Below are 144,179 nucleotides of genomic sequence, written 5' to 3'. Positions count from 1 at the left end.
GACTTAGCAGTGGAAATGGAAGGGGTTCATATGCCAAGAATTGGTAGTAATTAGCAAGAAAAAGGCAGTTATAGGCAAGTGTTAGAAGCGGGGAAAAATTGAAATTTCAAATATGTGGAGAAAAATAGGCTAGACTTCGCAGGGCTGTAATTTTTTTGTCCAAAAGTCAAATTTCGACATGTGACCAATCGAAAGAAAGAGAATTTTGAGCAAATTGCAATCGTCCACCTAGTATTTTAGTTTGGGCCAAGAATTCTAGAAAATTTCAAAAGCTATATGTGATCTAAAGGGGAAATAAATGGCCTAACAAGTTGTAGCATTCTATAGGGCATAATTTTTAGCCTGAGTATTAAAATAATGCAAACAGATAGTCAACAAAGAGTTGTTAACGAGGAGAATATTCTAGAAAACCCAGAATTTGAAATAGGGTGAGATTTGTGAGGAAAAATCCCACGGAGAGTTACAAGTGTTGGAAAATGAATAGTTAACTTAAAACTTCTAGAGGACATAACTTTTAACCTGCGTATCATAATTTGGAAAGTGAACAGCCAACATAAAGCTGTTGATTGGTAGAACATGGTGAACCCAGAATTTGATTTTGGGCAAGAATGTTGAGGAAAACATCCCAAAAGTTACAAGTTATAACAAGGTCAGGATTACTTTTAACAATGACAAGGGTTGGTATAAGAAAGGATTAGATAAATCACTATTAATATAACATGACAATAGATACAGGTATAGTTGTAATGGTAACAACTATGTGGGATATAGGTGGTGGGTAAATAGACAAGAATAATGGAAAGAAGAGTCATGAAACGGGACATCCATGTTATGGACTTCATGAATGTTATGAAAGAAATTGAACAAGATCTTTCTAACCATTCTCATCATTGTTGTGCTTAAGATATTGAATATGATATATTGCTTTATGTGTTGTGTATGCAAGTACGTATGTGGTGCATGAGCATGTGTGTGTTGAATGCATGTTGAGTGACATTATTAAGCTAAAGTGTTTATGCAATCGCTGATATGAGAAGCTAGTATGGGTTGTTGTGTTGTCGATGATGCAATTGCTCAAGACAACAATCATATGGAGCACGGGCCTTGTACGATTGTGCTCATGATTCTCTTGAAGGCCTTGGCAAGACGAATCGCCCAAGGGACTGTTAATCAGTGAAGGGGATGCCCGAGCCTTGAAGGGCAAGTGCGATAATGAAGAAATGATTTAACTGAATCTCCTAGAGGCTGGAGAGTGAGCTAGATTATTTAAGGGCCTTAAGGGTACCTAGAGACCATGGAAAAGCAGCAACTTGGAGGTTGTTCAGGCTTGCTACCCTGGCCGATGAAGGGTACAAAGTTTGTACCTAGTGATGGGCAAGTAGATGCCCATAAAGAAAACTCATAAACTCCTACAAATAAGTGTTTGGTTGCGTTATCTTGTATTATGAATATTTGTGTTTTAATTATGAATTTGAATTCTTATGAATACAATATTTATGTATAGTCATGAGTATAATATGCTTGATTATTTGTTGAATACCATAGGTATATGCTACAGAAATAAGACTTTAGAGCATCTCAAGGCACTTAATGATTTAATAGTTCTTTAGTCAGTGAGTCCTATGCTTGGACTCTGACACTGACAAAAGTGTGATTATTTGATTAATCACATTGACTGGATGCATTCTGGTTTGAGAGCCTAACTGACTATGAGAGCTTGTGGGCTCTATATTATGGTTGTGATAGTCGTGGAGTTCCGGTGGCATCTCAATTCTTAAATAGTCAATGAGTCCTAGGCTCGAACTCTATAACTGACTAACTAGTTGGTGAGCCTTGTGCTTGGACTATGTAACTAGTTGAGGCATGGATATCAGTTAACCATGCCATATAGGGTGCATCCTGATGGGAGAGCTTTGGTGGTTCTGATCTAAGGCTCGAAAAGTTGTGGGGTCAATGTTCCATTGACTCTTATGAGATAAGTATCGGTTTTGTAACATATTTTATTCTTGTGTATTGGGATATATGATTTGTAAATTGGAATTTTTAAGAATAAAATATTTGTGAATAAATTGTTATTTTTATGATTTGATTTTGGTAAGATTAAGCATATGTTTGGTGTCCCGAGGTGGAAGGTGAGAATCATGGGAAATCAATCCAACTGTACAATCATACAAAATAAGTATTGGAAAAGAAACATGTTGGGTTGTAAGACAGGTTATGTAATAGGTCATGATAGATTTATAACAGGTTATACCAAGTGGGCACAGGTAGCTAATAGGCATAGTACAATTATGACAGGATGTGATCACAGTTACCATCTGGATGTCACAGGATCTCACAAGATGTAACAGGGTTATAGTAGGCACAGCACATTGCAATAGGTGGATGAGACACAGGTGGTGACAGGTTCTATAATTGATTTATACGCAGGTTGCTACAAGTTTATCACAAGTTAGTGATAGATTAAGGCCAAGTTATTATAGATTTTGTTGCAGGTGGATGATAAGGTCATAACAGGTTATAACAAGACTATAGATGATTTATTATAGGATGATAGCAGGTTGTAGCAATTCTGCAATGAGTCTTTTAACAGGTCTGGTATGTAGGTTGTGACAGGACTTCTAACAGGACTTGACAAGTCACAGGGCCATACTAGGTGTCATGGAAAGCCTATGATAGATTTTTGGTAAATAGTAATATGTTTTCTGATGGGATATGTGTACAAGTTTTGACAGGTTTTAGTCAGCATTTTGTGTACAGGATGTGACAAGTCATCTGACAATTCTTGATAGGTGAACAACATTGTTGTCACAAGGCCATACCAGGTGTTATGGTAAGACCAATGACATATTATGGCAAGTTTCATGACATGTCATAATAGGCATGAATAACAAATGTAAAAGGTGTTATGAAAGCCTATAACAACTGGTAACATGTTTGATACAGTTTTGCCAAAATATGCTACATTATATAAATTCAAGCAGAACAACATGAATGAGGGCAACCAAAAATGAAAAAATAAATATGTTTATATGCAGGGGTTATGCGTGTAGCTGAGGCACTTGATAGCGAGCAATGACATTTTGCATTGCATGAAATTGTGTCGTCATGATTTTTTTTTATTCATGATTGCATGCATATGGTTGTTATTTCTCTTTCTGAAAGAAAGAGAATGTATCTATGTGTCTGAAATTGACTATTGCAAATATTAATGTTATTTGTTTGATGTCCTCTAGGTGTGTTGAAGATGTTGTTGAGCTTGCACGCTCATCACCATGGGGGAAAGGACTTCCAAATCATGTGTAGAGAACACCAAAAGTGTGGAGGGTGCCCCAGGATGAAGCCATGGAAGAGGACATTGACTTGTATCTCCAGATTGTGAGCTCAAGTCACTCTACAACAACAGTTTCAAATTATGGATATATGATGCACTGAGGACAATGCATAAAATAAGGGGGGGAGGAATGTAATACCCCCACTTGTCTAATTCGATGTAATTATATGTACTTGGATATTTAGGCTGGTGAGCTAGAAGTACTTAATTATTAGGTTGGTGATTCAGAGTCACATTGTGAGGCCTGCGTGCCCATGTAGTCATTTTAGATACAATTTGGGGCTAATGCCCAAATATTTATGCCGGTTTGGCTAAATGGCAAGAGGGCCATGTTTTTTAATTAAAATGTAATTAAACATATGTTAATAATAAAATAAGGCTGGTTGCAGAACTCCCTCCATGAAAAGAGTATGGGGGCACAACTCCACAGAAAAAAAAAAGACAACAGTTGGGTGTTTTTGGTGAAAAGTTCACTGTGAGGCCCACATGGTTTCGGAAGTGCCACATGGCTAGTGAAGGCCATGCATTAATAAAAAGGGAATGTTATGCATGTAAAAGGTTTTCATTCATGTACTTGTTGACATGGGATTCAGTGTTGGTGACTAATAGCCATAGAGCCTAGAGGTTGGACTCTGGAACTAGTTGTGGTGTGGTTACTCAATTAACCACTCGAATTGGATGCAACTGGGTTTAGAGCTTGGTGTTATGGTTGTGTAAGCCCGGGAGGCTCTGGGAGCTTAGTAGCTCCAGTTATGGCTTGGTGACCATGGAGTTATGGTGGAGAACCCAGAGGTGTAGTTATTCAGTTAACCACATTGAATTGGATGCATCTTGTTTGGGTAAGCCCCGATGTCTACGGGAACTTGGTGGCTCTGATTATGACTCGGAGGCCATGGAGTTCTAGTGGGGAACTTAGTTGGAGATAGCTTATGAGTCCTATTTTGGACTCTGGCACCAATTGAGGGGTTATTTGGTTTTGTTTCTTTGGTACTTGGACACCAGTAAGCAGTAGAGCTCTTGGAGCTGCAGGTTGAGATTGTTCTGGCCAACCATAAGTCGCCCTGGAAGGTGGAAACTACCGAGGGATTTGGGTTGCTCCACTTGGGTGTCGGTTAAGGGGACGTGCGCTTGTGGCCAGAGATAGGGGTTGTTGGGGTTGGTGCCATGGACAGGGTTTTGGTTATTGGTTTTCCAACTGTTACCTGGAGTTGTTGTCCCAGCTCGGGAGTAACCTATTATTGAGTTTATGAACCACACTGTCTATGGTTGAGAGGAATGTGGAAAGCCCACAGCTAGTAAGTTTTTCATTACTAGATAAGTTCCTAAAATATTTGTATGACTGTTTATATACGAGTTATGTTTAATTAATATTTTTATGTTGAAACCCTAGCTTGAGGAACTTTGGTTAATACATTGTTAGAGAACATTTTATCTGCATACCATGCTTTATTTATATATGTTATGTGACTGTAAGCCATAGATGGGTATGGTATAATTAAATGTATTATTTCCATTGTGAGTACTTATATGATATGAATATTATTGAGGATTTATTGTGCAAATGAATGATTAAAAATAGCATGGTACATAATGTCGAGTATTGTTTGATCATGCATGAACATGGGAGAATTTTATAATAATAAAAATCTTGCCAGGTACAGGGTTTTTAAAGCTTCCGCAAAATAATGGCATTACTCGACAGTGTGTTGTCGTAGCGTTGTCCGGCTAGGGGCCGGGGATGTTACAAGATTGGGCTAACAAGAAGTCCATAATTAACAGTTTGTTGCTTGACCCTGTGATGAATTAGTCCCTGGAGGTAAAGGAGTGGTATGAAGATACTTCTTTTGATCATGTCTTTAGAAAGTCTAATATTGTAGAAGATAATTTGTCAAAAGAAGCTTTATTGTTTTAGGAAGGTCCCCTTTCTAAACAACAATTCAAGGGAGAGACACAATCTTCAAGTGCTGAAAGTATTATGTTCTAACAAAGGGTTTCAATCAATTAGACTTCTATTTATGTGTTAACTTGTTGTTCATGTATTTTTTTGAATTAACCTTCAAGCTGAATGAGCTTGAAGAAAAATTATCCTTTTGTTAAGGCTGCCTTTCAAGGAGCCTCGGAAGATTGTATATAAGCAGTCATAGTATAAAAATAGAGTTTGACGCAATGCAGTTTCTCAAGACCATTATTTTTTGAGCCTAAAAAGTCAGCATGATGTATATTCTGATTTCGCCTTTGAAATATCAAATATAAAGCATTTTTCTTGGAGATATGCATACATACATATATGTGTGTATGTCTTTACAAAAAAATAACATGTCGTTGTTCTGAAAAGCCAACAATAATACAATAAGTTTTATATTTTGAATTATAGAGGAAAAGAACAACATTCAATCAATTGATATTGAAACAAATACTAATATAAGTCTATTATCTTTCTTTGGACTTATTAATATGATCAGGTGCTCAATATTTAGCTCAAAAATAAACGTTCTCATAATGGATCGAAACCTGAATGACCGCGTCCGTCTCAGAAAAATGATCTTAACGCAACTCGTTTCGCTGAAAACCGAGTTCTTATGAGAAAGTTATTGTGTTCTGATTGCTTTGCTAAACAGGCGAAATTTGCAAAAAAAATGCCCAGTCACTGCATAGTCAGTAGTCCGTATTGCTAACATGGTAGGTGACTAGGCATGGTCAACGCTAGTCAATGGTGAATCAGGGATGGACAAGTGGCATCGTTTGTGATCCGTTAATGAAAAAGGTATTATAGACTATGTGTGAAGTTGCTTATGTCAGTTAGTGCAACGCATCGAAAAGATTGCGAAGAACATAAACACTTAAACAATTAGAAAACACATTCAAACACATCAACACAACCAAATTTAATAAAGGAGTTCACCAGATTTCTTGGCTACGTCTCCTGGTCCTTTTGCTTCCAGTGCTGACCTCTCTATTATGTCTTCAAATTGTTGTTACAGGTGTGAGCTCAGAAACAGAGTCTCAAACACACAAATGGATCTCACCACTGAGTTCAGCTTGATTTTTCGAATCAAAACGAGTATACACTCTACCGTACTTGGCCACTATGACCTCCAAACCCCCTGGAACGGTTCAAAACCACACACTGTCAACTTTTTTGGTGATATGGTATTAATATACCATGTTTATTTACAAATTGCAATAAACGTGGAATAATACAATAACACTAAAAACAGAGGATAAACCAAAGGACCGGCGAGCGTGGAATTGACCCCGACTGTCTAGCCTTTTCCGGGTGTAGATCTCGATACCATACAATCCAACAGTTATCGTGTCCCGCTCGTCAACTAATCTGGACGACCTACATTGTCGATCTGTCCTACTTGATCTGACGGTTGTCGCACAATCTGGTGCTCTAACTAGCACATCGGTTAATTCTCCAAAAGCACGCGAGAAAATTTGTTTCGGGATGCTACATGTCTACCGCTGAGTGGAATTGCATAGATTTATGAAAAACCATTTCCAGCCTTTGAGGCGCGCGAGAAATCGTTTACCGCTTTCCTGTCAGAACTCAGAGAAGTCTAAGTTCTTTTGAATAACCACATCGCGTCCGTTTTCAAGGTTAACCTACTTTCATGTTTTGACATGATATGCATTGATCTTCTCTGATCAGATGATCCAACGACTGTGGTGTGAACCAATCACACACATGCCATTCCTTCTCTACTGACATCATCTAGAACCTGTGACTGATTCCCGGGTTGCCATGTGTCCCGCTGATGTAGGCATTGATTTTTTCACCTAAATCTTTGATTGGCTCTAATTTCTTCATCCGGACTCGGATTTATGCGAGGTTTGCACCATTGGTTTCATATTAATGAGCACTTCAATGTGAGCCTACTTTCACCTGCATTTGAAGACTTTTGATTTGGAGGTAAAACTGAATCCATTTTGGATCACTCTTGCCCACTGGAAGCTTTTGGTCCACCAAAAGTTGGTTTTAGCTATCAAGTAAGTGAGGATAAAGTTCCCTCACTTTTTCAATCTCTATAGATCGTGCTTTATTTGGATTTGCACCTTTGAGGTCAACTCGAAGATACTCAACATTTCCCATTCGCAAAGTTCTTATCCTCTTGTCAATAACTATGTCCTCCTGTAACTCATTGAGATACTCAGGCAATAGATCTTCAATGGAAGGTAGCTCACCTTGCTCTTCTAGATCTTCAATCAATGAAAGTTCATATAATCGCAAGTTTTCAACATTTATGACAAGAGATTTGCATGTAGGTTGGTAGATCTAGGCGGAAAGCATTTTCACCAACTTTAGCAAGTATTTTGAAAGGACCATATCTAATTGGTTTCAACTTTTTACCTTCCCCTTGCAGTGTTTCTTTGTTGATATACAACCAAACTTGATCACCAACTTGAAAACTATGCTCAACTCGATGCTTGTCATGTCGCGCTTTATACTTTGCTTGGCTATTTTCCAACTGTTCCTGTACTACCTAGTGAATTTCCTGGATTTGTTCAATGAACTTGGTTGCTTTGTCCACATCACTGTGTCCATCAACTGTTATATCTTTACCAAAGACAAAATCCAAGGGAGACTTTGGTATAAAACCAAAACAAGTCTCAAAAGGAGATCTCTGAGTAGAAGAATGTTTTTCATGGTTGTAAGCATGTTGTACATAACACAAATGCTCATCCCAAAGTTTGGGATGCTTGCTGCAATATCCTCAAAGCAACTGTATCACTATCTTGTTGACCACTTTTGTCTGACCATCTATTTGTGGATGAAATGTCATGCTCTTCTTTAACTTTGTGTCTATTAACTCCCATAGACTTGACCAAAATTTCCCAACAAATCGAGAATCTCGATCAGATACAATAGAAGTGGGTAACCCAAAATGAACCCATACATTTTGAAAGAACAACTTTGCAGTTTGCTCAATTGTGACATGTTTATTACATGGTGTCAAAATACACATCTTACTGAACCTATCCACAACTACATACAAATAATCATGACCCTTTCTAGAATTTGGCAATCCCCCAACAAAATCCATGGAAACACTTTCCCAAGGACGAGAAGGAATTGGAAGTGGAGTATACAAGCCTGATTTTCTATTACTTGGCTTGCTTGTAGCACAAATAGTACATCATTTAATATATTTGGAAACTATCTCATTCATTTGTGGCCAATAGCAGAACCTTTGTAATTGTGCAACTGTTTTACTTACACCAAAATGACCTGATATGGGAGAAGTATGTGCTTCTCGAATTATATTAACTCTTTCAGTTTGTGGAATGCATAACTTTCTCAAATGATATAAGAGTTTGTCCTTTATAAAACAATCCAATTCTTCTACTTGCTTACCATGACTTAAAGTTGCATATACATCCTTAAAATTTGTGTCTTGAGCATATTGTTCAATGTAACTTTCATGAATTACCAAATTATGCTTAAGTATTGTGGATGCATTTATAACTGGTCTTGGTAACATGTCTGCAACCTTATTATGTATGCCCTTTTTATATTTGATAACAAGATGAAATTGTTGTAGAAAACCCATACACCTGTAATGTATTGATTGTTGCAATTTAGTTTGTGAGTGTAAGTATTGTAGTGGTTGATGATCTGTGTGTATGATTGTTTCTTTACCCATTATGTAATGTTTCCACTTTTTAACACTCTGAACTAATGCATACAATTCTTTATCATATGTAGGATAGTTAACTACTCTGATGTAAATGTCTCAAAATGAAAGCATATAGGCTTCCTGTGTTGCATCAACACTGCCCCCATGGCATATTCACTTGCATATGTCTCGATCTCAAATGGATGTTGAAGATCTGTCAGTGCTAGTACTGGCATTGTATTGATCCTTTCTTTCAATGTGTTGAAGGCTTTCTGTTATTTTCCTCCCCACTGAAACACTTGTTTCACATTTGCCAAAGCATGTAAAGGAGTTGCAATCAAAGAAAAGTTAGCAATGAACTTTCTCCAATATTGCGCTGCCCCTAAGAAACTTCTAACTTCTGTAGTAGTATTGGGTTTAGGCCAATTTACAATGACTTCGACCTTAGAGGGATCTATCTTCAATTCACCACCCCCTACAATATAACCCAAATAATTCAAAGATGTTCTGCCAAATTCACATTTTGACAGTTTTACATAGAGATTTTCTCTTTTCAAAACATCTAAAATCTGTTTTACATGCTTTACATGTTCATCCCATGTTTTACTAAAAACAAGAATATCATCTAAATAGACTATTACAAAATCATCAATGAATGGTCTAAATACATCATTCATGACTCGCATGAACATAACTGGAGCGTTAGTTAAGCCAAAAGGCATAACCATCCATTCATAGAGTCCTTGCTTCGTCTTGAAAGCAGTCTTCCATACATCCTGTTTTGCAACTCTGATCTGATGGTAGCTGCTTCGCAGGTCCAATTTAAAGAAGTAAACTGCATCTTTTAACTGATCTACCAAATCATCAATATGAGGAAGAGGATAACGATTCTTTATTGTGATTTTATTTAGTGCTCTAAAATCAATGCACATTCTCCATGAACCATCTTTCTTTCGCACTAACACAATAGGTGATCCGCATGATGATGTGCTTGGTCGAATAAACCCTTGATCAAGCAACTCTTGTACTTGCTTCTTTATCTCTACATTCTCTAGAGCTGATAACCTGTACATTCCAATGTTAGGTAGTGGAGCATCTTGCTGCAAATAAATCTCATGTTCTATCTCTCGCTTGGGTGGAAACCCTTTAGGCTCTTGAAACATAATATCATAATTAGAAACAACTTTAACTAGATATGCTTTATGTTTATGATTACAGCCTTGGAATGCATCAGATTTATCAATATCCTTTGCTTTTACAATCATAAGTAAAATTTGCTCACTTGAATTTAAAATTCTTTTCATCTGTCCTAAATTTATGAGAGAGAAGTTATCTTTGAGTTTATGAGCCCTTACAATATATTCAATTCCATCCTTAGTGAGTTGATACTTATTTTCAGTTCGATAGAAGATAGCATTTCTATCGTACAAGTATGGACTTCCTAGTACAATTCCGCACATGTCCAATGGGACTATGTCTAACTCAACCTCATCTACAAACTTTGACCCAATAGCAAAACAAAGTTTACATTGTTTCGTAACTTGTAGCTTAGTTTTATCACACACCCAACCTAATGGATATGTCTTTTTATGAGGTTTTGTTTCTAGACCCAACTTCTTTACAATTGCTTCAGAAATCAAATTAACTTGTGACCCACTATCAAATAAAGTATCAATTTTAGTATGCTTGGAAATGACTCTAATATGAAATAGCTCATTTCTTTTCCTCTCATCATTATCATTATCAATAGAATGCGAAGAATTACTTGTAGATGCTTTAGAATCTTTACCTTTTATACCTGTAGCTGTAACCATTGTCTCGTCACCTGAATATGATCCCAAGTCCTTTTGAACAACAGCAACATTCTTTCGCTCTTTACTCCCAAAATTCTTAGGCTTCAATTTTGGATGCAAAGACCAGCAGTGTGCCTCATCGTGTCCTTCCTTCTTACAATGAGTGCGTGAAGTTTTATCCTTCTTCACAGTGTTTATTTTCCTCTCCTTCCATTTCAGTTTTTTCTTGCCTTTATTCTTGCTTTCAATGGGTTTGGATGATTTCCCAACATCTCGGGTTACATTTTTACCTCTAGCTTCTAGATGAGTTGCTTGAACTGATACATCATCTAAGTTAGTTGGATTAAACATAAGTATAGTATGCCTCAAATAACTATGAAGACCACCTATGTATTTTAACAATGTCTCTGGTGAGTCCAATGATATGCCTAATGTTAAAGCTCTCTTATGGAATTCCTGAGTATAACTCTGAACACTTTGACCTTTTAATTGACGTAGTGTTTTCCAACTCATCATTGCTTGTTGCATATAAGCCAAAGGATAAAATTTCTTTTTAATGGCAGAAACAAACTCATTCCAAGTTGAAATGATTTTACCATGTTTTTGGAGATCTACTTGTGTCTTGCCTTCCCACCATACAAGTGCGGTTCCTCCAAGTCGAAGGCTAGCAAGCTGGATCTTCTTCCTTTCTGAATCAACTTTCTGCACCCTGCAATATACATCAATTTGCCTTATCCAATTATCAAGCTTTTCAGCGTTAAGTTCTCCATCATAAATTGGCAAATCAAATTTTACATCTAATTTGATCAAGGAGGATTTATTTTTATTTTTAGAAGAACTAGTCTTATGAGAAGAAGACGATGATGACGATGATGGTGATGATGGAGGAGATGGTGGAGGAGGCTTTTCTCCTTTTCCTTTATCTTCTTTATCTGGAGGAACAAAAAGAAAAGGTTCCTCTGCTCCTTTGTTTGGTTTAGGTGATGAAGTGCCTTCACCGTTGCCTTTTTTAAACTCATTATACATCTCTTCCACCATTGCATGTATCGTCATGAAGCTATCCAAGAATTGGGATTCTGACCCAAGTGGAGTTCATCTACCATCAGGATTCTTTGTGAAAAGACCCTTGAAATCTCTGGATTCACCTCAAAAAGTTCTCCTTCACCTCATCCAAGCCTCAACCTAGTAAGCATTCAAATCTCCACACAAACTTGTCAAACCTTAAAAAACCTTACTGCTTTGATACCACTTGATCCGTTAATGAAAAAGGTATTATAGACTATGTGTGAAGTTGCCTATGTTACTTAGTGCAACGGATCGAAAAGATTGCAAATAACATAAACACTTAAACAATTAGAAAACACATTCAAACACATCAACACATCCAAATTTAACAAACGAGTTCACTAGATTTCCTAGCTATGTCTCCTAGTCCTTTCGCTTCCAGTGTTGACCTCTCTATTATGCCTTCAAATTGTTGTTATAGGTGTGAGCTCAGAAATAGAGTCTCAAACATGCAAATGGATCTCACCACTGATTTGAACTCGAGTTTTTGAATCAAAACGAGTATACACTCAACTGTACTTGGTCACTATGACCTCCAGACCCCCTGGAACGGTTCCAAAACCACACACTGTCAACTTTTTTGGTGATATGGTATTAATATACCATGTTTAGTTACAAACTGCAATAAACATGGAATAATACAATAACACTAAAAACAGAGGATAAACCAAAGGACCGGTGGGCATGGAGTTGACCCCGACCATCCGACCTTTTCTCGGCACAGATCCCGATACCATACGATCCAACGGTTATCGCGTCCCACTCGTAAACTAATCCGGACGACCTACACCGTCGATCTGTACTGCTTGATTCGACGGTTGTCACGCAATCTCGCGCTCCAACTAGCACATCGTTTAATTCTCAGAAAGCACGTCAGAAAAGCTGTTTTGGGATGCTACATGTCGACCGTTGAGTGGAATTGCATAGATTTATGAAAAACCATTTCCAGCCTTTGAGGCATGTGAGAAACCATTTACCGCTTTCCTGTCGGAACTCAAAGAAGTCTAACTTATTTTGAATAACCACATTGTGTCTGTTTTCAAGGTTAACCTGCTTTCATGTTTTAATGTGATATGCGTCGATCTCCTCTGATCGGATGATCCAAAGGCTGTGGTGTGAACCAATCACACATACATCATTCCTTCTCTGCTGACATCATCCAGAACCCGTGACTCATTCCCGGGTTTCCACGTGTCCCGCTGACGTAGGCATTGACTTTTTGACCTAAATCTTTGATTGGTTGTAATTTCTTCATCCGGACTTGGATTTATGCGATGTTTGCACCATTGGTTTGGTATTAACGAGCACTTCAACGTGAGCCTATTTTCACCTGCACTTGAAGACTTTTGATCTGGAAGTAAAACTGAATCCATTTTGGATCAGTTTGGTTGGGTTGTATAGTGGTGTGTTGGCGTGTTTCTATTGTTTTATTTTGGACCAATGGAAGAATGCCACATGGCAAGCCCGGAGGCTACCATGTGGCACCTCCCAAAGGTTGGGTTGTAGGTCTATACAATTGAACAAAAATTTGGTGGAAGTCGGGGTCGAACCCATGACCTCCTACACACAAACCATACGCCTTAACTGCTTACTCTACCAGATGGTTCTTACCATATGAGTTCTCTGCATCAACTTAATGTGTAATGGTTATGGGGTTGGCGGTTAGGGGAAGGCCAGCTCGCAGTATAGCCCTCCCCTGTGTGACCACAAACATACAAAACGCAACAATTATATAACCCGGTGGTCAGTTAACCACACCATACTCCAAACGGTTACCACGTGAACGCAAGGTTGTAACATAAAACGGTTATCCAGCAGACAATCCACAAACCTGTGACGGTTAGTGTTCCGACATGTGAACACCAACCTGCAAACCACGTAGTTACGGTTATGAAACCCGACAGTCCTGAATTACCATAACACCAAACAATTTGCATGTGTCTAGTTCTGCCGGAGGTTAAGGATGGTTAGCACTAACTCTGTGGTTTTTGCGTTAATCACGAGATCTATGCTCTAATCTGGGTTTTAATATTAATTAAGCGCAGTTTAACCATAGTTAACTGTCAGTTTAATCTGGCAGAGGATTTGGTGGTGCCCCCAAATTTGGGCCTGCCTCCAAATTTAGCGCTCTAATTGGAGTCATTCCATATTTAGTGGAGCTATTCTAGGAAAAGACTGACTGAGCCACAGAGAAGTCAATTTTCGACCAAATTGAGCTCAAAAAGAGGTGTTATTAGCTAATTTGGACATTGTGAACTCATTGGTGTAGGTATCAGGAGCCATAGATGTTAGGTCCCTATAATACTAGTGATTCCCCCATTACTATTGTCATTGTAGCCCTTATTGTTATTATTGTGCCCCTATTGTCCCCATATTGTTATTAGTGTGCCCCATAGAAACCCACTAATGTTATTGTTGTGCCCTTATGTTATTACTGTTATGTCGGCTTAATTATATTGTGACCCCTTAGACTCCTATATATAGAAGGGAGGTTTAGTCATTTGTATCATGAAATAATTGTTCATTTGTGTAATGTAAAGGAGGTTTCCCCCTCGAAGAGGCTGAACTCTACGGCGTTGATCTATATTTTCTAACATTTTGTGAGTTGGTTTCATAACATTTGGTATCAGAGCTTTGGATTCTAGGGTTTCACTGCTCTAAACAGGTCATCGTGGCATTTTTGCTATAACTTTTTTCTGCGATGTTTCAGAAGCTTAAAAAAACCCATTTGTGTCGAAATCATTTTGAACATTGGGCCTGAATTTCAGAGATTGTCTCGCTATATTTTCGGAGATATGATATGAGGAAGTTAGGGTTTTTGCAGACTCCCGAATTACATTCCAAACAGGTGACCTGGGGAAAATCGTCATAACTTTTGTTCTGAGCATCAAATTGAAATTTCGTAAGAAGTTTCAGAAATAGGACAGCCTGTAGTTTTCTGTATATCAGTTTCAGGTACTAAGGTCGAAACAGTGACATGTGGCACTTCATACAAGTTCGCTCTACTGAACTAGTCTATAATCAGGTCACCGTGGGAGATTTGGCATAACTCTTCCTTGGAGAATCCAATCTTGATCAGACTTGCGGGGTTAGAAAGAGGACTCAAAGGGCTACTGCAGGACGCGATTTCAGATATTCAAGATCCGCAGTTACAGAGATACAACAAATTCAATATCGAGCTCTTACAAAGTGAAAAAAAAGGTGTGTAGTTTTTTTTTTTTGCATAAGATTGGTTTGAAAAATTAGTTTGAAGGAATTCAAAGGGAATAGTGAAGAATTATTAGCATTAATTGATGCCCCAAAGAAAGAAAATGGAAACACCTAGTAAGCAACCTGAAAGCTCTAGCATGACTCGTGAAGAAGAGGAAGAAATGCAACATGATATATCAAAATTACAAGACCAAGTACAACAAATTTCACTCTCACAAAAGGTAACTGAAGCCAAGATGAATGGTATGGAAGCTAATATGAATGGCATGCAAGTTAATATGGATGGCATGGAAGCTAAGATGGATGGCATGGATGCTAAGATGGAAGAATTGAAGATAAATTTGAATAAGTTGCTACAAGAAATGGTTACTAATGGTGAAAGGGTAGTAAAGGAAACTCATGATGAGAACAAAAGAAATGTTAATCATGATTTCATAGACTCTAATGTTGGATTGAAGACCTACCATGTTCCAAAAATCGATATGAGGAAGTTTGATGGCAAGACTCCCGGAACATGGATACTATAGATGGAGCAATTTTTTTATCTCCATAATGTGCAAAACACACAAAAAGTACATATTGCAACTTTATATTTGGAACCAAATCAATTTGTATGGTATTGATGGCTTTGCTCTCATAAACAAATTATCACTTGGGAAATTTTTATGGGAGAAATGATAGCACATTATGAGGATACAAAAAGCAACACCTTTTTTAGCCAATTGATAAATCTCAAACAAAAGGGTTCAATGATGGAGCATATTGAGGAGTTCCAAAAATTGAACATAAGGGTAAAAGATATTCTAGAGGAGCATAGGGTTGATGTGTTCATAGGGACTTTAAAGGATAATATCCAACATGAGGTTCGCCTTTGGGAACTTGATTCATTGGAGAAGGCATTCAGGTTAGCAAGAAAAATGGAAAGCAAAATTATGGCAACCAGGAAGCCTACCACTCACAACTATAAAGATGGAAGTGTTGTTGCCCCTAGCCTTCCACAACCTACAAGGTTGAAACCACAACAATTGGAAGAAAAAATAGCAAAAGGGCTTTGTTATAGTTGTGATATCAAATACACTAAAGGTCATAAGTGTGCTGAGAAGAAACTATTCTACATAGATTGGGAAGAGGAGGAACAAAAGGAACAAGAAATGTAAAAAGAAGAGGATATACTCCAGGAACAAACCCTAGATAAAGAAGAAATGAATCCGACCCTATCTTGTAATGCATTGGCTGGAATTACCAGTCCTCAAACTATCAAGATAGAAGGACATATCAAGAAGAAAAAGGTAATAGTGTTGATTGATTCGAGAAGTACCCATAATTTTATTCATTGTAAGATAGACAAGGAATTGAATTGCTTCCTATATCTAGCAACAGAGTGTCAAGTGATGGTTGCAAGTGGAAGAACCATAAATTGCTCTGGAAAGTGCCATAATATCAAGCTATCCATGGGAGAATATGTATTGAATAGCCCAATGCTTTCCAATCCAATGGGTGGTGTTGATGTTGTACTAGGAGTCCAATGGGTACAATAGCTTTCAATTTTCAAGAACTTTTCATGAAATTTTGTGTGGAAGGAAAGGAAGATGAATTAAGGGGTATGGTAGGGAAATTGGAAAGATAATCAACTCTAACAGTATGACAAAGCTTTTAAAGAAGGAACAATGAGGTGCAATTACACAATTATGTTCGCTAGAGGTTCCCACATCGAAATCATCTATTTATCCAGATCTCCAAAAAGTCTTGGACAATCATTCCAAGGTATTTGAGACTCCCAAAGGCCTCCCACCTATTCGTGATCATGATCATGCTATTCATTTGATTCCAGGAAGTATTCCTCCAAACATCAGGCCATACAGATATCCCTATGCCCAAAAGAGTGAAATTGAACGTATGGTTGCAGAAATGCTAGAGGCTGGTATAATTCAACCTAGTCAAAGTTCTTTCTCTGCTCCAGTAGTATTGGTGCACAAGAAGGATGGATCATGGCGCATGTGTACGGATTATCGGGAGCTCAACAAGCTCACTATTAAAGATAAATTTCCCATTCCTGTCATTGATGAATTATTGGATGAATTGCATGAATCAATTTACTTCACCAAGTTGGATATTCATTCAAGATATCATCAAATCAGAATGAAGACTAAAGACATTCCGAAAATAGCATTTAGAACCCATGAGGGTCATTATGAATTTTTGGTCATGCCTTTTAGCCTTACCAATGCACCTTCTACATTTCAAGGTTTGATGAATTCCATTTTCAAACCCTTCCTTAGAAAAATTGTGTTAGTATTTTTTGATGATATACTAATCTACAACAAGTCTTGGAAGGATCATGTTCAACATGTTGACAGGGTGCTCAAACTATTGGAGGAGAAACAATTATATGCAAAAAGCTCCAAATGTTTCTTTGGAGTACAAGAGGTGGAATATCTTGGTCATATTGTATCTCATGAAGGTGTTAAGGCAAACCCTAGCAAAATTAAAGCCATTAAGGAATGGAAAATCTTCACATCCATAAAGCATCTGCGAGGATTTCTCAGGTTGACAGGGTATTATTGCAAGTTTGTTAAGAATTATGGGAGAATAACAGCACCTCTAACAACATTATTGAAGAAAGATGCATTTTCATGGACTCCATAAGCAACAAAGGCCTTCGAACATCTTAAAGAGGCAATGTGCCAAGCACTGGTCTTAGCTACGCCAAACTTCACAAAAACCTTTATTGTGGAATGTGATGCTTCAGGAAATGGAATTGGTGTTGTTTTAATGCAAGATGAAAGACTCAGTGCTTTCGAAAGTCATCCAATCAAAGGAAAGTATTTACACAAAGCTATGTATGAGAAGGAAATGTTGGCAATACTACATGCACTTAAGAAATGGCGACCCCACCTAATGGGAAGACACTTCAAGGTAAAAACAGATCATGATAGTCTTAAATACTTTTTAGAACAATGATTATCCTCTCAAGAGCAATAAAAATGGGTCACAAAGATGTTGGGTTATGACTTTGAAATCATCTACAAAAAATGGAAGCAAAATGTTGTGGCAGATGCACTCTCAAGAAAGGATGAGGATGTGGAAGCATTGTTGTGCGCCATTTCTATTATCCAACCAGATTGGATAAACGAAGCAAGGGATGAATGGAAGAATGACGAAGAAGTGTGGGCACTCATTCAAAAGATACAACAAGATCCCAGTACATATGATACATTTAGCTGGAAAAATGATTCGTTATGGTACAAATATCGCTTATACCTATGTAAGAATTCCCAACTCAAACAAAAGATTCTTATGGAATTTCACACTTATCCCTTCGGAGGGCTATCAGGGTTTTTAAAAACTTACCACAGGGTTAAGAAGGATTTTTTTTGGGATGGCCTTAATTCGGATATTCAAAAGTTTGTGGCGGAATGTCTCATTTTCCAAAAAAATAAAGTTGAAACAATTAAGACCATAGGTCTATTACAACCTTTATCCATTCCAAGTCAACGTTGGGAGGAGGTTTCAATGGATTTTATCACAGGTTTTCCCAAGTCCGAAGGAAAGAGTGTCATCATGGTGGTAGTTGACAGACTTATACCAAGTATGCACACTTTTGTGCATTATCGCATCCATTTAAAGCCAGTACAGTTTCTACTGCATTTATGGAAATAATTCAAAAGCTACATGGAAACCCAACGATTATTGTAAGCGACAGAGATCCCATTTTCACTGGAAACTTTTGGACAAATTATTTTCTTGTCTCAATACTCAGTTAGCTCATAGCTCATCTTATCATCCTCAATCTGATGGGCAAACTGAGATAGTAAACAAATGTTTGGAAGGATATCTTCGTTGCTTTGTATCTGATAAACATACACAATGGGTCAAATGGTTGCCTCTGGTTGAATGGTGGTATAACAATTCCTTCCATACTGCAGCAAAAATGACCCCATTTATGGCACTTTATGGATATCATACACCATCCATCACATCATATTTAAGAGAAAATTATAAGGTTCAAGCAGTAGAACATCACATCGAGCATCGACAACAAGTTCTCCAACTCTTAAAGGATAACCTCACGTTGGTGCAGAATAGAATGAAACAACAGGCAGATCAACATCGCAGTGGAAGAAGTTTTGATGTAGGTGACTGGGTATTCCTACGGCTACAACCATATAAACAAATGTCTCTCAAGCAAGCTAAGAAGGATAATAAATTATCACCAAAGTATTATGGTTTGTACAACGTGTTGCAAAAGATTGGAACTATGGCATACAAATTAGAGCTTCCAGCAGCTTCCCGAGTGCACCCAGTTTTCCATGTTTCATGTTTAAAGAAGGTTATAGGTAACAATCTCCTAGTTCAAACAATATTGCTAGAACTTGACGAGGAAGGAAAAATCATATTGGAACCGGAAGCAGTCACAGAAACAAGAACTCGACAGCTACGAAATCGATCAATTTCAAAGTATCTCATCAAGTGGAAGAACTTATCCACTGAAGATTCCACATGGGAGGATGAGAATTTTATACATAAGCATCCAAAAACTACTCAAGCGTTGAGGATAACGAATTTCGGAAGGAGAGGGGCATGTTAGGTCCCTATAATACTAATGAATTCCCCATTACTATTGTCATTGTAGCCCTTATTGTTATTATTGTGCCCCTATTGTCCCCATATTGTTTTTAGTGTGCCCCACAGAAACCCACTATTGTTATTGTGCTGCCCTTATGTTATTACTATTATGTCAGCTTGATTATATTGTGACCCCTTAGACTCTTATATATAGAAGGGAGGTTTAGTCATTTGTATCATCTAATAATTGTTCATTTGTGTAATGTAAAGGAGGTTTCCCCCTCGAAGAGGTTGAATTCTAAGGCGCTAATCTATCTTTTTGTGAGCTGGTTTCATAACAATAGAGCTTTGGAAAACAACATTTTTCCACATTTAGCTAATATAGAGGCCTAAGCCATGGAAGCTAGACCAAGGAGATGTAGCCCAGGAGGGGTGAACTCCTTCATCAAAACACTGTGTTAAAGTGTCTCTTTGATGGTTTGTTGTACTTTGAATGTCTATTGTTTAGTATTTGTTTTGAAGCTATTTTTCTCATGAATGTCATTTTAAACTTAAGGAAATTTACCTGATTGTATGCACAAACAACTAAGGAAACCCCAGTACAAGAAGCAATAAGCAAGCATATGTTTAGAAATCTGTAATTGTTATTAGCACAACAAAACTAATCATACAAAAATAGATCATAATATAGCATATACCTATTCACTTATAATAATTTTAAAAATATTCTAACAGCCAACAACTTCTAAATATATTTATCCACCCATAAAACATAAATATCATTTATTCTCCATATATGTTTTCTTACCTATTATGATCTTGGAATCAATTCCATTTTGTGTATGCATAACCCTAGTAGGAACCCTTTTAAATAATGAAACCAAGGAAATATATTGTTCACTTGTGATTGTTTGTGCCCCCATTGTAATATTTATGCAAACATAGTTCTTAGTGCTACATGACATTCTTCAAGTTTTGAGAGTGTGAATACAATTGGCAATGGCATGTTGCGTCTAATTTGGTTAGGCAAAGTAAATTGTGGCAATTTTCCATTTTGAAGTGCTCTTTTTCAAACTTTGCATACTACTTTCTTGGGTATATTTCTACGTATTTTAGATAAATTTGCATATATTTGTTCTAAGTCTTTTCCAATGCTCGTAATATTCTTTCAAAATTGCAATTGTTTACATATTAAATTTTTCTTCCCGTGTGTGTCTTGAATCCTGTATAGGTAAACTTTTGTTGGATTCTTCTTGCGTGAGTAACGATGTTGACTTTGCAACTTTTGTTTGTATGATTTCTTATTGTTTTTTATTTTCAAACACAATACTCATTTTAATTTGTGTTGCCGTCCCATATTTTTTAGGTTGAGGGAGTAAACACATAAAACAACATCAAAACCACTTTGGAAGTTGGGATCTAGCCCTCCCAGTGTCAGAGAGGGATCTCTCTGCAAAATTTAGCTTTGTTTTATGTAAATTTTAGGCTAGTTCTGACTGTACTGTTGTTTTGATTTGAATTGTATGGTTGATTAAACTGTCATAATTCCATTGGGCCATGGAGTCTATAGATTAAACTAGTTTTGGCATCAAATTTTAGAGGAGTTCCACAGGGCAAGATAGGTTGGAGTATTTGGATCTTTCAGAATATTAAATGGCTTGTGAAATAACAAAAATGTAAGGTTCAATAGAAATTAAGGAGAAATTAAGAATTCCCTAATTTGACTTCAGTAGAAAACATGAAAATTACTAACATCCAGAATAGGGTGCTCTAAATAAAAAATCCTATTCATCACAGTTTTTGTTAAGTAATTGAGATTTTTAGAATATCAGAGAAAAACAATGTTTAAACAAATAAACTGAAGAAACACATCACCATCTGGTACACCACATGAATCTTGTGAAAGGTCCCTGTATTATTGATGCTACAGTACTTTGAAGAAATACAATATGCAAAGGAAATTACATTCAGAAATCAACCCTTAATACTTCAAATAGTGAAGTATTTATACTAATAATTACAAAACCATTACAAAATCGTTGTCTACATCAACAGTGTATTATTAGCCTAATTCTAAACAATAAGATTAATCTCTAGTAGAAAAATAGGCCACGTAGACAGCTGGATGGAAAGGTGGCTCTGCTTTGGTGGGTTCGGATAATGTGATGTCCGTTGTGCTGGCTGCTGTTTTCACTGCCTTTAAATTACCCTTCAATCCAGTAAATCACAAAGTTCTTCACATCTTTTTTCATCTGGTATGGTTAATTTAATTACCCTACGGTAAATCTCATCAACATCTATGTATTTTGCAAAAGTTGGATTTATTGTAAAAATATGTTTTACCTCATTCTGGATGTAGAAGTCATTTGCCATGGTTTCTAAAAAAGCTCTTACTGTCATACTGCCCTTTATCCCACTGAACTTGACACTGCTTCTGGCCATTTCCTTCATTTTCAAGACATAGTCTTCTTGAGTGATCAATTTATCATTAATTACATATATGCTGGGCAACCCTTTCTGGATTAATGCTTCAATTCTGTTACAAAACATGTTTACTCCCAGCTCTAATGTTTCACATCTTTCCTCCAATTGATCAATGAGGTTCCTTTTAGTCAAGACTTTCTTGACTTCCAAAATAGTGGCAGTCCTGTCACTAACTCCTAATTCTTCAAGCTCATATTTAGATTTAGAATTTAGGAATCTAATAATGTTGGAGGCTTCTGTGGGCATCTCTCCAAGCTTTTCCCTTACCTAAACAATGGTTTTTGTAGATTTTTCTATCAATTCTTTATGTTCAAAGATGATTTGGATAGATGGCCAAATCTCATTCATAGAGTCCAGAATACTCATCCAAATGGTTTCCTTGGCTTGGGACAAGGTTCGACCAATGGAGGTATCCTTTTCTACCTTTTGCAACCTCTCCAACAATCTCTGTGATTTTTGCACTTCAGTAAGCTGAGAAGCTTCAGCCTTGGCTTTCAGTTCTTCTAGAGCTTTGATTTGCCCATGCAAAGTCTTGATCTCTTCTGACTGGATGGACATGTTCTCCAATGTCTTTGTGACATGTTCAGCACTTACAGTATGAGTGGAAGAAGTAGTTGTAGTGGTTGTTCCTATTGCTGGAAGCTGAGAAATGGGTATGGCATCCAGGGGGACAATGGCCATATTTTGACTCTGTTCTTTCTCTTTTATCATCTTCTCCATTTTTGTCTCCATCTGCCTAATCTGTATATTCTGCTCTATAATCAGTTTCATCATGTCAACCTTTTGTGCCTCATTTTCTTCAATGTCCTTGGTTAATGGATCCCCTGTGGATAGTAGCTTAAGCTGCTTTCTTAATGTGGCAATATCCAGATTCTTCTTCTTGATGATCTCCTCTGCAGTATTAACATCTTTAGGATCATATCCTATCTTGATTATCAAATCTTCCAAAGACTTGATCTTGTTATCCTTGTTAAGGAGGATACCTTTTCCATTTTTAACCGAGACTAAACATTGGCAAATGAAACTTGCAACTTGGACAATGACATAGAAGTCTTAGTTAATGTGGAAGGTATCATCTCACCAGTCTGCTTATGCATCTCCATTTGATCAATGGGATGGATGTCTTTGGTGTTGAACTCAAATGTAGTGCTCTTATAGTCTGTTGATGTTTTTGGATGTGGAATTTGGGCCTCAAGGAAGGCCATCTGCATCTTTCCATGCTCTGTGTCAAAAACTGATAACAATCTGCTCTGTGAGTTGGAGGTCTGCTTCCAAAACTAATTATAAGTATTGTTTTTAAGAATCTCATTCTTAAGCTTAATCTCTCTGTACCTATCAAAAACAGTCTTTTCCTTCTCTCCTTGGACATTCTGTGAATCTAGTTTTGTTTCCTTCTGACCTTGTGATGATGAAGGTCCATTAGAAGATGTTACAAATTTGCTGCTTGCAGGTGGTGAGTCTATAATTATGATTGCAACATGCTCTTCTGTCTCTTTTTCTATGTCTGTCCTAGGAGTCAATTTTTCCATTTTTCTGTAATTAATCCTGAATTTTTTGGCTTCACTTCCTGTTGTTGATGATGAGCCCTCCTCTCTTTGTCTTTTACTCGTTTTCTCTTGAGGAGCGGGAGTCTACAAACTAGAAGTAGAAAAGAGTTGTTCTTCAGCTTCCTACAAGATGTTCTCTGTCCATTCCAATTGATTTGCATACTTTTCTATTTCATGCCTTGAGGTATGGATGTAAAGAGTAGTTTTGTTTTCTACTCTGAGCTTTGAAATAATACCCCAAGGTTCACAAGACCATGTAAAACTTAGGTTGAATTTCATCTCTTTAAGCATTTTGTCTGCTTCTTCACCTGTTGTCCTGGTATTGCATATAAATTGGGCCACCTGTGTCTTTATACGAAACTGTGACTTCTTTTTAGCCACCACAAAATGAATGTCGTTAGAATTTAACATATGTTTGATGTATTCCAAGGCAAAAATCCCCATGAGGAGGTATTTTGGGAGTCTGTATGGTGCTAATTAGCACCTATAAACTCTGATTTTTGTGTAGTTTTGGTATAAATACCAATCTCTAGTCTTGGCTTGATCTGTTAGATGTAAAATTCTTTTAATATCTTCATTGATTCTGGGTTGTATTGAGCTATTTAGGATGTTCATTGCTGGGTGAACAAACTCTTCAATAAACTTCTTGTAAGAAAATTCCTGTTGTTCTTTCATGACCAATGAAGTCCAAAAGATCACTGGCTATTGGTTTCCTTCATCATCTAGCTTCTGCATTGCAAAATTGAACTTGTCTGCTTGATAATAAAGGAACATGTAAATTAAAATGGAAGTGTAATTAAACACCTGCTTTGTGGGAAATTTCAAAAACTGTTCATGAATGCTATCAGCCAAGAATTGACTGAAATTGAATAAATGGATGGCTTATTGTCTGTGGAAAATATGGAGAGGAAACCTAAAATGGGCTCATCTACCCACTGATCAAAATAATAACCCAAAATATAGGAAATTATGGATATAATTTGTTTAGCTTGATCAGGGAAGATGGAGGAAGGGTATGGAGGATTCTTCTTAGGTAATTGGGCATTTTCAGGCAAGAAGATCTCAAAAATTTTGGCTCTTGTAGCAAAATCCAGCTTCTAATAAAGCTGGGTGAGGGCTTCTAAGGAGAAAGGGGCACTATTTTCCACAAGGGGAGCTAACATCATTTGGTTTATAGACTGGGCAGTAATGGTAAAGAGGATATCATCGGATGGGGCCATGATAGCTCTTTGGGTAGGGACATAACAGGCCTGACATTTTCTAGTGAATTCAGGGGCCTGGAAGGTCAGAGGGAAGATATAAAGGGGAAGATTGGACTCCTAGAGCCAAATTTCATCATTTTTACCTGCATGCTTGTCTTCCAACCAAAAGTATAACTCTAAAAACTCACAGTCACACTGGTTTTCATTAATCCGATAACCCCGTCGGCTAAGGGGATGTGATCTAAATCTAGAGAGGGAGGGATCAAGGGATTAACAATCTTCTCCTGGGTTTTGCTCTTTGGAGGCATGACTATATCAATGAATAATCACAGTGAGAGAAAAGAAGGCTTAATGGGAATCAGTTTAAGTTAAATGAATTATCAGGGGAAAGGATACAGAGTGCTGACAATTCCTATCTTGGTCTGGTCGCGCGAATATTGTGAAAATGATCATTGTGTAAAGGTGCAAATTACAGGGAATAAGCGAGTGAAAAAGGAAGAAAGTAATAGTTCCGAAAGCTTGTAAACAATATTGTGAAAGTCCCATTGGAAATGGTGCAAGACCGTTAAGTTTGAACGGTTACTCGGGAATTGTGAATTTAATGTCGAACAATTATTTTTCCCAGGAGAGCATTCATTTAAGTGGATAACGGCTAGGTGACATGGCGAGAGGCGAGCGGTGGAAACATCATGGTAGGGACGCGGTAAAGCGGGTGAGGGGAAGGCAATTTCGGAGGGGGTATAAGGCGGTAAGCAGTAATGGCCCAGGGGGTGCGAAATGCGGAGAGGGTGCCACGTAGGGATGGGGCCTAGCGGGAGAAACAACCTTTTCGAACCCCTCCCCCCCGGCAGTAAAGGAAGGATGGAGAGGGGAGGCCGAAGAACGATATGGACTATGGATCGTGAGGGGGAGAGGATCCCATGCTCTGACGACAATGTCCTTTAACCAAATACGACAAAGAAAGCTTTGTTGACATTAAAAAAAAAAAACAAAAACAAAAACGACAACAACAACAACAACAACAACAAAACAAAAAACAAAAAACAAAACAAAACAAAGAAAAAAACAAAACAAAAACAAAAAACAAAACAAAAACAAAAAACAAAAAACAAAAAAACAAAACAAAAACAAAAACAAAACAAAACAAAACAAAAACAAAAACAAACAAACAAACAACACTTTATCCCATCGTGCCCCTTTGCCTTTTTTTCAATGTCGTTAAAACTTAGGATAAAATGGCATAGGCATGTATTTATAAAACCAACTATTTTACCTACCCTTAACTAAACTAACATTTTATTTTTCTGAGGGGTGCACTTAGACTAGCAAACCCACATTATTTTCTTTTATAAAAAATGAAAAACTATCTAAATCATTTCACTTATTTCTCGTATTGATTCAGTTTAAACAGTTGAATCAATGTCATTTTATACCTAACTACTAATTTACCAAGATTAAACTGTTCGGCAAATCTTTATTCTCTAGTCTAATTTATAGAAATTTGAACATGTTTAACCATGATTATACTCTATGATTAAACAAATAACTAGTCATTGTGGCATTTTAAACAAGTTGCGCACAACCTTTATTTATCAATGATGAAGAAAACTATCTATCAGTAGTGGCATTTAGACTTGCAACACTTTCAGTATTATTTCTTTTTGTTTTTTCTTTCTTTTGGGGTTCTATCTTTCATTCTTTTTCAATATTTTTGTTTTTTGTTTTTTTTTATACCATCTTTTCATTTTTTATTCTATTTTTTCTTTAATTTAGAAATAATTTGCAGATTGACAATTATTTACAATTTAAGATTCGTGAGATAAAATACTCAATCACCTTGAGATCCTATAAATTATAGGACCCTAACACTATGGACACTCGTCGTATTGTTTTTACCTTTGCTCATTGGCACCATATTACAATGTAGATTGTCTTGATGGATATGCACATCTATCAATAAAGGTCCATAATGGGTGTGCAAGGAGCTTGTTTCTATTCCCACCATATTACAATGTACATTGTCTCCATTGCTATGTGCATCCATTGAAAAAGGTGCCTAGTGGTGTGCGGTGAGCCTATTTCAAATGAAACTATATTATATGTTTAATTTTAATTAGTATTGCATGGGAAATAATTGACAATGCTCTTACTTACAAATGACCATTCTTGTATGTTTACTTTGAATATAATCGTTTCCCATTGCAAACAAAATGAAACACCTTCAAACTTACCTTTTTTCATATGGTATTGCCATATTAATAAGGTATCCTTGCCAATTTGAAGCCATTATTTGACTTTTTATGACATTGTTTCATAGATGTTTTTGTAAACATTGCAATGCGTCTTGGGCACTACACATGACTGCATTGCAAAAGGATTGGACAATGTAAAGTCTCAAGGACTCTACATCAAAGTTAGGTGTTATGAAATGACAAAGTGCAGTAAACATGCTACCTCCACAAGTGGTCTTCTCCCTATAACGCCCTCCTCCCACATTTACCCAAGTTAACCGGTCCGTTGGGGTAAACATGTGACGAGAGGCTACTATGATGTGATTCAACTCCCCATGTATAGTTAAGGAAGTGGAACCAGCAAAACAAAACCAAAATGACCTTCCACACATGCTACAGAACCTCCAGGAGCCAACCAACCTTTCCAGGTGACCAACCCCTAAGGAAACTTAACATTTTACTGACCTAGAGCCTCAGTCGCTCCCATGACATGGGCATGCATGCAACTGGGACCCTCCAGTCACTCTCATAGCAAGGGCATGCAAGCGATTGGGGTCTTTTTCAGCTAGTTTTGAGCCTCCGACCCTAGATTCTGACACTTTTTTAGGGCCAGGACTCAGGCCACTGCCGAGAACTCAATGAAACCATCAAGAATGAAAAGTAACATCAAAACAATGATACTAAAGCAAATACTTGATTGGACCCCGACTAGCCATGACAAGCATTTCATTAAACATGTCACAAATATGCATTCTACATGTCTTAATAACATATCTGAGCATAGGGGTCTCATACTTATCAGAGAATGGCTAAGAAGCATTGATGCCTTATCACATTAGCTACATTATCATCGATTAGGTCATATATTCATTATTCATTCATTTACAAATCAAAGCATGATGAGATCCATACATCATCATTGTCATAAAACATACTCATAACCAGCATATAAACAACAAAAACAACAAGGATACAACAACCATAAATGCCACACATGAACCAATACATTTGCTCATAAAATACCAAGGAAATGAACTCTTATTAATGAATGCATAAGCCAACCAGGTACGGGACTTCCACGAACCACCCGAGCATATATTGGTTGAACCAAATCTTTCTTTCAGCCAATCACCCCTGTGCCATATTCCAAGCATGAATGTGGGACTCATAACCAAAATCAACCAAGGCTTCTCAAGGCTACACCACCTCACCCTCGTCAATAGAACCAGGATTTACCGCAATCCACACCGGATCACTAGGCCCTAAACAAGCATGGATGCCACCGGATTTCTCCACCTACACTGTGAGGAATTTTCCCATCTCCTAGTCTTTAGGCTTTACCACAATCCACATCAGATCACTGGGCCCTAACCGAGACTCCACCCTCCAGGATTTACCGTATATCCTACAATTCATTAGTCAAGGATTCCTATGCCTAATTGAGGGCACCCACCTCTAGGATTTACCGTATATCCTGCCATTCACCGGTCGAGGATTCATGGGCTCACTAAAGTAACACAAAATCTAGCTTTACCGCAACCCACAGTTCGGTGTAGGGGTTACGAGGCCAAGGCTTTACCATAATCCACAATCCAATTCAAGGATCACTATGCCATGTGTTCTTTCTTTCAAAGACCACCTCACTCAGTTTCAAATCCATCCGACAATCCAACTCAACTAAAACATGAGAACCCCATCACACCATGGTTATCCGGAAATGCAAAAGCAAGGTTGAAGAACACTGTAACACTTGGGAAAACCCATGCCAATGACAACAAGAGAACCAAGAACACACATGTGTAGCCATGCGTGCCAAAAATAACAAGGAAATCACACATGAAAATCGATACCTGTGAGTAATCTTGCTATAGTTGCTTGATCATGTTCTTCCTTGCTTGATCTTGGCTTCCTTTCACCTTCTTTGCTTTTCTTGATCCAATGTTGAGTGCTCCAAGAAAACTCTAAGTGTCCAATAGTATTAAAGAGAGAGAGAATAGAGAGAGAGCTCCAAAATTGAACTCACAAAAGATTACCAACCAATCCTCATTAGCCTTTTATTAATGAGGCCTCTATTTTCTTCAATTTTCCATTATTTTCCTTCATTTTCCTCCTCACATGCAACTTGTGACCTTTCACCTTCCTTTTCTCCTAATTTCCTTTATTTTCATAAATAATTTCCAAAAATGCCATTTTGCCTTTCCAAAGCCTTTGTCATTGTCCTTTAGCCATAATAACCGAAATGAACACCCACTAGGATGTTTTGCCTAACATTCGACTTGGAATACGTGTCCCATGACCATGGTCTTATTTTGCTTCTATTAACTTTATTTACATGAAATTTTAACTAGGGTTGTTATAGAACCCTCCCCCTTGGGGGAACACCGACTTCAGTGTTCAATGACACCTATAACCAACAAGCCTGCTGAAAAGAAAAACATATTGCATATGGAGCTTTATAACTTAGCTCATTGCAATATTTACAATGACCAATGGTGAAGATAATAATGACAATCATATCGTTTACTGGAGCTTTATAACACAACTCATAATGATATTTACAATAGAAACACATATACTTATGCACATTTGCTTCAACCAATGAATAATAATACTATTTGTGGAGCTTTATAAATCCAGCTTGATACAATATTTACAATAATATACGCATATACACATTTGCTCAACCAACAAATAATAAGGATATGCTGCCCGTATCAGCAACAAGGGAATCCATAGACTCACACCTCCACACTTAAAGTAATACCAGGATTCACCTCCTTCCTAGGAAGTCCAGAATCCACTGTCAAAGTCAAAGCCTACATCCAATGTCCAACATTACAATCATGCCCAACTATCCTCTCAATGAATAATTATCGACTCATTGTTCCAAGGCACACTCCCAATGTGCATCTGATTCCATCTGGAAATGCTAATGACCAAAACAAATCCATCCCCCAACCTTCCCTTCTCTGCTACATAGTCCCTTGGGCAGTCTGATCATCCCCTTCAGTGTAGTGACTCACCTTCCAATTTCCTCGACATCCCCCATCTCGAGTGATCCATCCCTTGGCAAGGCTTCCTCATATTAGAAGGTCAAACAACCAAGGCATATGCCTGCCTCAAAACTACATGGCAATTAATGGACACTATTGGGTACCAATGTCCCACAATGGCCCTACTACTGAAGTGCTTTATCAACATACTATTGTCTGTTCCAATACCTTTCATTGCCGCTGCTAACTCTTACAATTAGTTTCAACCACTGAACCAGATATTTTCATGCATTCCTGTACCAAGTGCATAGCTGCCATTAGACTCAAACTAAATTCAAATCATACCTCATTGATAGCTCGTCAACAAGGTACACTTGCAATTCTGTTCACTTCCTGTCATAACAAGTTAAACTAGCTCTTTGAACATATCACATCTGGTTAGCTCAAAATACAACCATCATAAATCAAAATCATATATCACATGTAACCATCATAAATCAGAATCATAGGTCACATGCATAATAAAGCTGAAATGACATACCAATACTTATCCTTCAATCGATCCTTTCCGTATGCACACTAAATCGATTTTCATACCCAACAAACATCCAATGCCTTCTCTTTAACCACGTACACATACACATAGTGTGCATCACACACATACAACCACACACGACATACAACACCATACACTACATGCACCTACACATGGCATACAACACATACATCTACACCCGACATACAACACAACACATAACCCACATCCAATGCACGACACAACACAATACATACACTTACACCCAATGTACAACACAATACATATACATACACAGAGTACAACATAACGAATGCACATGTCATGATACCATGACTACGCAATGCACATACATAGTACCACACATACACAAAACAACATGTACAACATGCACACAATACCAGATGTGCACGACACGACATGTACGACATGCACACACTACCATAGGTACGACACTACCACATGTACAACATGTACACAGTACCACCTGTACAACGTGTACACAACATCACCTGCACAATGTGTACACAACACCACATGCACACAACACTGCCTGCACAACGTGTACACAACACCACATGCACGACATGTACAAAATACCACATGTACACATCATTGCTTGCACGACAGGTACACAACACCTCCTGCTCACAACACCCCATATACAACATGTAGACAACACCACATGCACACAACACCACATGCACACAACACCACATGTACATAGCACCATATGTACAACATGCACACCATGTCATATGTACACAACACTACATATGCAACATGCACAAAGCACTATATGTACACAACACTGCATATCCAACATGCACACATCACCATATGTACACAACACCGCATATCCAACATGCGCACAACACCATTTATACATAGCACTGCATAAACAACATGTACACACACTATATATACACAACACCGCATGTGCACAACATCACAGATGCAACATATACAACATATGCACAACAATAGTACCACACCTCCAGAGACCACACTGTCTCTACCAGACAAGCTTGTTTCAAGTGTCTTTCCACCATCCATGCTTATCCCAGCATGTTGCAGATCACACTACTTCCATTCTGCTGATGTACCCCTCAACAGTACCTGTCATAACATAGACATAATATAATCACATAATATCAATTCATATCCACATGATACTAACCTCATAGGTTTGTGAGGGCTACTCTTCTCAATTGATTCTTTGTAAGACTAGGAACCCCTTCATGCCATTCAACTGCATAAGCAATCATTCCTCCACAATAATAATCCCTGATGACCCTATCGAACAATGACATACATACATACATACATACATACATACATACATACATACATACATACATACATATATATATATATATATATATATATATATATATATATATATATATATATATATATATATATATGCATGGAAACACTAGCACAAAACAATCCTAACGACCCTGCCAGTCAACGATATACATACATATATAAACATCAACATAATCATAGTCTCAACAAAATTACCAAATGTCATAAGGTCAAGGTCAAGAGAACTTCCTTTATCTGTGCACGACATGCACAACATCGAGAACAATCGTTCCCAACATAGCCAAGGCATCTGACGCCTCAAATCCATTTACTCTACCTTACCTGATTACCTTTCTCATGACTACTCTGCCATCGTCCATTTATCCCAATGGACCCAACCAACTCAACCAACTGTCATACTCTTGCCTTCAGCTGCCCTTATACATGCACCGAGCTTCATCCATGTCTTACATTACTTTTTGGGTTCCATTTAGCTCTCCTTGAGCTCCATTAAATTTCCTCTTTCCCAACCAATTCCCAAGGCACCAAAACATAAAAGACAAGAGAAAGAACAATCAAGAAGAAAACCATGAAAACCAATAATAATACGACACCAAAAATGAAGTGGTATGGCCATACACTAAACATAAGCAAACTGCAAATCAAGAGCAACAAATCACAAAAGACCAAAAGCACAAAACTAGCAACAAACACCATGGCTTCCCAATACTTCTAAAGGAAAGCTCAACTTGACCCTTATTCAAGATTTCATGGCAGTCTCTTTTGCCATGTAATCCCTGCATCATACTGTAACTAAACTCATACATATATAATCTCTCAAGGGACTCCATTCCCTTAATGAATCCAACCATAGTTGAAAGCCAACTTAATATATATGCCAAATACATGTTTAGGAATATAACATATATCCACATAATGTCAACCAAAATCTAGGTTAAAAAGACTTCATGTATTCAAAGCATTCATTCGTTTGGAATTGTGATTTCCAAACATAGCCAAAGGAATTCTTACCCAATTCCTTCCTTTTACCTTTTTACCCTTCTGCAATTGAGTCTTACTATATTCTATTACATCACCCAGCTATTAGTTATATAAACAAATCAACTATTACCTTGTCATGCTAATACCTAACATGTTTCCCTGCAACTATTCACACATGTAAGTCACACGTTCCAAAGATCGATACATTATGTCTATTAATCTGAAATCAACATTTACCCAGACTAATAACCATGCCATAACCAACTAGCAATCATAAGACATAATGCTACAACTATCACCTACCTACACTCAAGTACATATCAGTCGTCTCAACACATATGTGTTAGTACAACCATCTTAAAACAAGATAATTTCTTCATGAAATCTTATAGACACATACTCATATCATGCAATTAATCAAACACTCAAACAACAAATAGACGACATAATAAACACCAAATAGACGACATAATCAAACACTCAAACACCAAGTAGATGAAATAATAAAACACTCAAACACCAAGTAGATGACATAAGCAAACTCATACCTTAATATATCTCAAGGGAGGCTATCTTGTCTGCACAATCAATCTAGATTAGCACAATATAACTTCACAACATATCAACTCAAACATAAATAAGGTCATGATATCCATAACAGTAACTAGCTAACATGTTCACATCATAAACTCATAAACAATTTTCATTCATGCATAACAATCACATATGCATAGTCAGTCTAGATTAGTACCACACAATATCACAATTATATCGACTCATACTTGAGTATCATAACTACAATCATCTGCATAGACCAATCCAGATTAGCACAATATATATAACATCAAGATCTTAGTTGCAATGAACATACTCATCATGCATACAGCCGCAATGCATATAACAATAGGTTGCTATCCTTCATGACCAACAGACACATGTACATATGATTACACTGATTAACTAACATTTATCATACATGTAGCCGCAATAACCATAGACTAACAGACATGTACATAACCTAATTCATATAACAATCCATTAACTAACATACCTGTATGCCGAACATACAACACTTGTATGATGATCAGCTCTTACCTTGATGTTCAATGCTGCAACCTCGCTATGGTGATCTACATCTCCTGCTCTATCTCAACCAACACATCAGCATCATAACATACCAACAACACACCATCCACTTTCACATGGCGACACAAATGCAACCATTACCAACACCATGCATACACAACAAGTACATAGACCACAAGCATAGAGAACACATATGTAACTGACATGAATGCATGACCAACACACCGCCCATCCAGTCCAAGGGGTGAACCATGCTCTGACACCACTCTGTGATGCCCTCCTCCCACATTTACCCAAGTTAACTGGTCTGCTAGGATAAACATGTGATGAGAGACTACTATGATTTGATTCAACTCCCCATGTATAGTTAAGGAAGTGGAACTGACAAAACAAAACCAAATTAACCTTCCATACATGCTACAAAACCTCCAGGAGCCAACCAACCTTTCCAGGTGACCAACCCTTGAGGAAACTTAGCATTTTACTAACCTAAAGCCTTAGTCGCTCCCATGACATGGGAATGCATGCGACTGGGACCCTCTAGTTGCTCTCACATCAAGGGCATGCAAATGACTGGGGTCTTTTTCAACTAGTTCTGAGCCTACGACCCCAGATTTTGTGCCACTTTTTCAAGGCCAGGACTCATGCCACTACCCAAAACTCCATGAAACCTTCAGGAATGAAAAGTAACATTGAAACAATGATACTAAAGAAAATACTTAAACAAAGAATTGACCGGATCCCTACTAGCCATGACAGGAATTTCATTAAACATGTCACATATATGCATTCTACAGGTCATAACAACAGATCTGAGCATAAGGGTCTCATAATAATCTGAGAATCACTAAGAAGCATTGATGCCTTATCACATTAGCTACATTATCATCTATTAGGTCATATATTCATTGTTCATTCATTTACAAATCAAAACATGATGAGAGGCATACATCATCATTGTCATAAAACATACTCATAACCAACATATAAACAACAAAAATAACAAGGATACAACAACCATAAATGCCACACATGAACCAATACATTTGCTAATAAAATACCAAGGAAAGGAACTCTTATTAATGAATGCATAATCCAAATAGGTATGCGACTTCCATGAACCACCCGACCATAGATTGACTGAACCAAATCTTTCTTTTAGCCAATCACCCCCATGCCATATTCTAAGCATGAATGTGGGACTCATAACCAAAATCAACTAGGGCTTCCCAAGGATACACCACCTCACCCTCATCAATAGAACTAAGCTTTATCGCAATCCACACTAGGTCACTAAGCCTTAAACAAGCATGGTGCCACCAGATTTCTCCACCTATGGTGTGAGGAATTTGCCTGTCTCCTAGTCTCTAGGCTTTACTATAATCCACACGGATCCCTAGGCCCTAACCGGGACTCCACCCTCTAGGATTTACCGTATATCCGGCCATTCACCAGTCAAGGATTCCTAGGCCTGATTGAGGGCACCCACCTCCAGGCTTTACTGTATACCTCGTCATTCGTTAGTCGAGGATTCCTAGGTCCACCGAGGTAACACAAAATCTGGCTTTACCGCAACCCATAGTCCTGTGCAGGGGTTACTAGGCCAAGGCTTTACCGTAATCCACAGTCAGATTCAGGGATCACTAGGCCATGTGTTCTTTCTTTCAGAGACCACCTCACTCAGTTTCGAATCCATCCAGTAGTCTAGCTCAACCAAAACATAGGAATCCTATCACACCATGGATATTCGGAAACGGTAAGGCAAGGCTGAAGAAAATTGTCACACCTAGGAAAACCCATGCTAATGACGACAAGAGAACCAATAAAACACATGCATAACCATTCATGCCAAAACTAGCAAGGAAATCACACATGCAAATCGATGCCTGCAAGTAAGCCCACTATAGTTGCTTGATCCTACTCTTCCGTGCTTGATCTTTGCTTCCTCTTACCTTATTTGCTTTTCTTGATCCAATGTTGAAGTGCTCCAAGAAAACTCTAAGTGTCTAAGAGTAGGAGAGAGAGAGAGAATAGAGAGAAAGATCCAAAACTGAACTCACAAAAGGTTACCAACTGATCCTCAGAAGCCTTTTTATTAACGAGGCCTCTATTTGCTTCAATTTTCCGTTATTTTCCTTCATTTTCCTCCTCAGATGCAACCTGTGACCTTTCACCTTCATTTTCTCCTAATTTCCTTGATTTTAATAAATAAATTGCCAAAAATGCCATTTTCCTTTCCAAAGCCTTTGCCATTGCCTTTGTCATTGTCCTTTAGCCATAATAACCGAAATGAACACCCACTAGGATGTTTTTCCCAACATTCAGCTTGGAATACATGTCCCATGACCATGGTCTTATTTTGCCTCTATTAACTTTATTTACATGAAATTTTGACTAGGGCTGTTACACTCCCCCTAACTAGTATGGGGCATTCATATGTCTTCAGGGACACCAAGCACTCTAACATTTGAAACTTAATAAACTATTAATAATTAAATCCAAAGTGGTCTATTGTGGATTAGTGCCTATAACATCCATTATTTTTTAAGTGCAACCCATCAATCGAATTACTAAAAGTATAATACTTATTAAAGCATATAATACAAAGATATTATTATGAAGAGTGATTTACAAAGCATATAATAAAAAGATATTATCATGAAGGTGTGCATTTTAAACAAAATTGTAATTACATTTTTATTAAGTTGAGACCCACAATCATTATTAATTTTCCCTCACATTCATAACATTTATTTACTTTGTTGTTAAGTTCAAACTCACAATCCATATTAATTATTAATTAGTCATTGTTTATCATTATTTGATTTAGATACTATGATTCTCATTATAATACCATTTAATTTTACTAATATTACCAAATCCATATACCATTTTAATTTTACTAATAAATTACCAAAGCCATACATCATGATTGATTCGATGGCTTCAAGATAATAACTTTCCAATGTCTGCATAGTTACTGCTTGGCATGTCACATTGATCACAACTTATCTAGCCTACCAAGTCATGATTGCTAGTCATAAGTGGAGAGTCCTTACAACATTTCCTTACCATACGATTACTAGTGTGTTATCTAAAGGCGCTAATGTTGTAAACAATAATGTCACCCCTGAAGTGCCTCGTAAGTTTGTGTTGAAGGTATGTCACAAGGTAATATTCCTAGGCATGAATATGCTATCCATGGTACTGAAATAGATGATGTAGAATTTGATAATCTTTTTAGGTAGTTCCAACAAGGTTCCATACAAAGGTAATTTGTAGGGGGAACCCCGCTTGAGGTATATTTGTACCTAGATTTAGGATAATTGGGAATATTTGATTGTCATTGTATTCAAGCACATAGCTCGACCAAAACTATTTTCCTTTTCAAACTTTCTAAAGCAAGTAATGCTAAGGATATGTTGTGTGATGGTCCCTTGATGTGCAAAAAGACACTTTTGGTTATAGAAGCTTAAGCTCCATATTTATTAATTGATAAGGAGGGTAAAAATAACATGTCCTATCTAAATTGAGTTCCTTAATCTCTCTATGTAATTCTAACCCAAACATCAACATATTGTCCCCCCCAGGGGAGGTTATATGCCTGGAATTGAATGGGTTCTTCAACCTCGAGCTTTGTTAGGGTTAACCTATCCCAAGACTTTAGTGAGTTTGTCCTTATTTGAGTTGGAGGCACAATGTTATATTTGCATGTCCATTATGTTAACCTTCCCAACGGCTTCGTTCATTCTTAGATCACATTTGTGATTACTATCTTATGACCCTAGTAAAGTTTAAAAAGGGCACAAAGAAAAAGGAAAAAAAATACAACACATAATGTTGTTCTATTTGGCGTTCCATTCCGTTGTTTTATGGGTATGCTAGTATATAGATACATATACATGTTCTACAGTATTGATCCAACATGCATTGCAACAAAATTGAATTTCAAGTATTAGCGGGAGATTTGAATGACAACATAATTAATTTGCAAGTATCAATGAGGGATTTGTAGTCAATTTTCAAGTACCGATGGTGGATTCCCAAAAATGTAGCCCGAGAATACTTTCAAATGTCTTAACCAACATAGATATATTGGAGTGGTTTAAAATTCCAAATCATTTCCCTGCAACACAGATTTAATTAATTTCAATAGGAAATCAATATAATATAATATTAAGAATTCTTCCATTTTATGTCATGATTTTCAATGTTGGCATGGATTGAATATCATTGCCATCTCATTTTGATTGTAGAAATATTTTCGAATTTTATTAACTACATCAAACAATTGACTTCCCAACTATACACTAGATTATAAAATATTTCCAAAATCTACAATAAAAATAAATTTTAAAATATTACATAAAAATTATAATAAAATTAAATTCAAATATCATAAAATATCATTTGCAATGAACTTATTGAACATACATAGATTTTTTTAAATACACCTTAATAATGACATAATAGTACGTCAAAAGTCTGTCATATTCATTAAGCTATGAATTGCAACAGAGTTTAATTCAAATATAATGTTGTCCTTTACCAACGCTTGAGATTCTACATTTTTTTTAAAGCACAATATCCTATTATTCATTATATAAATCAAGGATATTTACAAAAAACAGTTCAGCTAGAAGATCCACAACTTGGAGTATTGAATTAGACTAGACTTCTACCCCTGAATGACTCAAAACAAAACCATAATACCAAAGATACAAATATAGCTCTTGACAAAATATGAGCATATTCTCCCATATTTAGACTAGACAAAGAGGAATGAGGCATCAAACTACTTGTCTTATCAAAACTAACTCAAGAGGACCAAAAAAGAACCAAACCAATAGATAATAGTTACACTATAAGACTGAGCAAAATCAAAACCACTGATAAGTACTAGCAAGAATAATTTCGCTAACGCAACTTTCTTCGAGGGAGATGGTACCAGGCTGCATCTGAAGCCCATTTTTGGACAAAAATGCTAGTGTGCTTCTCACACATGTAAATAAATAAATATTTTATAGTTCGAAAAGTTTTTTGTTTTGTTTTTTTTTTTTAAGTTGTATTTATTCACTTATTGAGGGTATTGTAAACTTCTTCAACAAATATTTTATATTTTAAATTAATTTCATATTATATAATTTTCAAAATATAAATGTAAATAATTTAAACTAGCATTTGCACCAGATGTTGCAAAAAAACGCCGTAAGGCATAAAGTGCAGAAATCCATTATCTATGTGGTGTGTGCATTATTCAACAAGGTGGATCTCTCTAAATTTGTTGCAAACATTTATGTTGTTGCATTGCTAATTTATTTAGAGTCTACTACTACCTCCTCTTCTTGGAATATTAAATTTCTTATCACCCCATGATGACAATCCCTATAATCAGTGGCATCACAATTTTTTCCACTTTAGTGGGTTTACCTTCAACCTAAAGAAACATGAATTTGAGCCACTCAATTAAAAAGAAATTGATAAATTGCAATTTATCAGGTTTTGAGTAAAAACAATTAATAACTCATATTTACAACACTTCAAATATTTACAACCTTTTAAGTCTTGTATTTATAACTCATATTTATAACCCTTTAAAAGGAAACTAACTATCTATATTTTTTTAATAATAAAAAGAAACTTCTTTATAAAACTGACACTCACATGCTACTCCTATATATTTATCTTATATTTAATATTCAGTGTCCATCAATTGAATGACAAGATGAAAGCTCAACTTAATTGCACCTTTAAAACATGACTTAAAAGTTTAATTGGTAGTTATTTATTCAGTAATTTGTACATTGTTAATTGCAATTTCTCTCGAAAACCAAGGTTTATATCAAAATTTTAAAAATTAACACTCATTTCTCCCATAGTCTGGTGTTTCTTTATTTGATCGTGGTACTCAAGATTGCCTTTCTCTAAAGTATCCAATGTGAAGATGATATCTTATGTGTTTCCGTTTTCTCAGTAGGTTCATGTGATTATTATTATTTTTGGTGTTAATGTGTATGTTTTTTTAATGCCCATCCATTATTTATTATCTAAACATTGATGTTTGAAAATCCGTAAGTGGCTAGTGTGGAAATTGCAAGGTATATTGAGAATTTGGTTATCTAGCAAGCTTAGAGTCATTCTTGAGTCATTATCTTTACCATCTCAAGAAGAAGAAGAAGAAGAAGAAAAGCCTATTGAATTAAAAAAGAACCCTAAAAAGTATTAGGATCCATGGGTCATTTTTTTTGCATCATGTAGCAAGATCACATGGTTAATTGATTATGCCACATGAAGAATTAGCCTTTGCCAATATTTAGGCTTATAACTAGGTGATTTTTTCTACTAGTATTCTTATACCAATTTACCATGATAATTCTCTTTTAAATTAAAAGGCAAGCATCGTTTTTTAGTGTTTCAACTTCATTTATAAAGAGTTTAGTGCTGATAATTAGTAGATTATATGAAATCTTGAAAATTTAGGATCCATGGGTCATTTTTTTTGCATCATGTAGCAAGATCACATGGTTAATTGATTATGCCACATGAAGAATTAGCCTTTGCCAATATTTAGGCTTATAACTAGGTGATTTTTTCTACTAATATTCTTATACCAATTTACCATGATAATTCTCTTTTAAATTAAAAGGCAAGCATCGTTTTTTAGTGTTTCAACTTCATTTATAAAGAGTTTAGTGCTGATAATTAGTAGATTATATGAAATTTTGAAAATTGCACTAATATATTATTGTTGTAAGGCTCTACACTCCCAATGGAACTCATATAGTGAGTGGATAAAGAAATGATAAGTTTTTCAAATGGTGAGGATTTATGATGCGCAAAAGGCGATGCTTGTCATCAACAAAGTTTTGACCCCATGCTGCAAAATCTTTATCTGAAGGTGGCTTCCCAGTAAGAATCTCCAGAAAAATAACCCCAAAGGAATAAACATCCCACTTTTGGTTGGGTTTGAGAGTTTTCAATGCCTCTGGGGCTTAGTAAGGAGATACAAAGTTCTTGGATGTGCTTGAACTGCCCAACAGATCAGGTGTTGTTTGCAGGCTATCGCGGGAGCCAATGGAGCGTTTGCTCCCTTATCATATACCTTCAAGGTTCCTTAGGTGGATCACAAAGCTACTATACTTGACATTGGCAGTGTCCAGTAGCTTTTCTAGCCCAAAACCTTCTATGTATGGCTCCATGTCAAAGCCCAGAAGGATGTTGCTTGGCTTAATATTTCCATGAACAAACTTCCTTTCATGTAAATAAGCCAGGCCTCTGGCTACTCCCTTTGCAATTTTAATCCTGGCCAACCATGGCAGAGAAAAGGGAGAGTTTGATGACCTTCCTGCAAGATTGGAGAGATATAGTGTTAGTCAATGTTAATGTGAAACGATCTGAAAAGGATAGGCCACTAAGAACCTTAGAAGCTGAACAAGATGATCAAGATTAGCATGCAACAAGAGGAGAATAACAATTCAAACCCTACATGATAATGGACTCCCTTTTGCAATGATTAGAGAGAACTGGATTTGGTTATCGAGAATGTTGAAATTGAACAAGAACCAATACTCTTTGATAAGCAATACTCTTTGATAAGCAAGGGAAGCATTATACTCGACCTCGGGGAACTCAGTGGGCAAAATTATCAATAGCTAGTTAATAATTATTTGCATCAATTTCGTAGATAAAATTTAAGCACAGTAATTTTTAAATTACTAGTACTTCTACAAAAGAAACGACAAGTGTAAGTGTAGGATAAATTTGAGTTTACGAGCCTTTGATTGAGTTTATAAGCATCAAAGTGCTTCTTTATGTGCAAATTTACTTCTTTATGTCTATATATCCCACAAAAGATTGTGCAGATTCCTACCTCGGCTCCACCAACAGTATTCAATCTACCAATCTCACCACCACTCGCCATTATGCGCTTTCTCCTACAGTATCATATATCAATACAAATCAAGAGCTTGAAACAATAAACTGGCTAAACAAAGACTGGTTTCCACAATCAACCGACCAAAGGAATACAGACACTCGTATAGCACAGAGGGTTTGTTCTGCATCATGGCAAGAATCTTCTTCTTCAAGATTGGCCTCAAGCTTGTGATCAACAGTGAAAAGAGAAACCAACCCTCCAGGCGATTCAAGAATGCAGCGAGAATCACCTACAGATGCTACTGTGACTGTCCAGCCATCTATTATCACAAAAGTAACGATGGTTCCCGATGTTTGTTCTGGTAAAACCAACAGAGAAGGATACGAAGCACCACTAGTAAAAATATACAAAACATGCAGCTAACAAAATATTAATGGCACATCCACAGGCATATACCTATATACCTTTGACCTAAAATTCTTTGTCGATTTTGACAAAGCCTACGACCATGGCTCTTGGCAATGCTGATAACCAGTCTTCTCTACTCAAACTTGTTGGCATGGCACTCACAATATCTTTCAATAGATTTTCCTTTGAATATAGAGCCGTTGCTGATCCATTATGCCGATCGAAGATCTGAAATGACATAACAACATTTATCACTCCACTTGCAGATTTCATTTCATGATTCACACACAATACAATGCAATTTTCAAACATGGGAATAAAAATACGTGCCTAAATGCATTTAAGGGCTCGTTTTCTTTCTTCATCCTAATAAATCAACAACCGATAAAATTCCGAAGAACAGAGACCTGAAAACTAGACATCGCAAACCAAATTCACAACTTCTTTTATGACCCCCCTCAACCCTTGTGTTTTCCCATGGTGAAATACTATTTAGTTATGCACGAGGTACGAGTTCAAATCTCTTTGCTCACACAAAGAAACCCCTAAGATTTAATTGGTAAACAATAAATAAAGACCGACAACCGAGGAACCTAAACCATAAGCTGAACAAAACAAAATAAACAAAAAATTTCTAAATAAATTGCCACAGGTGGATAAGCAAAACATACCGCAAAAAATAGCAAAGGTAGAGGACCCGTCCCCTGGAATTTTTTGGCATTCCAATTTCATAAGAGTGAAGTCCTCTCCTTTCTTACTTTGGCCCGCCTGGCCATGTCGAATAGTTGGCTTCTCGATCTTCTCATTTTTGAGCTCGCGCTTCAGAAGTTCCGCCAAGGGCACCATCAGACCTTTCCTCCCGTACACGACCCCGTTTCCATTCCCGTTCGCCGACTTCATCTTCACCGGCATCATCTTCTCTCCCTCCTTGCTAAACTGCAAGCATCATAGGGCCGCCATGCCTACCGACTCAGAAAATACTGTTATGATGTAACACAATATCCCAATACTGTAATGTAATTAATTGATCATTATGATGTGTTCAGTCTCCAAACTGAAGTAATTAATGCAGTGATCAATAAAATATGGCTTACTAGGAATATAGTATAATGGACCTGTTCAATATATAACAGCATAAACATTCCACAGAAACTGATATAAATACTGCAGCCAATTGTTCTCCAACTAAGTAAGAAGATGTTATGTACAATAAGATACAAACACAAGCACACAGTCACATGTCTTATTTCATGGTCTTCCTAAGAAGGCTTATGAAGGAAGCTGTGTAGCATTCTCATGGTTTTGATAAATTATCATTTGTTGTTGAGATGAACATGTATATATAAATATTCTAACCTAAAAAGGGAGCAATTTCTTCTTTGTATATGCAAACTATAGCTGAACCAATAAATCTAATTTTCAATATTGATTTGCATCAATTTCTTTTGGTCCAACCAGCAATTAAAATCTATCCCCTACCACTGCAACAATAATACACCATATATTTCCTTCCCATTAAAACTGACAATGAGCTGCAAGTAAACTGTGAGAACGCGGATGCCTCATAAGCATGGAGTTAAGTTTGATCCCTGAGCTTTGCTACAATCCTCAACTGTAGAAATATTGAAATTTTTAAAAAGACTCTAGCCATTTCATAAGCAACTGAGTTGACAACAGAGTTTATTTGTTGCTAAGTCCCAATCATAGAGGTGTCTATATGAGTTATGTCAATGTCTAAGTAGAGCTGTTGAACATGGAATGTGGGTGTAAGTCCTCATCTCTGTCCAACTTATGTCAAAGCAAGGATGCTACATAGGAAGAAAGAATTGGTTAATCAGTTGTGGATGATGGCATTTTTTCTAGAAAATGCAATACCTCCTTCATTGATGGTCTCTTTTGAGGGGAAGCAGAAGCACAATTCAATGCAATCCCCACAAACACTGAGATTTCTTCCCTTCCTTCAACCTCTGGTCGAAGAGTAGGATCTATGATGCGCAAAAGGCGATGCTTGTCATCAACAAAGTTTTGACCCCATGCTGCAAAATCCTTATCTGAAGGTGGCTTCCCAGTAAGAATCTCCAGAAAAATAACCCCAAAGGAATAAACAACCTGCAACTTTCACTTTCCTTCATTTTCTTATTCCTGGTGTTTGTATCCTTCAAAAAATATAGAAAAGACTTTCAAGGTCTACAGTTTCATACACGGTCATTCTAAAAGGCATGGACAAATCAACCTTACTGGTGATGGCTTCAATTTCAGGGACTTGTGCAATTACCAAGCCAGTGGGATACTTCTGAATAAGCCTGCAGACTATTTGGAATAATAGCAAATGAAAATTCACTATAATATCAAATGCCACCAAGGTTAGTTGATAACAATCTAGCAGAGATAGCCCCAAGGATTAGCTTGGTTAGAAGATGCTATAGTGCAAATACTCAAGGAGGTCTCGGGATCAAATGTCATTGAATATCTAGTGGTTACCAGCAGTAGCTAAACAGGTGAAAAGTGTGGAATCCATAAGGAACTCATAATATGCAGGCGTGTGATTACCAACAGTAGCTAAACAGGGGAGATTGTGGAATCCATAAGAAACTCATAATATGCAAGCGATTGAAGGGCTATCTTTGTAAAAATAAATAAAAAACAACCCTACAGAAACGAATTGAACGAGATTTCCTGCAGATATACATGAAATGGAAAAAAGAGAACAAGAGAACCCACCATAATAGGCATTTTCCAAGCTTCCATGTGGAATGTAGTCATAAACCAACAGTTTTTCCTCTATACCCCAATAGAAAGCTCGGAGGTGAACAATGTTGGGATGTTTAACCCTACCGATTGCTTTAACTTCTGCTTCAAAATCCTTGTACCTTTCCAAACCACCATCACCAAGTCGCCTTGCTGCAAAAGTCAGCCCATCTTCCATAACTGCCTTATACAATATGGTATAACCACTGGCACTCAATATATATGCAGAGGCTCTGAGTAGCTTATCTAATTCCATGTCAAGATCTCCATTTAATGTCACAAAAGTTCCTTGACGTTGATCTCCATTGTTCGAGACACTTCCATCTGAGCTCTTATCAACTTTTTTAAGGCAGAGCCATCCAACTCTACCCGAACTGGAAGAACAGTCTCCATTGTCGTCCAAATGAATATGCCTGGTATTAGGCCGATGGCAGATAAAAGGGAGAATTTGATGACCTTCCTGCAATCATAAATTTGCACAAAAGAAGCACGGTCAAGTTTTATGAGCCTTTATTGTAGTATGTAAATTTACTTCTTTATGTCTATATATCCCACAAAAGATTGTGCAGATTCCTACCTCGACTCCACCAACAGTATTTAATCTACCAATCTCGCCACCACTGGTCATCATGTGCTCTCTCCTACAGTATCATATATCAATACAAATCAAGAGCTTGAAACAATAAACCGGCTAAACAAACACTGGTTTCCACAATCAACCGACCAAAGGAATACAGACACTCGTATAGCACAAAGGGTCATGGTTTGTTCTGCATCATGGAAAGAATCTTACTCTTCAAGGTTGGCCTCAAGCCTGTGATCAACAGTTAAAAGAGAAACCAACCCTCCAGGCGAATCAAGAATGCAGTGAGAATCACCTACAGATGCTACTGTGACTGTCCAACCATCTATTATCACAAAAGTAACGATGGTTCCCGATGTTTGTTCTAGTAAAACCAACAGATATAAGAACAAGAAGGATAGGAAGCGCCACTAGTAAAGATATACAAGACATGCAGCTAACAAAATATTAATGGCACATCCATAGGCATATATCTATATACCTTTGACCTGAAATTCTTTGTTGGTTTTGACAAAGCCTGCGACCATGGCTCTTGGCAACGTTGATAACTAGTCTTCTCTACTCAAACCTGTTGGCATGGCACTCATAATATCTTTCAGTAGATTTTCCTTTGAATATAGAGCTGCCGCTGATCCATTATGCCCATCGAAGATCTGAAATGACATAACAACCCTCCACTTGCTCATTTCATTTCATGATTCACACACAATACAATGCAATTTTCAAACATGGGAAAAAAAATATGTGCCTACATGCATTTAAGGGCTCGTTTTCTTTCTTTGTCCTAATAAATCAACAACCGACAAAATTCCGAAGAATATAGACCTAAAAAATAGACATCGCAAACCAAATTCACAACTTCTTTTACGACCCCCCTCAACCCTTGTGTTTTCCCACGGTGAAATACTTTTTAGTTATGCACGAGGTGCGAGTTCAAATCTCTTTGCTCGCACAAAGAAACCCCTAAGATTTAATTGGTAAACAATAAATAAAGACCGACAGCCGAGGAACCTAAATCATAAGATGAACAAAACAAACAGAATATTTCTAAATAAATTGCCACAAGAGGATAACCAGAACATACCGCAAAAATAGCAAAGGTAGAGGACCCGTTCCCTGGAATTTTCTGGCATTCCAATTTCATAAGAGTGAAGTCCTCTCCTTTCTTGCTTTGGCCCGCCTGGCCATGTCGAATAGTCGGCTTCTCGATCTTCTCATTTTTGAGCTCGCACTTCAGAAGTTCCGCCAAGGGCACCATCGGACCTTTCCTCCCGTACACGACCCCGTTTCCATTCTCGTTCGCCTGCTTCGTCTTCACCGGCATCATCTTCCAAGCTCTGATCTAGCAGCATTCAGGGGAGGGTTTGCAACTGTTTCAAATATCATGAACAGTTGCAACCATTCAACTACCTTCCCTTGATCGAATGATTAACAATCTTCTAATCGTCTAACACATAATCTAACGGCACACAGGGATGACAAGTGGATTTTAGGGAAGTTCATTTCAGAGGGAAATGCCTTACGGTGTAATAAAAAATAAAAGATAAAAATAAAAAAATCCTCTTTCCATTACTGCAAGTCTGTTTTTTCTGATTCTATTATGATCTTGCATGTCACACTTTTGACTCCTACAACTAGCGCAGCTTTATCAATCACTGAATTTACTGCACTTTTTATTACATTATAGAAACAAGAAGTACACACGCTATGGAACAGATAGAAATTTTACAACTAATCGAGTTTAAAAGCTAAATGATTTCAAGCTGTCATTTAAGCGTTTAGAACTTTCAAGTAATATCAACTCTTGAAACCATCTAAGTGGATTTAGCATGCATGTAGTTCTGAACTATGCAGATAACATACAAAGCAAAAGTTCACATAGTTCCCCACTTGAATCAATGGGGACCCATTTTTTTAAGTGCAAGTGTATATATTCAAGCACTTGACAATTGAGAAGCCTACGAAGATATGATTAAATAGTTGAATTGAACCACCTGAACCACCATAAACAAGAGCTTTAGTATGACTAAACTTTGAATCCTCCACTTTTACAAAGAAACAGTTAACCAGGACAACTTGGACAAGATCCCACAGTTCACATATAGCAACTGTATACCTCATCAAACATTCATACAACTAAAGTTGCAAGAACCACCAATTTTTTAGTCAAAATTTAGGGTCTTAACATTCATTCATTCTCAACAGGGTACTGACATGAATCAAGTGATCCGTATACAGTACGCTGATCAAATTTCCTATATATTTTTATTGTGGTGTTCTACAATAGCGTTATACCAGGAAAACAACGATGGGAGACTTAACAAATTGTTTCAAATTATGAAACAAAAAATAACAGATTAACTGGGTCTTGGTTTAATGGTACGGAAGGATAACAAGAGACATGTTTCACCCCTCCCACGCTGCATCGTAAATGCAAGAAGGCCATTCCTGGCAGATTCATTCTCAACAGGGTACTGACATGAATCAAGTGATCCGTATACACTACGCTGATCAAATTTCCTATATATTTTTATTGTGGTGTTCTACAATAGCGTTATACCAGGAAAACAACGATGGGAGACTTAACAAATTGTTTCAAATTACAAAACAAAAAATAACAGATTAACTGGGTCTTGGTTTAATGGTACGGAAGGATAACAAGAGACATGTTTCACCCCTCCCACGCTGCCTCGTCAATGCAAGAAGGCCATTCCTGGCAGTTGCTTCTTAGCCAGAGATGCGAAAATTAAGAGGTAAACAAAGGAACACAATCTTAAACTCCACCCAAACGTATTCATTTGGATAATCACTAATTTAAAATAGGACCACAAAACTGGCAGTATCAAATATAATAGGATGAAAAATAAGAGAACCAACTGCAGACCACACTTATGACGAAATTGAATCTAGTTATGATTTATTTGACCTAAAAAGGCCTCAAATTATAAAGTTTTCCCCATTTAAGAATCCCATGGGGAAAACTTTACCCTACTATATTATGAAGACAAGAACAAAGGTGCTCAAGTAAAAATAGTTATCAAGGTTTGGAAAACCAATGGCAATAAAAGACCTGTCTCACTGTTAACACATTGTAACATGCAAGTTGCAACCATATATTAAATTATGGAGAGGAGCTTCTATCTAATACAACAAATGGCCAGTGGCCACAGACCAACTGCTATCATTAGAGAAAATAAAATACCTCAACCATGTTGTCTGCTTGCCATTTACAATAGGGAAGGCTCAGCAACTCAAACAGACTTTGTGTAAACTTTGAGGCCCACAAGGCAATAAGAATAATGAATTTAGCCTGAAAATAAACAAACCTACAAAATTTGAGCAGCAAAGCATTATGCCTCTCTCTCTTCTGAGACATCAGAAGAATCTGATGCATTAGCATCCTTTGTTGTTTCCTTGCATTCTTCAGCTGATTTAGCAGAATGTTCTGCAACATTTTCACAATCTTCTGCAGCTTTTGCAGGACCTGGTCCTGCTGACACTTTAACCATAGCAGGGCGCAAAAGCTTGTCACCAAGAATAAATCCTCTCCTGAATTCTTCAATAATTATTCCTTCTTCAAATAATGTAGAATCCTCACGCATAATTGCTTCGTGTAGCTTTTACACCAAACAAAACAAAACTTCGTCAGCATAGACAACCAAAATACAGCTTAAAAGAAATTATTCTAGAAAACAACTCTTCCATCATTGAACACTTCTTAATCTAAGGTATTTATGTTGTTGCTCCTCACCATAAAGTTTAGAAATTCATAATTAGACACAAAATAACCATAACAATGTAGAATCAGGGCCTGTTATTCATTGAAATCTCAACTAAATTAAACAGTAGTTGCCAGATGCATCCAGATTCATCTTTACATTTTTAACTGTACAAATGCTTTCATTTTATAGGAAACATTCTGGTCTCTTCCACATGATGCCCTTGTGTAGGTGTCAAAGAATTTTGATGCACCATCCATCATTATGAACTCATTTTGACTTTCTCAGTCTGAGATTGATGGACATATCAGGTTCCCAACATCTAGTCTCATGCACCATCCTTTATGAATTCATTTTGACCATCGCAGTTAGAGCTTGATAGACATTTCAGGTTCCCAAAATGTAATCTATGTGGCAAATAGCACCATGTTTCCCAATCGCTTTCATCAAGAGAGTGATGACAGATGTTTTCATCGTACATTTCCATGAGCTAGCTAAAAATATGCCCATCAAATTCAGAAAAGATCTTGGGTTGGACGAAAAGAATTCTTTGAGATTTCTTACAAGTGATAAAAAGAAGCAATTAATAAAACTAACGATGCGATTCCCCAAAATTTGTTTGCCTAATAAAGAAACTGCTAAAATATAGAATAGAATGTTATGCAGTTGTGAATAAACACTGTTTGACTGACACTTACTGCGTTTATTGCTGCACAACCGACCTTCAAAAAATGAACACAAATGCAACTAGTGCACACCAAAATCTAAGATCTGTGCATTATGAACTAGTGTTCCTAAACCTCAATTACTACATCCAGTATATGTTAGAATGCCCGAGTGAAATGTATCTCCAGGTGCAAATTTTCAGTGTCAGATTTAATTCTCAATTCCTTGAAAGATGTCTTTACCTGCCCCTGCGACATACTGATGCACTGAACAAGGCTACAACATAAATATCCATATATAATTCAGATAAAATGTCCTGAAATTTCGAGAAAATCCAAAACATAATATGACAAACAAGAGAAAATAATAGGCATTTTTATGCCACTGGTGGAACTAACCTCTGGAACATATCAAAAGAAGCAAATATATTTTCAGCTAACAAGACATGCAACTAACAAGACATGCAGCTAACAAAATATTAATGGCACATCCACAGGCATATATCTATATACCTTTGACCTGAAATTCTTTGTCGGTTTTGACAAAGCCTGCGACCATGAGAAGCCTACGAAGATATGATTAAATAGTTGAATTGAACCACCTGAACCACCATAAACAAGAGCTTTAGTATGACTAAACTTTGAATCCTCCACTTTTACAAAGAAACAGTTAACCAGGACAACTTGGACAAGATCCCACAGTTCACATATAGCAACTGTATACCTCATCAAACATTCATACAACTAAAGTTGCAAGAACCACCAATTTTTTAGTCAAAATTTAGGGTCTTAACATTCATTCATTCTCAACAGGGTACTGACATGAATCAAGTGATCCGTACACAGTACGCTGATCAAATTTCCTATATATTTTTATTGTGGTGTTCTAAAATAGCCTTATACCAGGAAAACAACGATGGGAGACTTAACAAATTGTTTCAAATTACAAAACAAAAAATAACAGATTAACTGGGTCTTGGTTTAATGGTACGGAAGGATAACAAGAGACATGTTTCACCCTTCCCACGCTGCCTCGTCAATGCAGGAAGGCCATTCCTAGCAATTGCTTCTTAGCCAGAGATGCGAAAATTAAGAGGTAAATAAAGGAACACAATCTTAAACTCCACCCAAACGTATTCATTTGGATAATCACTAATTTAAAATAGGACCACAAAACTGGCAGTATCAAATATAATAGGATGAAAAATAAGAGAACCAACTGCAGACCACACTTATGACGAAATCCCACAATTCACATATAGCAACTGTATACCTCATCAAACATTCATACAACTAAAGTTGCAAGAACCACCAATTTTTTAGTCAAAATTTAGGGTCTTAACATTCATTCATTCTCAACAGGGTACTGACATGAATCAAGTGATCTGTACACAGTACGCTGATCAAATTTCCTATATATTTTTATTGTGGTGTTCTAAAATAGCCTTATACCAGGAAAACAACGATGGGAGACTTAACAAATTGTTTCAAATTACAAAACAAAAAATAACAGATTAACTGGGTCTTGGTTTAATGGTACAGAAGGATAACAAGAGACATGTTTCACCCATCCCATGCTGCCTCGTCAATGCAGGAAGGCCATTCCTGGCAATTGCTTCTTAGCCAGAGATGCGAAAATTAAGAGGTAAACAAAGGAACACAATCTTAAACTCCACCCAAACGTATTCATTTGGATAATCACTAATTTAAAATAGGACCACAAAACTGGCAGTATCAAATATAATAGGATGAAAAATAAGAGAACCAACTGCAGACCACACTTATGACAAAATTGAATCTAGTTACGATTTATTTGACCTAGAAAGGCCTCAAATTATAAAGTTTTCCCCATTTAAGAATCCCATGGGGAAAACTTTACCCTACTATATTATGAAGACAAGAACAAAGGTGCTCAAGTAAAAATAGTTATCAGGGTTTGGAAAACCAATGGCAATAAAAGACCTGTCTCACTGTTAACACATTGTAACATGCAAGTTGCAACCATATATTAAATTATGGAGAGGAGCTTCTATCTAATACAACAAATGGCCAGTGGCCACAGACCAACTGCTATCATTAGAGAAAATAAAATACCTCAACCATGTTGTCTGCTTGCCATTTACAATAGGGAAGGCTCAGCAACTCAAACAGACTTTGTGTAAACTTTGAGGCCCACAAGGCAATAAGAATAATTAATTTAGCCTGAAAATAAACAAACCTACAAAATTTGAGCAGCAAAGCATTATGCCTCTCTCTCTTCTGAGACATCAGAAGAATCTGATGCATTAGCATCCTTTGTTGTTTCCTTGCATTCTTCAGCTGATTTAGCAGAATGTTCTGTAGCATTTTCACAATCTTCTGTAGCTTTTGCAGGACCTGGTCCTGCTGACACTTTAACCATAGCAGGGCGCAAAAGCTTGTCACCAAGAATAAATCCTCTCCTGAATTCTTCAATAATTATGCCTTCTTCAAATAATGTAGAATCCTCTCGCATAATTGCTTCATGTAGCTTTTACACCAAACAAAACAAAACTTCGTCAGCATAGACAACCAAAATACAACTTAAAGAAATTATTCTAGAAAACAACTCTTCCATCATTGAACACTTCTTAATCGGTATTTATGTTGTTGCTCCTCACCATAACGTTTAGAAATTCATAATTAGACACAAAATAACCATAACAATGTAGAATCAGGGCCTGTTATTCATTGAAATCTCAACTAAATTAAACAGTAGTTGCCAGATGCATCCAGATTCATCTTTACATTTTTAACTGTACAAATGCTTTCATTTTATAGGAAACATTCTGGTCTCTTCCACATGATGCCCTTGTGTAGGTGTCAAAGAATTTTGATGCACCATCCATCATTATGAACTCATTTTGACTTTCTCAGTCTGAGATTGATGGACATATCAGGTTCCCAACATCTAGTCTCATGCACCATCCTTTATGAATTCATTTTGACCATCACAGTTAGAGCTTGATAGACATTTCAGGTTCCCAAAATGTAATCTATGTGGCAAATAGCACCATGTTTCCCAATCACTTTCATCAAGAGAGTGATGACAGATGTTTTCATCGTACATTTCCATGAGCTAGCTAAAAATATGCCCATCAAATTCAGAAAAGATCTTGGGTTGGACGAAAAGAATTCTTTGAGATTTCTTACAAGTGATAAAAAGATGCAATTAATAAAACTAACGATGTGATTCCCCAAAATTTGTTTGCCTAATAAAGAAACTGCTAGAATATAGAATAGAATGTTATGCAGTTGTGAATAAACACTGTTTGACTGACACTTTTTGCGTTTATTGCTGCACAACCGACCTTCAAAAAATGAACACAAGTTCTAAGATCTGTGCATTATGAACTAGTGTTCCTAAACCTCAATTACTACATCCAGTATATGTTAGAATGCCCGAGTGAAATGTATCTCCAGGTGCAAATTTTCAGTGTCAGATTTAATTCTCAATTCCTTGAAAGATGTCTTTACCTGCCCCTGAGACATAAGTTGTATTTATTCACTTATTGAGGGTATTGTAAACTTCTTCAACAAATATTTTATATTTTAAATTAATTTCATATTATATAATTTTCAAAATATAAATGTAAATAATTTAAAATATAATATTATTATTTTAAATTAATTTTATATTATATAATTTTAAAAAAATTAATGTAATAATTTTAAAATATAATATTAGTTTACAATTATTTTTGTAAAGTGAATTATATTATTAGTAAATTTGGCAATTATATAGAAGTGCTAGATATTTTAGGTTAGTTTCTTGTAGGAGAGATCTACCATCGCCAAAAGTAATTTCTTTGAAGAGAGATATACGATAATTGAGTAGTGTAATGTTCCAATATTTTACATCAGAGAGAATCAAGTCTAACTAGCCAAAAGGAAACATCATAAACAAAATAACAATAGGACAGAGTAATGAGATACTATCGGGCAGATGGGTTTGAGTCAGTAGCAACAACTTGGATGTTTTTTTTCATCACTGGCTGTACCCCTAGATGGAGTGAAATTCCAAGATGTTTCTCTATACGCTCCATCCTTCGATCCAGGTCCTTCATGTGTCGGTGCAGGTGCTCGAGAGTGTGAATAATATCCGCTCGATGCTCATGTTGATCCAAAATAACTCTACTTAACAAGAATTTCATGTGCCAATAAAGATCAACAATCTATATGTATATGTTGTACCTGCCCCGAGTGTGGCCAATATCAAGGACCCAATTTACCAGCTTTGCAAGAACTTTCATGTCCAAGAGATGAAGTCTTCTGGTAGAGCCCTCTCCCTTAGCTCAAGTAATTTATTCCTATATGGGACCTGGGGTCAGGTCTTGATATCTGGTGGAAACTTCTTCCAAACGATGGTGCATCCTTATACTACCCTTATGGACCTTCTCTTGGTAATAAGCGACCCCACTATGCACACGAGTATGTTGGCATGACATGGGGACAATATCTAATAGGATAGATAAAACATATTCAAAAGAAGGGAGAGGGGGAGATAGACAAGTGTCGAATAGGCTCCATGTCATAAGAACACAAAGAAGGTGGACACAACTAGAGAGCTAATCACCACTAGAAACAACCAACCTAGCCCAACGAAGGTGAGAGGATTAGGTGTTGGGTAATGCTAACCATCCAATGTAAAGGGGAAAGAAATGAGATTTATTCGGCCCAATGTGGGTGGGAGAGCACAAGATGAGTAGAGGAGAGGAGAAAATAGATCATTTTGAGAAAGGGAAGAGGGGGGCCAAGATGGATGGATTCAAAAGACTGAGAGGGGGCATGTGAAGGAAAACTAAAGGAGCAGAGATTGAAGCGAGGAAGGGACCACGATGAGGTGGAAGCAATGAACCCTAGGGTAGTTGAAGGTATGATAAGCCTACAGTGAAAAAATACTAGGAAAATGGAAACAAAGGGGAGAGATTACACGATCCTCCTCTTGCTATAGAGGGAGCATAAGCAAAAGACCTATCAAGCAAGAGAAGTGTTCCAACTCTGGGGGGTGTTGATTCATTGTCCAAACCGTCGAAAATTGAGGCGAGGCCAAACTACTCACAAAGTCGAAGCCAACTTTGGCAGTTTCCAAAAACCAATTGCAGGCTTCTCCAAGCATGAACAAACCAATGTTAGACCAAACTGCATACCCCAATGCCATTGACAAATGCCTCATGTGCTAGAAAACATGAGTGTACAGTTCGAAAAGTTTTTTGTTTTGTTTTTTAAGTTGTATTTATTCACTTATTGAGGGTATTGTAAACTTCTTCAACAAATATTTTATATTTTAAATTAATTTCATATTATATAATTTTCAAAATATAAATGTAAATAATTTAAAATATAATATTAGTATTTTAAATTAATTTTATATTATATCTTTAAAAAAAATTAATGTAATAATTTTAAAATATAATATTAGTTTACAATTTGTTTTGTAAAGTGAATTATATTATTAGTAAATTTGGCAATTATACAGAAGTGCTAGATATTTTAGGTTAGTTTCTTGTAGGAGAGATTTACCATCGCCAAAAATAATTTCTCTGAAGAGAGATATACGATAATTGAGTAGTGTAGTGTTCCACTATTTTACATCAGAGAGAATCAAGTCTAACTAGCCACAAGGAAACATCATAAACAAAATAACAATAGGACAGAGTAATGAGATACCATCAGGCAGATGGGTTTGAGTCAGTAGCAACAACTTGGATGTTTTTTTTTCATCCCTGGTTGTACCCCCAGATGGAGTGAAATTCCAAGATGTTTCTCTATACGCTCCATCCTTCAATCCAGGTCCTTCATGTGTTGGTGCAGGTGCTCGAGAGTGTGAATAATATCCGCTCGATGCTCATGTTGATCCAAAATAACTCTACTTAACAAGAATTTCATGTGCCAATAAAGATCAACAATCTATATGTATATGTTGTACCTGCCCCGAGTGTGGCCAATATCAAGCACCCAATTTACAAGCTTTGCAAGAACTTTCATGTCCAAGAGATGAGGTCTTCTGGCAGAGCCCTCTCACTTAGCTCAAGCAATTTATTCCTATATGGGACCTGGGGTCAGGTCTTGATATCTGTGGAAACTTCTTCCAAACGATGGTGCATCGTCATGCTACCCTTATGGACCTTCTCTTGGTAATAAGTGACCCCACTATGCACACGAGTATGCTAGCATGACATGGGGACAATATCTAAGAGGATAGATAAAACATATTCAAATGAAGGGAGAGGGGGAGATAGACAAGTGTCGAAGAGGCTCCATGTCATAAGAACACAAAGAAGGTGGACACAACTAGAGAGCTAATCACCACTAGAAACAACCAACCTAGCCCAACAAAGGTGAGAGGATTGGGGGTTGGGTAATGCTAACCATCCATTGTAAAGGGGAAAGAAATGAGACTTCTTCGACCCAATGGGGGTGGGAGAGCACAAGATGAGTAGAGGAGAGGAGAACATAGATCATTTCGAGAAAGGGAAGAGGGGGGCCAAGATGGATGGATTCAAAAGACTGAGAGGGGCATGTGAAGGAAAACTAAAGGAGAAGAGACTTAAGCGAGGAAGGGACCATGGTGAGGCGGAAGCAATGAACCCTAGGGTAGTTGAAGGTATGATAAGCCTACAGTGAAAAAACACTAGGAAAATGGAAACAAAGGGGAGAGATTACACGATCCTCCTCTTGCTATAGAGGGAGCATAAGCAAAAGACCTATCAAGTAAGAGAAGTGTTCCAACTCTGAGGGGTGTTGATTCCTTGTCCAAACAGTCGAAAATTGAGGCGAGGCCAAACTACTTGCAGAGTCGAAGCCAACTTCGGCAGTTTCCAAAAACCAATTGCAAGCTTCTCCAAGCATGAAGAAACCAATGTTAGACCAAACTGCATACCCCAATGCCATTGATAAATGCCTCATGTGCTAGAAAACATGAGTGAATAGGTGAATGATCGCTTAGGTGAGGTGGGCTATGTTAAGGACTGACTAAATGAAGGGCTGCATAATGACTGGCATGCTCCAACTCCAGGCCATTAATTCACTCTTAGGGGTGCACTGCGACGTCCCCCAATGCTTCGGTCAAGTGGGATGATGATAGCTGTCCCCCCCTCCTTTCTCGATAACACTCCATTCAGGGCAATATTAGTTTACAAATTATTTAAAAATGATTTTCTAATATTTTTCTATATATATATTGCAAATGTATGAAGGAATTAATAGTGAGGGAAGTCTAATTGTTTGTGAATAACTAAACAAATTAGTAGTAAGAGAAATCAACTGATGTGAATTACAAGAAGAAGGAACTTGCATAAAAATGGATATTTACTTCATTGAGTGTTTCTCTTCTAAAAATATATGCGTTTAAAAAGACATTCCATGCCCTTAGAGGCATTTAGAGTGTTACATGACCATATGGTTACCCATTATTATCCATTTGTGTCAATTTGACCTTTTGGACACATAATCTACCTTCATGTATGTGCCCTACTATTGGATAGTGATGGCGTTATTGTTAGTTGAATTTGCTTGCCCTACTATTCAATACTAGGATTGTTCAATGAACATTAGATGGATCAACTTCCATATTGGGACTACCTTGAACGAGAATGTTTAATGGATCACCTTCCATATCAACTATGATTCCAGTTACTTGCTAAAGCTCATTGTAAATACAAACTTGTTGCCCATTACCAATTTGGCTTTCTACACACAAATCACCATTAGATATTGAGGACATCATTTTCCCACTGATTGGACCTATCTCTTTTACGAAACTCTCATTTGCCAAGCACAACCTTGGGGAAAATCTTGTGAATAAAAAATTCCACTTTCTCCACTTTGTAACATATCTTTTCGCATTGTTAATGATATCACTATCTTTAGTCATCTACAATAATGGTAAATCTAACGACTTTGATGTTCTCAACCACATCTCTATGTCATCAAAGCGTTAAAAAAACCAGCAAAGTGGCACCAAACATGTTTTGCAACCCATCATGATAAAAAATAATTATTGTATTGTGTTCTTTATCTATCTACAATAAATTTAAAACTTTATTTTTTTAATACTTTCATTTTTTCTCTCTATAATTTAATTGTACGATTTTGAAACAATGTAACCATGAGTTGAGTAACTTCACCAATATATTTACCCCAATTAATACTCAATTCTCATGTTACTAATTTATATCATGAAAAATTTCATAGTATAATTCTTGTGGAAAAGGGTCCGAAGGCTATACATATAAAGCCTCCATCATCAATTTAATCAATAACCACATTTATGAAACAAACTTATTAATGAATGCACAACAAAATAAAATACCTTTTTAAACCCTAAAGAAAAGGATGCCTAGTACGCCCCCGTATATGCCATTTGTTATTTATTTTGTCACTCATGCATAATTGTTTTCTCGTTACTCCGTCATGAACGATACTATATCAGGTACACTCCGGGAACAATTGCAGGAGGCAAAATTGTTAAGGGTATCCGAGTTGGGCATGAACGCATAATTGTTTTCGTGGAATGTTGCAAAGTGGTCGCTGAGTGGAACTATCAGGTCGGTTCTTCAACATTATTGTGATTGCTCTTCAGGCATGCTATTTCATCACGAGTCTATAGCAGGATTTCGATGTTTGATTCCCATCTCGTCTTTTAACTGGAGGTAACTTATACCGTTTTATTCCATTAAGTGGTTCAACTTCGTTTTGTAGAACAGAAAATCTCCCAGTTTTTCCTTCCTGGTGTGGTTTGTAATTTATTTGAGATCTGTATTTGTTTTCGATCCTATATCTTCTATGTGGCCTTTATCCTCTGTTCCATCACTAATCCTTACCAATTTGAATTCATAAATAAACCTTGACATTGATACGGAAGGTATTTCATCTAATTGCAAAGTTGCTGCAAACCTAAAATGTTCTGTTTAGTTTAGCGAGCACGTCACAGGGGAAAACATAAATAAATATAACCCCCGATGCTTGTGTTGGTCATGTTTCTGTCATCTGAACAATAGCAGTCTCATTAGCTTCGATAGACAAGAGAGTAACATCATTTTTCTTTTCCTTGGAAAATCTCCTTGGGAGATCCTCCAGGCGCTTCCTCGTGAATGACAGCCGGGTAAATATTGTTGGTGGACAACATGTAAACTTAACACCGCACAATGAATGCAGGTGGATTTGACCTTCTGACTTACTTGGCCATTATGGCTTCAGCATGTCAAGTCAAACTAATTGATCTAACGCTCGGGGTTAAGAAACGACTATCTTTTATTATATCTTTAAAGATGATAATATACCTTGTGATTACATGGATTCCGTCTAATTTAGAAACAGGCTTTTAGGTTTAACTGGAGACAATTCAGTTACAGATCTACAAATCATGAGAACAGAAGCTATGCCAAAGTTCCATCTTACAGAACTCTCTCTGCTTGCATAAGAGTTCATTCCATTGTCTACTTTGCTTGCTATTTGCTGTAATGAACTTGTTTTCATTGCCCATTTTGACGTTACAGGGATGTATTTGCATGCATTGTGGGCCATGTTATTCCTCAATCTCTCCCTACAAGGAAAAATCCTTACCTTTTTTGGAGAGAACCTGAGAGTATTATCAAGTAAATCACCCACTGTCATCTCCATTCTTTAGAATAAGGAAGCCTAACCTAGTGGGGAATACCTTGTGTCAACCAAAGGCCAATTGTTTTGGTATAAGGTGAAAGCTTAGCTCAGGTTGACGTCAGTTAAGCAACTCACTCAAAGATGAAGGTCCAATTTGTTTTCAGGGAGAAGGAAGGTATTAGAACAATGCTCACAAAGAGCTCCACATTGCCAGGCCAATATGCCCAGAAAGGATACATTGAAGTAGAAACGAGAGCATATTTTGATAAATCTCAAACCCAACACTCCCAATGGTCTTCGGCCTTGTGAAGTGCACATTGTGAAATGAAATGCCCAAGAGTTGAATGTTACATTTAGATGAATGTTCAGAATGTAAATGCTGGGAGTCGCATGAGTCTTGCAATGTTGTCAAAACGTAAAGTGAAAAAATTACCAATGCAAGGAAACTTAGAATGAGCGTGTATAAGAATACATCTTAATGCAATGAGATTATGAAATTTGTTATGACAACAAAATATATCAACTGGCAAATCAAGAGTCATCCATCGGTGAATGAGAAAATCAAACATGTTTTAAAATGCCCACAACCATTAGTGTTATGCCAGAGAGACAAGTTATCTTCTTAGAACTGAATCGAGCTGGTATAGTGTGAGTGTTATGTGAAATTGCTGCTGTAAATGCCTCAATGTAGAGATCTGATTTTCACAATGAATTCTAATCGAACGTTGTGCTGTCTAGTAAATAAAAAGACTGTGCCAACATCCACTTGCTTATGAAGTTTGAAAATTTACTTGAATCACTTAGCATGTATCGGTATTAGCACTTGAACAGATTATCGATCTGCAGTAGGGAATTGTGTAAGTTCACAAATATGTCATGCCCTTGAAAATGCATCCAAAATCTGTGGTCTGGCTTTAGTGGAAAAAATTTCAAATCAGTTTCAGCTCTTGAATATCATCCATAACAATGTTATCAGAACTGGTGGAACTGGCTGGTCCGGTCATTTTTGGCCCAAAACCGTTCCGAACTGGGCCTCTAAACCGGAATAGGCTGGTTCAGTACCGAACTGCGAAACTGACCGGTTCCGTACCGAATCAGTCGATTCAAGACCGGTTTTGTGCTATTTGTACCTTCCTAGGTCAGCATTAAAAATTTGCCCTTTTTTAATTTTTGATTTTTCCATTTGGTTGGCTCACTTCTAATTCTCACCTAGGGCAGCCTAATATTCAAGCCTATAGTCCTATTATTGCTATGCATTTCATGTTAATGTTAAAAATTTAAGTAAAACGATGGAAATGACATTTTCCTTAATCTTTCTTTTTCTTGTCGGTCAAAATACTTTTATTAGATTTTCAGAAAAAATAGTGATTACAAAAGATGTCTCAACGACCTATTTTCCCTCATTCCTACTGGACTTGTTGGAATTGGGGGCCAGAGGATGCCACAGATAAGTCTTTACATACTTTATTTTCGCTAGGCTTTGAAGCCATACCATGCTGAAGGGAGACAAAAAGATCACTAGAACTGATAGCAACATCTCAAGGAGGGGGATGGAGAGGGAGTACAGGGGGAGCTGCAAAATATCCAACATGATCATGCATATGAAAATCAATATGTTCCACCCGAGCTTCCAGGTTGCAAAGGTGGTCATTCGTTCGACGATGGCTGCGATGAAGGTTATCCAGCTATTCCAATATCTCATTTTGACTGAATTGTATATCATTTATATAAGCAACTAGCTCATTTCGGTCGTCATACCTGTGGTCTCAAAGAATATCCATATTAACCTGGATGGTTCGAAGCTGCTCTGCTATGGAATCCATGGTTGCTAGAGCCACAATACGACTTGGAGAACGAGCAGGAGAGAGCGCCACTTCGCCCTCACATTCTAGGCTTGCTGAGTTGCCAGAAAATGAGCTGTGACTAGAAGTTGGGTGACTCGCGTTGATGTGATGCCCCCCCCACGACGAGGCCTCCCTCGTTGGCGCGACATTGTTTTCACTGCAAAAGGGTTGGCCGACGGGGTCTTGGAGTACCCTTCAAAGTTCCTGCTAGAGCAAAGATGAGGACAAACACTTAAGATACAAATCGCCTATCCTGAAGCAGATAGGCACCCAACCAGGGAATGTTCGGGGACAGGCTGAGCAGGACTCCCCCGAAACCCAATGACTTCCCAGAAAAGACTCTGCCCAACAACCCACTAACTCTCTGGTGTAGACAACAACCACCGAACGAGCTAAGAGCGATCCCACAGAATACCTATGCCAGAGTAACACCAATTCAAACATCAAAGAGCACGAAAGAGATAAATGCAAATACCCATGGTAAAGTAACAACCATAGGAGGCCACCAAGGGCAAACCAAAAATAGGCCACCCACAAAAGCCAAACGGATGAAACCCACGACTGTAGCTAATAACAAAGACACAATGGGACACTTTGGAAACTAGTAGACTCGAAAACCACAATTCATAATAGTCCCCTGCCCAAGACCCCCGAGATGGCTTGAGTGGCATAAGATTGCCCACTTAGCTAGGAAACAACAATAGGACATAGTAACCTGCTTAGCCTCAACGGAGAAGACCACCAGGAGCCAGCTACTCCAAATTGAGCGTGGGTGTCGAAACTTCCAACCGAAGGCTGTGCCTAGACCCAATTCTTTGCCCAGGGGTGTTCTCGGATCCTAAATACTTGATTGAGAGCCAAATTCATACTAGACTGAGGCGGACCGGGCTGTCACTTTGTTGCTCATCCAGAGCCAAGACCCCGACGAGCTTCCATGGTCCCTGTCGCACGCTCTTCACTGCTCCTTCCTTCCCAAATTCATTGCCGAAATTCCAATCAGGAGTGGAATGCTCTCTTGCCTCTTACATAACCGATGCATTGTCTGGAGAGTTCTTCCCACGGGTGTACTGATTGATTGAATTGCTCATTAAAATGAGCATTATTGCCGCATGGTGGAGGGGGAGAACCCTAAGGGCCTTTGTTGTAACATGTGGTCACCTCCATTGGGGGACATTCTCCTTAATCTTTCATTTCCATCCTTTTACTTAAATTTTTAACATTACCATGAAATGACTCGGGATGTTTGAGAGTGGTTCCAACTTCATTGGATTTCATATGGAGAAAGTAGAATTTTAGATTACACTCAAAATCCAGCAGACTTAACAATCTTTCAGGATATTAGGTGATCTGGATTTAAACAGGAACGCAACAAATTATAGATATAACCATAAATACAAAGATGCAGTAGAAATAACACTTCATTTCATTAATATCAAATACTGAAATATGCTTACAAACAGAATGGAAATAAGCCTAGCTCGGGCGATGGTAGCTTATCTTTGAGAAGAGATGTGGCGGCTACATGCCTCCGAACTGTGTTACAATGAGGCTCCAAGGCCTATTTATTAATGAGAAACAATGGAAAACCCTAAACATCCAAAAACATAACCCTAGGAGATGAAGCGCCAAACTATGGGCCTCGCTTGGGTAAATTGGTACATCAACTTCCCAGGGTCATAACTTTGGCATATGATCTCCGTTTGACGCGCACAATACCTCGCTAGAAAGATCTATCTGAGGACTACAACTTTTGATTTGAGTGAGAAACATCAGTCTATGACCCATGTTGCTCTCGGTTTTCCCAAAAAACCTTTTTTAGGGCCTCAAAACGGCTCTGGAAGTTTAGGACCCGAAAAATTGCCAAAATAGTAAATTGTGGTACAAATAAGGAAACTGAAAAACTGAAAGAAACAATGGTGGGGTCCAAGTGGAATAGGTGGGTGGCCACCAATATCCACCTGGATTATTCCTCCCCCCTTAGGAAGCAATGATCTCCAGTGCGTTGAGTTCCTCCATGAAATTAGGAAACTTCTGCCGAACTTGGTCCTTGGTGAGCCACCTGCCCTGGTGAAGGAGTTGGCCTGCTTTGAAAACTCGATATAGTTGATCCTTTGTTGTTCAGTGTTCTTGATCTGCGTGTCCATGATCCGATCAGCTGTGGCTTGTTCCATGCAATCTGGATTTAACTTTGTAGGTGTGAGTTGTTCTGCAATGTCTGATGTGTCTAGCAATGGTGGGAAGTATGGTCGAAGGCGGTCCACATTGAACATTGGGTGTAGGCGAAAGAATGGGGGAATGCTGAGCTCAAATGCATTGTCTCCCACAACCTTGGTAATGGTGTAAGGACCATATCAGAGTGTTTTGAGTTTCCGATAGGCTCCGGTAAGGCATTCCTTTTGCAAATGCAACTAGACTTTGTCGCCTACCTGAAACTTGTGTGTCACTCGATGTTGATCATGTCATTGCTTGTACTTGGCATTTGATTTCTCCAGAATGTCGTGGACCTGCTGGCGAATATGTTGGATGTGCTCAATGAAGCTGTTTGCCTTATCGATTTTGGACTGGACATGAGCCGAATTTGCCTGAGTAGCTGCAAATGGCATGGCCACATCGATGGGACATAGTGGCTGGAATCCTAAGGCCACTTGAAAAGGGTTGTGGCCAGTTGAGCTGTGGAGAGCCCGGTTATCGCTGTGCTGAACATAGGGGAGGCTCTCATCCCATGTGCGTGGATGCTTTGAGTTGTACATGCTCAGAATGTGTACGATCATCCTGTTGACGATCTCTGTCTGGCCATCAGTTTGGGGATGGAAAACTGTAGACTTAGTGAGCTTGTTGTCCAGCATTGACCAGAGACTGTACCAAAATGTACTAAGGAACCTGCTGTCCCGATCTGAGATGATAGATTGTGGGTTCCCAAAGTGTACCCACACTCGTTCAAAGAAGAGTTTAGCAGTGGCTTCTGCTGTGATATTCTTCTTGCAGGCTGCCATAATGGCCATCTTCGAAAATTTGTCAACGACCACAAAAACACAGTCGTTTCCATGCTTAGTAGAAGGAAGGCCTGACATGTAATCCATGGAGATGGATTCCCAAGGTCGACTAGGGGTAGGCAGCGAAGTATAGAGGCCTTGCTTCTTGATGGTCGTTTTGGAAATGGTGCAGGCAGTGCAGAATCTGATGTACTTCCCGACATCTTGTCGAAGATTCGACCAATAGAAATACTTTTGCAGTACTGCCACCGTTTTCTTGACCCTGAAATGCCCAGCGGCCCGACTGTAGTGCGCTTCCCAAATCATCTTGGCACGCTCGCTTGAAGGAACACAAAGGTGTCCCAGGTGGCATAATAGGGCATCCTGGAGGTGAAAATCTAGAACTTGCTGACCCTCCAAGAGTGTCTGGTATGTGTGGCCGAATTCTGGGTCGCTTTTGTAGAGAAGTGGCCAATCAGAAGTCTCGTGCCCACAAGAGTTAAGCACGGTGGTTAACGCCATGATCGGTGGTCGGCTGAGGCAGTTTGCAACATTATTGGTGATGCCCTTCTTATACTTGATATTCAAATGGAACTGTTGCAGGTATGTGGACCACTTCTGATGGCGATCATTCTGTAACTTTCCTTGCGTTTGTATGAACTGCAGGGGCCGATGGTCTGTGTGGATGGCCGTTTCCTTCCCCAAAATGTAATGCTTCCATTGTCGGCAGGCTTGCACAATGGAATACATCTCTTTGTCATAAGTAGGATACTTGACATGTAATCCATGGAGATGGATTCCCAAGGTCGACTAGGGGTAGGCAACGAAGTATAAAGGCCTTGCTTCTTGATGGTCGGTTTGGCAATGGTGCAGGCAGTGTAGAATCTGATGTACTTCCCGACATCCTGTCGAAGATTCGGCCAATAGAAATACTTTTGCAGTACTGCCACCGTTTTCTTGACCCTGAAATGCCCAGCGGCCCGACTGTAGTGCGCTTCCCAAATCATCTTGGCACACTCGCTTGAAGGAACACAAAGGTGTCCCAGGTGGCATAATAGGGCATCTTGGAGGTGAAAATCTAGAACTTGCTGACCCTCCAAGAGTGTCTGGTATGTGTGGCCGAATTCTGGGTCGCTTTTGTAGAGAAGTGGTCAATCAGAAGTCTCGTGCCCACAAGAGTTGAGCACGGTGGTTAATGCCATGATTGGTGGTCGGCTGAGGCAGTTTGCAACATTATTGGTGCTGCCCTTCTTATACTTGATATTCAAATGGAACTGTTGCAGGTATGTGGACCACTTCTGATGGCGATCATTCTGTAACTTCCCTTGCGTTTGTATGAACTGCAGGGGCCGATGGTCTGTGTGGATGACCGTTTCCTTCCCCAAAATGTAATGCTTCCATTGTCGGCAGGCTTGCACAATGGAATACATCTCTTTGTCATAAGTAGGATACTTTCGGACTGTGTCTGAAAGTTTCTCACTGTGATATGCCACCGGATGCCCCTGTTGAGTAAGGACTGCCCCAATAGCATAGTCAGAGGCATCTGTCTCGATCTCAAATGGTTGTTGCAAGTCTGGTAATGTGAGAACTGGTGCAGAGCAGAGGCGATGTTTCAATTCTGTGAATGCCTTCTGTTGAGATTCAGACCAAAAGAATTTTGCTTTCGCTCCTCCCTTGGTGATTTGACTCAAGGGCCAAGTGATATGAGAGAATCCCAACATGAACTTGCGGTAGAAATTGGCAAGACCCAGAAAGCTACGGAGCTTTGTTAGAGTGGTTGGAGCTGGCCAATTCTGAATGACTTGGAACTTGGATGGATCCACATGTAGCCCCCATTCATCAATAATGTATCCCAGATGCTGAACCTGGGTGATGCCAAAAGTTCATTTCTCCAAATTGGCACATAGCTTGTGTTGCCGCAGTGTTTGGAGAACCTGTTGGATGTGGTGGAGGTGCTCTTCCCAACTCTGGCTGAAGATCAGGATGTCATCCAAGTATACCACTACAAATGAGTTGGTGAATGGCCGCAAGATGTCATCCATCAGCCTCATGAAGGTTGCAGGAGTATTTGTCAACTCTAAAGGCATAACCAACCATTTGAAAAGGCCCTCCTTGGCTTTGAAGGCAGTCTTCCACACATCAGAGGGTTCGATGGTACTTGGTGATACCCTGATTTCAAGTCGATCTTGCTGAAATATTTTGCCCCCTTCAGTTGGTCCAGAAGGTCATCAATCCGTGGGATTGGGTACCTATTCCGGACAGTGATTTTGTTTAGCGCCCGATAGTTAATACAGAGTCTCCAAGTCCCATCCTTCTTCTGTACCAGCACGATCGGGCTCCTATAGGGCGATGAACTCGGATGGATGTGACCTTTCTATAGTAGCTCTTGAATCTGCCTCTTGATTTTGTCGTTCTCCAAAATAGAGCGCCGATAGATTGGTCCATTGGACAACGGTTCACCTAGGGCCAGATTGATGGAGTGCTTGACCTGACAGTGCAGTGGCACCCCTGCGGGGGAGGTGAAGCAATCCTCGCACTCCTCCACGACCTTGTCCATCTGTTGTTGTCGTGCGGAGGGGCCTTGTCTAGAGGTCGTGGCCACCGTCTTCTTCTTTCCCTGAGGGCGTATCATCAGGGAAACAAATTTTCCGGTTTTGGAAATGAGCTTATTGCATTGTTTTGCAGTAACCAAAGAGATGGCGGTAGGCGGTGCTACCTCCGGTATCCTGTACAACTTATTTCCCAAAGTAACAATAATAGCACGAGGCCTTGACTCATACACAGCATGTCGCTTTCATAAGTATGGTTGGCCTAATAATACATCACAAACATCAAGGGGAGCAACGTCAGATAATACCTCATCCGTGAAGGGCTTGATGTTGTATGGAAGGCGGCACTGTTGGCTCACGCGAAGATCACGTCCTTTGTGAAGCCACCCGATGGTGTACGGTTGTGGATGCGCTGTGATCGGTAAGCCCAACCGCTTCACAACCTCTGCCAAGATGAGGTTCTTTTGGCTTCCGCTGTCGACAATGAACTGTAGCGGGGAACCCTTTACCCACATCTGGGAGTGGAAAAGGCGCTCCTCCTCCTATGGATCTTCGGGTTCCTCCTTGTAGATCTTCGTGGTGGCAACAGTGGCGTTGGGCTCTGCATCGATAATCTGTTTCCCTTTGTCATTCCCCTTGTCGGGTTCTGACTCAGAGTTGGAACATGCATCTGATTCCGAAGCCTTTAGCTCGGCCACCAGTGACTGCTTGGCCCGACACTCACTTGTGTTGTGAGTGGAGCTCTTATGGAACTCACACCACTTTCCCATGTCCTTCTTCGGCTTCACGGCGTTGTTCTTTGCTTGTGGCTTTGGCGGGTTGTCCTGGGCCGCCTCGCCTTAGCTTTGTCCTTTGTTCTGCGGTTTGGGGGCACCTTTCCCTTGCTTTGGATTCGCAGATCCAAAGTCTCGCTTCTTCTATTTAAACTTTTGCTCGATCTTGACTGCATATCGGTATGTCGTGCCAAGCAAGGAGATGTCTAGGAATTCCATCTCATCCTGGATGTATCTGTGCAGGCAACTGCGTACTTGAGAACCAAATGCTTCTTAGAATCCTTGATATCCAACTTCGTGTGAAGGGTATGAAAAAAATTGATAAACTCCAGCACATCTTGGTCCCTTCCCTGTCGCAATGTTGTCCACTTTATGTATTTATCCTCATAGCTCCCGACAGGGTAGTACTGCTCCTTGATGGCATCCCGAAACGAGTTCCAAGTGGGTGCGGCTAAAAACAGTGAGTTCGTACTTTCATCCTTCTGCTCACAGTAGGTTTCCCACCAGTCCTTGACGTGGGGGGCTGCTTTGAGAAGTGCAAAAGTGATCTTTTCCTGGTTGGAAAAATCATGAACGGAAAAATATCCTTCTAGCAGATTTAACCATTTATCTACAACGTCTGCATCTATCTGACCCTCAAATATGGGAATGTCAAAGTTAACTTGTACCTTAAAGGGTGTGGCACTTCCATAGTAGCTGCCGGAAGTAGATGCATCGCCCTTGGGTAGCCGCTGAAGGATCTGGGCAAAGTTGTCCATCATCGCGTTCCTTTGTCGCTTGAGGGCTTCTTCAAGCAAGATTTTGATAGGATCTCCTGCCCCCTCGTCTTTCTTTTCATCTGCCATGGGAGGCTGTCGGGATTTGCGAGGCTAGTCTTGCAAAGTTTCGACCAGTTCAAGCCCTTATTTCTTATATCCCGACCTTGTTGGGACATGCAAAGAAAAATAGAGAAAGAGCAGACCGCTCTGATACCACTGATCCAGATTTAAACAAAAACGCGACAAATTACTGATATAACCATAAATACAAAGATGCAGTAGAAGTAACACTTCATTTCATTAATATCAAATACTGAAATATGTTTACAGACAGATGGAAATAAGACTAGCTCGGGCGATGGTAGCTTATCTCTGAGAAGAGATGTGGTGGCTACATGCCTCCGAACTGTGTTACAATGAGGCTCCAAGGCCTATTTATTATTGAGAAACAATGGAAAACCCTAAACATCCAAAAACCTAACCCTAGGAGATGAAACGCCAAACTATGGGCCCCGTTTGGGTAAATTGGTACATCAACTTCCCAGGGTCGTAACTTTGGCATATGATCTCCGTTTGACGCGCACAATACTTCGTTAGAAAGATCTATCTGAGGACTACAACTTTTGAGTGAGCAACATCGGTTTATAACTCATGTTGCTCTCGATTTTCCCCAAAAAACGTCGTTTAGGGCCTCAAAACAGCTCTGGAAGTTCAGGACCCAAAAAACTGCCAAAAATAGTAAATTGTGGTAGAAATAAGGAAACTAAAAAACTGAAAGAAACAATGGTGGGGGTCCAAGTGGAATAGGCGGGTGGCCACCAATATCCACCCGGATCATTAGGATTGCGGGGATTGCAACGTTTCCATTGGATTTCGTCATGTATGAGGGTAAGGAACTAGTATTTAATAAAGAGCACCAATCCCTCTGTGTACTTTGATGTTAGTGGCATTGGTTGTCGAACTCCTTTATCACGACTCTACTAGAAATGTACCCATCACTCAAACAAAATCTTGACTTGACATGCTACGTTTTTTCTATCTTATTTTAATGCTTAGAGGGTTATATTGATGATGGAAATCCCAATATAGGCAATGATTTTGATGATATGTAGGTATTTGTTGTAGCATGATTTTTTTTGGATGCTAGAGGCCATCTAGAGCCTATTTGTTGATGTATTTTCGGTTTAGGGATGGATTGCACTCAATGCTATTTTGGTTATGTGTACCCTTACATGTTATATAAATGAGTGCTTTTGCTTATTTGTGTATAAATGGTTTGGATTCATATGGATGCACTTGTATATATATGTTTTTCTTTAAAATATGAATATCTTATGTGTTTTTGGTAAACCATTTTGTTTTTTTGTTTTTTTTTTTTTTACCGGTTTTTTACCGGTTCCAGTCTGGTTCCGACCGGTTCTTGGTCCAAAAGGTTTTTCGGTTTGATCACCGGTTCGGTTCGGTAACATTGATCCATAAACAATACCCACAAATGATAAATTGCATTTAGAATTCAATTAAGTATTTTCCAGAGTTAGTGCATCACCATGAACAATGAACATTAGCAACGGTTACCATGAGTTTCAGATTCATTATTAAAGTGACTAACAGTAAAAGATGGAAAAACTCATCAAAGAATATGATGTACAAGGGAAGAAAAATAAATTTCTTGATATCAGTTACACAATTAGTGCACCATTTGATTTATATGAAAATATCCCAAGAGATATGTATCATGAATGTTTGGTTTCTTGGTAAGACTCTCCATTCAACAAACTAAGCTAAATAATGAAACTAGAGTGAACAGATTTCTGAGCATCCATATTGAGTAAAGGAAATCTATGTCTGGTGCGATAAGCTTTAAATCAGAAAATTAACATGACATTTCCAACATGAAACTTTAAAATTGAACCAGATTTGTCTAAGTGAGTTGATTAGTGCCCAACTTATGTGTGTAATTAGACAAGAAAAATAAAGCCTAAAGCACTATGTGTAATGTCCCTTTTTGAGTAATGGCTACAGGAGGTCGACTTATTTGCCTCTATGATTCCCATAGGCTATAGTCAGAAGAAGGGGATCGATTAATTTAATTATTTAATGTCATTTCTAAGGTGATATTGAGTAATTAAATAAAAAAGGGGTGTTACTTTATGACCCATGGTATTCCAATGATAAAAAATTATAAAAGGAAATTTAGAGCTCACTAAGGGGATGATCTGATTATTTTGTGAAATTGAAATTGAGAGCTCTTGTAGCTTGATGTGCAGAGGAAACCCTTGTGAGTAATCAGTTTCGGTGGTGAGACTAATCCACGCTAGATGGTTAGGATTGGTTTCGGTGGTGAGACTATGCACCTAGCTGATCTAAAGGAAGAATCACTCAGGTTCTTCATACAGATTTAACATGAAGAAGACAACTGATTTTGCTGAAGATCATGGAGCTTGGAGATAGAGACAATTTACCCATTGCAGCAGTTTCAGGGTTTTCTGGGCCGGACAAATACATTTCGAGGAAGCCAAATTAATTGTGGAGGCCGAATCCATTGCTAGGCCGAATTCTATCTTTGGCAGCTAGACAATTTTATGGAGGCTGAAATTTTCTGTAGTGGCCAAATTTATTGAAGGTAGCCAAATTTCTCTTGCTGGGCTGAATTCCCTTGAGTGTTATGTGAAATTGCTGCTATAAAAGCCTCAACGTAGAGATCTGATTTTCACAATGAATTCTAATCAAAGATTGTACTGTCTAGAAAATGAAAAGACTGCCAACATCCACTTGCTTATGAAGTTTGAAAATTTATTTGAATAAATTAGCATGTATCAGTATTAGCACTTGAACAATAATCGATCCGCAGCTAGGATTTGTGTAAGTTCACAAAATATCTCATACCTTTGAAAATGCATTCAAAATCTGTGGTGTGGCTTTAGTGGAAAAAAATTCAAGTAGCAAACCATTTCAAATCAGTTTCAGCTCTTTAATCATCATCCATAAACAGTACCAACAAAGTATAAATTGCATTTCTGATTCAATTAAGTATTTTCCAGAGTTAGTGCATCACCATGAACAATGAACATTAGTAAGGGTTACCATGAGTTTCAGATTCATTATTAACGTGACTAACAGTAAAAGATGGAAAAAACCCATCAAAGAATATGATGCACAAGAGAAGAAAATTAAATTTCTTGATATGAGTTCCACAATTAGTGCACCATTTGATTTATATGAAAATATCACAAGAGATATGTATAGTGATTCGTGAATGCGTGGTTTCTTGGTGAGACTCTCCATTCAACAAGGTAAGCTAAATAATGAAACTAGAGTGACCAGATTTCTAAGCATCCATATTGAGTAAAGGAAATTTATCTCTAGTATGATGAGCTTGAAATCAGAAAATTAACATGACATTTCCACCATGAAACTTTAAAATTGAACCATATTTGTCTAAGTGTGTTGATTAGTGCCTAGTTTATGTGTGTAATTAGACAAGGAAAATAAAGCCTAAAGCACTATGTGCAGTGTTGAGTAGCTAATATGATTCCCGTATGTTATAGTCGGAAGAAGGGGATCAATTAATTTAGTTATTTAATGTCATTTCTAACGTGATGTTGGGTAATTAAATTAAAAAGGGGTGTTACTTTATGATCCATGGTATTTTTGAATCTTGATGACCCATGGTATTCCAATGATAAAAAAATATAAAAAGAAATTTAGAGTTCACTAAGTGGATGCTCTGATTATTTTGTGAAGTTGAAATTGAGAGCTCCTGTAACTTGATGTGCAGACGTGAAACCCTTGTGAGTAATCAGTTTCAATGATGAGACTATCCATCCTAGCTGATCTGAAGGAAGAACCACTTGGTGTCTTCATAGGGATTTAACATGAAGAAGACAACTGAATTTTCCAGAGATCATGGAGCTTGGAGATGGAGACGATTTACCCATTTGCGACAGTTGGAATTTTTGGGCAGGGCGAATACATCTCGAGGAAGCCAAATTAATTGTGGAGGCCGAATCCATTGGTAGGCTGAATTTGATTTGTGGCAACTGGACAATTTTGTGGAGGCCAAATTTATTGAAAGTAGCTGAATTTCTCTTGCTGGGCCAAATTGCCTTGAGAGGTTAAATTTCCCTCGTGGAGATCGAGTTGCTTTGGAGGTTGAATTTTTATTGTGGTAGCTAAATATTTTTTTTTCTAAGCAACATTAACTACTATGTATTAATATTTACAGCTGAAAATTACATGCGATATGTCTTGCTGCTCATGTGGCTCCATGGCAGCTGTAGCATAGCCCCCCAACCCATTACATTTCTGAGAAGCACACCTGAAGGTACCTAGATTGCGCCTTACAACCGCCAGTAAAAAGACAAAAGGCAACTCTGTGAAGCCCACGCAGGGGCAGAGATTGTCACATAGAACCAGGGCTTGTGGAGATAGCCCAAACCAAACAAAACTCCATTCCATAACGGAAGAGTGACCCAGAAACAGCAGAAGATACATATGATCGAGACCCAACATATAACAGAAAAAAGCAAACTAGAACGACTAAAGACAGCAGGAGAGAGAACCGACCACGATTCCACAGGAGAGAGAACCGACCACGATCCCACAGGAGAGAGAACCGACCACGATCCCACACGCGTCCAGACTGCATGCATGAGAGCCACCTGGGCTTAGCCCTCTTGCTCATCATCCTCTGGCTCGTCCTCCCCTGGTTTGGCTTCCCGAATCCACGCCCAGCCATGTCCTTCTGGTAGGCCGTCCATGAAGGCCGGCAGATCAGGTTCTTTCTCCCGCAATTCCGCCTCCCGTGAGCTTGAGGCCTCCCCCAAAGGCCTTTTACCTTTATCCACGAGCCGGCATTCTTCCTCCATAGCCAGAGGCAGTTTTCCTTCTCGCGCCGGGTGAAGTCTCTCTTCAATGTCCGAGGGATTCTCCATTGCAGGTGGCCGAGGCAGGCCGGCTTCATTTTCGTCCGTGATTCTGGTAAACAATACTAAAATATGAGCATTGATGCCCAAATTTTCTCTGGGATTGCGCAGTGAGAAGATGACAGAGCCGAATGCAGGTAGAGATTGCTCTCCATTGCTGGACCCTCCCGCTTCCACATATTGACTCGGCTGCACCTGAGGTGCTCCTCCTCGTCGGTGACAATAAACACAGCAGCAATGGTGGTGTAGGTCGGCTGCAGGCCCTCGAGCGGATCTGGCTCTCCCTGAGCCTCTACCCCGGCGACATGGCATTCGTTCACGGACCATTCTTCCAAATTCCGCTTCCTCAGACGAAGCTTCCACCCAATTCGGCTCACTGTGACAAACAAATGACTGTAGGCATGAACCAGGGAGGACCAGCAGTCGGCCAACCTCCCCCAATTCCACAATGACTCCAAAAATCTCAGGTTGCAGAGCAGGAACACCATCGCAGTGGGCTTCATCTGCATCCCAATCGACAAATTTAACAACCTCTTCATTCTTCCGGAATGTCCCCGCATTGAATGCGGCCATCCTCCTCCTCTGTGGTACCTGCACCTTCATTAAGGCTCGAGTGCTGCGTTGCTGGTCGATGGGAGGTGGCGGCGAGGAGCCTTAATGCCCTCCGTCCGTCGCATGTCCTGTCTACCGTGGCAAGTGGCCTTACCAGGTCTTGCATGGTGGCACCCGCATCCGGGGTTGTGGTAGCTAAATATTACTGGGGAATTCGAATTGCATTGTTGTGGAAGTCCGATTTCTCTTGGGGCTGTGGGCTATTTGTGGAGCCTGAGTTTATCCTGAGGGACCCGAGTTGTTTTGAGGAGGCCGCATTACTCTTGTTGAGCCAACCACATTCTTCCTCGAGGGCTGAGTTTATTGAGTAGGACACAATTGCATTTGGAGGTCGTTTTCTTTGTGGGTAGCTTATTTCACCATCCATTTATTGTGTCCAAATCGAGTCATTGCTGAAGTAGCTTCCAGATTCTATAAATTAATAATTTGCATGTAAACCCTTGATTTGGTTTGATAAAATTTGGTTGGAGCATTTGTTAACGATTTGGTGAATTTACTGCGTAAAAATTGATCAGTAGAGGTTTCTTAATGTTATTGTTCATTGCTCCTCATTATTTGCATGCAAAGTGTTTGAATAAATAATTGTTTGCAAAGTGTTTGACAAAACACTTGAAAGAAAATTTGCAAATTTTTCCAAGTTAAAATAGTGTATTAGTAGGGGGATATTGTTGGAAATGTAACTAGTTCTAGTCTTCATAATTGTTGTTGTACACATTTCAATATGTATCTGATGTAACAAACAAATGAATAAAGGAAAAGTTATTATTTTAAAAAGCATGGGTTTCATGCTCATTATTGATGGTCTTCTAGGTAAAAGCAAGTTCTTCATGCTTCTAAGGTTTGTAAGGTCATAGGATTTATTGTTGTGAGTCAAGAGAGTCAATGTCATGCTTATAAGATCCTTCCAAGCAAAATATATCTTGTAAAAGAATTTATTTTGAGTCTAGAAAGCCCTCGAAACCTCCAAAGTACTAGTTGGCCTTGGAAAGCTTCAAGTCGGCCTAAAGGAGGGAGTTCGATTGCTTGGAAAGGCTATATAAAGGAGCAGATTCGACCTCATTTGGCACTCACTCCCCAACAAATTTGGTCTTCCACGAAAAGGTTTCATCTAAGGCAAGAAGAAGCAAAGAAGGAGGAGAAAAGGTCTAGAAGGCAAGAGGAATCTAAGAAGTCAAGGAAAAACTTGTTTTTAGGCCCTTTGTCTTTCACACATGTGAAAAACTAGGGTTTCTGCAGCTACAAAGGAGGCCGAAACTGTAGGTCTGAATTGCGGAAGAGCGAGTTGTAGTATCAAGTTATTGGAAGAGAGAATACTCTATCTTGACCTCATTGACCTTGGGAGGATTTGCTTTGCTCAAAGAAAGGTCTTTTAAAGAAGCTAGATTAGGGTTTCTGTAGTAGCTACAGGACCAAACTTGCAGGGCGAAGTTGCAAGACGAAATTCCAGGGTAGAAGTTGTTGTCGAAGTTTCAGCTAGAAGTTGGTTCTATTAGAAGCGCTGATTTGGTAGTTGGAGGACTTGGTCTAGGGTTTGGGTCTTTATTGGCTCATTTGAAGCAAATTCTATAAGAAGAGAAGAGTTTTTCTGGGATTTCCCCTTGGAGGGGTTTTTCCCTAGCTTGGAGCTTAATATCTGTGTCCACTGTCTTTACTATTTTGCTATTGATATTTGTTTGATGAAAAAGATCTAATAAAGAAATACAAGAAGAATAATAAAGTTCACAAACAAGTATTAAGGTTAAGGAAAATTAGAATTAATAGCTGCCACATTACATTTTCCAACAGAGATTATAATGGTATTAGAGCTGGTTTTCTTGCTAGCTTGTGAGTCCATGTCACTTTGTTAAGTTTAGGTATGTTCTATGCTTAGAGCAATTTATTTCGATTTTCACAGTTAGCTCAATATCTTTTCCAGATTAGCAATTACATCAACATTAAAGTAATCTGCAGATAGAACATAAACATAAATTACAGAAGACAAGCCAAGACAAGAGGACACAAGATGTGGCGCTAGCCAGGGACAAACCCCAATGTGGGGAAACCCTTGATGAATTCTTCTTATATGTTCTTCAATAGTTCAGCAGAGAGAGAGAGAGATAGTACATTTACAACAGAAGTCAACACTTTGACTTATCCAAATAAGAGCATAGATCAACTCTAAGAAGATGATACATGAGATTAGTTGAAGACATGTTGCTTCAACTGATTCTCCAAGGTGACTCCTTCACCTATCATTGTGCTGCATCTTGTCATCATGCTGCACCTCACCGTGCTGCACCATGCTGCACCCATCATCATAATGCTAGAACTCATGACCATGCTGTACACATCATACTGCGGCACCATGCTTGCTATTCTGAACCATGCTTGCCTTGCTGTCCATGCTTGCTGCTGTCCCATGTGCCTTTGCTGTAACATACTAGTCACTACTGTCCTATGTGGCATACAACTGTCCCATTGTTCATTCCAAGTTTGCTTGTTGTCCCATGCATCTTTGCAGCACTATGTAGCCTTGTGTTCCATGCATCTTAGCTTCACTAGTCACCTCACTGTTCCATGCATTTTAGCAACGCTATGTAGCTTGCTGTCCCATTTACTTTGCTGCACTAGTTAGCAACACCATGTAGCCCAACTGTCCTATTTACTTTGCTGCACTAGTTAGCAGCACCATGTAGCCCTGCTGTCTTATAGCCCAACGGTCCTATTTACTTTGATGCACTAGTTAGCAGCACCATGTAGCCCTGCTGTCCTATAGCCCAGCGGTCCTATTTACTTTGATGCTGTCCACAACACTGCTGTTCCAATGCTGCCTTTACTGTTGCTTATATGGTGACTGGTTAGGCATTTGGCAGCCCTTACACACCAAACTATCTGTCCACAAACAATAGCATATTGCTTCTATTCTCCTCGGCCTAGTTGCTTGCCTATTGTGCTCTTAACTGTCCTGTCCGCACGCTATCCCTACAACCCTTTCACGCTGTCTAGGGCAACCTCCATGCTGTCCCATTGATCCTTCATGCTACGGCTAAGGCTACGCTGTCCACACAACCCTTCACGCCGTCAAGGGCAGCCTCCACACTGTCCCTTTGACCCTTCACATCAGCGTCCTCCTTCTTCTTGAGCTCCCTTAGGATAACTTCGATAGGGCTGCCTTTAGGTCTACGTTAGGGCAACCTTTAGGTCTGCGTTTTAGTAGGGACGAGCGTATAGGTTTAGGGCTCCTTCTTGATAGCGTTAGGGCTTTTCTTCATGACTGCGTCCTTTAGATTAGGGCAACGTATTTCTTCTTGACTACGGCTAGGGTAGCCTCTTATCCTCCAACGTCTAGGGCTTCCACTCCTAGATTTCTCTTTCACTAAAACCCAAGACAAGTGGAGAGAAATCAAGATAGAAGTGTGTGTGAGAAATGACTCTCAAGTCATCTCCTTTTATACTAAAACATTGAGCACATGTGGGGTTTATTTGGTTGCTGGCCAACCTTGACGAATTGTCTTATAACACAAATAAATTCATAACTCCATGAATACTTATCAGAATCGGATGATCTTTAGATCAATCCTACACCTCTCAGTGAGAGGGATTCAAGAAAAATATCAGCTGCCATAAATAAGATGACCCACATGGAGTTTGGCCCTAGTTGCCAATTTTAACACTCCCTCTCAACTAGGGAGAACTCTATCCACTGATCCATATGTCCGACTGTACTATCTCTGCCATCAGTGCCCTGCACTGCTCTGCTGAACCATGAAGAAGAATAATTGTTCGAGAATGTCTCATACCATTCTCTATTGACCCAAAGTCAGTTTTGTTGATCTTAGATCAATATCACAAGAGAGTGTCTCAAACCACTCATACTGATCCTAGATTAGTTTCATTGATCCCAGATCAATGGAGGTCATCCTAACATAGGGAGTATGGTAGATACAATGATGCGTCCATCGATAGTGCTACTATGGTCCCTAACCCCATTTCCCTACTCATTGGCCAAATGAGAGGTACTTCCCATGAGTCCCAGACTGCATGGGTACGATGCCTCGATAGGAGAACCATTCATCCTGTCCCTAAGTCGCCACGGGGTATCACAGGGGAAGGCTGAGCCATTCACCCTGTACACAATGCACCATTAGGGGAGGGTCAGTTGCCCTATGGTCGCTTGTTGCTCCAATAAGTACCCTAAGCACCCCGGAGCTCCCAGAGCTCAATTCATGCATCATGCAGGACCCTCATAAGAAGGTCTCTCAACGACTCCAAGTCGTTCGGGAAAGTCACAAATTTGACCTTTCCCCGGGGCTTTGACAGAATGTTTGCGACCTATACATCAGTCTCAATGTGATGGAGCCTCATCGCTCATCGACGTACCATATCCTAGATAAGGTAGTATCTGATGTCTCTCTGCTGGAGCAATCATAGAATACGGGATTCCTCAATGATCGAATCCCCCCTTGGTTGACACAGAAGATCACGATGGTATCCATCATGTGTACAAATAGCTCACTAAAGAGCTTCCGCAACCAGGCAACTTCACACGAGGTCATACTCGTAGCTATGTATTCGGTCTTAGTGGTGCTCAAAGCAACCGTCTTCTGCTCCCTGCTCATCCAGGATATCGAGCAAAACCCAAAGAGAATCAACACTCAGAAGTGCTCCTGAGATCCTCTACACTGCTTGCCCTGTCAGCATTCTAATAATCATGCAGCTTCACATTTCTGGCAGTGTATCTCAATCCATGAGAGATTGTGCCCTGAAGATATCTCAGAAGATTCTTGGCACTAATCTAGTGAGGCTCAACCAAATATGAACCCAACATGCTAACTGCAAAACATATATTCGGACAGAAGTTCACCAAGAACATCAAAGCGAATGAGTTTAGGAAACTCAGAGGCATTTCCCAAATCTGGTCCGGCATCACTACCACATAACTTCTGAAAGTTAAGCTTCATCGAGGTAGTCACGGGCTTGCAGTTCAACATTCCAAATCCAGAATCCAACTCCCTCTTACTTCTGCAAATGAGAGGGTTTGTACCTGTCAGAAAGAGGTCGTCCTCATAAGGTGCTAGTATAAGAGGTCTATCATCCACAACCTTCAAGCAATGGTTTGGATCGGCTTCACTCCTAGTGAATCTCGACTTCATCAGACAACTATCAATCCTTTCATACTACGCCTCGGGTGTTTTGCTTCAAGCCATAGAGGGCTTTCTTCCACTTGCATACATGAGATTCATGATCATGAATCTCAAACCCCTCGGGTTGTTCCAAACCTGTGGACTTGCTACATGAGGGGAATGGTCCCCTTGTAATATTTTCCTTCGGTACATCTCGGACATGTACCTTCATGCTCTTCTTGAATTCAGGCATCCCTGTCACCATCTGACTCACATCGGGTAGGTTCCCATAAAGTAGACCTCCGTTGCTATGGATGAGATGTGAAAATTGACATGGTCCTCAATGGACCATCCTGCAACTTGATACAAATTTCCAACCCTCAGCCCATGAGTAAAAGCATCTTTGAAAATTCTATTTTCAAACACGTAACTTTCCATCGATGAATGCCACCCTGAAACCTTTGACTTCCATTGCCGAAATGGATACCAAGTTCTTCTTGCGATTAGGTACATAAAAGAGATTCTTGTAAATGAATCGAGTTACCCTCATCCAATTGAGGGGTAACATTCCCTACACCCTTTCCGGGATAGGTGGCATCGACTCCAAGTATAATCCCACGATTGTTTCCATCTCTACCAAATTAGAGAGAGCACCCTTCTATCCGATGAAGTGCCTTGAAGCACTACAATCAATAAGCCAGATTCCCAAAGAGTCTGAAGGAGAGGGCCAATACAAGATAACGCTTCTTTATCTTATCAGAAACAACATTTGATTCTTCATACTTGGGGTTCCTTGCTTTCTTGAAGAGTCGGTCGTTTCCTTGATGACCTGCATTACCTGTCATTCCTCTGATCATTGAAGATGTCCCTGGAATGATTGTTATCATCATCAAGTGATGTGTCCCTACCATTCGGACACTCCTTCGCATAATGGTTGAACTTATTTACAAACAAGGCATCTGCCTTTCCTTCCACCCTTAGATCTGGACTTCCCAATGAAGTGATCTTTAGGTAGGCCATCAGAAGCTTCCGTTGCGCCATTTTGATAATATTCTTTGCTTCGATTTCACCCTTGGTGAATTTGAAGAGGGATGAGGAATCCATTGATCCTTTTGTCCTTTCCCAACTGTCTTCGGTGATTGCTCTTTCACTCTTGCTTGGGCATTGTCCTCACCTCAGCGCCGATACCATGTTAAGTTTAGGTATGTTCTATGCTTAGAGCAATTTATTTCAATTTTCACAGTTAGCTCAATATCTTTTCCAGATTAACAATCACATCAGCATTAAAGTAAATTGCAAATAGAACATAAACATAAATCTCAGAAGACAAGCCAAGACAAGAGGACACAAGATGTGGCGCTAGCCAGGGACAAACCCCAATGTGGGGAAACCCTTGATCAATTCTTCTTATATGTTCTTCAATATTTCAGCAGAGAGAGAGAGAGAGAGATAGTACATTTACAACAAAAATCAACACTTTGACTTATCCAAATAAGAGCATAGATCATCTCTAAGAAGATGATACATGAGATCAGTTGAAGACATGTTGCTTCAACTGATTCTCCAAGGTGACTCCTTCACCTATCATTGTGCTGCATCTCGTCATCATGCTGCACCTCACCGTGCTGCACCATGCTGCACCCATCATCATAATGCTGGACCTCATGACCATGCTGTACACATCATACTGCTGCACCATGCTTGCTATGCTGCACCATGCTTGCCTTGCTGTCCATGCTTGTTGCTGTCCCATGTGCCTTTGCTGTAACATGCTAGTCACTGCTGTCCTATGTGGCATACAACTGTCCCACTGTTCATTCCAAGTTTGCTTGCTGTCCCATGCATCTTTGCTATGTAGCTTGCTGTCCCATGCATCTTTGCAGCACTATGTAGCCTTGCTGTCCCATGCATCTTAGCTGCACTAGTCACCTTGCTGTCCCATGCATTTTAGCAGCGCTATGTAGCCTGCTGTCCCATTTACTTTGCTGCACTAGTTAGCAACACCATGTAGCCCAGCTGTCCTATAGCCCAGCTGTCCTATAGCCTAGCTGTCCTAATTACTTTGCTGCACTAGTTAGCAACACCATGTAGCCCTGCTGTCCTATAGCCCAACTGTCCTATTTACTTTGCTGCACTAGTTAGCAGCACCATGTAGCCTTGCTTTCTTATAGCCCAACTATCCTATTTACTTTGCTGCTGTTCACAACACTGCTATTCCAATGCTGCCTTTACTGCTGCTTATATGGTGACTGGTTAGGGCATTTGGCAACCCTTATGCTGCCTTTACTGCTGCTTATATGGTGATTGGTTAGGGCATTTGGCAACCCTTACACACCCAGCGATTCGTCCACAAACAATAGCATATTGCTTCTATTCTCCTCGGCTTGGTTGCTTGTCTATTGTGCTCTTAACTGTCCTGTCCTCACGCTGTCTAGGGCAGCCTCCACTCTGTCCCTTTGACCCTTCACATTAGTGTTTTAAGATTTGTCTGGCTCAGAACCGACTCGGTCGAGTTGGTTCGAGTCAAGGCCTCACTGGGTCGAATCGGCCAGTGAACCGGTTCGATCGGCCGGGTTGGATGACAGCAGCCCGTGAACTAAAAAACAATGTTTTTTATTTTTTATTTTTTTGCGTTTGGGGGACTCGAAAGTTTTCACTATGATACTTTAATGGTTTTTTGTCCCTAAATAAGTTTATCTTGCTTGATCTTGAGAGGTTTGTTTAGGTGGTATCACATATGTAGTAGAGATTCCTTAAGGGATAGCTTCATTCCTCTTCAAAACCTTCCATTAGGTTCTTTGCCCCTTTCTTAAAGCAAACCTAACTTTGTGGCCCCAACCTTGGCCCTCCAAAGATGAGCATCGAGCCTTGAGTTGATTCCACGTGATGCTACACCCCTTGATGAGCCTCCAAATGCTAAAACACTAAACTTAAAAGCTTGGATGTTGGACTATTTGATGATATGCCCAAATGGACTGAAGATGCCCCCTCGCTGTCCTTGACCCTGTTTTGGTGGATGGTGCCTTCTTCCAAAGCACAGATGAGGATGGTTATCATTGAGATGACTTAGGAGGGCTAGCACATCCCTCTTTGATGCCAATGCTTACCCTTATGGGTGCCATCCCACTCACATGCTTGAAAAGGGTGACATAGAGTCTCTCCTAGATGACGTCATGGTGGAGGATGCACCTTTTGAAGATGTACACATGCACTTTTGGGACTTTCTTGGAGTGAGGAACACTCTTGGACCCTTGTATTAGTTCCTTGACGACTTACAATCTATTTTGGAGGATAACGCCATTTCTAGCCTCCTTAGTTATGTGTTTTTGTTTTGATCTCTATATCATCATCATGTATGTATTGGATAGTGCATTGGGTGCCATTTTGATATAATGGATATATTCATGAGCCTACTTTGATCATATGTTGTCTTCTATCTATATTCTAATGCTGTGCGTTTGGAAACATGAATGAAAATCTTTAAAATTATGTTTTTTTATAAAAATAAATAAATATTTAATGTATTTTTTACAACGATCGAGTTTTTGAAATCGAACTGACCGAGTCGACATCGAGTCGGAGTTTTAAAACCTTGCTTCACATCAGTGTCCTCCTTCTTGAGCTGCCTTAGGATAGCTTCGATAGGGCTGCCTTTAGGTCTTAGTGAGGGCTGCCTTTAGGTCTGCGTTAGGGCCAAAGTTTTAAAACTCCGACTTCGACACCGACTCGTCCGAGGGTCAACTCCGACTCAATATCGACTTGGCCGGCTTGATTTCAGTGACTCGGTCGTTGTAAAAAATACATTAAATATTTTTTTTTTTTATAAAAAAACATAATTTTAAAGATTTTCATTCATGTTTACAAACACACAACATTAGAATATAGATAGAAGACAACATATGATCAAGACAGGCTCATGTATATATCGATTATATCAAAATGGCATCCAGTGCATTGTCCAATACATACATGATGATGACATAGAGATCAAAACAAAAACACATAACCAAGGAGGCTAGAAATGGCCTCTACCACAAAAGTAAACTGTGACCAGTACTACTGGCTAGTGGCTACTGCTAGAGGAGCCAAGATCATCTGGATCAACCTCTGGATCAGAGTCAGACAGTGGGCCCCATGGCTCCTCCTCATCATCATCTCCAACTGCAACTGTAGAAGTTGTAGCACTAGCAGGTTGTGCAGCAGCTGCAAGTTGAGATAGACGAGATATGCGCTTTTGTCGTGGCTCCACAGAAGAAGCGCTTGCAATTGAAGGACTTGGGGCTGGCCGTGAGGCTGGTACAAGTGGATCAGGATCTGCATTCAACTGAACATTATGTTCGAGTGATGCCTCCACCTGTAAATCCAAATCAAGATCCTCATCAGAATCAAACTCTGCTGGATGACTCTCCACTACCCAATCTGATGTTGGATCAATGTCTTCCAACACAATGGGTTCTGAATCAGATCTTTTGTTCAGCAATTGGTTGCGTCTGAGCCAGAGGTTGTATTGGACATAGACTAGATCATTTAACCATTTTTGATCCAAACGGTTTCTCTTCTTTTTGTGAATCCTCTCAAAGACAGACCAATTGTGCTCACCTCAATAGCACTGCAAGTTTGACTCAAAATACGAATTGCAAACCTCTGCAATTCAGGACAATGGCTACCAAAAGCCTCCCACCATTGTGCTGCAAAAACCATAGGAGTGTAATGAGTTAGCTCAACAAAATTACAAATTATATCCAACTTTAAAATTATAAACGATTTAACGAAATAAGAATTAAGAATTTGAAAATTGAAATTTTTGTTTACCTGGCTCATCTTCTTCCCTTGCAATCTTTGCTAGGTTCTTCCCAAAAATACTTGAGGCACTGCTGAAGGTTGTGGCCTGTTGGTGTATCTCCAGCTGATCACACTCCAATGGGATGATGTGATCAATGCAGTCAATCAATCCATCTCTAACCTCCCCCTTCAAAGCTCCTGTCACCTTAGCTTTATAATGATACCGTGGGTTCAAAAAATACCCAGCTGCATGTATAGGGCAATAGAGTTGATTGTTCCATCTTTCATCAATGATTGCCCAAATGGGCCCATACTTAGCCACTTTATCCTTGTATGCCCTCTTTATTTGCTCCTTTGCTTGATCCATAGCCTCATAAATGAAGCCCATAGCCAATCTTTCCCCATCCACCAACCGCAACACCTTAACTAGTGGCTCAGCGAGCTTCACAATCTCTGCTGCCTTTCTCCAAAATATTTCTTCATTAACTTTCTTTTTCAATTCTTTGCCTTCCAGTTTGTGAGACCACTGGCTTTAATTCCATTCTTCACTGGAAAAAATCTTTTGCAAGTTTCTATGTTGTGAAAGCATAGAGTGCAATGACAAAAAATGAGTAGCAAATCTAGTGATGGCAGGCCTAATAATATCCATGCCCCCTGTGTGTTTCCTCATCAGGCTCAAAATCCATGAATGATTGTAGATAAATTTTGTTATGCTTTTGGCATGATCTACAATGTTTTTGACCCAATCTAATTTGCTAATATCCTCAAGCACGAGGTCTATGCAATGTGCAGCACATGGGGTCCAAAAGATGGTTCTGTGTTTTTCCTCTAACAATTTACCAGCAAGAACATAGTTAGAGGCATTATATGTGATGACTTGAACAACATTAACCACCTCCACCTCCTCAACAATCTCATCCAATAACTGAAACAATAAGAGAATGCGAGTTTGGGGGAGTCTGAGGAAAAGAGAAAAATCGAAATTTTGGTGGTGGTCTCACTCTGTTTCGTGCTTTGGATTGGGAGAACGAAGTCTTCCAAGTTGAACTGCTGCTAGAAGTTGCTGGGAAGAGGTCAAAATTATGGAGGCTGACTTGGTGTGGAGGGAAGGTGTGGTCAAGGTCTAGGGTGAAGAGTCTCAAAGAATACTATTGAAAGGAAGAATTACTTTGATTGGGTTTTCCCCCTCGAGGGGGGGTTTTTCCCTGACATGTGCCTACATCTTGTGTTCATTATTTTTTGTGCTATTGCTTTTGGTAATTGCTTGATGAACTAAAGAAAGAAGATATAAAGAATTGTAATAATAAGAAACATCACAAGTAATTATCAAGATCGAGAAAATCTTTACTGCCTTTCTAATTTTCCAACATGGTTTCAGAGCTTTGGTGAAAAAGGAAGAAAAAGGCAGATCCATTCAGAGGCACTATCTCAGGGAAAGAATCTATCATATTCAAGAAAGATGTCTAACTATATCAAGGGGGACAACAAGCTTGAAGGAACATCCAACTTCAGATCTTGGAAGAAGAGGATTGACCTAATCCTCGAGAAGAACAAGGTATTAGATATGGTAAAAGGAAATGCAAAGAAGCCTACCGAAGAAGCCAGTGATGCCGATAAAGCGAAATTCAGGGATTCAAAATTGATGGCTATGAATCTAATGGTAGAAGGGATAAAAGTCAATCTTGTCCCATTCATAGCTAACATCGATCATGCTCATGAGATGTATGAAGCCCTGTCGAAGCTGTTCACTATTAAGAACATTGGTCAAGTAGCAAGTTTGAAGAATGAGCTAAGGAATACAAAGGTGACTAAAGAAGACACTGTTGCAACCTTCTTTGTAAAGATAGCTAGACTCAGGGATGATCTTCTAGCCATCTATGAGATAATTCCGGATAAGGAATTGATCACTGCTATATTAGGTTTGCCACCCTCTTGGAGTGCTTTTTGCTTTAGGTCTCAATAGTTGGAAGGAAGCTCCCACTTTTGAAGGATTATGGACCGCATGAAGTCAAGAAGAATTAAGGATCTCAATGGTTGCCAATCTTGAAGAAGCATCAAATGCTTATGTTGCTCATCATAAAGGAACGAGATTAAAGGGACGAAGGAAGAAAGTTGACATGTCTCAGATAGAGTGCTATCAATGTCATTAGAAAGGTCACTACAAGAGTGACTGCCCTGAGAATCCAAGGAATAAGAAGAGAGGAAGAGATCAAGCCAACTTTGCTGAAGAAGGAGACTCAAAGAAAGTCAAGCCTGAAGAATCCGACATTAGGGACTTACACTATTAAGTCATTTGCTTTACATAACTTGTTTTTTTATGTTTTAGAATTTATAGGTTTTTAACATATCTTTGGAAAAGACATTTTTGCATTGCCTTAAGGTTTCCCTAAAGCTTTGGAGGGACCTCCCAACAACTCTCAAAGATAAGTATCTCATGTCTTTTTTGTTTTGGGTTCATGTACCCATTTAGTTTTGATTATATTAAATACTAATCACCTTTCTCCCTCTGTTTTCTTGGTTAGGGAAGATATCTGAAAGAAGAGGATCTCTCAAGGCAAGGTTAGTCAAGAAACAAAGGTATGCTTTGAATACATTGATTGAAAGGATTATTCATTTAATGATCTATTACTAACTCTGTCATGGCTAGCTGTATTGAATCCTAGTGATTCTTGATTGGATGATTCATCTCTTGATAAATCTACCCACCCCACTCATATTTTTGATTGATTATGTAGAACCCTAGATAGGTTCTGGAAACCCTAACCGAAGGGTATGGTAATGTGAATGTCTAAAATCCTAAAGCTACTTAGGGTGATTGTGAAATTCTAGTTGAAGTTTTATTGATGATGCCTTGTTTGGGATTTTGATGTGATTTGGAAGTTGAATGACGAGGTATAAAATCCCAAAACTTGAAGTTTCGGTAATGTAGGGCTTGCTATGGAACCATAGCTCATTGGGGTTTGGTGGAATATGTGTTCTACATTGGAACCCTAGCTTATTTGGGTTTGGTGGAATGTGTGAGCAAGACCCTTATATTGTCTTAGAATTGATTTACTTGGTATGTGTGTGTTGTCTGATCAAACCCTAGTATAATCAATATGTTTGTGTGTCTAACTCTTATTGATATTTGTGAAGTTGGGTTTGACTATCTCATGATATGAAATGTATTTGAATGGTGATGAAATCTAGGCATATAGAGATATGTCCTTTTGGTTGAATCCCTAGCTTGGTCTAGGTCAGATGTATTAATGTTATTGGACATATGATATGCTTATGTATGGTTATGAATTCCTAGATATATGTGTTGACCTAGTCATTGATGGTCATGAGTCTTAGGATTTAATGGAAGTCCTTGTCTGAGATTCTAGGATGTTGATGTTTGGAAATCTAGGGTGTTATAATTAAACCCTAGTGAAGTTAAAAATTGTCTAATATGTGCGATATAACAATCTGAAATCTATTAAGGGATTGTTGGAAATGAAAATCTAGGGTTTAGCAGTTAAATCCTAGTAGTAACATTGTCTAGTGTGAAATGTAACAATCTGAGATTTATGTAATGATTGTTGAGTCTGTGAAAATGGAATTCTAAGGTTTTGGAATTAAACCTTAGTCAAAGTAAAATCTTTGGAATATGATGATTTGAGATTTGTGAAGAGATTGTTGAAATTGGAATTTTTGGTTGAGTTTGATGATTGCTCGAAAATCTAGGGTTTGCGAATTAACCCTAGAGGTAGTTGGTCATGATAATGACTGATTGATGGTTGATTGAAAATCTAGGGGTTTGAAACTAACCCTAGTGGAAGATGGTCAGGTTGTGATTGATTTTGATTAATTCTTTTGTATGAAATCTAGGATTTTAATGAATCCCTAGTGAGAAGTCTAACATATATGTTTTGAAAGGTTGTTAGATACTTTGAAGATCTATATGTGTGTAAATGGTTTCCAGGGTTTGCTATATGTTGTAGTAAACGTATGTCATACCTTTGGAAGACATATTGAAATCCTAGATGGAATGAGTGTTGTTATGAAGTAGTCTAGGGTGTCTGACAAAGTCCCTAGCGAGATGTTGAAGAGTATATGTCTCTTGTTTGTAATTAAGTCTGGGTATTTGATATATATATATGAAATGCTTCCGTGATTCTAATATGGCTAACATCATGCTTCTATAGTTTTGGTTGTACTTGCTATTGAAGTTGTGCAGGTACACAATCTTCAACTTGGTGAAGATGTTCATTGATGTGATAAGCATGATGGGGATGATGATAACTCTGATAAAATGGTTGGAAGCCACGAAAGGTTCTCTGATGTTAAAAAGAAGAAGCTAATCTCTCGGAGGAAGCATGAATAGAAGAGATCTCCCTAAGATTAAGAGGGAGTCCGGATAAAGAGGTGCTTCCTGGTTGAGAGGGAGGGCATAGCTTGGTATCAATTGAAGAATGAATTTTGGAGGATATGTTGCTGCATGTAAAGTAGGAAATATGATTGAGGAATCTTCTGTCAAAGATTCGGGTGATAGTCCTACTATGGAACGTTGTGAAGCAACATCAAGTTGTCTATATGACCCCAAAGGTTTGTATTTGATTATGTACATGTGAAAGTATATTATTGATTGGGGTTATGGGGTCATGATAATGACTGATTGATGGTTGATTGAAAATCTAGGGGTTTGAAACTAACCCTAGTGGAAGATGGTCAGGTTGTGATTGATTTTGATTAATTCTTTTGTATGAAATCTAGGATTTTAATGAATCCCTAGTGAGAAGTCTAACATATATGTTTTGAAAGGTTGTTAGATACTTTGAAGATCTATATGTGTGTAAATGGTTTCCAGGGTTTGCTATATGTTGTAGTAAACGTATGTCATACCTTTGGAAGACATATTGAAATCCTAGATGGAATGAGTGTTGTTATGAAGTAGTCTAGGGTGTCTGACAAAGTCCCTAGCGAGATGTTGAAGAGTATATGTCTCTTGTTTGTAATTAAGTCTGGGTATCTGATATATATATATGAAATGCTTCCGTGATTCTAATATGGCTAACATCATGCTTCTATAGTTTTGGTTGTACTTGCTATTGAAGTTGTGCAGGTACACAATCTTCAACTTGGTGAAGATGTTCATTGATGTGATAAGCATGATGGGGATGATGATAACTCTGATAAAATGGTTGGAAGCCACGAAAGATTCTCTGATGTCAAAAAGAAGAAGCTAATCTCTCGGAGGAAGCATGAATAGAAGAGATCTCCCTAAGATTAAGAGGGAGTCTGGATAAAGAGGTGCTTCCTGGTTGAGAGGGAGGGCATAGCTTGGTATCAATTGAAGAATGAATTTTGGAGGATATGTTGCTGCATGTAAAGTAGGAAATATGATTGAGGAATCTTCTGTCAAAGATTCGGGTGATAGTCCTACTATGGAACGTTGTGAAGCAACATCAAGTTGTCTATATGACCCCAAAGGTTTGTATTTGATTATGTACATGTGAAAGTATATTTTTGATTGGGGTTATGTTTGTACAGGTAAATCTCTCGAAGGAAAGCATGCTAGTTACCAATCAGTTTGATTGGGAGAGATTGGACATTCTTGATCTGTTGGATCAAGGGGTGTTGAGGCTTTGCGAGTGAAGCATTGCCTGGGGAGATATCTGGCTAACACTTTGTGTTGATGTCTGAGTCCCTGAAGTTGGAAAGGCGGTGTTGATTATTGAGCTCTGTTTTGGATACAGACCTGGATTTTGGGTTGGTGGTTAGCAAGTAAGCCTGATGGTACCTAGAGGGGTTGAAAGCTTGAGTCCACCTTAGTCCCACCTTGATAGTATCACCCAGGCTCTTTTACCAAAATTTTTAGAAGAACAACTAGCAGAAAACCAAGGGCACCAAGGGCTAGCCGAAAGTTTTGCTGACTATCAAAGGGAGTATTAGGCACTAGGGGAGAAATTTCATGAGACTATGTTCTTGCAAGAATTTTGCACTATCAAATACAAGAACAAACCTAGCGAATTCAACAAGAGTCCCCAAAATTATGAATTCCCAAAGAAATTGAGGAAGATAACCATCCCCTCTTTTGATGGATCATCTAGTTGCACGACCAAAGATTGGGTGCAAAAAGTTGGACACATACCTCCAACTTAATCCTATGATAGAAGCAAAGGCCATTAAGTATGCCACATTGAATTTGGAAAGGGAAACTCATGAGTGGTGGTACCATGGGCTGGTTACACTGGGGCGTTCTAGCATCACCTCTTATTTGGAGTTCACATAGAGGTTGATTGACAGGTTTGCTAAAAAGAACCATGAGCTGCATTTCATAAAGTTGGCGCAACTCAAGCAAATAGTTACACTTGATGCCTACATTTCTGAGTTTAAGAGACTACCAGTCATGGTGATTGCTATATCAGAGTGTAGATTAGTCATGCTATTTGTTGAGGCGTTATTCGAGCCCCTACGTAGCTGGGTTAAGGCATTCAAACAAGGTTCCTTACAAGATGCTATCATTAGAACAAGGGATGTGGAGATGCAGTACCCAAAAATAAACTCCCTTCCAAACCTACCCACCCTAAGCAAAATAAAGACAAGAAGCCCTCTAGAAGGAGTGGTTTGGAAAATATAGGATGGATGATGAGATCCAGAAGGAGTGAAGAAGAAAGAAACTTTGCTTTAACTACAGGGAACATTGGGAACCGAGTCATAGGTGCATGGGAAAGGGGAAGGTACATTACATAGAAGTACTTTTAGATAGTGAGGAAGGAGGAGTATCGACTTAGGTCGATGAACGTAGCAATACAAAGGAGGAATCACCATAGGTGGAGCCTAAAGGTGCTGCCATAGAAAAACTCTCATGTGCCCCTAGATATCATACCTTTAGGGTTAGAGGAGTCATACAAGGAAAACGAGTGAGTTTTGTGATCAACAGTGGGTCAACCCATAATTTTGTTGACTCGGCTTTGGTAGCCAGGAGAGGCCTTCCTATAAATTATTTTGAGGGGTTCAACATGGAAGTGGTTGATGGTTATGAAATGACGTGCATTAAAAGAGTTCCACAATTGGAGCTTAAGATGGGGAACTACTCACTCACTAATGATTTCTATGTCGTAGAGCTGGGCGACACCAATCTTGTATTGGGTGTCCAAAGGCTTATATCTATAGGGAGGCATTGGAAGAATTACCAGACAATGGAGATGGAGTTCACTACAGCGGATGGCAAGAAAGTGATATTGAGGGGAATGATTAATGGTGCTCCTAGAATTGCTACAGCTAAACGGATAGAGAGCACAGACAAACAGGGTGATATATCTTGGACAACAAAGTGTTTGAACACAATACAAAAACCTTTAGCTAGTGGTAGGAATTTTCATGTAGTCATCTAATCATGGTTGGGAAAACATGATAGGTTATTTGGGGAAATCCATTCAGGGAGACTTCTTAACAGAGGTTTTGAGCACACCATGGAGTATAGGGAGGGAAAGAGAGACATGGTTGTAGATGCCATTTTTAGGAGGCCAACAACATGCACTCTTATGAAGATCTTTGTTGATTGGAAATCCCACTTATTGGTGGAGTATTCCAAGAACAGGTTTGTTTGTGAGCTGATGGATGGACACTTTTAGGATGACTAGTACAAAGTGGAGTGTTGGCAATGTTGGCATTGATGTCAAATGGTCATGGTCATTAATCACGCTGATGAGTTATGTTAAATGTTAAGGATGTGTGTTGATGAGTTTGCTTGATGTTGATAAGGTGGTTTGCTTGTTAAGTCTGATTGTGTTGATTGCTTGATGTACAAAGGCTGATCAAAGTAATGCACAAGAAAAGGCTGATTAAGTGATGTGATGTGCAAAGTCTTTGATGATTAATAATTGATAATTGGTTTGTTGTTTATCCTTCAAACAAAATGAAGACATAATGACACATGAGAGTTGAAGAAAAATGTTTAGAGAACTTGATATTTCCATTAAATATCGTATGTCGAATTTACATGTCAAATCCATATAGTGCAATCATTATTGCTGGCTTATATTATTTCAGATTTTCTTAATATTACAAAACTCTTGAACTGAATTTCAGATTTGGAAATGAAGAGGCAGATTATGAACAACTCTAGAATACTAAGTGATAACTCTCTAATTCGAGTTCCTGCATGGAATACAAATAGTCAACAACTCTTTGTATATAAACAAAGTCATTTTGAATGAACGAGAAGATTTTTTTTGTGACTTGAGCATTTGCATGAGAGAGAGTTTGTGAACAACCTGGTAAATAGAGAAGAAAAAGAGTAGCAGAAACTAAATAGATTTGAAGAAGAGAAGCAAAGAGGATAAGTAGCAGAGAAGAAGACAAAAAAATATTTCAGAACAGAGACAAAGACTAGGTAACCAGCAAATTCATTTGTAATTTGATTGGGGGATTGTAGTTTCCTTTAAAGGTGTAGCTTGATAAAGAACAGGTTGTAGCCCGTTGAGGTAGGAGCCTCCTATAGGTTGTAGCCTGCAAAAAATTTGTGGGAGTTGGAGCTTCCTTGAGGTAGTAGCCTCCTGTAGGTTGGAGCCTACAGAAAATTTGATGTAATAGGGGAGTAGGAGCTTGCCTTCACATCACTTTCAATCAAAAATTCGTGGTTTTCTCTCTTTAAGGGTTTCCACTCATATCTAGTGTCTTCATGTGTTGTTTGTTGAATGTCTCATTGGTGTGAATGCTTTTGAATTTTGAATATGTACATATGCAAATATCTTGTCTAGTAACTGCAAAAGAAACAATTAATAACTGAACATATGCATAAGTCATTAGCTGCATAAGAAGATATTTGAAAAGGGAAATTAAGTTGAGCTAAATAATTGAAAAGATAGGGGGCTCAGATTCTTGTAGTCTATAATCGGAAGAAGGGGATCAATTATTTTAATTATTTAATGTCATTTCTATGGTAATGTTGAGTAATTAGATTAAAAACGGGTGTTACTGTATAATCCATGGTATCAACCCATGGTATTTTTGATGACCCATGGTATTCCAATGATAAAAATTATAAAAATAAATTTAGAGCTCACTAAGGGGTGATTTGATAATTTTGTGAAATTGAAATTGAGAGCTCTTGTAGCTTGATGTGCAGAGGTGAAACCCTTGTGAGTAATCAATTTCGGTGGTGAGAATAATCCACTCTAGCTGCTTAAGATTGGCTTCGGTGGCAAGATTATCCCACGAGGGCTTCATTGACAAAGTAATACTATATCACATGCGTTCATATTGGGGTAAAAAAAATTAGAAATCATAAAACATTATATTGACTGTATAATAAGGGGATATTGGGTTTTTATATACCATATAGGAATATAAGTATTTTATGGTATTTTTTATTGAGTATTGTGGCCAAGCGCATAAAAATACGGGCAGGTAAAGCAAAAAATAGAGTTGACTATCGTGCACCTATTGTGAGTGCATTATTTCGCAGTGAAGGCATCGAGAGCAATTTCGTCGAGGGTTCATAACAAGGCTTATAACCAACAAATCAATGCTCAAAAGAACCAGTTGATCAACAAGACTCGAAAGAAACAATGGCCCCTACCTCAGAACAATGGTCTTGTCGCTGCCTCGAAACATCTTGTTGACTCTGACCAAAAGACAGATCCTGATACCGGTCGTCATGCTTGACCTTTATAACTACATTTTCTCATAACTAGAAGTGAGTCTGACTGGTACTGATCCTCTTTCTAGTCTTCATAGTAGTCTCGGTTACTGACTCATAATCACAGGGAGGGTTGCAGTGAAGGCATGAGAGCCCTGTGAGAAATTTCGTCGAGGGTTGCAGTGAAGGCATGAGAGCCCTGTGAGAAATTTCAACGAGGGTTGTGTTGAAGAAAGTGTAACTAGGTTCGGTCTTCATAATGACATGATCTTTGTATTTGATGTAATAAAAGGAAATAAATTATTTTTGTAATCTTGCTACATGGGTTTCATGAGCAAGAAGTGTCACTAGGTGAAAGACTTCTTCTTGATGTCTTTAGGATTTATTTAAATGTCAAAGAGTCATGTCATGTGTATGGAAACTCTTCACGAGTTCATGTAAATATGTACAAGTCTTCAAAGTTGTCTAACAACCCTCCAAGACCAAGATCAATGCCTCAAAACAAGCCTATCAAAGTCTGCAAGCAAAACGATAAGGAGATGTTCACGTCGGCTCCAAAATAAATAAATTAAATGTATTAATATATGTCATGTTGGCTTGAAGCATAGACACGTCGGTTCATAAGGTAATGTCGGCTCAATTATATGTGCACAACCACTATAAATACCTTGTTGGGGTATCCGCAAATTGGCAAGAAAGAATTCACATATACCTCTGAAATCTTCGCATAAGGGAGCCGCAGTTAAGGTTAATGGAGCCGCAATCAAAGTTGATGGAGCCGCAATCAATAGCTGTAGCCAGATCCGCATTGAGGTAAGGCATGTCTAAGGGTGCAAGCTGCCACCTCAGATGGGTATAAGGAGCCGCAGGACCAAGGCTTGTCACCCTCTCGGCATACCTATAGGTTGAAGGAGCAGTCCAGATTATCCTCGGATGAGTGAAAGGAAGTCATATGGTATGGTATCTCTGTAATCTTCAAGCACAATATTGGCAATACAGTGATAAGATATCATACGCATGGTAGACTTAGAATGATGCTCTCACTACAGTGACAATAAATGAATCTATATATATAAGGAGATCTTACTTGGTCTAATCCTGAAGATGTTATTGCAGTATCGGCATGTCTACAGATTTGGGTGCAGGATCTCGGTGACTAGGTGCAGTCATGAATGAAGCAGAGATTCATATTCTAGAAGACAGTCTAGAATGTCCTTCTCGGAGGTGTGAAATCTCGGATGAGGTACAGTAAGGTACCTCTGTTATAACATGGTTACAACCTCAGTCAAGGATCACAAGAAGTATTACAGTCCATGTAGGATGAAAGAAGCAGTGCAGTGAAGTGCCATCATGATGCAAAGATCCTAAAGTCATACATGATGTAACAATGATGAAAGTAATGATATTGCTACTGCACTGAAGTTATCAATGGTGTCAGAGGAGTAGCAAGATGATGATCTCATCAGTGCTCGAGGGAGAGGATTGATATCTTGGTCTTGGAGAGGCAAAATGTGTCAAGGGTCATGGTCTTGGTATTCGTCAATGGAATCTCTATAAGAAGAATTTACGCACGGGTTTTCCTCTCCAAAGGAGAGGTTTTGGCCCTGGCAGAAAGCCAAACATCTGTGTTCTTGTCTCTTTTGTTTTTGATAGCAGTTTGATGAAGTTAACATACACATGCTAATGATGAAGTAAACAATCAAGCTAAGATAAAAATTGCATTAACACTTCACAAATTGTTATCATGTATCCAAGAATCACCCTAAATATGCATGCCCTAGATTCTTCAACAGGTTGCAGTGAAGGCATTAGCGCAGTTCTGGAGAGTGTTCTATTGGGCAAACAGAGGGTTTCATCTTGAAGTTCTGGAGGTATACTTATTTCCACATTGCTCTTCGAATTCATGTCAATCGTTCCACAACTCAGGATCAGAACAAGGGTCAGTAAACTTTGAGGTATCACCAAAATTCACTGCTGCACGAAAATAGAAATCATATGTTGCAAACACTTCTACAGGTGCTTTCAAGTAAGTCCCTAGATCTTTCCTCCTTTTATAAACCTTGATTGCATCCTCAAGCTAAAGGTCCAAATCTGCTGTAATAGAGACAACACCTCTATTGTTTTTCTTTTGTGTAACTACTTGAGGGTTGTGGCTTAAGATATTCCAGATTAATACCAAAGCTATCTCCAAGGGAGGGCTTGATATATTCTTACTCAGATATGAAGGTCAATCTTACTCAGGTTAGATTGGGTGTTACTTTAGGTTATAGTGACCTTGAGTACAGGCCCACTTACTGTGCTACATCATCAAATGCAAGAGGATGATCCCCTAGTCCATCATCCATACGTAGTTTGCAATAAACCCTTTCTGGAGCTAGGCTACCTTTAGATTGGTAGAGTTGTTTTATCTGCTTTAGAGATTTACTCAATAGTAGGCAGAGATTAGTACCCATATCTTGCTTATTTATCTTTGGAGGTATTAATTTTAGATAACAATGGTATGTTCTATGCTTTAGCACAATTTACTTCAATGTTCCTTATCAGCCCAATGACAAATTTTAATTATTTCCAGTAGCAATCACATTAACTTAAACACATTGACATTAAATGCAGATAGAACATAAAAACATGTGCAAAAGACAAGCCAAGACAAGAGGACACAAGATTTGGCGGATGCCAGGGAAAACCCCAATGTGGGGAAAACCCTTTGATCAAATCTTCTTATTATTATTCAATAGTTCAACAGAGAGAGAGAGTACATAGATCAAATTCACTTGCCCAATACATAGTCAAAACAACCCTGTCAAAATCAACAGTCAACAACAGTCAACTGCAACCCTAACCAGAAAGTCAACGCTGGTCAAATCAACACCAAAATGTCCTCCAAGCAACTCGGTCAACAACAGTCCAATTCGACCTTCAAGGAGAGTCAAAGTCAACCTAAGACAGTTCGGTCAAACCCAGTGAAAGGGGATAAAAACGCTGATGTAATTTTCTGTGGTCAAATATGAAGTCAATGCAAAATTCAACATTGGTCAAACTGTCGAAAACATCTCGATTTCTGTGCCCAACAACTCAACCTAGGAAAACGAAATTCTGCCCTGAAAACTGAATTCAAAGAAGGTCAAATGAGCCCTGGTCAGTTTCTTTGAAATTGAGCCTGCACTTAACCCTGAAATTTTCGGCCTCCTGCCACACGTGCGAAGAAGAGAGAGAGGTTTCCCAAGCTGTACGAACCAATCAAGAGAAGAGAGAGAGATGAAATGATGTGATGAGTGATGTCCAAATGAGGAGAGAGGTCACTCCTATTTATACAATTCATTGAGGGTGAGGAGACACATCCATTGGGCTTCTTGAGCCTACATTCGACTGATGTCGACCTTGACAATTTGTGCATGAGAGAATAAATTTAAAATTCCAATTTTACTTGTCAGAATGAGATGATCTTTATATCAAAATTGGGCCTCTCGAAAGGAGGAATCCAATGCAATAATCATCTCCATCACATGCGCTGTCTTAAGGTGGAATTTGGTCCTAGTTCCCAATTTTAACACTCCCTCTCAACTAGGGAGAATTCCACCTGCCAATCCATCTGTCATCATGCCATCCTGTCATCATGTAGCATCTCTGTCATCACTGCACTGCTTTGCTGAACCATGAAGTAATAATGAAGATGAAGTGATCGAGAGTGAGTCATAAGATCATACCACTCTCCTTTGACAAAACTTAAAAGTCAGTCCTTGATCCCAAACAAGTTGTTGAACACCATGCATCCTAGTCATAGGGAGTACGACAGTACACAATGCGTCCATCGGTAGTGCTATGGTCTCTAACCATCTTTTCCCAACTCATTGGCCAGATGAGAGGTACTTCCCATGAGTCCTAGACTCCATGGGTAGGATGTGTTTTGGGGCATCGACAAGAGAAGGTGAATCACTCATCTTGCTCATATGCCATAAGAGAAGGTGAACCACTCATCCTATGCATATGTCCATTGTAGGGGAGGGTGAACCACTCACCCTACATACATGTGTCTGCACTCGTAGGGGAAGGTGAACCACTCACCCTATATCTAGTGCATCAGTAGGGGAAGGTGAACCACTCACCCTATGGTCACTCATAGCTCCAAGAAGTACCCCAAGCCCCCAGGAGCTCCCAGAGCTCAATGTCCAACTCATACGGGACCCTCATAAGAGGGTCGTTCCACGACTCCAAGTCTCTCTTGGAAGGTTAAGAATTTGACCTTCCCCAAAGGCTTTGTGAGAATGTCTGTGACTTGCTCATCCGTCCTGATATGTTGGAGCCTTATTGCTCCCCGTTGTACCATATCCCAGATAAAGTGGTACCTGAAATCAATGTGCTTGGAGCGATTGTGGAACACAAGATTCTTTGTTAGGTGAATCCCACTCTGGTTGTCGCAAAAGATCATGGTGGTATCTAGCACATGCTCAAATAACTCATTGAAGAGCTTCCTCAACCAAACAACTTCACAACAGGCCATATTCGCAGCAATGTATTCGGCCTCGGCGGTGCTTAATGCAACCGATTTCTGCTTCTTGCTCATCCAAGATATTGAAGCAAACCCTAAAAAGAAGAAACACCCAGACACGCTCTTAAGATCCACCACACTGCTAGCCCAGTCAACATCTGAATATCCATGTAGCCTCAAGTTCTTGACAGTGTATCTCAGTTCATAGTGGATTGTGCCCCGAAGATATCTTAAGAGATTCTTAGCAACAATCCAATGAATGTGATGAGGCTTGACCATAAATTGACTCAACGTGTTGACAACGAAGCATATGTCAGGATGAGAGTTGACAAAGAACATCAGGGCCCCCACAAGTTGACGATACTCGGAAGGGTTTGCTAATCCAGGCCCAGCAACACTTCCACATAGCTTCTTGAAGTTGAGTTCCATCGGAGTAGATATGGACTTGCAGTCCACCATCCCACATCTCTCAAGCAACTTCACAATGTATTTTCCTTGAGAAAGGAAAATCTCACTTGGCTTTTGCCAGACCTCCAGTCCTAGGAAGTAGTGCATCAGTCCTAGGTCCTTCATCTCAAATTCGGAAGCCAACTCCCTCTTGCATTGATGAATGAGAGGGTCATCACCTATTAGAAAGAGATCATCCACATAAAGGATCAGAATGAGAGGTTTGTCCTTTTCAACCTTGAAGTATAGGTTCGGGTCAGCATCGCTCCTTGTAAATTCTAGCTTCCTGAGATAGCTATCAATCCTCTCATACCAAGCCCTGGGGGCTTGCTTCAATCCATAGAGGGCTCTTTTCAACCTGCATACATGAGTCTTCGATATTGAACTTCGAACCCCTCGGGTTGTTCTACATAGACTTCCTCCTTAAGTGAGCCATGCAAGAAGGCAATTTTGACATCCATTTGGTGTAGGCTCCATCCTTGCCAGGCAACAAGGGCTATGATTGAATGGATGGTGGTATATCGGGCAACCGGTGCAAATATCTCATCATAGTCTATTCCTTATTTTTGAGAGAAGCCTCGAGTAACAAATTTGGCCTTAACTATTCAACACTCCCATCATCTCCATGTTTGATCTTGTAGAGCCATTTTGAAGTGACCACTGACTTGTCCTTGGGTTTAGGAACCACATCCCAGACATCATTCTTCATGATCGATTCATACTCCTTGTTCATCGCATCCTTCCAAACTTGGCGTTTCACGGCTTCTTCGAATGGATAAGGCTCTTATGTACAATGGTACTCATGGCAGCTAAGTACCCTTGGTATTTGTTCGACTTCTTGCTTTCATGAAATGTACCTCTTGGTGCAATGTGTTTCTCAGCATCTTCAAGAGTATCTTTGAGCCACAAAGGTCTTTTTCTTGAAGTAGAGGGCTCACTAGGAGGTGGATCAATGGGATCCATCAGACCTTCCACATCGGGCATTGGGTCATCAGACGGAGGTTCATCTTGCTTTCTTGCATCATCATCATCATTGTCCTTCCTAGGGATAGGAAGATCTCAGACTTTCCTAAGGGCAAAATCTTCATCGAAAGTGACATCATGACTTATTTCCACTTCTCTTTGACCAGGCACATAGATTCTATATGCCTTTGAAGTTTCACTGTAGCCCACAAACGTTCCTTTCTTCCCAGATGCATCTAGCTTGTTTCTTTTCTCTTTCGGCACATGAAAATATACGGGACAACCAAAAATTCTAAAATGAGAAACATCAGGTTTCTTACTGGTGAATACTTCTTCGAGTGTCTTGAAGTCCAATGCTTGATGTGGGCATCTGTTTTGAACATACATAGCGCTGTTGACAGCTTATCCCCATAAGAACTTCGATAGACCTTGGTCATGAAGCATGGCACGGGTGGCTTCTATGATAGTTCGATTCTTCCTTTCGGCAACTCCATTTTGCTCAGGAGTATATGTAGTAGTGGTCTCCCTCTTAATCCTAGCTTCTCTACAATAGTCAATGAATTCATTTGACTCATATTGGGTCCCATTATCGGTTCTCAATATTTTGATCTTCTTCCCCGTTTGATCCTTGACCAAGGCTTTAAAAGAGCGGAACCATTTGAACACTTTGTCCTTCTTCTTTAAGAAATAGAACCATGTTTTGTGAGACAAGTCATCCACAAAAATTGCATAGTACAAATATCCATCCAAAGATGTCACAGGGAACACACCTAATAGATCAAAATGGACCAATTGAAGAATATTGGTAGTTTGACTTTGACTTGAGAGGAATGGTTCCCTTGTATGTTTCCCAACTACACAACCCTGACACACACCTTCATGATCTGAGTTGAATTTGGGCATACCTGTGACCATCTTCCTTACATCATGTAATTTGTAATGAAGGTGAGCAAATCTCCGGTGCCATAATTCGGATTGAAGAGAAATATCGCAAGTCATCGCTCCCAACGAACTTCCTCCAACCTGATAGAGACCTTCAACCCTGAATCCAAGAGTGAATGCATATCTTGGGTTCCTTTGCCAAACATGAACCTTCCCATCAATGAATGTAACCTTGAAACCTTTATCTTCCATCGCATAAATAGATACCAGGTTCTTTTTCAGATCAGGTACATACAACACTTCTTGTAAGAGAAGTGTTTGACCTTGATTTAAGTGAAGAGTAACAGTTCCAATTCCTTTCATGGGATAAGTGGCATTATCCCTAAGTATAATCTCCATATTTGTCTTCTTTTCAATCAAGTTTGAGAGAGCCTCTTTGAACCCAGTGAAGTGCCTTGAGGCACCAATATCAATCAACCAATGATCCAATGTATCCAAAGGATAGGTGGTGGTGAGGGTAGAAATAAGATAAAATTATTTTTGCTTTTCTACAACATTAACTTCTTCATACCTGGAGTTTCTCGACTTCTTGGGAGGACGACCATTTCCATTTCGAGTAGCGGGAGCATTCCTCTTTCCTTTGTTGTTGAACCTGTTGTTCCTTTGATTGCCATTGCCCTTGTAGTTGTTGTTATGGTTGTCATCATCTCTTGGAGTATCCTTCTTGTGAGGACACTCTCTAGCAAAATGTCCAAACCTGTTGCAATTGAAGCATCTTCCTTTTCTTCCTTCTTTGAATCCCGGCTTGAACCCTTGACCTTGTCTTCTTGGACCAACATTGTTCTTCCTCTTAGTATGAGCGGAGAAGGTGATAGGATTGTTTCCATTTGAGGGCTTGTCTCTTTCCATCATCCTTATTTCTTCTTGAGTGCATCTAGCCAATAATTCATCAAATCCCGGAATCCTGTCATTGTTGAGGATGGTAGTGTTAAACACATCCCATTCTCTTGTAAGGCCTCCAAGTGCAATAAGAGTGAGCTCCCTGTCACTAATGACTTCTCCAATAGATAGGAGATCATTCTTGATTTCAGTAATCCTCATGAAGTAGGATTGAATGGATTCTCCTCTATCCATCTTGATGTCTTTCAACTTGTTCTTGAGAAAGAGAACTTGATTTGCATTATTTACTTTGAACATCCCAACCAGCTCATCATACATGTCCTTAGATGTTTCCAAATCAGAAATATAGGCAACCAAAGGCTTGTGAATATAATCAACAATAATTTTCTTAGGTTTAACCTCACCTTTATTGTACTTTGTTTTTGCAGCTGCAGATGCATTTGAAGGAGGCTCCACTGCTCTTCCTTTGACATAGTCCATGACATCATTTTCTTCCAAAGTCAAATCTAGAAACATCTTCCATGCATGATAGTCAGATTTGTCCTTAAGCTTTTCCTTGGATTTGAAGTAAGATGCAGTCGTCATTGGGACTAGTTCCAAGTTCTTGTCCAACAACTTCCCTTAGTGATTGCTTTTCCTCACTCTTGCTTGGCTTTGTCTTCACCTGAGCTCTGATACCATGTTAATTTTAGATAACAATGGTATATTCTATGCTTTAGCACAATTTACTTCAATGTTCCTTATCAACCCAATGACAATTTCCAATTTTTTCCAGTAGCAATCACATTAACTTAAACACATTGACAATAAATGTAGATAGAACTTAAAAACATGTGCAAAAGACAAGCCAAGACTCTGGACACAAGGTTTGGCGGATGCTAGGGAAAAACCCCAATGTGGGGAAAACCCTTTGATCAAATCTTCGTATTATTATTCAATAGTTCAACAGAGAGAGAGTACATAGATCAAATTCACTTGCCCAATCCATACTCAAAACAACCTTTTCAAAATTAGCAGTCAACTACAGCCCTAACTAGAAAGTCAACGTTGGTCAAATCAACACCAAAATGTCCTCCAAGTAGTTTGGTCAACAACAATCCAATTCAACCTTCAAGGAGAGTCAAATTCAACCTAACAGTTCGGTCCAACCCAGTGAAAGGAGAGAAACATTGCTGTAATTTTCTGTGGTCAAATATGAAGTTAATGCAGAAGTCAACGTTGGTCAAACTGCCCAAAACATCTCGATTTTTGTGCCTAACAACTCGGCCTAGGAAAATCGAAATTTTGCCCTAAAAACCAAAGTCAAAGAAGGTCAAATGAGCCCTGGTCAATGTTGGTATGTTTCTCTGAAATTCGGCCTACACTTAACCCTGAAATTTTTGGCCTCCTACCACATGTGCGAAGAAGAGAGAGAGGCTGCCCAAGCTGTACGAACCAATCAAGATAAGAGCGAGAGATGAAATGGTGTGATGAGTGATGTCCAAATGAGGAGAGAGGTCACTCCTATTTATACAATTCATTGAGGGTGAGGAGACACATCTATTGGGCTTCTTGAGCCTACATTTGATTGAGGCCAACCTTGACAATTTGTGCATGAGAGAGAATAAATTCAAAATTCCAATTCTGCTTGTCACAATGAGATGATCTTTATATCAAAATTGGACCCCTGGAAAAAAGGAACCCAATGCAATAATCATCTCTATCACATGAGCTGTCCTAAGGTGGAATTTGGCACTAGTTGCCAAATTTATCAGGTGGTCATTGCCCAATTTGCCCCCCTTTTGGGAGAGCACAGTGCTGGTGTTTAGAAGTTTCTTGTTTCTTTCGATCCATTAGTATATTGATAGATCATCTTCCCCCATTCAAACACACTTTGGATGCTCCTGGTCACTTTTTCTCTAATAAGCAAGAGATGGATGGGATTATTCGGGAGGATATGTACAAGTAGTATATCTAGGTCACTTGGATTCCCCTCTTGGGGATTTGAGAGCCAAAATGGCATTTTATGTGCAACACTTATTGGCTCTTAGAGACAGCTTTATAGTGTTGATCCGCTTACACTCTTTGACACTTGATGCATGGAATTAGGATCCCCTTAGGTTAGTTTTGAGTGTGCACTGATAAGCTTCAGGTGGAAGCTGAGCACCAAATGTCACAAGAGGATAAGTTATGTTGGATATGCCATATATAGGAGATAGAGACAGGGGAGCACTACATTTTTAGGTGTCCTTGTTCCAATGAGATACATGGTCGCTTCTATTATATTCAGGGAGTGCCATAACTCCCTCTCCACCTTTTGTTGGTACCTAGCCTAGCGATGCCAAACCTTATACTTGGGAGAGGTTGTTAGGTCCACAACTCACATTCTCCTACCCTCCCCCTGCCTGCCTTGATAGGACACTACTAGGAGGATCACAGTTTTCTTCCCAGTGCTCCTAGATAGGGGAAACAAGACGCAGGCAAATTGCAAAACCATTCTAGTTCCAGAGACAACTCACGAGGGCTTCACTCAATGAACTTCTGACAGTGCACGTGTGTTCATGGCATACTAAACAAAACCCTTAATTTGACTACATATTGGAAAATACCTCTAAAAATCACTTTATTTAACCCCCTACCAATACTAACCCAATACATTTTCCCAATTTAAAAAACCCCTACTTTCACTAGATATTGTAGGTATCCATTTTTTCATTAACATTTTTTATACCCCTTTATATTTATATCCCTAGCATAATGACATGATGCCTCTCTTATGACCCCACATGCATTCTACAATGCACCTTTATTCTTTTGATATACATAGGAGATGCATATTAGTATTCCCACAATGTGATTACTCAACCCACACTCAAGCACATCTCACTATGATTTGTGGCATTTAATGGTCTAATGTTGATCTGTAAATGATGTGACTATGGCCTATCCATCTCATAAACATGGACACTTTCGTGGAATTAATTAAAAAATTGTGTTCTCTATCAAGTTAAGCTCAAGGCTTCTTTTCCGACAAGGATGAATGAGTGGCTCTATTTGGTCAAGACTAGTTGGCTTGGTTCACTGCTTGTATTGCCAAGACCGAGGATTATTCAAGAAATGCAAGAACCCTATATTTAATGGCCAACAACTAAACAACTCTATTGTGTTAAGTTAATAAATGCAGTCTAATTTTTAATGTATGTTCATAGCACTTCACTCCATCCCTCTCCTCATTCACAATATAATTAATTGATGAACAACCACAATACTCCCAATATGGTTTTGTGTTCACTAGTTTGTGCCCAGGTCGCTCATGTGGACCTCTAGACTAGGAACAACAATTCAGCCTGTAATTAGCAAAATTTCTAGAAATGCATCCAAATTCTGCCTCTATTTTCTTGCAGATGGAAGTAAATATCAAAATTATAGAACATGGTTTTTTTTGTAGAATACACCCATTTAGTTGAATCGCGAGCAGTTTTTCAAAATATTGAAGGATTTGGGAGATATGGGCATTTTTCTAATATGGGTTTGCCAAGATTTATAGTAGCGGCCCTCTTCTCCAATGTTCCAGGAAAATGGATGCACCCAGCCAACAAGGAGGATGAATCAATCTATTTTCAGATGTTTGAGATCAAATTTACCTTCTATCTTGATCATGGATCAATCTCATTGTGATATTATCTTCCCTAAAATATCTACTTGGCCATGCTTGTATTCTGGTTACCAAAATAGAGAAACTATTTACCAATTTGTTGATCCAACTCTACAATTTTGCTCCTATATGTATACCTAAGTTGTGATGTAATCAGATTAGAGAGAGAGAGGGAGAGGGAGGCAGAGGTTAGAGAGTTAGGGAAGATAATTGGATGAGGAATTGCTGATAAAATGTATTGTATACTATAGAAGATTTCTTTTGCAAAAAAATAATGTCAAATTTGTTCTTGTATGTGGTGTGGATCATTTCCTAGCATTGTAAACTCTTTCTCCACAGTGCAAACCAGGATTGGCAGGGCCCCCATTCCATGGTGTGCATTGTGTTCATTTATTTCTAAATAGCTAGTTCAACTGTAGATTTGATTTCCTTGTCTATATTTCAGTTAGAGTCTATGCTTTTTATTTGTAAGATTTTGATTACATGTTGAGTTATTCATAGGAGCTGATCCACTAAAGATTCAAGGATTAAATAAGTTTGATAATGTAATATCCCTTCTAGGAAAATGACCCAAATTACCATTGTGTTTTCTGAGTTTAGGGAATTTTTTCTGTGAAGGATTTTGTCAAACAGTTCTATGGCAATCTACCGTAGGTGTATTTCCTTCTTTGTTGCAGTGAGATAAACACATATGACCATAAAATTTTCTTCCAAAACACTTCAAACAATATATTGATGTATTTATTGAACCTAGTGTTGTTAAAATCGCGATATTATTGTATAATCGCGATATTTTCAACAAAAAGATAAAATCGCGCTTAGTACTCCGATAAAAAATTCTTTGCCTGATTTTTTCGAAAAAATCGCAACTTTTTGGGAAAAAATCGTGGGAAAATATATATATATATATATATATATATATATATATATATATATTTAGGAGAAGGAGGTGACCCAAGCTACCCCTGTCACAAGTAGAGGACGTGGTCTACCTCCTGTAGCTCCTAGTTCTTCAGCGTCTGGAGCACAGCAGACTCCATAGTCTACTGCGGCCTGCCAACTCCACCGACATCTACATCTAGAGGGGCAAAGGAAATCAGTGGTATTAGACTTTAGTTATTTGGTTCATTTCATTGTATATGACATTATGACTCATGATATGAGATACATTATTATATTTTTTGTTGATATTTTGAGTTTGAGTTGGGACTCAGGTGTCAGGCCTTACTATTCAGGACATGATTCACTGTTATATGTGATTTTAGCACTAGAAATGATATTAAACATCTTATATATTAGTTCTTTTATCATATTTATGTGTCAATGTATTTATTTTATGTTGTAGATGATTTAGATATAAAAAAAATGAAAAAAATGAATATTTTTGTACCAAACGATTTTTCCCCGATTATTATCGATTTTTTCCGATTTTTTCCTCGCGCCGATATTATCCCGATAACGATTGGTGCAACATTGGATATTTCTACCCATGCATTTTTAGTTCTTATTATAAATGCTACATCTTCATGAGTATCTAGAACTCTATGAATATCATGCTTCTAGATTCTAGAGGAAGTTTCTAGTCATGCAATTTTATTCTATTCCTACATGCTCCTATACTACTCAAAACTTTGAAAGAAGTCTAGAAGTAAAGAGTTTGACCTAGTCATAGTAGAGATCTGGAGGATCTTCCTTCTTTTGCTTCTTTCCTTCTTCTTTCACCTCTTGAGTTATGTGAGCTTCTTCCCTCTTCCTTTTGTTGTTGTTGTCCTTCTTAAGCTTAGGACAATTCCTTTTGTAGTGTCCATATTCTTGGCATCCAAAACATTGGATTTTGGACATGTCTTTGTTGTTTGTTCTTCGTGGACCAAACTTGCCAAATTTACCCTTTCTCTTGGCCATGGTAGCAAATGCTTGCTCCTTTGATCCCACATCTTCTTTTGCCTTGAGTCTGGTTTCCTCTGTCCTGCATAGAGACCACATTTCACTTGATAGATTTTGAGATGTAATGGATTTGCTTCCTCCTTGAAGACTTGATGGCTTGCCTTCCTTGGATTTTGATGTTCTTCAAGTTGCCTTTTCCAAGTGGACTTGCTTGATGATGAGATTTTCTTGAAGATTTGTAGCTTGATGTAAGTCCCGCTTCAATCTGATCTTCTTTGTAGGTGCCTTTATGTAAGGCTCTTCTTCTAGCTTTGTAGACCTCCTTGATGAATGATGGATTGTATACCCTTCTTGTCCTTGAAGTGATTGAGACTTCTAGGTTTGATACTTCAACTTTGTAGATGCTTCTCCCTTTATGAGTGTTCTTGAGATGCCCTTTCCTTGATGTGTCACCTTTACCTCTGATACCATGTTGAAAAATCTAGGGTAGAATTGTGTAGTGTGATTCTTTATTACTTGATAACAATTTGTGGAGTCTTTTTACTTTTCTTGATAGCTTAATCTTCTTCTTCTTCTTCTTATTAATGCATATGTGTGTACTTCATCAAACTGCTACCAAAACATAAAAACAAGAACACAAGATGTTGACTCTCTGCCAGGGCCAAAACCTCTCTTCTCTTGAGAGGAAAACCCTTTCATGAATTTCTCTTATTGAAGCTTCTATTGATCAATGCCAAACCCTAGACCCCTGACAAGAATATCTCCAAGCACAAGTCAAGTTTTTCCTCCTTTCTGCACTTTATACCCCGGCACTTCTTTCAGCGCTTTGTTTCCTGACACTTCGTCCTCCTTCCGGCACTTCGTTCTCCTACTCCTTGATGATAGGTTCTCTTATGCTAGCTCTAGAAGAGATGTTTCTCTTTGATCCTAAGTGAACCCTCTCACATAGGATAATGCCTTTCTTCTCTTCACCAATCGAGCTTCTTCTTCATGTAAGATGGCAGACTTGATGTGGCAGTACTGCAGCCCTAAATTCTCGCACGTGTGGGAGGTTTCGTGGTGTTCTTTGTTCCTTTCTCCTTCGTATGTGAGAGTCTCTTCTTCGCTTTAATGAGAGGCCTTATAGACCTAAGTTTCAAGCCCAAACAATGAGAAGTATGGTACTGTTATATTGCTGCTGATATGTCCATAGAAAGCCCTCCTTTTCTCGCACGTGTGACTGTGGTTTGCCCTAGAAACAGTCCTTCAAACTTCGCTGTTCTTCCTCCTTACTTCGCTGCCCTAGTAGACCCTTTACTTCGGCTTCCTTCATTCCTCTTTTTCCTCCTTTCCTTTGCAGATTTCAGAGCTGAATGAATGTGTTGTATTGGAGTGGACAACCTCTATAAATAGAGGACTGTCCCTCCATTTAGGCCGACTAGTCATCTTGTTTGTAGGCCGACTTTGAGGGTTGTTTGGAGGCTGATTTGTTGAGCAGACTTCGGATAGTTTCCATGGTGGTGTAGCATGCTTGAAGGAGCTTCTTGATGGTGCCATTGCATAGGAGTAGACTTGACTTTGCTTGGAGGTTTTCCCTTTGACTTTAATATATATTTATACATGGTGTTACATGCCCTTAAGGCCTTTCAACTTCCTTTTGACTATTTGACTTACCTATAACACTTTGACATGTCCTAGACCTACTTCAATGAGCAAGAAACTCATTGACATATATTATAAATAATATTTCTTTTCTTGAATAAGTACAAATATCAAAAGTATATTTATGAAGACCGAACCTAGTTACATTTCCTTCAACACTCCGCACACTTATGACCTTTAGTGTATTTGCTATCACAACTGTAACAAAGTCTGTTTTCTCTTTTTTTTTTCCAATTGTTGTGGTGTCAACCTTGTAGGTTGTGGAAGGTTAGGAGAAACAACACTTCCATCTTTATAGTTGTGAGTGGTAGGATTCCTCGTTGTCATAATTTTTCTTTCAATTTTTCTTGCCAACCCGACTGCCTTTTCCAATGAATCAGGTTCCCAAAGACGAACTTCATGTTGAATGTTATCTTTTAAAGTCCCTATGAAGACATCAATCCTCTGCTTCTCCGGAATATTATTTACCTTTATATTCAATTTTTGGAAGTCCTCAATGTGCTCTTCCATTGAACCTTTTTGTTTGAGATTTATCAATTGGCTAAAGAAGGTGTTGCTCTTTGTATCCTCATAATGTGCTATCATTTCCTTCGTGAAAATTGACCAAGTGACAAGTGGTTTACGAGAATAAAGCCCTCTATACCATACAAACTGATTCGGTTCTAAATTTAAAGATGCAATATGTACCTTTTGTAACAGTTGCACATCGTGTAGATAAAAAATTGCTCCATCTGTAGTATCCAAGTTACCCGATCCTTGCCATCAAACTTCCTCGTATCTCTTTTTCTTGCTTTTAGGATCTCGATCTTGAAACGATTTTAACTCTATAATTTCTGATCTCCAAGTTCAGAAATTTTGTCCAATCGTAGCCCTCTGAGTCCTCTTTCCAACCCCACAGGTCTGATCGAGATTGGATTCTTCAAGAAAGAGTTATGCCCAATCTTCCACGATGACCTGATTATAGACTGGTTCAGTAGAGCGAACTTGTACGAAGTTCCATGTGTCACTGTTTCAACCTTCGGCTCTGAAAACGATACCCAACAAACTAAAATCTGTCCTCTTTATGTCACTTCTTATGAAATTTGAATCTGATGCTCAGAGAAAAAGTTATGACGATTTTCCCAAGGTCACCTGTTTGAGATGGAATTCGGGAGCCTGCAAAAACCCTAACTTTCTCAGATCATATCTCTGAAAATATAGTGAGCCAAGATCTGAAATTTGGACACGAGGTTCATAAAGATTTCGGCTCAAATGGGTTTTAATTTCAGCTTCTGAAACTTCATAGAAAAAAAGTTATAGAGAAAATGCCACGATGACCTGTTTGAAGCAACGAAACCCTAGAATCCAAAGCTCTGATACCAAATGTTATGCAACCAGCTCACAAAAAGATAGAAAAGATAGATCAACGAATTCAAAATCAGCCTCTTTGAGGAGCCAACCTCCTTTACATTACACAAATGAGCAATTCTTGGATGATACAAATGACAAGACCTCTTTTCTATATATAGGAGTCAAAGGGGTCACAATATAATCAAAGCCGACATAACAATAATAATGTAAGGGCACAACAATAACAATAGTGGGCTTCTATGGGGCAGGATAATAACAATATGGGGACTACATGGGCACTACAATACAATAAGGGGGTTGCACTAATAACAATAAGGGGCTACACTAGTAGTATAGGGATCTAACAAATAAAAATATTATCTCCAAAAAATAATAAAATTTAAAAACATGAATTTTGAGTGGGACCACAAGTCTTATGCGTGTTCTATGTGGGTCACATGCAGGTCTTCACGAGTTCAATATGAGTAGATGGGTTCTATGCAGGTTTGGACGAGTACGGGTAGAGACTGCGGGTCCTATGCGAGTGACCTGTCTCGCTGTAGAGCCTGTCAAGACCCGCGGGTACTCGCGGGTCTTATAAGAGTCCTACTACACTGGCTGACGAGCAGAAGAATAAAAATGTATGGAAACAGGCCTGATGGGCAAAGAATGGCAGACAGACAGAGAATCAAGGAGTTATTTGGCTCTGGTACCACTGTCAGGCCAGGATGGGTAACTCCCGAATTTGATGATATTGCATCAATGTGGATTTATATAACACATTGGAAATGACCTTTGGTTTCATTGGTCAGTGTGACTCTTCCTATCCACCTACGAGGAGTGCTCTTCATATTTCAGCTATTTACAATTTATTTACAGACAAACAACCCTAAAGGATTATGTGTCCAACAGCACTAGGTGCTAGATTTTGTTGTAACAGGATGCTCTTTGCACAACTCGTTCAGTTGACTGTTGAGCATTGTATTACGTTTTCATTCTGCTGCCTGTAATTCTATTTTGCAGATTGGATTCTACTGTTCCATTATGAGGCATTAAAGGCCTTGAATATAGTGGTTGGCCCATTCACATGCCCAAGCTTCATTCTATTAATTGTTTCTTTAAATTTTGTCCTTTGCAAACCTTTTTTTGGTCCCTTTTGCACTATCAACATTAGTATTGTGATGATGCAAATACCGTTGTTGAAATTTATACCAGGGATTCTATTTTGTCAACTTAAGTCACTGCAATTTAGAGCTCTTTCCAGGTCTTTTGATCTGCACTGGATGTGGCCTTTTATGGCAAATCTGTTCTTTTCCTTGTTTCTTTGCATCTGATTTCACTCATGATGGCTAATTATTGCATTATGCAATTTAGATCTTATAATTATTCACATGCATTGAGGCTATTTTATAAGACTGCCCCGTTATAGGAAGATGATAAATTTTGTTCTTGTTTTCAAATTTAAAATGTATTGCTGGGTTCTAGAAGTGCGTTCCAACAATCTTAAAAGTACCTTGATGCAAGCATTTGGTGCCGTTCCTGGCATTAAGAAAGCTTTTCCATGTGTTTTTTTATATCAGTTCTAAGGCATGTTTTCCCTTTGTTGGTCAAACTTTCACTGACCAATTTTGGTCACCGGCATCTATTTCTGCTTCATATATGTTATGGTTTCCATAATTTTAATTAGTTGTTTTACTATTGGCATTGTTCGGATCACTTTTGTTATTATTGGTTCAAAAAAAATTAGCAATGTCAAGGCATGTTTAGTTATTGGAAGCAATAAGTTACTGTAGGAATTCTTTCTGGATCAGAAGCAAGATATATGCTACAAAGTAAATGAATTAGTTTTAGTTTGCACAAGGCTTGTGAAAATAAGTTCCTGATATTCAATTTTTGGTTGATTTTGGATATTACTATTCCAATGCAGGCTTACTGGCTTTTGATTGGAAGTGTGACAACACAAATGATCAAGCTTCGTAAGATGGAGAATTAAAGTGCATGCTGGGTATTGGAACTTTTGGTATTTCAGTTTCTGGAAATATGGCATCGTTGTTTTACAGTTCATTTGGTTGAATACTGAACCATATTTGAACAAATACTCAAGCTAACAAAAGATCTGGATATGTGCTGATATGCACTATTTCTCAAGGAACTCTTTCATCGTTTTTATCATCTCCTGCTGGTTTTAGTTTTCAAAATTAGTCGTATTCTTTTATTCACATCCTTCTAATGATTATACAACAACATTTTTTGCCTACTCTTTCTACTGTTTTCTCTGATGGCAGCAACCATTGTGTCTGTCAACATAAAAGTCCATTGTTTAGGCTTTCTGAAAGGTGGAACGTATTGAGTTTTCCTGGTGGATTAAAATATGGGATATCCTCAGATACATATTTGATGCACCATCCAAGTCAGAGAGTTGCATACAATGGGAAATTAAGATGTTCCCAAGATGAACCAGGGGAAAGAAACCTAGGGAAGGAAGCAAATGATTTAGATGGACATAGTAATTCCGAAGAAAACAAGGGAGTTGGGGAATCAACAAATATGGAGAAAACAGTGTCACAAGAAGAACAAAAACTAAGCAATAAAAGTGAGAAAAGGGGCTTATGGCAGGTATTTTCCAGTGGCGGAAGAAGCAAGAAAAAGGGTAATACGAGAAAAAAATCAAGTACTAATAAGTATGATGAAAAAAAGGTTAAAAATCCTAGCAGATTGCCTCACCAACGGAGAGCTTTTGATCAAAGATCCAAAGAGCCAGAATCAGAATTACAATTTCTGAATCTTTTTTATGTATATGGGGAAAATTTACTGGTGTTATTGCTTACAGGACTTCTAGTACTTGCAACAGGCCAGATTTTAGTGCAGCTACTACTGGTATCTGTTTCTATTCTAATAACAGCAGTGAAGTATTCTGCAATTGCTGCGATTTTACTTGGCATTCTTGTGGCACTTTTGTAATATATACATATTTGTAACAGTCAAAGCTCAAGTAATCTCTAGGGAGTGGAATTTGTTTCAATTTTTGTCTGAATGATGTTGCGATCCCCATCTGTTGTTTGAATGAAAGATCTGATAATGACTGACTCAAAACTACTTGCTCTTATTTATTTTCTTATTCGAAAATAGCTACCCTCAGTGTTCAGTAGAAGTGGTTAAAACTGAAATTGGATCTAAGAAATTAAGAATAAATCTTTGATTGAGAAAGAACAAACAATTTAAGTTCTACAGAAGAGGCTAACCACGGCAATTCTTTAACTAATAATGGTTCAATTTGTTTTGATTGTGAAGGTTTGCTTCTAGTAATTGTATGAATCTAAACCATGACCTAAAACTTTTCAGTAATCCATAACTAAATATTTCTCTCTGTCGAAGGGCCACTACAACAATCATATAATTTGCATAGTTGCATAACAGAATTGGTCTATACAATAACATACACATTCTAACGTAGTTTGTGTTGGGGCTAAGTCACTAGATAGACTCCCTTATTAGATAGGTCATGTAACCAAAGGTGTTTTTAGTCGGGGCAAATATTATACAATGGATTTTCAAAGGCTAAAATGGCTAGGTAGTGTTGTGCTTTTTATAAAGTGAAATATCATCACTATTAACCAGTTCAAAATAGCTCTTTCAACCAGTTGGGCAAGACGGTTTTTCGCTTTATGGACCATACCACTATGTAAATGTGACATCCTTGTGCAGCTTCTTCAACCTTTACATGCGGAGTGGTCCTTAACCCTTGCCTAGACTATTACCTAAATTTCCATCATTATCAATGTTGACGATTAATACATACTTAGTTATACTATCTGATTGTAAGATTATAACTAAGCCAAGCTTTAGGGCCATATGGGGTAGTCTTATGGATCAAGGTTTGTTGGAAATACTGAAGAGGGGGGGGGGGGGGGGGTTTGTGAATCAATATTTCTTTTCAATTGTTATTTTTACTAGTTAGATCTCTTATAATTAGAACACAAAATGAACAATAAGAATAAATACTTTTATTAATCTCAATAAATCAAGTACAATATTTGTGTAGGGCTCCAACCCTAGATGAAGGCATCAATCTTCAATCTCCTAGGCTTCAACCTGCATTATGCCAAGCACCAACTTGGACTTTCCAAGGCTCCAACCTTGTCAGTTTGGGGCACCAACCTCTAGGGCTCCAACCCTATCTCTGGTACAGGCTCCAACCTGGTCTCTTGAGGACTCCTATCCTCTAGGGCTCCAACCCTATCTTACAAGGCACCGACCTTGTCTCTATGAGGCTCCAACCTCTAGGGCTCCAACCTTCAACTTCAATTTGTTAGGATAAGTTTGACAATTCTTAATTGCTCCCAATATTTTCTTCAATGAGCCCTGTCAATCTCTTCAACAATGTCTTCTTCAAATCACTTCATCAATGACAACCTTGTCTTCTTAGAAGGTGTCACCATTGCTCTTCATCATACCCAAACAAAGATCTCTAAGGTCACCTCACGATGACATCAATGATGCATCATGATCTCCAAGGATGCCTCCAAGAATCTTCAATATGTTGCTTCAAGATGCTCACAAATTGCTCCAAGATTTATTTTGGCAAATGCTTTTTCAAATGCTTCACTGCTTACATATTTTTACTTCACTATTCAGAGTTATAAGTTCATCACTGTCTCAACATCCAATCTTCACATTCATCACACAGGTCCGAGGCTGCAACAGGTAGAGGCCTAAATGTGTATACACTCCACAGGTCAAATCTCCACTGAAACTGCAATACCCAAGCTCCATCGAGGTTCAATCAAACTATTGTAACTTCTGCACCAGGTCTTAACTCCAAGTGTAAAACAAGGTCCAAATGTTGAGTACAAGATCTTGTGCCTTATCCAAGAGACTGTGTGGGAATCCGAGGTTCTGTGGAAGAGTCTGAGGTTCTGTGAAGGAGTCTGAGGTGTGGCTTATCAAATGCTACCCCACAATCTTCCAACAAACAGTTTGCTTGCCTTTTTATCACAGGTCCGAAGTTACTGTGGCTGCCTGGTTGTGTCCGAGTTAAGTTTGACTGCCTGTAGCTTAATCCTTCAAATAATTCCAATCTGATTTGTTGTAGGTGGACACGAGTTCTGGTCTGCAACATAAGTCCGAGATTGCTTTAAATAACTTTGTAGAAAGTTGTATACCTTGTCACATATCAAGGTTACAGTCCCTTGTCATTGGTTCGAGAATGTTTCACAGGTCCGAGAGACTTGTTTCATCAAGATTTTTAAACCAATCAAAATTTTCAGAATTATCCTTAAGCTTTCTCTCCTCGACCTTAAGCTTCCTCTCCTCAGTACTTCTAAGTTCATGAGTTGTGAACTATGTATTTATCTCTGTGATGGATGACTGAGATTGATAATAGTGAAATGAAGGTCCGAGTTCATATATATATATGGATTTCACCTTGAAGTGAAGAGACGTGACCTATGGAGGAAGTCGACTTGAGAGATAGGGTATAGGTTGGCAAGTATGTAAAAATAAGACATGACCTTCAAAAAATCAATCTCTTAGAGTGCCAATGCAACGGACAAGATATTATATTAAAACGTTATGATAAAACTAATCGGATCTGCAACCATATCGACAATTGGAGATTAGCTCTTATTGGAGGTGCCATTTCAAAAGTTCTGATAAAGTGGCAGATGCGATTTGATAATTAAATTGTTTATTTAAATCAAGTTGGATCTGCATATCGAAAATCAGAGCTTAGGTCTTATCGGAGGTGCCATTTCAAAAGTTCTGATAAAGTGGCAGATGCGATTAGATATTTAAACTGTAACGTAAATCAAGTCGGGTCCGGATATCGGAAATTTGAGCAAATCGAAAATCAGAGATCAGATTCGAGTCACATATATGATATCACATATTGGAGATCAGAGTCTGGTCACATATATGATATCACATATCGAAGATCGGAGTCGGGTTTCATATATGATATCGCATATCAGAAACTGGAGTCGGGTCGCATATATGATATCGCATATCGGAGATCAGAGGTTTTGAGTGGTGACACAATAAAAATGTCGATATGATATTTCTTCGATTAATCTTTGGTTTAATATGCGTTGTGTTATATACGATTTCCACTATCATGTCTTCAACTATGTCATCATATCATCTCCATGTCATCATATGGTCCTCCATATCATCATGTGGTCTCCAACCATGTCATTATGTATAGTCATCTAAGTCATCAACTTATTAAATGTTTAGGTTAAGGTTTCTTCACATGAGCAAGGACATCATCATGGTTTTAGGGCCTCTTCATCAAGAGCAAGGATATCATATTCCCACAAGAAGGATAGTTCTAGGGCTTGTATATTGGACACATAATTGACACTCAAAGACTAGATCACTATGAACATCAATCTTCATGTTTTAGAGCATCATGGGCATCTTAGACTAGACTTCTTCATTAGTGTCTTGACATCTTCATAATGTAAGAGCAACCTTAGCACCTGGGGATTGCATGAGGTTCATTGACATCACAAGAATATTTGCCATCTCCAATAATGCTATATTGACATCAATGACAACCTTGACTAACAAGGTCAACCAAATTCTTCTCATATATATAAGTAGTGATGGCTTTGGTCAAGACACAAGTAGAAACTTGCATCATTAGCACATCAATACATGTGATAGAATGTTAATGTACACGAAATACTGATACAACTCTAATTTCTTAGTGGCTCACTCTATCCCTTTGTGAAGATGATTGGTGCGGTCAATGTCAAGGGATGCACTATTACATAAGAGTTTTCACAGGCAAGTATGTATTTGTGTTCTATTGCATATGTGTTTTGATTAATCTCCAAATTCCTTAAATTTTTATATTATTATTATTATTATTATTATTTTTGGTTCAACTGGTGAGACATGTCTGGGGGTTTGAACTTCCAATCATTTGGATACACTAGGGCTTGCCAACATGCTTTTTTCCAATTGTGCCAGCACCCACAAACTTCAATTTTGATATTATTATACATAGTAAGTGGGTTATTTTTATATTTATGAAGTATAGTGTTATGGAAGGTTATTTTTATATTTATATTTATATCTATGAAAATTTATTGGGTACTTCCTCTCATTTTGTGGATGTTATCCAAGGTAATTAATATTTTGTAAAAGCTTAAAGTATTTTAATATGTTCATTAAAAGTTTGACATGTTATTTGCTTACTGGAAGTTAAGGAGGACAGGAAAACATTACTTCACTCAACCACCCAAGCTAAATCCAATGGAATTGAGTAGAGTTTTTCTATGTACAATTGTTGAAATATGTAACTAGGTTTGGTCTTCATAATGACATGTAATCGTAATTAATATAATTGATGTAAATAAAAATAAAATTGTTTATGTTATGCTTGAGTCACGGGTTTCATGCTTAAGGAATTTTATTTTTATAGTTGAAGCTCCCATTCTGAGCTTTTAGGATTGGTTATAAAGTCAATTGAGTAATTGTCATGTATTGAAGACCCATTTGGGCATGTTTCATATTGTAAAAGAGAATTTATTTGAGTCATAAACCCTCCAAGACCTTGTCACAAGTACTCCATCAAGTCAGCCTTCAAAAGGAAATGGAGATCATTCTAGAAGAGGATGTCGGCCTACACACTAGCACAAGTCGACTTATTTTGCATGGAAAGACTACTATATGAAGGAGGACTCGGCCTCACTTGCTGAGCATCCATCCAAGCATCTAAAATTCAAGAAGTGCGAGAGAAAACTAGAAGGAAGCCTCATATCTAGCGAAACGAAAGGGAAGGAAAGCGAAGAGTTTTTGGCACTGATTTGGGTCATCTTCCTCGCACATGTGACAAAGACTAGGGTTTCTACAGTAGGGTTGCCTCAGACATTGAAGAAGCCAAGAATAAGGTCACCAAACCAACGTTCTTGCTAGCCGAAATCATCAAAAGAAGTCTACAAGTCAAGCGAAGAAGGAAAGTATCACCAAACTCTTCCAATCAACCCAAACATGTGAAATTGCAGAAGTTTCAGGGAGATTGAGAATTGCAACACTGTGGAAAAGAGCCAAAATTTTAGAGAAGTCGAGATTAGGAGTACAAGAAGTCAGTTTGATTAGTGTTGATTTGGGCAAGAAGGAGAAGTTGTAGAAAAAGTCTTGTGACTTCGTCTTGGAGAGGTTGTCAGGTCAAGGGTCTTGGTCTTGGAATTCATCACTTGAAGATTCTATAAGAAGAAGAATTTGTTTGGGGTTTTCTCTAAATTTGGAGAGGTTTTGGCCTTGGCTGATCACCTACATCTTGTTTCCCTTGTCTCATTGTTGTTCATATTTTTGATAGTTGTTTGATGAAAAGAACACTATAATAATCAAGCTAAAGAAGAACCTAATCAAAAGAAGTAGAAAGTATTCACAAGAAGTTATCATTTCTAGAGAAATCACCTCTTGTCTTTGCCCTAGATTTCTCAACATGGTATCAGAACTAAGGTGACAAGTCAAGGAAGGGAAACTCAATAAGAGACTCTCAAGTACTCAAAGACCGAAGTTCTAGAAAGGCATCAAGGGCATCATAGAATCAAGAAGATCCTCTCAGAAGTTAAAGGCTACATCATCTTCTAGAAGAAAGTTGTCAAAACCCTAGATCAATCAAAGAAGAAGCCCACTCTAGAAGGATTCTTGGGATTCTCGCTCAACACATCATCACAACGAAGGAGAGCTCAAAACACTGTTATTTCTACTCAAATCAAATCATCTCAAACTGTACTCATCCAAAGGAAGCAAGGAAGGAGTTGTCGGCATCATCAAAGGTTCAAGGTGATCTCCCTCTCTTTGGAGTCAAGGATCACTTTTTGAAGAAAACCATCTTCATCAAGAAGAAGTTTTCTATCATCTATATCATCATGAAATTCAAGAAGGCAACAGGTTGAAGGAGCATCTTCACAAGTACGTACATTTATGTTTACATATGAATCTGTCAAAATGTCTTTTTGCAAAGAAAGCAACAAGTTGGTTGGGGCTTCAAACTTTCTAGCATGTAAGAAAAGGACAGATCTGAACCTCATAGAAATTGAGGTCATGGAACATGTTAAGGGCTCAATCACTAAACCTCCAAAGGAATATGCTCAAGCAATTGCAAGGTATATGAAAGGGGAAGTAAGGGCTCAAAGGATTCTCATAGAATCCATCAAGGATCCCCTCATTCCCTATGTATCAAAACTTGAAACTTCAAAAGAAATATATGAAAAACTTGTAGAGTTGTTTTTCGTAAGCACTGCAGGAGAAGTAATCTCATTAAGACAAGAACTCTACAAGATGAATATATCAAAATAAGAAGGAATAGCCTCATACTTTATGAGGATATATGAAATAAGGGACCAACTACAAGATCTGGGAGAAATAATGTCTGAAAAAGAGATGACTACCATAGTACTGAATGCACTACCAGAGGAATGGGGTAACTTTACATCAAGCATTTATGGGAAGAAGGAAGCTACTCCATTCAAAGATATATGGTCACTATGTAAAATTGAAGAAACCAGGTTGAAGGCAAAATTTGATGTAGGATCAAATGAGCAAACTAAAGCATACACTGCTATGGCAAAGAGAAAAGGGAAGTTTGGGAAATTTGGTCTTCAAAACCGAAAGAAGAATATGGCAGAGGTTCAATGCTATGGATGTCAAGAATATGGGAACTACAAGAGAGATTGTCCTAACTCAATAAGGACAACAACAAAAGAGGAAGGGAAGAAGACCATATCACTGAAGAAGTCGAAGAAGCTAGAAATAAGAAAACCAAAAAGGAGGAAGTAAAATATCTCTATTATGATTGAGATAGTCTTCCTCAACTAGTTCTTTTCAATTTTATGTTTCAATTTTTTTCTATTGTAAAATATAACTATCATGGTAGGAATCATTAGAAGAATGATAGGACACATCATGTTAGGAGATAACATCATAGAAGCATACGATTGAAAGCAAGAGCTCGTGACATCATCATAAAGAATCATGAAAGATACTTGAAATAGAAGTCTATGTCTGTCACCTATAGAAGGATGTAGCTCTTGGTAACCTCATTAGAATGATAAGTAGTAGTTATGGGAAAAATAAAGTCATCTAGTATAGAGCTCATCATACATCATTCAAAAGGAGCATTTGCAGGATGAGGATGATTAAGATCCTCCATTGGGATCTTCATTGGAAGGTTCACCTACTGAAGAAGCAAGTGTCTTGCCAAGAATTCCAACTTGTATGGGATTCATGGGATGATGTCAAAATAATTGAAGCATGTCAAGGGATTGAAGTTCTTTCAATCAAGGAAGCTTCCGAAGGAAGTCGAGATGACCAAAAGGTAAAAGATGAGGTATGACTGCCTGTGTTTTGATAAAATTGAGTCATGTCATAGAGTTGCAGATAGTATGGATAGTTTCTCTACTTCATGAGCATGATCAAAAGAAAAGGATCTCCTCCTTTGGAAGGATGCATGAAGGCATGAGTCACATATTGTCTAAAATGAAATCAACATAATAAGTTCTCATATGGAATATGAGGAGGTTGACAAAAACAAAGGAACTATGGTTGGAAGTTCCTAGGATGCAATATGTGAAGGAAGGAAAGATCGTGAAAAATGAAACTATGAGGAAGGCAATCAACATCCAAGAACTAAAAGTTTTGACTATGATATCTCCATGGGAAAGATATGAAGATTCTGATAAAGTTTGGAAAATCAAAGAGACCCTTGACATTGTATATCTGTTGGAGATGTGTCAATGCAGGATGTTGATGCAAACAAGAAGATGTCATGTTGAAAGACCATCACAAAGGTAATCTTGATTTAATAATTCATTTTCTATTTATGAACAATATCTGGATGGGCTAATGCAGGGCTGCCAAGGGAAGAGCTGTAGATGTCATCTACAACTGATACACATGTGGTAGGATGAAAGATCCTGAAGGAAACATGACATGAAGAAGGTAGCAAGGCATGAAGGAAGGCCAGATATGGACTAATGGATCACTTTTCGATGAAAAGAAGGATGACATGACTGACATGATTCATGAACGAAAGTGATGGATGGTCTGTACCCTACAAGAAGTCCCAAAGGATGTAGGCTCCATAATATAGAAGAAATTCATGACATCAAAGGAAGGAGTCCTACAAGTAGTTGTTTGTCCCATGATATCCACCTAAGAAGAGTTGTTGGAAGCAAGTCCCTGGTCAAGAGGGAGCTTGGTCAAGTCCCTGATTAAGAGGGAGCTTGGGTACATTCCTTTTATAGGAATGGGTACATTCCTTCAATGGAATGGGTATATCCTCCCTAGTTGAGAGGGAGAGATAGACACATCATTCTTGTCTTCACTTGGGAAGATAGAATGGAGGATTGGGTAAGAATTTGGCATCCGATACTCTTTGAGGATGTGTTAGGGCATCCAAGATAAGAGTAGTCGTAGAGGACCGATATTCTTTGAGGATTGGGAATCCAAGATAAGAATAGTCTTGGTGGAACATACTTTGAGAGAACCTAGGTGGGGTATGTTCTGAGAGAGACAATGATGAGGGTGTCTATACGCCAACATTGTGCTCTAATATTGTGGAGAGATAGAGAGGTTAGTCAAGGCCTTGCTGGGTGACAATACTGGATGATATGATGCTAAACAAATGGGTTACCAATCCAACTCTTCTTATGAGAATTATTCAGATTGATAATTTCCAAGTACCTTGTATGGATTATGAATACCTCCCTAGTTAAGATGGAGTGTTGAAATATGTAACTAGGTTCGGTCTTCATAATGACATGTGTAATCATGATTTTATGTAATTGGTTGAAAGTAAAATAAAATTATTTATGTTATACTTGAGTCATGGGTTTCATGCTCAAGGAATTTTATTTTTATAGTTGAAGCTCCCATTGTGAGCTTTTAGGATTGGTCATAAAGTCAATTGAGTCATTTTCATGTATTGAAGACCCATTTGGGCATGTTACATATTGTAAAAGAGATTTTATTTGAGTCATAAACCCTCTAAGACCTTGTCACAAGTACTCCATCAAGTCGGCCTTCAAAAGGAAATGGAGATCATTCTAGAAAAGGATGTCAGCGTACACATTAACACAAGTCAACTTATTTTGCATGGAAATACTACTATATAAATGAGGACTCGACCTCACTTGATGAACATCCATCCAAGCATCTAAAATTCAATAAGAAGTGTGAGAAAATACTAGAATGAACTCCTATATCCAGCGAAAGGAAAGGGAAGGAAAGCGAAGAGTTTTTGGCACTGTTTTGGGTCATCTTCCTCGCACGTGTGACAAATATTAGGGTTTTTGTAGTAGGGTTACCTCAACCCTTGAAGAATCCAAGAAGAAGGTCACCAAACCAGTGTTCTTGCTAGCCGAAATCACCAAAAGAAGTCTACAAGTCAAGCAAAGAAGGAAAGTATCACCAAACTCTTCCAATCAATCCACATGTGTGAAATTGTAGAAGTTTCAGGCAGGCCGAGAATTGCAGGACTGTGGAAAAAGGCCGAAATTTCAAAGAAGCCGAGATTAGGAGTACAAGAAGTCAGTTTGACTAGTGTTGACTTGGGCAAGAAGGAGAAGTTGTACAAAAGGTCTTGTGACTTGGTCTTGGAGAGGTTGTCAGGTCAAGGGTCTTGGTCTTGGAATTCATCACTTGAAGATTCTATAAGAAGAAGAATTCGTTTGGGTTTTCCTCTCAATTTGGAGAGGTTTTGGCCTGGCTGATCGCCTACATCTTGTGTCCCTTGTCTCATTTTTGTTCATATTTTTGATAGTTGTTTGATGAAAATAACACTATAATAATCAACCTAAAGAAGAATCTAATCAAAAGAAGTAGAAAGTATTCACAAGAAATTATCATTTCTAGAGAAATCACCTCGTCTATGCCCTATATTTCTCAACAACAATGACATTTGATATTTATTATTATTATTATTTTTTGATTTTGCATTTAATTTTATTTTTTTCCTTTATTTTTAAGAATATTATTTGTTTAAACTATTTATGTTGGGATAGATGGAAATATTGTCATCCCATTAAATTCATTAATATTTTTGGTCCTTAGAATTTGTAGACCATACATTATGACCTTATGTCTTTTATACACTTAACACTAATGTATTTGAAATTGTTTTTACGACATAAATATATATTTATAGAAAAACTTATCTCACATTGGTTGAAAGAATTGGTTTGTGGTAATGCATAAGCTCCAATATGCTACAATATTTATTCCAATACGGGCAATGATAATTAAGTCACAGGTGCTTCCTATTAATATATTGTTGATTGGTTGTGGTGCGAATATATTTGTTTCTCGACATTTCCCTTTTTTCCTTTCTGCCTCTTGGAATTGTTTCTATGACATCCCAACTTGGAATTGTTTCTATGACATCCCAACTTGGAGTTGTTTCTATGACATCCCAACTTGGAATTGTTTGTACAACATAAATACTTGTATATGATATATTTTTATCCCACATTGGTTGAGAGAATTGATGCCTAATAGTTTCATGTCTTTGAATTGGTATGTAATGACATTATAAGCTCAAATATTCCACGATCCTTATGCCAATAGGGGTAGTCACAAGGGAGTGGTGCTTTCTACTAATATAATGGTTGATTGATTGTGGTGTATGTTTGTTTCTTGGCCTTCCGTTATTTTCTTTGGTATCGTGAAAACAAAAAGGATACACACTTTTCATATGATTTCCAAAACATTGCCTAATAAAATATGTTGGTTATGCTAAATAGGTGTGCATCTTTGAATTGTTTTTACAATGTAAGTACCTTTCTATGAAAAACTTATCCCACACTAGTTAATAAAATTCCAATATACCACAACCCTTCTATCAATGTGGGCAACCATAATGAAGTGTTTCCTCCTACTAACATAATGGTTGATTGATTGTGGTGTGAAAATGCCTATTGTTCGACCCTCTCCTCATCTCCTCTGTACTACAGAAAAAATTATACCCCTTTCACATGCTGTATATTCGTAATAGTTGTCCATCTTGGAATTATTTCTATAACATATAAGCACTAATATGCCATGATCCTTGTTGTGGTCTCATTTTTCCTAAGTATTGGTACAAAGCCATGACATGTAGAAGATGGATCTATAGAGGGCATGCAATTGCATATCCTTAAGTACATGAGTTGTGGAAATCTAAATGTTGGAAATAATACTGAGAGGGGGGGGTGAATCAGTATTATCAGATCAATCAAACTTTTCTATTTCATACTCAGAAACATATACGCTACTTCAATTAAGTGAACCCGCGTGTACACGCTACTGTGTCTAATGAAACCCGCGTATATCAAGAGATCTTATAATTCAGTTATCTTAATCTTCAGTAAATGCATCAGATCATTATTAAGCATATTAACAGTAAACAGGTGCAGAATAACAGAACAGAACATCACACAAGAGCCACACACATGAACACCATGATATAAGGTGGAAACCCAATGTGGGTGAAAACCACCTGCTGCAATTCGTCTCTTTCTTCTTTAATAAGAAACTTCTTTTACAATGCACTGGTGCAGTCATTTACCAGCACGCAGGCTGCAACCTGCAGAGGGCTACAACCCTCATAGCTTTTGTACTAGCCGATCCATTTACTAGTACGTAGGTGCCAACCCTACAGAAGGCTACAACCTTCACTCGTTTTCCAGCTGCTCCTGGAAGGGAGCTACAACCCCCCTTGGCTCTTGTACTGGCTGATATGTTTACCAGTACGTAGGTGCCGGCCTACGATCTTCCCGGGACCATGTTTCATACATTTTCATACTAGATCCATAAGACAATCATCATTGTAGTACAACCTGCATCATCAATCACTGAAACACCCAATTCTGAATCACTGTAACCCTGTCAACAACAACCAGACAACATAACAACAACCAGATCCAACTCCATCTTCAAATATCATACTTCACATTGTATACGCTACTTGGATGAACCCAACCTGCGTGTATACGCTCTTTTACCAAAGCCAACCCGCGTACAGATCTGCAAATTCTAACTTATAGCTCTGCAGCTATATCAGACATCAAAACATACCCAGATCATAATAATAAACATGCGTCAGTAGATCTGATCTATCCACAGTCAAACCATATGAAGATAATCATTCCAAGCCTTGAGATCTCGTTCCATCATTCATCATCCTCCACATGGGTGAAACCTTGGTTCAGATCACCAACCCATAACCAGCACTTGGATCACACACTTCCTCAGATCTTCATCACTCATACACTCTCTCACTCTTGCACCCTTTGGCCTAGTGATCTTTTCCTTATATAGCCTTAGGCCTTGCTCAATGCCAAGAGCCAAAACCATAGTAACACAATACCATCAACTTCAATACTAGGGATCGACACGCCCGTCGAGACACAATGGTCCGAAACCATAGGCACAACTTCCAAGGACTAACCGCCATGGACCAAAGGTACGTTTCCACATACACGCGCTTTTGCTGAAGCCAACCTGCGTGTACACGCTGATTCGCCTTGCTGAACCTGCGTATATCTCTTTCTTGTCCTGCTGTACTGAGATCTGTCCATTAGTTAAGTTGTCATCACCTGTACCAGTCTCTGAGCACCTGTACCAACCTCTGAGTGAGTTGCCATCAAGGACAACACTTGAATCATAATGCCAACAATCTCCCCCTTTGGACTTGATGGCAACCACCACACCAAGTCACTCTCCCCCTTTGACATCAAGGGCAAAGGGTGGACCAAGATATTCTCTTCCTTGGTATACCTTCTGCTGTCCATACTGCTGTCCATACTCCCCCTGAGTACATGCTGAAATCTCCAAATGTGCTCCCCCTTTGTGTATGCCAAAGTGTACCAATCTATCCATCCTGCTCTTGCTGAATTGTGCTGTTCATGCTCCCCTTGACTGTAGGCAAGATCTGTAAAAGATGTTCTACAAAAAGAACAAAGACTTATACATCATAGAAGACCTTCCTATCACCAAAAGACTCAACATACATTCATCACCCAACCTAGTGGGGATATCCCAATATTGACTCATTCACCTAACCATGTGAAGATACATGATAATACATGAACATTTCATCATTCATCCCAGGCATAGTGGGGAAACCAACATAGGCCGTTACATGACCTTGACATCATAAAAGAGATACATGACATAGTGATGAAATATCTAGACCAAGACTTATGAAAGCCACCAACAACATCATGATCAGCCTGCAATACCATTCCTAAACAGTAAGATGTATCATTTAGCTTCATAGACTTTATCAACACCTTCTAACCATAATGCCAACAATGCATTATTCGAAGAATATTCTCCCCCTGAGTGTGAGCCAACCATGTCTGAACCATTTCCTGAGTCTGTTCTGCTCCCCCTGAGCCTGAGCCAACCATGACTGAACCTGGGTCTGTTCTGCTGCCCTTTCTCCATATACGCGACTTTTCAGCCTGTAACTCGCGTATATACGCGACTTGTCTTCATGAAACTTGCGTATGAGAATCAGAACACTGAAGTTCTATACCTTCAGCTCCCCCTGAGTCTGTTATGTCTGTGCTGTGCTGAGTACCCTGTGCTGTGCCACATCTTTCTGACTGAACTTCCTTCTTCTTCCATATCTTCACGCATGTTGATGATTTCTTCTTATCATGAGCTTTGTTCCTGCAATCTCTTGCTTTATGTCCAAACTTGTTACATGCATAGCATCTTACATGTTTCATATTCCTCTTGTAGCAATCAGCAGCTTTGTGGCCAAACATATTGCAAGAAAAGCAATATCCATTAAAGTATCTTGAATGTGATGATCTTTCTGCATGATGGTCTTGAAACCGTCTTCTTCTACATATGGCTGCAACATGTCCAAGATTATGACACACATAACATTCAACATTATTCAGTGGAGGAAATAATCGTCTATCACGTCCATAGTTAGGAGTAGAGAATCTTCCTTGAGGAATTTCTTTCCTTGGTTGTTCCTTTTTGGGCATTTCAGATTTCTCATTAGAGTTTCTTGCCTCACCTTGTGAACTAGATTCACCTTCAACATATTCATGAAAACCAAGACCAGTCTTGATAGCAGGAGATCTTTGACTACTAAGAATATCATCCAAGACTTTAGAGCTATCTTGAAATCGTAAAAGCTTATCCTTTTCTTCTAATTTGCTTTTCAAGATATTTACCTCAACTTGATGTTGTTCTTCTTTTTCAAGACATTGCTTCTTCAAGGTCTCTCCAACTTTCCTTTCTTCATCCAACTGATGCCTTAGTTTGAGGATCTCGTTTTCTTGCTCTTTATTCAGTGCTAGCAGCATTTCTCGAACTTTGAAGGCACATTCCAACTGTTCTTCTAATCTGATGATTTCTTCTTTGAGGGCATTCTCCCTTTTGCTAGGTAGATCTTGTTGATCTATGATTTGATCTGACGCTTCATTTGCTTGTCCATCTTCAATCTGAGGTGCTTCTGGATCTGAATACTTGCTTCCACACAACGACAGGTTGTCATTGTTCTTTTGAGCTGTCTTCTTCTTCTGACGTGCTTTCTTCCCCATTGTTCTACGAATCTCCTTCAAGCGATCAAGCTTCTCTGAAGGACCTGCTCCGATACCAATTGTTGGAAATAATACTGAGAGGGGGGGGTGAATCAGTATTATCAGATCAATCAAACTTTTCTATTTCATACTCAGAAACATATACGCTACTTCAATTAAGTGAACCCGCGTGTACACGCTACTGTGTCTAATGAAACCCGCGTATATCAAGAGATCTTATAATTCAGTTATCTTAATCTTCAGTAAATGCATCAGATCATTATTAAGCATATTAACAGTAAACAGGTGCAGAATAACAGAACAAAACATCACACAAGAGCCACACACATGAACACCATGATATAAGGTGGAAACCCAATGTGGGTGAAAACCACCTGCTGCAATTCGTCTCTTTCTTCTTTAATAAGAAACTTCTTTTACAATGCACTGGTGCAGTCATTTACCAGCACGCAGGCTGCAACCTGCAGAGGGCTACAACCCTCATAGCTTTTGTACTAGCCGATCCATTTACTAGTACGTAGGTGCCAACCCTACAGAAGGCTACAACCTTCACTCGTTTTCCAGCTGCTCCTGGAAGGGAGCTACAACCCCCCTTGGCTCTTGTACTGGCTGATATGTTTACCAGTACGTAGGTGCCGGCCTACGATCTTCCCGGGACCATGTTTCATACATTTTCATACTAGATCCATAAGACAATCATCATTGTAGTACAACCTGCATCATCAATCACTGAAACACCCAATTCTGAATCACTGTAACCCTGTCAACAACAACCAGACAACATAACAACAACCAGATCCAACTCCATCTTCAAATATCATACTTCACATTGTATACGCTACTTGGATGAACCCAACCTGCGTGTATACGCTCTTTTACCAAAGCCAACCCGCGTACAGATCTGCAAATTCTAACTTATAGCTCTGCAGCTATATCAGACATCAAAACATACCCAGATCATAATAATAAACATGCGTCAGTAGATCTGATCTATCCACAGTCAAACCATATGAAGATAATCATTCCAAGCCTTGAGATCTCGTTCCATCATTCATCATCCTCCACATGGGTGAAACCTTGGTTCAGATCACCAACCCATAACCAGCACTTGGATCACACACTTCCTCAGATCTTCATCACTCATACACTCTCTCACTCTTGCCCCCTTTGGCCTAGTGATCTTTTCCTTATATAGCCTTAGGCCTTGCTCAATGCCAAGAGCCAAAACCATAGTAACACAATACCATCAACTTCAATACTAGGGATCGACACGCCCGTCGAGACACAATGGTCCGAAACCATAGGCACAACTTCCAAGGACTAACCGCCATGGACCAAAGGTACGTTTCCACATACACGCGCTTTTGCTGAAGCCAACCTGCGTGTACACGCTGATTCGCCTTGCTGAACCTGCGTATATCTCTTTCTTGTCCTGCTGTACTGAGATCTGTCCATTAGTTAAGTTGTCATCACCTGTACCAGTCTCTGAGCACCTGTACCAACCTCTGAGTGAGTTGCCATCAAGGACAACACTTGAATCATAATGCCAACACTAAATGTGGGGAAGTTTTAAGGAATCGTTTCATAAACCTTCTGCACCTAGTTCCACAGTGCCTTTGGGCCTTTTACTAAAGGCGCACATCCTCTTTTCTATGAGTGGGTCAGGATTTGTATATTCTAGTATATTTTGGAATATTCTTTGAACTTCTCATTGGCCTATATATGTGATGTTTGCTATGTAAGAAAGAGAGAGTCAGCTCATTGTGTTAATTAATCATGGTTGGTTGTTAGTTTTATGCATGGTTGATTTTTATACTAATTAAAATATAAGATATAATATTTGTTCTCTTTAACAATGGAAAATTGTGTTTTTCATGCGTATCTTGATGATATTTACATTATATCTACGTTGTTGTCTTTCTTATGTATGGTTTAAGTTATATTTGCTTTGATAAATGTGATTAAAGGTTAATGAATGGATTTTGCACCTCTATTAATTGAAAACTCCACATCATAATTAAATTGTGGCTATCAAATATGCCTTGGGTGAGACCTCATTCCTTTGTAAAGGTTGAATACTTTTACATATGAGACTACTTCAACATGTTGTTGGACACCTTTGCAAACCTTGGTTCTATCATAGAGCTACTGGTTTTGTTGCTAGGACCATAATGAATATAGAATAATAGAAATGTGGAGGTTTTTGAAATTCAAGCTAAAAAATTCATTGGAATTAAAGATACATGAGATTGCAGGTCAAGAAAGTGCATATTTAGGTGAATATGTTGCATGATATAAGAACAAGCACATGTTTGAGTGTTCACTTGAGATTTTTTGGTCCAAGTTATTAATAAGTATGGATGAATCATTGGAAATACTTATGAAGCAACATCATCATTAAGAATTGAGTGGACTTTTGGGAAATTTTTAAAGGTCCACCACAATCATGAGTTGATTGGAGTGGATTTTTTTTGGTTCTTTAGAAGGTTATAATTTAAAGTTTGCAGTAATATACCATCAATGTTTAACCAAAGTGTTATAACTTTTCAAGAAAGGACGATATGGAAGATTGATTGAGGAGATATGTATATGGATTAAAGATGTTGGTGGAATGGGGTATATTAGTAACCTTCATTGAGATGGAAGTGTTAGACTAAATATTGCACTGAGAGTTGGATGGGGGGGTGGGGGGGAGTAAGTGTAATGGCCATTTTAACATTTCAAAACCATTTCATCAGTGAAAAAATATATAGTAGTGCGTTAGTAAGTACCATGCATCATAGCAATACTGAATGAAACAATGCATCAAGTAACAATCATCATATCAACACATGAGAACACTAGATTTTATGTGGAAATCCTTGCGAGAAAAATCCACATTCTTTTTTTCTTATTCAATTTTGATTACATAGATTTGTAGGCACCAACTTGCTAGAGGCACCCACTCCCAAAAATAAATTTGCAAGCACTGACTTGCAATAGGCTACAACTTGATTGGGGCACCAACCTCGAGAATGTAGACAACAACATGATTGAGGCACCAACCTCTTATGAATGTAGGAAACAACTTGATTGAGGCACCCAACTCCTTCATAAACCAGTGGACCGCGTTTCCAATTTTCAGACTGGATCCAAAAGCACCAAAACAAATATATGTCTTCATATGTTGATTGTACTAATGCTGTCACAACCTGTATTATAACCAATATTGTCACACCATGTTCATGCTATCACAACCTATTATGAAACTTGTAATCATTACCAATTTTGTCACAACCTATTCATCAAGCTGCAAACATAACTTATGTTCCATATTTTGTTTTAATCAACAATACAAAAACCCACTCATAAGCCCCAAAACATAACAACAAGAAAATATAGCTTTATGACAACAAAAAGTACATATCCTCATGGTTTCTCATTATAAGATCACATCTAAATCCTTTCCATTACCCCTTTTCCAAAATTCAACTTGGATTCAAAATCACCTCAAAAAACATAATAAACTATGACATAAATTAACCTTTCGACAAAATAGTCTTTCCAAGGTGCATTATACAAAATGTATTTTTTCATTGTGACAATAACCCCTAATAATAAAAAAATAGGTGAGCCCTTCATGGATCGAACACATGACCTCCCACATACAAACCATAACCAACTACCAATTTGATTATGCAATATGCGACATCATACTGTGGCTCACAACTAGCTTTATTTCCAACCCATATATGTGTGCCACAAAACAAATCCCTTTGCGGACTTATAACCGTATACTAGCACTCAAGTCATATGTATAAACCACAGAAAAAAGCCCTCTATGGGCTTGAACTTGAAACCATAGAACAATTGAAAACCATCAACTAACTTTCACAAACCATAGAGACATGATCAAGTAATTCATATAAGCCACACAATGAAGCAAGTCATATCACCAATGAATCTTCACAAACCATAGAACCACGATCAAGTCATATGTATAAGCCACATAACGAACTAAGTCATATCACGAACGAACCTTTGAAAACTGTTAGTGTTTGTCAGTCTTGTCAGTCACCAGTGATCAAATGTGCTCTTTCAAAATTTTTGTTAGGGTCTTAGGTCAAGTCTTTTATGGTTTCAATAGGTCTTCAAATAAAGAACTTTGACCATTGGTTGGTGTGTCGAGGTCAGTGCTACTTCCTTCAACATCCATGGTTATCATTATTCATCATGGTCATGTCATTTTTCAAGTGTTACAGGTCATGGATTGGTCAAATAATCATATAGGTCTTGGTCTAGGTCATCACTTGTAATTGTCATCATTATGTCAATTTTAAGCTAAAAAAGCCATGTTTATGGTCTTGAGTCCACACATAAGGGAGTTATCATCTTAGGAGGCATATGTAATAAAGGTAAAGGTACTACTTCAGTTCATAAAGGTATTACTGCAAAACACCTCACTTTTAGTTTCAAAATGAAGGATGATGTCATGTCATGACATATGCAAAAAAGTGAATTTAACTCTTATAAGAGACCATACAAGCATTTATTTCACTCATTCCATTGACATTGAGAACTAATTCACTAGAAAAGGCCATGTTATTATAGTAAGCATCAAAGAACATTCTCAAAAGGTGATTGGCACCCCCTCCAAACCTCCACGCTGCGTTTTCAGCGAAGCACGCTGCGTTTTTGACCCTTAGCTATGTTTTCACTTCTAGAGGAAAAGAATAAATCTCCAAAGGTTTTCTGTGGCCAATGAAGGTTCCATCAGCCTATTGATAAGTAATTTAAATCTCTTGCCACCTCCTATCAACATTTATTTAATATTTTCAGTGGAGAAACCCTCCCATAGTCCCCACACTACGTTTTTGGTGGGTGAGCTCCATAGTTTGGGTTGCAAGAAAATATACCTAGTTCACTACCTATTATACCATTCTCCACACCCAAATACACTTCCCACAACCTTTCTTACTCTTCCTCCCTCATTTCCCTAACCCATATACCTAACCCTAACTTCTAGGCCATGTTTTTGGTAGTTTAGGGACCGTGTTTAAATTCCCTACAACAATCCCTTCACTATTTTCATCATTTTCCACCTCCCTAAACTTCTTAACACATATCCCTATCTCCCCAATTTTTCTTACCCACATATCTCTTCCCTAACCCCTTCATTCCCTCACCTAAATATACTAATCCCAATCCCCTCCTCCATCTAAAAACTCTGTTTTCCCCATCTCTTACACTAGGGTTTTGCTGTGAAATTGTAAACAGTGGAGGGAGGAAAGAAGCCATACAACAAATGAGGTCAGGTGTTAAGGTTTGAGGCACTTGACACCAAAGAATTGAGGTCTTCATCATTTTCCAGACAATGTTTCCAAAAGGTGGGTTGTTTAGGGTTTTGTGAGAAAATGCAACCAATAGGATATCATGCCAAGTTAACTAGTGTTTTTGCCACAAACCTTAGGAGTGATAAGGTCAACATTGCAGGGTTCAACTTCATCATTTCAACTGAGGCCATAGCTACAACTACAGGGATACCAAATAGTGGAGAAAAATGGTTCAAACACTCAGATTTGGATGTTCTAAACTATAGAGCTTTCACAAAAATTTAGTATAAAGAGGCTCCCAAGAGTGTTTTTCCTTTTGGACTGTTGCTTGAAAAGTTTGCTCCATTAATGAAGTTCATTATGAAATATTTTACATGTGAGGGCAGGTTTTCAACAATGTATAAGTATCATATCAGATTATTGATGCACTTCACCGGTGTAAAGCCTCTCAACCTACCTCACTACCTCTACAGAAATTTAGTTAAGATGGAAAAGAAAGTGAAAACAGAAAGGGTGATCACCAAGCTAGTCTCTACCACCATGCTTTAATTAAAATCATTGTCCTACACTAGCTTGAACAGATGAACATCTCTTGGGAAACCTTCATGCAGTCCACAATTTTTCTGCCTTCTACTAGTCAGCCTACTAGCCATAGTGCATCACCAGCATCATCCAAACCAAGGAAGGTTGGCTCATTTAGTAGAGTTTCAGTGAGAGGACACCTAGGACAAAAATCACTCAGACCTACATCAAAGGGAAGAGGTTTGTGTTTGATCCTAGAGAAGAGGAAAGGGCCAAGCCTACTTCAGTTGACAGGGAATCATTTCCACATCACCATGAAACATCAATCCATGAGCATATTCATGAAAAATAGGGCAAATCATTGAAGAAACTTTTCATGGAGAAGGAGGATGAGATTAGAGGCTTGAAGGATGATTTGGCTAAATCAAACTTCATGATTGCATTTATGCAGCAGGAAAATAGGCAACTCAAATTGAATCAAATGCTAATGTCAAAACCTAGAATGGGTGTAGGGAATGAGCCAGGAAAAGGTAAGATAGTCATTGGTTTATAGAACATGGAGTAAACTGAAGTTCAAGCCAAGCCAAAGAGGCCTAGAACCAAGGGCATGAAGAGGAAAGGAGACCAAATGAGTGAGTCATTTACGCCTTTGGAACAGCAAGACATTAACAAATCCATTAAACAAGATTTTGAGAGAAATAGGGAGTATTTGCTGGATAAATTTAATTTCCACTTGGAGAAGCTCCTTAAAAGGGCCAACAGGGCCACCAAATTGAAAAGGCACATGACTAGACATTATTACACCATAAGCAAAGTTTCCCAAATTAGAATTCAAAACTTGAAGAGAAAACTAAGAGAAACCCTAATTCAACAAAACAAGGGGGACACGATTGATTTTTTGGCTGAGGCTTCACTCATAGCTTGAAGAATCATTACCTAGCTCCAAGGAACAAATTTCAAACACTTTGAACAAATTTTGGATTTTTTTTGAAGATTTTGGGCATTTTGGAAATTTTACACAGTTTTTGGGCAGAAAAGGTAGTGTGTCCCACGCTATGTTTTTTCTGGAGGCTTCCAAATCACGAAATTTTTTCCATTTTTGGATTCCTTATGACCCACACTTTAAATAAACAAAGATCCATGTCAGCATCTTTTGCTAGGTCAAAAAGTAAAAAAAGTACCAAAAAAACACCTTTCTGCGATGTTTTTTAGAGGCACACTACGTTTTTGGAGTAGATGTGGGAGAAATGATTTTTGGAGGTCTAGAAGCAACATTTTTCAGTTCTTGAAGATTCTCTGGTGTAGTAGACAAGAATATATTTCTCCATCATTTTTCAGATCTTGATCTGGAGCTCGGGAAACCCTCCAAAAGTCACTTACAAGCAGCATGCTATGTTTGCTCCAGGGACGCTACGTTTTCAGGCAATTCGCTACATTTTTTCCTGGAACTCATTTTTCTCAGTTTGCTCAGTCCAGTTCGAATTTTTTTGATATAATTTGTCATTTTAGGGGTTGTGATGATGCATTTAGGTGTAATTATGTTTTTCAAAGTAAAAATTAAGTAGATTCATGCTTGTATAGGTTCTTATGGTCAAATGAATAAGTTTTGCACCAAATTGGGAGTTGGTTTCTAACCTCCCTAGTCTTAGGTATGGTTGGAGATATTCTTGTAAGCAGTTCCTTGAATGTTGGATTCAACCCCTGAGAGGGGGAAACTGATATTTTGATCTATATGTAACCCAATCTAAGTTAGAGAAAGGGTTGGACATCAGTGAGTAGAACTCTTGGAGCTTGTATTCAATTATTTTTTTTACAAGAAATCAAAGGACAATTGCAGCTATTATTCAAGAATTCTTGTGTTGTGAGTTTGTGATAATGTTTTCTCTCTGTTATAGTTTTATATGAATGATAATTTCATCTTCTTTCCATATCTATTCTTTTCAGTGATTTTCCTAAGAGGTTTTAAACAAAATTCTTAAGTTTAAGCTCTGTTTTGTTAGGAATTTCATGTTTATGTTACCTATCTTCTGATAAATGAATTCATGCTTGCCATGCTTATTTTGAATCTTTGCTTTTCCACCCTACACTACATCGAAAAAACCCCAAAGTATCACAAAGGCATACCTACCCTGCTCCTTTATATCTCTTGCAACTGAAACCTTGAGATCTGACCTAGTTCCTTGATTTGCACTCATGATCCAGCAAAACCATAAATTTAAAAACCCTAGAGCTAAACATACCTAGCCTAATATAGTTTTCCCTCTCCAGTGATATTTGGATGTGATATTTATAGAGAGCCCTCTCTGGTTTAGCAGGGCTAGCTACTGAACCCTAAGTGGTTTGAGGTTACCTTTGTCAATCTCCTTTCTTAGCCTTGGGACAATGTGGAGGATAACACAAACCACAAAGCCAACGAACACCATGTGCTTTGAAATACAATGTGAGTTACTTTTTTTTCATGGCACAATGATGTCACACACACACACACAATCGGTCCAATGGTTAGGGCTTGGGGCCGGCCATACAAACTTTCCATGTAATCATGACTTACCCCTTGTGCCATATGACCTGATCTTGGGAGTCATTAGCCAACTACATGCTGACGTTAGCATAATGTCATCATGCCATGTGGTGCTTAATGAGTGGTGCCACATGTCACCTAAAACAAGTTGATTGGTCACCCAATCTGCGATTTGTACCTACCACGTGGTAGTCATTCATACTGTCATGTCACCCTATTGATGTCATCACGTTGATATGTCATGTTATTAATGGGCCACACTTGTCTGTTGATGTCATCATCGAGCTGAAATTTCATGCCTATGTGAGGGTGCACCTATCATTAAATAATGTGCAAGTTCATGTCTTGTCTATTTTAGATCTTCCTCTATTTATTCACCACCTTTGGATATGTTGGAAGATGTATGATGTTTAACCCATAAACTCATTAAACATCATGCTAGTTGGGGATCCACCACTACCAATTTTCTTATAGAAAACCCTATTCACTTTGGAACAAGCACGAACTTTAACAAATTTGGGGTTTCCCTCATTTTTACCTTTTTTTCCCAAAATTATACTTCAAACTATCATAACTTCTCATTCGGGAGGAGTTTTTCCAAGTGTAGTATATCGTTGGAAATATCTTGACGAGACATATTCATCCAAAACTTCCTCATTCTCATTTGATAATCATAACTTCAACAAATACTAAAAAATATCCAAGATTTCATGCCTCCACTAATGAAGCCCATCAATAACACTCATTGTCATGCTCAAGCTATCATACTTCCAATTCCATTGGCCTTCATCTAGTGTATGCTCGACCTGTCGTACCTCCTTTGACATCAATGAAATTAGTTTTCATCTAATGCATGCTCAAGTTGTCATACCTCCTTTGACATCAATGAAATTAGTTGTCATCTAATGCATGCTTGAGTTGTCATACCTCATTTGACATCAATGACATCAATATGTCCAACAATATCCTCCTTTGCCATTGATGGCAACACCACTAGATATTGATGGTCATTGATGGCAATGGACTGAGATCCCCTTGTTATGTTTCTATGAACTCCCCCCTGTCATGATGCTGGGAGAAAGTTTTCTGACTGTAAATATATTCTTGCTTGTTCTCAATATTTTCTCTCTCTCCTTCATTGTATACTTTCTCTCCAAACTCCTCTTGTTGCTTCAATGTCTACTTTCTCTCCAAACTCCTCTTGCTGCTTCAATGTCTACTTTCTCTGCCCCATTGACATCATTGGAAAAGGGACATGCTGATGATGGTTTCTTATAAGGTGAATGCTTGTCAATGCTACATAACCATTATGTCTCTTCCTGTGGACCTAATCCTTTTGTGAATAAAATTTCTGCCCCTGAGAATATGCTCCCTGTCAATAACCTCTCTTCTTACAAAGTCTTTATGCTATTTACATCTTCTTGTTGGTCAATTTCTTTTGAAGTCATCTTTGCATCTTATATCACTTTGACAAATCCTCTAATCTACTTCTCTTTCTGTCATATCGAAATATTCCCATCATGCTGCAGAAATATTTGATTGATTATAAGTTTCCCAATATCCACTCTTGAATTTATCAACTTCCTTAAACTGCTCAATTTCTTCTTTCAATGCCTGTTTTATCAATGTTTTTCAACTGCGCTTTTGATTGTGTACTTTCTTTAGAATTTGAACCTATTTCGGAGGGTGGATCGATTCCCCCCGTGCATAAGCTATCCACTTGCAGCTTCCTATTGTCACAATTCTGCCATCATACTCTCTTTGCATATGATTTTCCTGGTCTCCTTGATCTCTTCTATCAATACCTGCTTCCTTGTGAATCATCTTGCTTTCATAATATTAATTCTTCAAGTTTCATTTCAAACAACTATATTCTTGAAGAAGCCTTCACCAATGGATTAGATTTGACTATTCATATATGTTGAGAAATCAATGCTAGTAGAATTAGGGTTAGATTTCTCTTTCTTGATAATTACTTGTGAATTATGTTGGCTTCTTTTACTTATTTGTTATATTATCTTTCATCAACAAATTACCGAATTATGTGTATATGAAGATCACAAAAACACAAGACACAATATGTAGGCACTCTGCTAGGGAAAACCCCAATCTAAGGGAAAACTCAGTGAAAATCTCTTCCTTCAATAGTTTTCTGGAGACTCTTCAACCTAGACACAGACCTCCTCCAACCACCAAGTCAGCCTCCTCTTCCAACAACTTCGACCCAAAATATCGACCTTGAAGTAGTAACACTTTGACCCAGTAGATGACAACAACAACAATAATAGCTTCGACTAGAGAAGGAAAACTTCGATCTCCTAGAGGAATCCAAACGAGAGAGAGAGAGAGATAGACCACAACTTCAATTTTCTCTTTTCCTTCCTCTTTTTCCAACTTCACACTTCTTTCATCCTTCTTTAATTCTTCTCACTTTTCTAGCTCTTTCTTCTGGATAGTGAACTTATGAGTGAGTGAGAGAGTGCTCCAAATGAATTCGATCTCCTTGTATATATAGGCTTGAGGTGAGGTTGAATTTCCTTGTTTGAGGCCAACTTGATCTCCTTGAGGTCGACTTGGTGTGGAGGTGTCAAATACCTAATTTGACTCAATAATAAATCTTTTTACATGATTCAAAAGCCCAAGAAGGGTCTCTTTAAATGGAAAATGACTCTAATGACTTAGAATAAATCCTAGAAGTCCTCAATGGGTACTTTAACCTAAAACATGATGACCCAAGCATGAAACCCATGCTTTAATAAGTCATTATGATAATAATAAAAAATCCTTTTTCATTCTTTTGACAAGTACATTACATAATGACTCAAATAAATTTATGAAGGCTAAACCTAGTTACATTTTCAACACTCCCTCTTAACTAGGGAGGTATTCATAATAACATATACAAGTACAAGGAAGATCTAAACCATATGAACTATGAAGAGTTTAGCACCACAATGCCATGGACTGGATTCTTGACCAGGGAAATCTTGTTGAAAAGTCTAAATAGGTTTAGTCTGCATAATGACATATAAATATGATTTTATGTAATGAGATGTAAATAAGAAAAAATGAAATTATTTTATTGACTTGTTTCATGGGTTTCATGAGCAAGGATTTTGTTTTAAGTCAAGACTCCTATTAAGAGCCTTTAGGATTTATTTGTTATCTAATCATAAAATGTAAGAGTCATTGTCATGTAATGAAGTCATGTTACACTTTGTAAAAGGTCATCTTGTCTATGTAAAAGTATCCTGGAAGAACTTGTCACCTAACCTATTCAAGTTGGCCTACAATGATGAAGGAATATGCTAGAAAAAGTCGGCGTAATCTCCAGCTGTCAAGTCGGCCTAAAGACCCAGTGAAGATGTGTATAAATAGGTTAACTCGGCCTCATTTGTAGACACAAAATCTGGACAAGAAATTCGATCTGATTTCGGCTAGAGAAGTGAGAAAACAAGACAGAAGAAAGGTACGAAGAGAGGACTAGAAACAAGTGTGAAGAAGAGGCAGAAGGAAGGTGCGAAGAAAGAGAAGTTTCTTTTGGGCATATGAAGAGGATTCATATGCGAAGTAGAATTCTTTTGGGATCTCCGAAGTAGGGTTTCTTCTGGGATAACAAAGGAAGGAATCTTTTGGGGCATTAAAGGAAAGACTCTCCTGGGTAATCAAGGTAGAGACCGAGTTTCTCTATAGAATAGTTAGAGACTAAGATTCTCTAGGGAAGTTGTGAAGGTGAAATGGAAAAGGATAGAGACCGAGTTTCTCTAGAAGGAGCCGAAAGGGAGCAGTTCTAGATCAAGAAGAAAGGTGAAGGAAGGAAGAGGAAGAGCATCAAGGTTGGTGACAAGGTTCTTGAGAGGATACTAGAGTCAAGGGTCTGTGTCAAGGTCTTGGTACTTATCAATTGAAGATCTAGAAGAATAATTTTGATTGGGTTTTCCTCTCAAGAGGTGAGAGGTTTTTGCCCTCAATAAAGAAGCCTACATACTGTGTCACTTGTATTTTATGCATATTAGAAATTGTCTTGATGAAAGAACACATTAATAAGATAACAAAGAAAATACTATAAGATTAAGAGGTAAAAGTTCATCACAAGCAATTATCAAGAAGAGAAATTGTTAACTCTAAAAGTCCTAGATTTCTCAACATGGTATCAGAGCTTAGGTGTTGAAAGCAAGAAGGGGCGGTCAAAACAAGATGACACACAAGAATCGATCTTCATAGAAGGCATCAAAGCAAGTCGAAGGTTATCAACAAGATCAAGATCTACATCAAAGAAATCATTGATTGAAGGAGGAAGTAGGAAGAAAGACCAAAACCCTAGAAGCACTTCAAAGAAAGTGGAAGCTCTTCAAATCTAAGAAAGATTGAATCAAAAGTCAATCCTCTCTCCATTGAAGAAAAGATCTCATAGAAGGTAGTCCTTCCTCACCAAAATATTCAAATTAAGAAGCAGCAAGTTCATCATCAAGTTGAATATTTGATCTTCTCAAGTAAGTACCCATTATTATAATACAATCTAGCAAAAATGACTTCATGTATTAAGGAAGACCAAAAGCTGGTTGGAATATCAAACTTCCTTGTTTGGAAAATAAGGATAGGCATTGTCCTCGAAGTAAATGAAGTCATTGATCATGTCCATGGGAATATCTCCAAGCCATCCGAAGAACAAGAATTGTCTGAATACATGGAAAGGGATCTCAAAGCTCAAAAGTTATCAAGGAGTCCGTTAAAGATTTACTCATTTCCTATGTAGCAAAGCTGGAGACATCTAAAGAAATATATGATAAGATAGGAGAAATTTTCTCTAGAAGCATGATAGAAGATATCTTATCAATTAAATATGATCTTCATTTATTGAAAGTATCAAAGGATGAAGGGATATCACCATGTCTCTCTAAAGCATCTCAAATAAAATGTAAATTGAAGGATCTAGGAGAGATGGTATCTGATAACAAAATAGTCTCCACTATTCTAAATGCATTAACTGATGAACAAGGTAACCTCATTAATACTAGGGAAGAGGAAGCTATCCTATTCCTTAGATTATGGTCTCTCTGCAAAGAAGATGAATACAGGATGAAGAATGAAAGTGACGAAAGATCATATAGAAGGGAGAAAATAGTGACAAGACGAAAGGGAAAATTTGGAAAGTTCAGTAATCCAAAGAAGAAAAGGAAGAACATGGATAAAGAAAGATGTTATGATTGTCATAATTTTGGACACTACAGAATATGCTACCTTAATCGCAAGAGGAACAGGGAAGAAGAATATTCTACTAAGGAAGTAAAAGAACCTCAGCCTAAGAAGCGTAAGAAGGAAGAAGAAAAAAGATGTCTGGGATGATATTCTTCATTAGAAGGTTCCTATCACTTGTAAGTTATAGATAGGAAGCAATGTAAATAAGATATGGTACATAATATTAGAAATAAGCATCATGATAAAAGTAGTAGAAGTAAGAGTTCGTGACATAGGAAGCATAAAGTATGTCTGGTACAGATCCTACTGATTACAAAGAATAGGAAGCTCTTAGAAAACCTCATTAATACGTATAAAAGTAGAGGTCATCATCGATTGGGATCATCATAGAAGAAAACATCTGTCGGGTGAGGATGTGAAACATCCTCAAGTTTCTCTAATAGAATTCTCATCAAAGGATTCACTGATGTAGAAAAGAAGTAAAGGTTCTCATTAGGAATTTGAAATCGTGAGATTCAAGGAAATATGGTATGATAACATAACAGGAAAGCAGGTTTAAAGGATAAAGTCCTTTCAAATGAAGATGCTGCAGGAAGTCTGAATAACCAAAATAAAGATGAGGTATGTATGCTTGCATATATTATTATGAAAGTCATGTCATATAGTTGCAGATAATATGGATCACTATTTCCATCTTGGGAAATATGATCCAGAAAATAAAGGATATCCTCCTCCGAAAGATTGCAGTAAAAATTACAAGTCACACTAGATTAAATCAACACAATATATATTTTCATATGAATCATGAGGAAGCTGACTACACTCAAGGAAATATGATTGGAATCTCCTGGGAATAAAATGTGTGACAAAAGAAAGGAAGAGATTGAAATAATATGCAATGAAGGAAGAAGGAATTCAACATCCAAAGTCCAAGAAGATTTGACTAGAAGATCTCTTGGAAAGATGTGAAGGTTCCAATGGAAGTTGGAAAAAGATAGAGACCCTTGACAATGGCTATCTGTGGGAGATGTGTCAATCTGCATGTAGGATGCTAATACTTATAGGAATATGTCATGGTGAAATATCATCACAATGGTTATTCTGAGTTAAAGTGTTCATTGATTATTTTTTATCTAACATCTGGTTTGGCTTATGTATGACTGTCGAAGGGAAGATATATAAATGAATTCCAAACAAATCATATAGAAGGATGTAATATCCTTTCGAAATATGGCATGAAAGAAGAATGACATGAAGCAAATCCAGATGAAAAAATTGATGGATCACTTTCTGATGAGTTGAGGACATAACTGACTCATGGATAAAAAGTGATGGATGATATGTAACCTATATAGAAGTTCCCAAAGATTAAGACTCCTTGATGGAAAAAGAAATTCATAACATCGAAGGAAGGATCTCTTTGAGCAGTTGGTTGTTTTAGGATCTCCACATGAGGAGTTGTGGTAGGTCCCTAGTTGAGAGGGAGCCTGAAAAGAAGTTTCTTACGTGGAAGAAACTTGGAAATTCCTAAGAAAGGAGCTTAGGTGCATTCTTTTGTGATAAGGAATAAGTACATTCCTTTATTGGAATATGTCCTCCTGATTTGAAAAGGAGAGATAAACATGTTGTTATGATCTTCACCTAGGAAGACAGAATGGAGGATTGTGTAATCATTTCGCATCTGATACTATTTGGGACGAGATAGGGCATCCCATGGAAGAGTATTCGTGTAGAACCCATATTATTTTAGGACCGAGGAGTCCAATATAAGAATAGTTCTCATGGATCATATCCTGAGTGAACCTGGGTGGGATATGTTCCTAGAGAGACAATGATGAGTGTGTCTATAAACCATTTGTCTCACTAGCACTGGGCTCAATATCTTGTGGAGATATGGAGCTGTTAGTGAAGGTCTTGCTATATAACAATGTTGGTTTATATGATGTTATACAAATGAGTTACAAGTCTGAATTCTTCTTAGGAGAGATTTTTCAGATTGAGAAAGTCCAAGTACCATTATGAATACCTCCCTAATTAAGAGGGAGTGCTGAAAAGTGTAACTAGGTTCGGTCTTCATAATGACCTGTAAATATGATTTTATGTAATGAGATGTAAACAAAAAAAATGAAATTATTTTGTTGAATTTCTTCGTGGGTTTCATGAGCAAGGATTTTTTTTTTAAGTCAAGACTCCTATTGAGAGTCTTTAGGATTTATTTTTCATCTAGTCATAAAATGTAAGAGTCATTGTCATGTAATAAAGTCATGTTACACTTTGTAAAAGGTCATCTTGTCTATGTAAAAGTATCCTCCAATAACTTGTCACCCTACCTCTTCAAGTCGGCCTACAAAAATGAAGGAATATGCTTGAAAAAGTCGGCCTAATATCCAGCTTTCAAGTCAACCTAAAGACCCAGTGAAGACGTGTATAAATAGCCTAACTCGGCCTCATTTGTAGACACACAATTCAGACAAGCGATTCGATCTGATTTCGGCTAGAGAAGTGCGAAAATAAGACAAAAGAAAGGCTAAAGAGAGGACTATAAAGAAGTGTGAAGAAGAGGCAGAAGGAAGGTGTGAAGAAAGCAAATTTTCTTCTGGGCATATGAAGAGGATTCTTTTGGGTATGTGAAGTAAAATTCTCTGGGATTTGCGAAGTAAGGTTTCTTGTGGGATATAAAAGGAAGGAATATTCTGGGGCAGTAAAGGAAAGAATCTTTTGGGTAATCAAGGTAGAGACCAAGTTTCTCTATAGAAGACCTAGAGACCGAGATTCTCTAGGGAATTTGTGAAGGTGTATTGGAAAAGGATAGAGACAGAGTTTCTCTAGAAGGAGCCGAAAGGGAGTAGTTCTAGATCAAGAAGAAAGACAACGGAAGGGAGAGGCAGAGAATCAAGGCTGGTGACAAGGTTCTTGAGAGGATACTAGAGTCAAGGGTCCTTGCCAAGGTATTGGTACTTATCAATTGAAGATCTAGGAGAAGAATTTTGATTTTGTTTTCCTCTCAAGAGGTGGGAGGTTTTGGTCCCGGCTGAAGAAGCCAACATACTATGTCACTTGTATTTTATGCACATTGGTAATTGTCTTGATGAAAGAATACATTAATAAGATAACTAAGAAACGAATATAATATTAAGAAGTAAAAGTGTATCACAACCAATTATCAAGAAGAGAAATTGTTAATTCTGAAAGCCCTATATTTCTAAAAAAATCTATCCAAAGTCTTCCAATAGTTTAGGCACTCACGATGCCATGGACTAGATTCCTAACCAGGGAAATCTATCCGCGTGGGACTAAGATAAACTAAAGCTTTCATCCAATCTAGGTACCATCAGACTTACTTACTAACCATCAACCTAGGTATCCAGGTG

At 38.4% G+C, this 144,179-nt stretch overlaps 1 long non-coding RNA gene across 1 annotated transcript; it reads left to right on the top strand.

Moving 5' to 3' along the window:
- Positions 1–58,328: 58,328 nt before the first annotated feature.
- On the top strand, positions 58,329–111,833 carry LOC149227187 (uncharacterized). Its single transcript, XR_016247768.1, has 2 exons — positions 58,329–58,651; positions 111,624–111,833. It is a non-coding gene; the product is annotated as an uncharacterized LOC149227187 (long non-coding RNA).
- The last annotated feature ends 32,346 nt before the right edge of the window (positions 111,834–144,179 follow it).

The sequence above is a fragment of the Pinus tabuliformis genome, chromosome J, assembly GCF_031772625.1.
Source record: "Pinus tabuliformis cultivar Carrire ecotype Pingquan chromosome J, CPIR1, whole genome shotgun sequence".
Lineage (NCBI taxonomy): Eukaryota > Viridiplantae > Streptophyta > Pinopsida > Pinales > Pinaceae > Pinus > Pinus tabuliformis.
Note: the sequence above shows the minus strand (reverse complement) of the source record. Positions and strands in the feature narration are given on the sequence as shown.